The sequence below is a fragment of the Microcaecilia unicolor genome, chromosome 1 (genome assembly GCF_901765095.1).
Source record: "Microcaecilia unicolor chromosome 1, aMicUni1.1, whole genome shotgun sequence".
Lineage (NCBI taxonomy): Eukaryota > Metazoa > Chordata > Amphibia > Gymnophiona > Siphonopidae > Microcaecilia > Microcaecilia unicolor.
Window position 1 is genome coordinate 450,180,767 of NC_044031.1, and position 144,179 is coordinate 450,324,945.

At 43.5% G+C, this 144,179-nt stretch overlaps 1 protein-coding gene across 1 annotated transcript; it reads right to left on the bottom strand.

The window, feature by feature from the left end:
- Positions 1–15,616: 15,616 nt before the first annotated feature.
- Positions 15,617–110,100, bottom strand: DIPK1C (divergent protein kinase domain 1C). The gene is made up of 4 exons (XM_030187043.1): positions 109,924–110,100; positions 46,419–47,099; positions 19,058–19,222; positions 15,617–15,829 (listed from the first exon to the last, which is right to left on the bottom strand). Exons 1-4 carry the CDS (start codon positions 110,098–110,100, stop codon positions 15,617–15,619), a joined length of 1,236 nt encoding a protein of 411 aa, XP_030042903.1.
- Positions 110,101–144,179: the final 34,079 nt, after the last annotated feature.

Consider the following 144,179-nt stretch of genomic DNA (forward strand, 5'->3'; position numbering starts at 1 on the left):
GACTGTTATAGTAGTCATAGAAGAAATAGCAGAGGAGAAATTGAATTGGTTAAAGGAGAAAAAGGAAATTAGATGAGGGGAGATTATAATAAATAACTAAACTCCTGAATTCCTTTGGTTCAATATTCATTAAGAAGGGATTGAAGACATATTGCAAGTTCTTGGTAAAGGTATATAAACTGCCATTGCTACTCCATCCCTGTCCTTCCAGACTCTAGACTTGCATGGCCAATATTTCAGTCAAGGAGAGCATTGAATCATACCTCTGTGGTAGCAACAATATGCAGGTCTGCTTCCACCATTAGTGGCTGGAAATGGAATTTTAGGGGTCCTTTTACCAAGCTGCGGTATAAAGGGCCCTGTGCTAGTGGCTGGGGGCATTCTTCCCGCATACCAGGGCCCTTTTTACCACAGAGGTAAAAAGACATTCCCCCCCAAAAAATGACCCTGTGTGGCCAAGCGGTGGGGAGCACTTACCGCCACCCATTGAGGTGACAGTAAGGGCTTGCACAGTAATCCAGCGGTAACTGGGCAGCGCCGATAAAATATCTACAGCTCCTCCACAAACATATTAATGGGAACAAAGACTAATAAAAGAAACAGAAGAACAAAAGCATTCTGCAGAAAACAGAAACAGCAAAAAAGTGAAGACGGCCAGAGAAGGAGAATGATGTTTCTGCAGCCACTCTATGGTTATAAATGTTATTGTTGACCTGACACGGTTGTGTCTTGGCAAGTGCCTTCATCAGAGGTCCTTGTTTTACAATCTATGTAATCATAATGGACTAAAGTCTATAAATACTGCCAACAAATTGGCACAGGAAAAAAACGCTATTCTATAAACAGTGCTCAAAGTTAGGTGCTGTTTACAGAACAGCGCTTAGTGCCAGGAATTGCAACTACACTTAGGCACATCCATTTACACCAATCAGAACACCATACCAGTGATTTCATAGTAAGAATCCTGAAAGGTAACTTTAAAACAATACAGGAACGTGAGACCTTTGAAGTCAGAATGATTAAATATTTTGACACCCACCAGACAGGACTTAACAAAGATCTGGGTTTTCTAGTCCAATATAAACTATAGAAATGTACTGCTTTGTTTGTCACCCTCCTGTCTCCATGCATATCTCCCTGTCTCTCACCTACCCACCCCCCATCCTGTTAGACTGTCACTGAAATGCTTTGATGTCTCACTTATATATACTGTCATCTACCAACATTTGCTTATTTCCGATCTGACGAAGAAGGGCAACCTTCGAAATCTAATCAAGAAATGTATTAAGTTATGTCCAATAAAAAAGGTGTCAACTTATTTTTTCCAAGTTTTATTTTGTTTTATTTCTATTGATTACATTTACACCAATGAAACCTTGGTGTAAATCCGACGCAGATCTCCTAATTCTATAACAACATGCCTAAATTGCAGGAACATCCCTGATTCGCCCCGACCCTCCCATGGCTATGCAGCCTTTTTTGATCTGCAATTAAAATTGCACGTAGATCCAGGTATATACATTTACCTTAATGCCAATTAGCACTGATTGATAAGATCCAATTATTGGTGCAAATTGGCTCATTATTCAATTAAATTATGTGCGCAAATTGGGCACATGCCCAAATTTGCACACACAATTAAAAGCGCCATTTATATAATTTGGGGAATGTGTTCACAAACCTTAGCCTCTCCTATAATCAGTAGATCCAACAGAATACTGCTATACCATTCAAAATGGCATTGGGACAGAAAATCTTCATAATCTCACTCTTTCGTGGTTGCTAAATTATAGTAAATATGAAATTACCATCAGTGTCAGTAATATTGAAAGATCAGATGATATTATCCGGATTGTATTACTGACATCGACGGTACTTTCATATTTATTATAATTTTATACTATTCATTTTACCTTAGTTTTTAATTTAAATGTTATTTGATTATTATTTTTCTGTCCATATGCATTTTTATTTTAAATATTATTTTAAACATTGTTTTATAGGCTTTATAAGTTTGTCTGTACCTAGATACGTAGATACAGGATGAGTTAAAAAAAAAAAAAAAGTAACCATCTAGAGTTTTTTGCTATTTTCTCAGCAACCTCTTGGAATTTCAGGGGTCCTTTCACAAAGCCGTGGTAAAAAGTGGCCTGCAGTAGTGTGGATGTGTCTTTTGGGTGCATTTTTTACTGAGCTTGGGAAAAAGGCCATTTTTTTAATGGGCCGGGAAATAGGCATGTGCAAAAATTTAAAACTAGAATGCGCCTATTTACGGCCTGAGCCCTTACCGCTAGCCATTGACTTAGCAGTAAGGGCTCATGCGCTACCCACACGGTAACCATGCAGCATGTGCCAACGTGACCGTGCTGACTCCTCCCCCCCCCCCCCCCCCCCCCCCGTGGTAGAAAATAGAAAAATATTTTCTACCATGGGATTTGGCGCATGCCAAACTCAGAATTACCGTTGGGTGCACGTGCTACCCTGACAGTAGTGCTGATTTGGCGCATGCTACCTGCGCATTAGCCCTTCCACGGATTTGTAAAAGGGCCCCTCAGTGCAAAATTTTACATCTGTATTTGGTGTTACTATCTACGTTTATGTGCATATGGAATAAGATTATCTTTAAACATGGCAAAAAGGTACAATCTTTATAGCATGACCACCCAACAATTTTTGCATGTTCAAAACTTTTTGCACTGTAAAACTACCATTATTTGAATAAAAAAACCCCCACCAGGGTACCAACTTACTATTAATGATGTCATAGTGACATAGCAATATCAGAGGCCTATCACAAGCTTCATCAAAAGCCGCAAACAATTGCTGAAATCAAGGAAGCACTGCAGATGATCTGACACAGCCTTCCACAGGACTCGACTGACCTCATGCACATCTGCCTCCTTTCTTCATTCCTTTTCATCATACTGAGCCTCTTTCAACTAAAGCTGGGGGTGGACACCTTGAGCATTCACAGTGACTGCAAAATTCTGACACATTATCATTTGAATGATGCTATTTTACTGTGTTTTTGCGCAAACATTTTTAATGTGCAAAAATTGCTAGGTAGTAATGCTAAAATGTCAGTAACATCAATATAGCAACAGATAATTAACTGTTGTTTAACAGTAATATGTAAGTATGATGACTAAATAATTACATAAAATTTCATGTTGAAATTCAAAGTGGTTGCTGGAAAAATGGCAAAATACTCTAGGGGGTTACTTTTTTTTTTTGCCTCACCCTGTATATATATACAGTGCAATCCGCTTAAGTGTAAGAGTCTGGGACCAAAGAAATGTATGCAGTTAACCAGAGCGTGCACTTAACCATTGTGACCCAAAGAAGCTTGACATCTGATAAACATATGTACAGTACTGTTTATTATTATATGTACAGTATACAGTCTCAGTTAACTGACATTAGGCTGGCTTGAAGTAATCAGTTACAGTCCTCTGTACACTCTTGGGTCTGTGAGTTCCATAGACTACGTCTGCCAGACGGTAAAAACTGTCATAGCACTGACATCCAGTGGCCTCCAGATAGGCCCACACGGTGTTGAGACTCTCCAGCGCTCTAGCAAAAGTGACAGGAGGTTGTTGAATTTCATCAGCATGTGCCTCGCTGCTCATTTCTTCATCTGTTCCATCATCAGCCGTTATTGCCTGCATATAGGAGCATATCTCAACATCAGTGCTGTCTTCAGCTGTTTGTAGATTGTAATCAACAGCTACGTAGCGATGGAACTCCTCTTCAGTAAAACAGACTGGGATGTCAATAACCTTTTCATCTGACGCATTTGCAACAGCTGCACCTGTTTCGTCCCTCTCCACATCCTTAACAAATCTTGCCCGCTTGTAGCAGTTCACAATGGTTGCCTGTGTAACATGATTCCAGGCTTCTTTCTGCGTATGTAGGGAATCCAACAGTGATAGATTATGAGCCAGTTCAACAGCACGTTTATCCTTCCCAGTCTGGTCATCCATAACGCTCATCAGATGACGTAGCACAAGAGCCCGATAATCTTGTTTGAAATTGGCTATTATGCCCTGATCCATAGGTTGGATCAAAGAGGTAGTGTTTGGTGGCAGGAAGACCACCTTGACGTTAGACAGCCTGACATCATCCCTGTGTGCAGCACAATTATCACAAAGCAGCAAAATCTGACGCTTTTGTGCCCGCATTCTAGTGTCTAACTTCTTTAGCCACTGCTTCCAAATTTCCCCAGTCATCCACGAATTTGCATTAGCCTCGTATGATACAGGAAGTCGCTTAACTTTCTTGAGGCAACAGGGCTGTTTGCTCTTTCCAATGACGAGGGGTTTCAACTTCTCACTCCCATCCATATTGCAGCAAAGGAAGATTGTCAGTCGGTCCTTCGATGTTTTACCTCCAGTAGTTTCGGCTTGTTTGAATGCAAGTGTTCCATCAGGAATCGCTCACCAGTAGAGACCATTTTCGTCAGCACTGAAAATGTCACGAGGTGCAAACTCATTCAAGATGGTAGGAAGAACTGAATTAACCCAAATTTCAGCACCAAAGTCATCAGTGTCTTGTTTCTCACCATGCTGTTTCTTGAATTTTATGCTGTTCCTTTCCTTCCATCTTTCTAACCATCCAACAGTGGCTTTGAATTCAGTCAGTCCAAGACTTTCTGCTACCTGGTTAGCTTTCTCCATAAGCAGTGGACCACTGACAGGAAACTGTCTGCTCCTGACATGAGAAAGCCACTGAAGAGCACCTTCTAAATCCTCACCTTTTCCCGCCCGTTTACATTTCCGGTGTGGATTTGTATTGTTTTGCCAGTCTTCCAGAAGCTGGTCTTTCTGCTTCAAGACATGTGAAATTTGAGTGGGATTGACACCATATTCTTTAGCAATAGATGCTTGACTTTCTTTGTTTTCTAATTTTTTAAGAACTTCTATTCGTTCAGCCAGTGTTAAAGTCTTACAGTTGCGCGACAACAACTCCAGTGTACACTCTAACAACATTCTTTCACTTCTGCCTGTGGCAGTTAACCAACGAGATTTCAAATTTATCGTCCCTTTGTCACGCGCCAATCGACTTCCATATTCCGTGCATGCGCTTATGTGGAGTCTTTTCTGCAGAGGCGCGGTCTTAAACCATGCATATAAGCGAATCTTGCACTTGTCAGTGGTGCGCTAAACCGAAGTTTGTCCCCATAGAAATTGATGGCGCCAAAAACGGGACCGAAGTACGGCATGCAGTTAAACAGAGCATGCGCTTATCTGACGTGCAATTAAATGGAGTGCACTATATATATATATATACACACACACTGTTTTTAATAGACCCCTGTTTCAGGCTATCCACTGAAACACGGCTTGTGTCTGGTCCTTCAATAAAGTTTGGTTGTCAACTCACTTTTGGAGGCCCATTGTGCTCTTTTTGCTTGGCCTGTGCTTTGGATTCCCTCTCTCCTGTTTATATGTATTTTTAGTAGTTGGCAGCTCATGTTCTTGAGATGCCCAATTATGATCGTAAGTCCTTTCTAAAATGCGGCTCCACATCAACCAGATTGTTTCTATTTATTTAGATTTAGCTCACACCTTTTTTCAGTAGAAGCTCAAGGTAAGTTACATTCAGGTACATTAGGTGGAGAACTTGTAATCTAATGTTTGTTCCTAAAGCAATGGAGGGTTAAGTGACTTGCCCAAGATCACAAGGAGTAGCAGTGGGATTTGAACTGGGTTCCCCTGGATACCAAGCAGCCCAGTGGTACTTCCCACCCCTAGTGCGTTCCATTTCTGGTGCTATAAAATACTACTACTACTACTTATCACTTCTATAGTGCTACAAGGCATACGCAGCGCTATACACCATACACGAAAAGACAGTCCCTGCTCAAAGAGCTCACAATCTAAATAAGACAGGTAAACAGAGAGAACATATTTTCTATTTTTGTAGTGCCAGTGTTTACCTGGTGGTAATTAGGCAGTGCTGGCTGGTTACCATTGGGTTAGCGCAGGAGCCCTTTCTGCCACCTCAATGGGTGGCAGTAAATGCTCCACCCTGAAATGGCCGTGCGGCAAGTAGTTCACTTACTGCATGGCCATTTCTTAGGGAAAAAAAGACACCCTTTTACCCACTGCAATAAAAGGGGGCCTCAGCAAGCGTCAAAAACAAACGCTGATGCCAGCACAGGCCCCCCTTTTACTGCAGCTTAGTAAAAGGGGCCTCCAGTGCGCTAACCTCTAGGCTACTCTTCCGTTCTGCTTTTATCCATATATTTATTAGGGCCTTCTCAAGTAGGGACTCTTCTTCATTGATCCCCTGATTTTATGCTAAGCTTTCTTCAATTCCATTACACTTTTTGTCTTCAATATCTCTTCTGGAAGACTATTTCAGGCATCCACCACCCATCTTATGGATGAAATATTTTTTGATGTTGCTCCTGATTCTACCCCTTTAACCTTTCCTTTTGCTAGCGTACTCTTTCCTCTGAAAGGAGTTTTCTTTCTATGTTTAGTTTGTGCTATTGAGGTATTTGAATGTGTTATTGTATCCTCCATCTCTCCTTTCTCCTTGAATATCATATTAAGATTTTCATATGGCTCTAGGTGTTGATCATGCACCATTTTCATGGTGTTTCTATGGAAGGCTTCCAGCTGGTGTGTATTCCTTTGGCGGTTTGGCCTTCAGAACTGGACACAAAAAAAACTGCACCATTTGGATTTTATTCCACAGGTTTTTATTTTTAAATGTATACATCTGACAAAAAAATAAATTAAAAAAAATTTGCAGCATGTAGAATTTTAATACCCACATTGGTCCTGGAGAAAATTTGAGCCTTTGTTTGTTTGTGATACTTTTTCAAAGGACAAACAAAAGAGAATGTATTATTCCAGCTTTTGAGACCTCGCAAGCTCTTTCTTCAGGGGTCTGAATACCAAAAGATACTTACGAAGAGAGTAATTTTATAATAGGTCATGTAGGTTGGAATTAGGCATCTATTTTTGGACTGGTTTATAAAGGCACATAGGTGTCTGTGTGTCTTTGTGCAAGTTTTGTTAGGCTGTTTTATAATCGTGACTAAATGCACCCACTTACATTTATAATTTCTCAGGGACAGGTGTAATTCTATGCACATAAGTGTGTATTTTAAACTATGGGCCTGATAATGGAAATGATAAATCGCACTGAACAGGTCAGGAATAGATATTCAATGCACTTAACTGGGCAGTGCTATGAATATCCCCCTTGCCTACCACGATAGTGTCCAGGCAGTGCTGGATCATTCTAGGGGCAGAGCTGGGAGTTAAGTAGGCACCAGCAATGCTGGTCATATCCACATAGCTTCTGGGTACTGTTGTTGATTCAATTATTCACCCAAACTATGCCTCTCATTGAGCTTACATGCAGGTTGTGTAAAAGTATATGCAATCTTCTCACTGCATGTACTTTGATGCACATATTTCATGCTCTCATTTTATAAAAGACCTTTTGCCCATGTAAAACACAATTATAGAATTACCTTCACAATTATTAAATTTGAGAAACCCAGCCTTACCCACTTCCCTACCACCACCATCAGAGCCTGTCAAAGTGCCTTGATCAGACAACGGTTGACGGAATCCATGAGGGAAACAGGGGCGTAGCCAGACACCCAACTTTGAGTGGGCCTGGACTCAAGATGGGTGGGCAGAAGAACCCCTCTCCGTCCCATAGGTGATTTGGTCTCTCCTTGTCTCACCTACGTGCCATCTGCTATTTACAAGGTATGCAGGAGGGACAGTTGTTGGGAGTTTTCAGCTGGTGGGACTTGGGAATCCCTGCCAGCCACACGATAGGTGTGCTGCTTCTGGGTGGGCCTGAGGGAAAGGTCAACATTGGATCTAGTGCTCACAAATGGAGGAAGTGTTTCCAATGTTCATATGGGTGCTCACCTGGGTAGTAGTGATCATCACACAATATGGTTTGATGTAAGAGCAAAAGCGGAGTGCGGACACACAAAACTCAGAGTACTGGATTTCAAATGTACCGATTTTGGTAAAATGGGGAAATACTTGAAGAAGGAGCTGAAGGCAGGCATAGGGAATTGGAGAAGTGGAAGCACAGTGGTCTAAACTGAAAACTGCTATAAATATGGCAACTGATCTTTACGCAACGAAACTAAACAAAAACAAGAGAAACAGGAAACCTATATGGTTCTCCAAACAAGTGGCTGAAAAAATAAGGGCAAAAGAGGTTTCGTTCAAGAAATACAGAAGAACGCAACAAGAGTATCATGGAAAAGATTACTGGATTAAACTCAAAGAAGCGAAGAGTGAAATATGGCTAGTGAAAGTGCGGTGAGAATTAAAAATGGCTAAAGATGTAAAGAGAGGTGATGAAACCTTTTTTTTTTTTAGATATATTGGGATTATCAGGCTGCTATGCTTAGTCGAGTCTATTCAATGCTTATTAGCAAGCTAGTGTGATTTTACTCTGGGTCCTAAATATACTACTTTAGTATAGTAAAGGCGAAAAAGACCTCAGAAACTCAGCCTGTGGAGTTTGTAGTGTACCACAGTAGCTGAGCGAACCTCCTCCTAGGTCTAAAAAAAACCTCCTATTGACTTAACTTTTTTTGTGTATTTTTCTTAAGGATTTTTTATAGCAAATTTCTCATACTGTTGTCATTCAACATGAAAAGGCACTTATCTGAAGCCGTCACTGCTTATACGGTGAGTTCAACAGAGCGCTTCCATTTCACTCTTTGCCTCTTCGAGAGCTACACCTGTAATCATTTCTTTCAGCAAGTCCTAAACCCAAAAGAGAATCAGTGAGTAAAATCTGAGGTTTCATGGACTAATCTTCTTACCGCTTATGGTTGTTGATTTACCTTTGTGAATGTGCCTACGTTCTCCTGCTTCCCTAATGACAACTATCTACAAAATGGCGCCAGCCTGCTTTTAAAAAAGACACCCTCAGTCATGAACCAATCGAGTATCTTCTCAATCAAGTGAGTCTTAAAAGGCTGGGAAGTCTTAAAGGGCTAGGGCTGTACTTGTGTAAAATGCCTTGACTTGTCCGCATTTTATAGAAACACCTTCCACTCAATTCTGTTGTTCAATCCTTGTAGGATGAGCGATTGCAACTTGAATATCCATCTTTGTTCCAATTGGAGCAACTTACGATTTCTATCTGCTCCTCTGATGGTGAGTGCTATCTGATCAATCACTGTGCATCGATAATCTGCGAATCTGTGTTGTTGTTCCATATGGTGAGTTGCTATTGGAGCTTCCATTTTCTGATGGGACAAGTTGTGTTTGTGTTCGCTTAATCTTTGTTTGAGTGTCCTGGTAGTTTTACCTACATATATTTTCCGGCAGGGATACATCAGAATGTATACCACGAACGTGCTTCTACAGTCCGTGTTGTGGTTAATTGCATATGTTTTGTTGTCAATTGGATTTGAGAAACTGTTAGAACATGTCATTTGTGGAGAAAAGATACAGGATCCACAGCTGGTATGTCCTACTAAAGATGTTGGAACCAAGGAATCTGTATTAATCTGTAACACTTCCTTGATGTTGGGTTTGCGAGAATATGCTATACGTATGTCCTGTTCCTTGAAAACCGGATGATTTTGCATTATTCTCCAATGTTGTTTGATAATTTTGGTGGCTACGAGTGCCGCCTGGGTGTATTGCAACATGAATGTTTATGTGGTTTTGGAAACCGTATTGCGTTGACGTGGAGCTAATAGTGCTTCCCATGAATTGTGTTTTGCTCTAGTGTAGGCTTGCTTTAGAATTTTGGCAGGGTATCCTCAATCAGTTAGTTTGCCCATAAGATTTTTAGACTTTTTTTTAAACTTCCGTTTCCATGCAAATTCTTTGATATTGAAGATATTGAGAAAAGGGTAAACTGCGCTTAGTAGCCAATGGGTGATTGCTCTGAAAATGCAAAATTGAATTCCGGTCTGTCTTCCTAATAAAGGCTTCCATCATAAATTTAGTTGATTAATGCTTTACTATTGCATCTAGAAATGCTATTTGTTGTTGTGACAATTGTATGGTGAATTTTAATTTTGCATCTCGATGGTTCAGCCATTGATGAAATGAATGGAGACTTTCCTCATCTCCTTTCCACAATACGAAAATATCATCAATGTATCTCCGCCATGTGTGTATATGAGCTGACCAGTGGTTGTTTTCGATCCAGAGTTGTTCGAACTGGGTCATATACAGACAGGCCACTGAGGGAGCAAATGTAGCCCCCATGGCTACTCCTTGATTTTGTTGGAAGAATCTGTCATTAAAGACAAAATAGTTTTTTGTTAGAGCAATCTGTGCTAATGCTATTAAGGATGCAGTTGGAACTTGATGAGGGCAAGGTCTGTTGTTCAGGCTTTCCTCTAATACTCTTAAGCAGTCCTGCTGAGGTAAAGAAGTGTAGAGTGCAACCACATCTAGAGTAACCATATAAAAATGGAAGGCACTGGGTGGTATGTCCCCTATTATATTAAGAAAGTGTGCTGTGTCTTTTATGTATGCTTTCTCATTTTGTACTAGAGGTTGCAAGAACCAGTCCACATATTGAGATAATGGCTCTAGAAGCGAATTCTGGGAGGCAACTATGGGACAACCTGGAGGAAATTTTTCATCTTTGTGTATTTTTGGTACGGTGTAAAACAGTGGTACTGTTAGATTCTCTTTATTGAGAAAGAGGAATTCTTTCTGTGTTAAGAAACCCTCTTCTACTCCTGAACCTGTGATATCTTTAATACAGGCTGCTAATTCGGATGTAGGGTCTTGTGGCAATAAACTATAGACCTTGGTGTCATTAAGTTGTGCTTCTATTTCTGTTTCATAGTATGCGTGATTCATTACAACCACTGCCCCTCCCTTGTCTGCCCTCCTGATGACTACGGATGTATCCTGTCGTAGTTTGTTTAAAGCTAATATTTCCTCCTTTAAGAGATTATGTTTTCCTCTATGATCAGAGCATTGCCGTGTGACATCCTGCAGTACAATTTCTTTGAAAGCCATTAATAAAGCGTCTACTTGACCCGGAGGTGTCCAAATGGATTTATTAATTTTTTTTGTAGCGTTTGTATCCCACATTTTCTCACCTATTTGCAGGCTCAATGTGGCTTATGCTCCGTAATGGTGATCACCAATTCCAGAAAAGAGAAATACATAGTTATTGTGTTTTATGGATCTATCTGGGGGGATTGATTTATCTACAAAATACAACTTCAAAGATAGATGTCATATGAAACGTTCCAAGTCTATGCTGAATTGAAATAAATTAAATTTGCTACTTGGCACAAATGATAGACCTTTTGTCAATATTTGTCGTTCTGTTTCTGTCAATTGCCTCGTGGAGAGATTATAAATTATCTCTTCCATTGTTCCTGGGATCTTGTTTGGGGGGCGAATGTTTTGCATGCCACGTTGATTTCTTCCTCGAGGTCTTCTGCAATTGCCTCGTCCTCTTACTAAAAAATCCTGGCGAGAAGTTATTTCTTCATTCGAACTGGAGGAGGAGGAGGCCGACCCCTCTAGACTGGCTTCTTGATTTGTGCTGGGGTAATTTTTGTCTTCTTGTGTGTGACTGTACATCCAACGATATACTCTGTTGTTTTATAATCTTGTTCGTTCCTAGAGAACTTTTTGGATTTTTGTTTTTGCAATTGCCCTCTGAATTTTTCGATATTTTCCTTTAACTCCTTATGTTGTTTCTCAAAAAGGTCTCTTCCTAGTGTGGTGACAATCACTAAAAACTAAGCACTTAACACTAAATTTAAAGGAAAGCAAATTGGTAGTACAGCAAGTAAAATATATACATACATTTTTTTAATGGTTTCCTGTAGGAGTTTAGTTAAAATTTAATGCCAAGAAGTGTAGAGTGATGCACTTGGGGTGCAGAAATACAAAAGAGATGTACTGGATAGAAGGGGAGATATTGGTAAGCTCGGCTCAGGAGAGGGACCTTGGGGTGATGGTGTCTGAAGATCTCAAGGTGACGAAACAGTTCGACAAAGCAGTGTCCACAGCTAGAAGGATACTAGGCTGCATAGAGAGGGGTATAACCAGCAAAAGAAAGCAGGTGTTGATGGCCCTGTACAAGTCATTGGTGAGGCCCCACTTGGAGTATTGTGTTCAATACTGGAGGCCTTATCTCGCTAAGGATGTAAAAAGACTTCAAGTGGTTTATGTAGCAAGATGTATGTAGAGAGACTTAGAGGGGCATAATCAAACGTCGCCGGCGATCTATTTTGGTGGCGGCGCAACAGCTGGCCGGAACCGTATTATCGAAAAAAATAGCCGCCCATCTTTTTTGGGGATAATACGGTTTAGCCCGGCCAAATGCCAGAGATCGCCGGGTTTGAGATCACCGGTTTTGTTTTTCAGCGATAATGGAAAAAATGCCAGCCATCTCAAACCGGGCCAAATCCAAGGCATTTGGTTGTGGAAGGAGCCAGCATTTGTAGTGCACTGGTCCCCCTGACATGCCAGGACACCAACCGGGCACCCTAGGGGGCACTTCTAAAAATTGAAAAACAAAATACAAATAGCTCCCAGGTTAATAGCTCCCTTCCCTTGGGTGCTGAGCCCCCCAAATCCCCCCCAAACCCACTCCCCACAATTCTACACCATTACCATAGCCCTTACTGCTGATGGGAGGCATCTACATGTGGGTACAGTGGGTTTTGGAGGGGGGTTGGAGGGCTCAACACTTATCACAACAAGTGTAACAGGTGGGGGGGGGGGGGGTGGACCTGGGTCTGCCTGCCTGGAGTACACTGCATCCATTAAAAACTGCTCCAGGGACCTGCATACTGCTGTCTGGGAGCTGGGTATGACATTTCAGGCTGGCATAGAGGCTGGCAAAAAAGTGTTTTATTTTTATTTTTTTCGTGTGGGAGGAGGTTGGTGACCACTGGGGGACAATGGGGAGGTCATCTTCCATTCCCTCCGGTGGTCATCTGGTCAATTGGGGCACCTTTTGGAGGCTTGGTCATGAAAATTATAGGACCAAGTAAACCCGGCAAAATACTGCTTAATGCCGCTTTTTTTTTTTCCATTATCCGCGAAAGCTGGCCATCTGGTAGCCACGCCCATGCCCGCTCATGTCCCGCCTTCGCTACACTGCTGACACGCCCCCTTGAACTTTCGCCAGCGAGGCAACTGTAAAGCGGCGATGCTGTCAAAAAAACCGCTTTCAATTATACCGATTTTGCCACTTTTGAGAGATCGCAGGCCATCTCCCGATTTATGTCGGGAAATGGCCGGCGATCACTTTCGAAAATAAGCGTGATATTGACCTAAACATGTATACCCTGGAGGAAAGGAGAAACAGGGTGATATGATACAGACGTTCAAATATTTGAAAGGTATTAATCCGCAAGCAAACCTTTTTCCAGAGACGGGAAGGTGGTAGAACCAGAGGGCATGAATTGAGGTTGAAAGGGGGTCGACTCAGGAATAATGTCAGGAAGCATTTTTTTATGGGGAGGGTGGTAGATATCTGGAGTGTCCTCCCTTGGGGGGTGGTAGAGATGAAAACAGTATCAGAATTAAAAAATGTGTGGAAGAAACACAAAGGAATCCTGTTTAGAAGGCTCGGATCCACAGAAGCTTAGCGAAGATTATGTAGGAAAGCTGGTGCTGGGCAGATTTCTATGGCCTGCGCCCTGATCGAGGCTGAATAGATTCGGATTGGGCAGTGGAGTGAAACTATTCAGGGGCTGTGACAACAACGTCAGAAATTTTAGAACAAGGCCAGTGCCGGGCAGACTTCTACAGTCTCTGCCCTAAAAATGGCAAGGATAAATCAAGATCAGGTATACATATGATGTACCACTTCATACTATATGTATTGAGTTTATCTTATTGGGCAGACTGGATGGACCATACAGGTCTTTATCTGTCATCATGTACTATGTTACTGTCAGGCTTATTTTTGAAAGAGAAGGACGCCCATCTTTCAACACAAATCGCAAGATAACTGTCCTTCTCACAGGGTCGCCCAAATCGGTATAATGGAAAGCCGATTTTGGGCGTCCCCAACTGCTTTCCGTCGGGGGGATGACCAAAGTTCCCGGGGCGTGTTGGAGGCGTAGCGAAGGCGGGAATTGGGCGTGCCTAACACATGGGCGTCCTCGACCCATAATGGAAGAAAAAGGGCGTCCCTGACGAACAATTGGACGACTTTACCTGGTCCTTTTTTCTTACGACCAAGCACTGACCAGGTGACCAACGGAGAGAATTGGGGATGACCTCCCGTTACTCACCCAGTGGTCACTAACCCCCTCCCACCCTCAAAAAAACATTTAAAAAATATTTTTTCCAGCCTCTATGCCAGCCTCAAATATCATACCCAGCTCCATGACAGCAGTATGCAGGTCCCTGGAACAGTTTTAGTGGGTACTGCTGTGCACTTCAAGCAGGTGGACCCAGGCCCATCCCCCCCTACCTGTTACACTTGCGGTGGTAAATGTGAGCCCTTCAAAACCCACCAGAAACCCACTGTACCCACATCTAGGTTCTCCCTTCACCCATAAGGGCTATGGTAGGAGTGTACAGTTGTGGGGAGTGGGTTTTGGGGGGCTCAACACACAAAGTAAGGGAGCTATGTACCTGGGAGCTTTTTCTGAAGTCCACTGCAGTACCCCTTAGGGTGCCCGGTTGGTGTCCTGGCATGTCAGGGGGACCAGTGCACTACGAATGCTGGCTCCTCCCATGACCAAAGGGCTTGCATTTGGTCGTTTCTGAGATGGGCATCCTTAGTTTCCATTATCGCTGAAAATCAGAAACGACCAAGTCTAAGGACGACCATCTCTAGGGATGACCTAAATGTTAAGATTTGGGCGTCCCCGACCGTATTATCGAAACGAAAGATGGACACCCATCTTGTTTTGATAATATGGGTTTCCCCACCCCTTGGGCGTCCCTTTCGATTATGCCTCTCTATGTTACCAGCACCACAAAGGCAACCAAAGTGTATTTGTCAGAAATATGATGAATTTTTTAGAATCAGTTTCAAGCCAGTAGATACAGCAGTTTTGTTATGCTTACTGGCCCTTTTGATCCACTAGAAATTCACATTTATAGCAGATTTATTTTGTCATGTAGTCATTGAAAATATATTCCTTCATACAGTTTAATTTACTAAACCAGTAGTTCCCAAACCTGGTCCTGAAGGCACCCCAGCCAGTCAGGTTTTCGGGATACCCACAATAAATATTCATGAGACAGATCTGCATGCACTGCCTCCACTGCATGCACATCTATTTCATGAATATTCATTGTGGATAAACAAAGGATTTATTCCTTTGATGTGTTTATGCCATTAGATGTCATTATTTCATCCATACAAACCATGCATAGGAAATCTACAGTAGCTTGGCCTTAGTGCTCTGCTACTAGAGTGCAGACAATCAGGCTTTTTTCACAGGCTTTGATCTAGAAGAGGATTTCAGGTGCCTGTCAGGGAAGTAAGGGGTTGGTGAAATCAGGGAAAAATACAGGGCAGTAGCATTCAGTGAAACACTCTGGAGGAATCTCATTTGGACAGTACATGAAGCCTACTAATTCAGTGACAGATTGAACAAATGTAAGAACAGACAAGATCAGGACCTCCTTATACACTGATTGGAACAGAGTTAGTCATCCTCTTGCTGAAGTGCTCTTCTACTGACTTGTAGTAGGTTATGTAACTCCGAGAGAAATGCTAACGGCCCCCCTCTGCTGCTGATATATGTCCGCTTTGATTCTGCACAGCTGTGGACAGTCTTCCGTAACTGAGGAGGGAAAGAAATTGAAGAACCCAAAATGCCTGGCGAAAACCATCGACGGAATATTTTATCACATATTACCTGCAAACAAAACCAGCAGTTGTTAATTTGTAACTTATGAGATTTCATATCATCCACTTCATAAGGTGATCATTGTAAAAGACTTGCTTTACATATGTTAAACAGAAACATTTAGAAAGAGGTAGGTGTTTGCTAATCGCCAATTTAGTACTGGGATTTGGGCCAGTAACTGAAGGAGGGAAAGGGACTTGATAATACTGCCTTTCTGCGGTTACAATCAAAGCGGTTTACATATTATATAAAGGCACTTATTTTGTACCTTGGGCAGTAGAGGGTTAAGGGGTCCTATTACTAAGCTGCAGTAAAAGGGGGCCTGTACTAGTGTCAATACGTGTTTTGGGTGCGTGCTGAGGCCCCCTTTTACCGCAGTGGGTTAAAGGCTGACCATTTTGGGGGAAAAGAAATGGCCATGCGGTAAGTGACCCACTTACCACACAGCCATTTCAGCGGGGTGCCCGTACCACCACCCATTGAGATGGCAGTTAAGTTCCAGCATTACAAAAATCTAAAAAATTACTGTAGTGCTGGGAACTACTGCCGCGCTGTTCCAGATTGATGCGTAATAAGCCTGTTGCTGTGTGCCAACCCTTTAGTAAAAGGGACCCTTGGTGAGTTGTCCAGAATTACAAAGACCTACAGTGGGAGTCAAACCCAGTTCCCCAGGTTCTCAGGCTGTTGCCCTAACCACTAGACTACTCCTCAACTGCAATTGTGCTTACCTCTTTAATGCATAAGCTCCCCTAGAAAATCCTCTAAAATGAGTTATATTGCTTGACTTTGTAATGAGCTGATTCTGGACACTCCGTTTTGGAAAATGTGACAGTTACACATGTACATGCTGACCATTTAACATGTGTACATTGCAAACACAACACTACACAGGCAAAACCTTGAGTGATGCTGCTCTTTTTCTGAACTTGTTTCTTATTAAGATGGCTGTTCCTGCTGGACATGCCAGCATTTCCCACACATCCTTATATTTTTGGGATCTTGCTAGGTACTTGTAATCTGGATTGGCCACTGTTGGAAACAGGATGCTGGGCTTGATGGACCTTCACTCTATCCCAGTATGATAACACTTATGTATGTACTTATACATCAGGGGCGTAGCCAGACTTTGGCGGGAGGGGGGTCCAGAGCCTGAGGTGAGTGGGCACACTTTAGCCCCCCCCCTAAGTGCCGCTGACCCCCCCCGCCATTGCAGACACAAACCCCGCCATTGCTGACCCCTCCCCCCGCTGCCGCGACAACCAACTTTGACCCCCCCCTGCCGATGACCCTCTCAACCCCCCTCCTGCTGCCAACCCTCCCCCGCCATCGCCGTCGCCTACCTTTGCTGGCAGGGACCCAAACCCCCGCCAGCCAAGGTCCTCTTCTTCCTTCGTTCTGTTTCTGAGTCTGACGTCTTGCACATTGTATGTGCAGGACGTCAGACTCACAGAAACAGAACGAAAGAAGAAGAGGACCTCGGCTGGCGGAGACCTGGGCCCCCCCCCCCCTCCATAGCTACGCCACTGTTATACATATACTTTAAAAGGCTCTGCATTCAGCAAAGTCTTCTGTAAAATACATGGGAAAATATGAACACCTCAGTTTGGATGACCCATTTCCCAACTAAACACTTGGGGGGGGGGGTTCTTTTACTAAGTGGCGGTAAGCCCAACACAGGCTTATCGCTTGTTAAATACTGCAGCCCAGCGGTAGTTCCCATCACCAACGCATTTCCAATGCTAGCCCCAGTGTTTACCCAGCGGTATTTGGGCAGTGCCATGTGCTGCCAGGTTACCTCTGGTTTAGCATGGGAGCCCTTACTGGCACCTCAGTGGGTGGCGGTAAGTGCTTTCCCCCAAAATGGCCACGCAGCAAGTGCGGATAATCTCCCGGCTCTCTCCAGAACTGCCTCAGCACTAATCAAAGAGTGCTGCGAAGGTCTGTGCAAATAGTCAGCACACTCTCTGGTCGAGTGCTGATGAATATCTGTGGTGGACTCAGACAGTGGCAGTAGTGTACCAATGGCAGGGTGGTGAGGGCGGTCTGTCCCGGGTAAAGGCAGAAAGGGGGAGCGTGGAGCAGGCATGCGGCTGTCAGCTCTGCCGGTCCCCTGCCCCCTCTGATGTTACTTCCTGTTCCAGGGCAGGGGACCAGCAGAGCTGACAGCCGTTCGCCTGCTCCATGCACTTCTTTGGTAGGAAGAAAGTTGGTGGGGTGATGTGTTTTGGGGGTGGGGATGGTGTGCCTGGGGGGTGATCCACCGGGGCAGGAGCACAGTGGTGACCCACCCTGAGTGGCAAACAAGCTAGGAACACCACTGGACATTGGGAGTCAACTGAGTAGGAGCCAATATCAACCACTTTATTTTTTAGTGCCTCTGGCCCTCTTCTGACACTTTGAGCAACAAGCATACTGTAGATCAGGTAGATCATGATCCTCGAGGGCTGCAGTCCAGTGGCGTAGCTACGTGGGGCCAGGGGGGCCTGGGCCCCCGTAGATTTGGCCCTGGTGCCCCTGCCAATGACCCTCTCGACCCCTCTCCTGCCGTCAACCTTCCCCCGCTGTCGCCATGGGCTACCTTTGCTGGCGGGGGACCCCAATCCCCGCCAACCGAGGCAGTCCTCTTCTTCCCGCGAAGGCTTCGTTCTGTTCACAGAAACAGAACAAAGCCTGGCTGATCTGCAGATTCTGTTTCTGTGAATCTGATGTCCTGCATGTACAACGTGCAGGACGTCAGAAACAGAACGATGCCTTCGCGGGAAGAAGAAGGCCTCCTCGGCTGGCGGGGATTGGTGTCCCCCGCCAGCAAAGGTAGCCCATGGTGACGGCGGGAGAGGGTTGCCAGCGGGAGGGGGGGTCGAGAGGGTCATCGGCAGGGGTTGTCAAAGTTGGCGGCAGCAGCGGCGGGGCGGTCGGCAGCGCTGGGGTGGGGGCTAAAATGTGCCCTCTCACCTCGGGCTCTGGACCGAAGTCTGGGTATGCCACTGCTGCAGTCCAGTTGGGTTTTCAGGATTTCCCCAATGACTATGCATAAGATCTATTTCCATGTACTGCCTCCACTGTATGAAAATAGATCTCGTGTATATTCATTGTGTAAATCCTGAAAACCTGACCTGATGAGGACATCCCTGCTATAGATAGTTTGAGTATGCATGCTGACACTTGCTAGAGTAAACAGCAACAAGAGATCTAACATTGTAACTGCAGAAGACTGGACTGGAAATGAGTGTCACTCACTTGCAGGTTATTATTGCTTCTCTCTGCTCCACATTTGTTGATCCTTAGGTCACACTTTGAGAAGCAATCAAAAAAATTGCAGTCTTCGTCCTGTGTACAGTTCTGCTCCAGGATGTCTCGCATTTTGGGTTCAAAAAATACCATGTCCATGTCAATCACCACCACCTGCAATCAAAGAAGAAAAAAATGACGGGATCCAAATAGCATCCCAGCTCTTCTCGCACCTGTTTTCTAAGCATTTAATCTATCGTCATTTAAAACAGCTTGCATAACCCATTCTTTTTATCAATCAGTACAAGGTGGATAACAACCTACAAATACAAATGACAAATAATCATCAATACAGCAACTTTAAAAGTTACAGACCATACAGAACATATGATTATTGTGCTCATACTAAGTAATCCCACAAGTTAAAGTAAGCCTCTAGGCCCAAGTGGATGTCAATAATATCAGCACTGTAATGAATTAATATAAATTAATTATAGGTAGAGTGCATGGGTAAAGTGACATGCGTTAAGTGACAATTATTTGCCCTTAATGCATGATTTTACTTAACTGCAACAAATGTTAACTAATGATAAGATGCAAATTACGCAAAGCAGCTCATTACGATGCAAAATGGAATAACACAGCTTATGTGTAACCTCACAAGGTGCATTATTCATGGGATGATAATGCCAATGCAACCTCAAGAGATGTGGTTATCTTACCTCCCCAAAAGGAAGCTGTTAGCATGCAGCCTGGTGCTACCCGGGAGCAACATTAAGTGGCCAATGTTTTAACCCCCTTTCTCAAGTTCCCTGCATTCCTCCAATCCTCCCTGGTGGGTACAGGAGGGTTGAATCATTTGCCAAATGCTTCAGATTTGTCAGGTCCTGCCAACAAGATGGCAGCCTCAGCCTCCTCCTAACCCTAATCTCACAGTACTACCACTAGCAGGTTAGGTTGTCAAATAAAGAATATGGAATTGCAATACGATTGTTTTAAACACCTGCTCTTGCTCTCTATTTACAGTTTTATTACCAGTAGGTGATGCCTTGTGACCACACCAAAGGGGTATGTGTCTGATTCTTACCATGACCATCTGATTATTTTATTATGATTTTTATTATTATTATTTACTAGTAAAAAAGGCCCGTTTCCAAAACAAATGAAACGGGCGCTAGCATGTGGTTTTTTTTTTTTTCTTTTTTCTTTTTCTGTTTGATATTAAGGGATATATTTTTTTTTTTAAAAAGGAAAAGAGTTTTTTTTTTAAAGTTGTAAAGTCTGTATGAGTGTTTGTGGTTTTGAGGGGGGGTTGTGGGGGGTCTATGGGTGTATGCTATTTTTTTTGGGGGGAGGGGTGTTTGTGGGGTAGGGTAGCGTTGTTCTATATGAGTGTTTGTGGTTTTGAGGGGGGTTGTGGGTGTCTGTGGGTGTGTGTGCCATTTTGTGGGGGGGTGTTTGTAGGGGGGTGTTTGTGGGGTAGGGTTGTTCTGTATGAGTGTTTGTGTTTTGGGGGGGGGATTATGGGATTCTGTGGGTGTTTGTAAGAGAGAGATGTAGGTTTTTACTGTTTCAGTTTTTGTATTAAGGGGGTTGGGGGAGGGAGTGTGTGTGTATGAGTGTGAAAGCAAGATGTTGTCTGTCCATGGCAGTGTGTGGCTTTTTGGGTGGTGGGCAGTTTGGTTGTATGTATGTGTGTTAGTGAGTGATGCTGATTGTCCATATTAGATGTGGGGGTTTTTTGTGGCTGGTAGGGGGTGATTCTCTGCGTGTGAGTGTGATACAGTAATCTTAATTCAGCAGGGCACTCTGATGTGGTATTTGTAGGCACTTGTATTTTTGTTGAAACCAGAGGGATCCGTTGCAGGCAGGCAGTAGGAGTAGATATGGGTTTTTTTTCGAGTGTGGAATGTGGGTGGTGTTCTGTAGGGGGGGACGGGGCTGAGGGCGCATGTGTTTGGAGGTCTCCTTGTAGGCACTGATTTCAGCTGGGCACTCAGGTGGGCTGTGATCCGTTTTTTTAGGGGGGGTTGGGCTCCAGAGGTTTCCGTTTGGGTGGGGTTTTTTTTGGGGGGGGGGGTTGGTTTGGTTTTAGTGTGGAATGTGGGTGGCGTTCTGTAGGGGGGGCGTGGCTGAGGGCGCATGTGTTTGGAAGTCTCTGTTGTAGGCACTGAACGCCGGCTTGGAGACTCACCGCATGAACAGCTTGCAGAGTAAGGTCCGCGATGTAGTGGTTGTTTAGTGGCGTTCTTCGTCCGCGCTTTCCTCGCGGTTGGTCCCCGTGCTGGTAGCTACCCCTCCTCAGGAAGGGGCGGGACTCGTGTGTGTTTTCTTTTTTTTTTCCTGAACGCCGCTGCATTTTCTTCGCTGTCCCACTCCTGCTCCTCTGCAGCACCGGTCCCATTCAAAGGCTTGGTGGTTTCTAAGTCCATGTGAGTGTTTGGGAGGTGGTACCATACTTTGTGTGCATCACCTGAGGCACAGCCAATCAGCAGCGCGTGGGCGGGGCAAACACTGATGTTCAAAAAGTGGTCTCTGCCGCCTCACTTTAGAACGTTGGGAAAGTGAGGCTTCATTAGAATGTTGGAGGTGTGTTTTATATAGAGAGATTCCTTATGTTACAGTTCTTATGATAGTTGTTTTATCTTGGGGTACGGATCCTTTATGTGTCAGTTTTTTATTTGATGACATAGAGGGGAATAATCGAACGGTGCCGGCAAAATTGATGGCCGGCCATCTTCGAGGCCGGCGCCGTAAGCAGGCGGAGCCAAGCGTATTTTTGAAATACGCTTGGCGCCGGCCAAATCGCTCGCCGGGTTTAGAATAGGATCGTCGGCGGATTGCCAGGTTTAGATGAGATGGCCGGGTCCGATTTTCAGCCGTAATGGAAACCGGACCCGGCCATCTCAAACCCGGCGAAATGCAAGGCATTTGTAGTGCACTGGCCCCCTGACATGCCATGACACCAACCGAGCACCCTAGGGGGCACTTAAAAATCTTTTAAAAAAAACAAAATTAGCTTCCAGGTGCATATCACCCTTCCCTTATGTGCTGAGCCCCCCCAAATCCACCCCCCAAAACCCACTGCCCACAAGTCTACACCATTACCATAGCCCTAAGGGGAGAAGGGGGCACCTACATGTGGGTACAGTGGGTTTTGGGGTTTTTTGGAGGGCTCAACATTAACCACCACAAGTGTAACATGTGGGGGGGGGGGGGGATAGGCCTGGGTCCACCTGCCTGAAGTGCAGTGCACCCACTAAAAACTGCTCCAGGGACCTGCATACTGTTGTCAGGGATCTGGGGATGACATTTGAGGCTGGCAAACAGGCTGGAAAAAAATGTTTTAATTTTTTTTGTGTGTGTGTGGGAGGGGTTTGGTGACCACTTGGGGAGTAAGGGGAGGTGATCCCCGCTTCCCTCTGTGGGTCATCTGGTCAGTTGGGGCTCTTTTTTGGGACTTGGTCCTAAAAATACATTGACCAAGTCCGCCCGGCGAAATACTCGTTCGAGCCAGCGGTTTTTTTTTTTCATTATAAGGTGAAGCCAGCCATCTCGTAACCCCGCCCCCTTCCCACCTTCGCTACCCTACCAACACGCCCCCTTGAAGGTTGGCCGGTGCCGCAATGAAAAAGCAATTGGGGCCGGCCAAAATCGGCTTTCGATAATACCGATTTGGCCAGGATTGAGAGATCGCCAGCGATCTCCCGATTTGTGTCAGAAGATCGCCAGCGATCCCTTTCGAAAATAAGCCTGATAATTAACTCTTTTATGATAAGAATGTTCTGTGGATTTAATCTTTTATTTATTTATATGCTTAATGTAGTGTTTACAGTTTTAAAGATCCTGATCCTGTGGTTTGTACTCTAGTGTAACAAAGAGAGGGAACAAAGCACAAACAAAGTCCAAGCAAAAAAACAGCACAAAGGGCCTTTAAAAACAAAAGGGACACAGTGCTTATGTTAAAAACCTTTAATAATCCAAATTTGATTGAAGGGAGACCCGATACGGGCGGTGTTTCGGCGCCACCGCACCTGCGTCAGGGGTCACACAAATGACAAGGAGGCTTATACAGTCAAATTCAGTGCATCTGTTGACTTGCAAAGTTGTCTCTAAATATATTCCTCCATATGTAATACAGTGTTAAGCTCACACACACTTCGAGAGATAAGTGCTCAACTTTATCTTTGTAAAGCTGCTTTATAGCACTTCATGAGAATCAGTGAAGGTTTTTATGAACTAAATAAATTTTGAAGTTAGCATTGATATTGTCAATATATTAAAAAAAAACTTTTTTGAAAAAACAGCAAAATTGCTAAAATCTTTTTGGAAATAAATTTGGAAATAAATTAAAAGTTAAAATAATTCTTTCCAAGCAAGGTTTTTATGACCAGTGATAAACACCATGCCCCCAGTTAAAGCCGCCGAAAACTGAAAGTAAGCGGCCGGGTGTTTTGAGGTCTTTTCCTTGCTTTTTAGAAATATTTTGTTAAAATCAAACATCATATTTCCATATAAATTTTATTGGATTCACTTAACGTTAGGCACACCAATGTGGGTTCACACTAGAAATTATATGATGGAGTTATAGATGCCATTATAGAATAGGCTCTCCCTACATAGCATTGGGGCACCTAAAATGAGGCTCCCACTTATAGAATTGCCCCCTTACTATTTGTACATAATTTGAAGCTCTACAGTCCTAGTGATCAATATTTGGTAGAATAACTCCATTTTTCAGATGGCATCAGAATGACTTTTGGCCTGAATGAATGTGCTAAGGCAACTTTCCCAAGACAGAAATTAAGTACAACTGGAAACGTTTCTCTAATGATTATGCCATCAAGGGACTTGAACAAGAAGGTGTATATAGATATCTAGAAGATGAAGAAGGAACAACAATCCAGCATAAAGAACTGAGATAAATTGGATTTACTACTACTACTACTACTACTAGTAATAGTAGTAATTACCTGATGAATGGAGTTCACAGGGAGAGGTGTAGGGAGAGATCATTCTGCAGTTCCTCAGTATCTCTCCACTCTGAATGCACTTGTAAGTTAGTAAGAAGAGTTTAAACTGCATACAGAAGCACATAGGGGTTATGTGAGTGTAGCAACACTGGTGAAACATAAGTCATACGGCAGAATTTTGAACAGATTGAAGGGGAGAGAAATTGTTTAGTGGAAGAGCTGTGAGAAGCAAGTTGCAGTAATCTAAGTGTGAGGTGATGAGAGTGTGGATAAGGGTTTTGGTAGTGGGTTCAGAAAGGAATGGATGAATTTTGGAGATGTTATAGAGAAAGAAGTGACAAGTTTTAGCAGTCCATTGGATATGTGTGGAGAAAGAGGAGTCAAAGATGACCCCAAGGTTTCGAGCTGAGACAGGGAGGATGAGAGTGTTATCCACAGAAATAGAAAATGGGGGGAAAAGAGAGGTGGATTTGGGGGACAAGATAAGAATTTTGGCCATGTGTTCAGTTTCAGATTGCGGTGAGACATCCAGGCAGTAATGTCAGACAAGCAGGCTGAGACTTGAGCCTGGATTCCAGCTAAACTTTCTGATGTGGAGAAGTAGCTCTGGGAGTCATCAATATAAAGATGATAGTGAAAACCACGGAAGGAGATCAGAGCACCAAGATAATATGTACATATAGAGAAAAGAAGTGGTCCCATGACAGCGCCCTGAGGTACAGTGACTGATAGTGACACAGAAAGTGGAGGAGGAACCACCATATCATACTCTAAAAGTGTGATGGGAGAGAGAAGAAGAAAGCCAAGCCAGAACAGAGCCCTGAAATCTAAATGAGGAGAACGTATCAAGGAGTAGGTGGGGATCAACAGTGTCAAAAGCAGCAAATAAATCAATGGTAAGGATTGAGTAGAGGCCTTGGGTCTGGCCAGGAACAGGTCGCTGGAGGCTTTAGCAAGGACTGTTTCTGCCAAATGAAGAAGGGGAAAGCCAGATGAAGTGAATCAAGAATAGCTTGAGATGAAATTTAAGACAACAGTGGTGAACAGCCCATTCATGCAGCCTGAATAAGAAAGGGAGGAGGGAGATGGGGCAATAGTTGGAAGGGCAGGTAGGGTCCAGTGAAGGCTATTTAAGGAGTGATATAAGCACAGTATGTTTAAAGGCACCAGAAAACCCTTCCATGCTCATGAGATTGTCTATAAGAACCAATGTATACACTGAGACTATACATCCCTAGATCCAAAGGAGGAGTGGGCCTCATAGAAATAAATTAAAACTATAGACCTAGCATCATAAGCCTCCAGGTCTATTTAACAGCATCAAAAGACCCAAACACACAAAAAGAGTTGAAGTTTGAAAGTAAGTATCCAGAATCCACTTCCATCGTTAAACTTGGACAGGCATTTTGACGAGCAGAAGGAATGAGTGAGAATCTATTGTATGCACAAGAATGGAACCAACAGAACATAAAAAAAGGAGAAAAGCTCTTTAAAAATTAGATCAGCAAACAAGGAAAAACAAGTGGCAAATGCAGAAATATAGTGGGAAATACAAAGTGTTACTCCAGGAATCGTACATGGACCAAACCCAGATACATGTCCAGTGTTAGACATGCAGGGGCCCAGGCCAGAAGCTAGGAATAGCGCCCCAAAGCCTGCTTTTAGGCTATGCTTGCTTCAGTTTGAGGCAGGCTTGGGGCCCCCAGTGTGTTTCCTGTACAAGTCCTGACATTCTGGAGGTGGGCAGTTCGCCTTTGTAATGTCATTAAAGAGCATACCTGGAACAACTTAACAGCCAGCCAGCCAGCGCTCCCTGTGGCGTGCGGCCTTGGGCCATGGCTGAAGGGGCAAGCCCTGCCCCCTGGAGCACTGAGGAGTGATGAGGACCTACAGACTAACTTCTTGATTTATCTTTATGCCTACCAGAGGGAATAACTGGAAGGCTCAGTCTAAAGGAGTGGCAGTTGTATGTAACCCTATTCGGGGACCTATGGATAAGCATGTTGCCACTACATCTGCTATTGCTGCTACACAGCCTACCTTATGCTTCTCCTCTGAAGGAGCTTCTATAAACTTGCCTGAGAGAACACCTCCACCTATGTCTAGTACCTCCTTGTATCCTCTGACAGTAGTGTCTTTTTCTGGGTTGGAAGCATGACCTGTGGTAGTGGACCAAGCATTGACTCTTGTTTTTGCTGCCCCTATGCCTAACCAGATTCCTTTGTTATTATGGAGGTCTTAAACCCTCCTAGACAAGGACATGATGTTTCTTTTCAAGATATATGGTCTGTGGTAATACGGACTGAGTCTATGGTTAGGTCTCAAATCCAGTAATTATGTGTGTTTATGTCACGCCCCTCACCTGTGGCACTCCTCGCCCGACCTCTGCCGCCTCGCCCGTTCCGGGCCCCGGATTCTGGGGAGGAGAGCGCTTCCACACCTCCTGTGTCCGCCGCTGCTGCTGGGTCTTTTCCTGCTTCCACGGCACGCCCCAGGCCCCAGGAACACTCGCTCCACCCTTGCCACGGGATTGGCTCTCAGCTGTCCGGCTCCACCTTCTCCAGCTAGCCCCTAAAATCGGAGTCCTTCTCTTGCCAGCTGATCTCGCTCATTCCTAATAGTGGGGGCTACTTTAGGAGCATCTGACCCCTACTCCAGCGCTTCGGCTTCTACCTTGGTGGATTTGCCTGCGTGTCTGGAAGACTGATCTATCACTCGTTTGCGGCCTGACCTGACCTCTGCTTTGGACCCGACTACTTCTTGCTTGCTGCCTGACCTGACCTCTGCTTTGGACCCGACTACCTCTTGCTTGCTGCCTGACCTGACCTCTGCTTTGGACCTGACTACCTCTTGCTTGCTGCCTGACCTGACTTCTGCTTTGGAACCAATTACCTCTTGTTTGCTGCCTGACCTGACCTCCGCAGTGGACCCTGATTATCCTTCTCTGGTCGCCTGCTCTGACTGCTGCTGGTATCCCTCCTCGCCTGACCCAACCCTGCTAGAACTAGATTCCTCGCTGCCGGCTGTCTACCGCCGTCTGACCCCGGTCCATATCCAGAAGTCTTGGTGGCTACCTGCACCTGGGGGCTACCTGCACCTGGGGGCTCAACCCTCGGGGAACGGTGGTCACTCCCAGGTGAAGCCTTGGGGTTGTTCGGCTGCCTGACTGAGCGCGGGCTCAACACACCGGGTCGCTGTGCTCCTGTCTGGGCACAAGGGCTCACAACCGGAACAGTTTACCCATAAGACAGTACAAATGTTAGAGGAAGTAACATAGTAACATAGTAGATGACGGCAGAAAAAGGCCTGCATGGTCCATCCAGTCTGCCCAAGACAAACTCATATGTGTATACCTTACCTTGAATTTGTACCTGTCCTTTTCAGTGCACAGACCTTATAAGTCTGCCCAGCAGTATTTCCCGCCTCCCAACCACCAGTCCCGCCTCCCATCATCGGCTCTGGTACAGACCATATAAGTCTGCCCTCCCCTATCCTAGCCTCCCAACCACCAACCCCTCTTCCCCCCACCTGCTCCGCCACCCAATTTCAGCTAAGCTTCTGAGGATCCATTCCTTCTGCACAGGATTCCTTTATGCATATCCCACGCATGTTTGAACTCCGTTAACGTTTTCATCTCCACCACATCCCGCGGGAGGGCATTCCAAGCCCCTATTGATAAGCTTCAAGGAATGGAGCCTCAAATTGCAACACTTTAGGCAACAGGTATTGGATCTTTCAAACCGGTATGGATAGAAAGACAGGAAAATTCTTATCGATCAAGAAATCTGAGGTTTTTGAATTTTCCTCAAACTAGGGGCCCTGTTTACTAAGGCACGTTAGCATTTTTAATGCGCCTACAATTAGCATGCGCACTAACTGTGTAGGCGCCTATAAGGATATTGTAGGTGCGTACACTGTTAACGTGCGTACATGGTTAACGTGTATGAAAAACACTAATGCGCCTATAATACAGCTTAGTAAACAGGGCCCTAGGTTTCTTACCTCTGATTACTTGTTGACTAAATATTTTAATGAGGTATTGAAATTTCAGCAACCAGAAGAAATAATTATTGCTCAAAGTTACCAGGTTTCTCAAATATTTGAATGGAGAATCCCATCGAGGGTGGCCTAGATACATTGAGAGGAGCTAGTCTCGATCGCTCAAATTTCCTTGAAAGTTCTAATGATATAATAAATACCAGAGCAATACTCTTTGTTATGTTTTCTATGGAGTAAAATAAAATTATAGTTTTGAAAGTGTTTTTTTTTTCCTTTTGTGGTTAGAAGATTCAGGTCTTCCCAGATGTGGCTAGGGCCACACAGCTTAGACGGCTACTTTTTTTTTTTTCTAATGTTCCCATGCAAATGTCTGATAGGTTGGCAAGGGACAAATTTTGTCTTTTTCGATTCAGCTCAATTAGAGGATCAGACTCCTAATATTAGAGTAGAGTAAGCTCTATTGAGCAGGGACTGTCTCTCTATGTCAGGTGTTCAGCACTGCGTGCGTCTGGTAGTGCTATACCAATGTTAATAATAATAATAGTAATTTAGCTAATTTTGTTTATGTAGATAACATGGCTTTCTTGACCTGGACTAAAATGCACTGATTTCTTGCTTGTTGTGTTTCCTTTTTGTGTAGAATTCAACATTCTTTAATGTGGTGTAATTTCTTTGTATATTATTTGTACATACAAGTGGAAAATTATTAAATAAAAAAAAAGTGTAGGAGGGGTACTTGAGAAAGGAAGATCAGATCATGGGAGTACTTTTGTAAAGCATAGGTCTGGCTCTTGGAAGGATAGTGGCCCAGCTGCAGCAATGTAAAATTAAATTTACTGTGGGATTCACTAACCTATGCAAAATTAACTTTACTGAGGGACCTCTGGTTAGTGAATCCTGTGGTAAAGTTTGCTGCAGTAAAAGTGCATTTTACAGCAGCTCGGTAACTCTGGGCCTAAGATTATTACAAAGCATTCGGTGTGCTCTACAGATCTATATTTCTGATAAATGAAGGCAGACCTCTAGAGTCTGGATAAACTGGTGCCACATTCCTGACAGCTAGATTTTATGAAAGACTCCAGACGGTGAGAAAAGAAGCTGCGCTAAGATGATTGAACTATATTTAAGTACACTGGGGGGCTCATTTTCAAAACACTTAGACTTGCAAAGTTCCATAGGTTACTTATGTAATTTTGTAAGTCTAAGTGCTTTGAAAATACCCCTCTAAGTCTCAAAGGAAGAAAATGACTGATCGAGAGAAGAAGAGAGAGGTTGTGGATGCGGGGATTCATCTTCATTTCTCAGGTATTGTCTTGACAACTAGTTTACAAGCCCTATCCAATAGATCATAACTCACCCCTAAGGTAAAGTCAGTGAAATATTTGAAAAGGTATTACCATGCAACTCATTATAAACTATCAGGAAAAACATACAACTAAAAAGTAGTTTGTTGACAAGATACAGCAGCTGAGCGGTGAAGCTGATGAAAGAATAAGCCGCCTGGGGCTGTGAGTTTCTCATTCAGTGTAAGCATGACAGCAGCTGTAGGAAGCCCTGTCCTTGCAGTTTCTGTTTAGTACTTAAGTATAGCCATACTGGGAAAGACCAAAGGTCCATCAAGCCCAGCATCCTGTTTCCAACAGTGGCCAATCCAGATCACAAATACCTGGCAAGATCCCAAAAAAGTACAAAACATTTTATATTGCTTATCCCAGAAATAGTGGATTTTCCCCAAATCCATTTAATAACGGTCTATGGACTTTTCATTTAGGAAGCCGTCCAAACCTTTTTTTAAACTCCGCTAAGCTAACCGCCTTTACCACATTCTCTGGCAACGAATTCCAGAGTTTAATTACACGTTGAGTGAAGAAACATTTTCTCTGATTTGTTTTAAATTTACTACATTGTAGCTTCATCGCTTGCCCCCTAGTCCTATGATTTTTGGAAAGCATAAACAGACGCTTCACATCTACCCGTTCAGCTCAACTCATTATTTTATAGACCTCTATCATATCTCCCCTCAGCCGCCTTTTCTCCAAGCTGAAGAGCCCTAGCTGCTTTAGCCTTTCCTCATAGGGAAGTCGTCCCATCCCCTTTATCATTTTCGTCGCCCTTCTCTGCAACTTTTCTAATTCCACTATATCTTTTTTGAGATGCGGCGACCAGAATTGAACACAATATTCGAGGTGCGGTTGCACCATGGAGCAATACAAAGGCATTATAACATCCTCATTTCTGTTTTCAATTCCTTTCCTAATAATACCTAACATTCTATTTGCTTTCTTAGCCGCAGCAGCAGCACACTGAGCAGAAGGTTTCAACATATCATCAACGACAACAGCTAGATCCCTTTCTTGGTCCGTGACTCCTAACGTGGAACCTTGCATGACGTAGCTATAATTCGGGTTCCTCTTTCCCTCATGCATCACTTTGCACTTGCTCACATTAAACGTCATCTGCCATTTAGACTCCCAATCTCCCAGTCTCGTAAGGTCCTCTTGTAATTTTTCACAATCCTCCCGCAATTTGTGTCATCTGCAAATTTAATTACCTCAGTAGTTACTCCCATCTCTAGGTCATTTATAAATATGTTAAAAAGCAGCGGTCCCAGCACAGAGCCCTGGGGTACCCCACTAACTACCCTTCTCCATTGAGAATACTGACCATTTAACCCTACTCTCTGTTTTCTATCTTTTAACCAGTTTTTAATCCACAGTAGAACACTTCCTCCTATCCCATGACTCTCCAATTTCCTCTGGAATCTTTCATGAGGTACTTTGTGAAAGACTGTTTATGAAGTGTTTCATTTATTTTTCTGCCAGTACTGTATTTGCATATTCTTGCAGGTCACTAATTCTTGTTTTCTGATTTCCATTGATGTTTTTGCTGCTGCTGCTGTAAACGTCGGAGCAATTTCAGATACACACCAATGGGAAAAAATAAGGAAACAGCAATATTATAAATTCAGCAGGACAGAACATTACACGTGCATGTAGGTACAAATAATTTAGGTTTGACTGTGCAATTTAGTCTTCAGTTTAGGTAGAAAATTAATTTTTTTTAAGGAAAATCATGGGCACAAGCAAATTCTCAAAAAGGGTAAAGAGATGAACTTCCAGAACAGTAAAATAGTGCATTTGACAGGCAGAACTGAATTTTCTTTTTCATCCTCAACTTTATTGTTTCAGGTTCCCCCCAAAAAATCAATTAATAGGCTGTCTCAGTCCTAATCATTTAAAGTTTTGGTGTACCTCTCTCTAACAGGAACCAGAACTAAGCATCTCCAAAAATATGTGCAATAGAATTGGGGCTTCTAATTTTCAGTCATGATAGCTAAAACACACACACACACACCACCACCAGTAGGGAAATTGAGGTTTCCTGTTATAACAATATCCTTCCTTTTCTGTGCTCCAATGACATTATCCTGCTTTTCTTGCTACAGGAAACCTGAGCAACAGGGAGGAAGGAGAGATCAACTTCAGTCATGTAGCCCCAGGGCTGAGGGAGAGAAGGTGGAGGTAACAGCCCGGGCAGAACTAGAAGCAGATGGTGTTTCTGCAGGTCTGAAATAGAAAAGAGCTACTACCAGGTTTGAATGGAGATTGTAAGCCTTCCCGGCACAGGAAAATACCTACATTAAATTTATATTACTTGTAAGTCACTCTGGAGCCCTGTGAATGGTGGTATAGAAAGCACTGTAATGAACATAAACAAACAATAATGCAATTTATAATCCCTTTTAAATCTGTATACGTCACTTTCTTAATCGATTAAATCTTCAATAATTTCATCAATTTTTTCAATTTCTTAAATTTTTCTCCTTTGAATTTCTCAATTTTTTTTCCACTTTATTTTAACTTTACTAAAAAATGGGAGGAAAAGCTTCAACGGACTCCTTATTGGCTACAAAGCCATATACTTATGGGAGTTCATGCAGTCATCATTAGATAAAAAACCTCCCGAAAAGATTTTATTCAAATACATATAAGCAAAATTTAAATCGACTTTCACTTAGCTTTTAAAGCTGTATCAACTCTTCCATTAAATCTTTTCCACAGCTTATTATAATTTATCATAAGGGATTATTATAAATTGCATTTCAGTGTAGTTATCCCTGAGAGTCCCTATTTACATATTTACAACAAACAATAATCATTGATAAGCTTTTCATTGTCCAAAAACAGACAAATCCACTGACCTTCAGGGTATAACTGCCAGGAAAACTCCAGCTCTACCCAGTCTTCCACATGGCCCTGTTAATCTCTTGCAAGAAAAATTCATGCCCATGTCTGCAGATACACCCCCACAGCTAGCAATGGCAAAGGGCAGAATATAAAACCTATATTAAGGGGGCAACAGAAGTTCACTGTCCAGCAAATTTTTGACTGAAGACACATTCAAAAGCAACAACATCACTGAAGTATATTATCCAGAAGACCACAGTTGCGAGCCAATCCACAATATACATGCAAAATGCCTACTCAGATGTTTCTACCAGGAGCATCCAGGTAACCCGGGCCAGTAGGAGAGGGGGTTATACTGCCTGGGTTAATGGGGTTCAAGCCAATGACCCTGGGGATCAGAACCTGGGAAACTATAGAGGAGTGACAGGAGATATGGAGCCATGGAAAAACCTGGGATATTTAACCTCTGGTTGCCAGGGGATTAGACACACCCTCAGAAGACACTCCACTTGTTAATTACAAGGAGTGCCCTGATTGGTGGCAGTGTTTAAGGACAAGAGCAGAGAGACATTTTTGATGGTACAACACACTCCTGTGACACTTCTTTTGAAGCCTCAGCTGGTCTGCACTTCTTATTGTTTCATGCTTCGCTCTTCAGTCATGCTCCCTGGTTCTTGATCCATGTCAGCTCTGCATTCTTCTTTCCTCCCTTGGTTCCTGAGCAATGTCTGGCTCTGCAGATCTGCTTTCTGGCTCCATGCCTAGATGCTTCTCATGCCCATGTTGGTTCTCCTGGTCCTTCAGCTGCTCATAGACAGCATAGAAACCTAGAAGAGTGAAGGCAGATAAAGACCATATGGTCTATCTAGTCTGCACATCCATACCAATCTACTATCCCTTCCTCTCCCTTAGAGATCTTATGTACTTGACCCAAGCTTTCTTGAATTCAGATACAGTCTTAGTCTCCATCACCTCCATTGTGAGGCTGTTCCACTTATTCACCACCCTTTCCATGAAGTATTTCCTTGGATTACTCCTGAGTCTGTCCCTTTCACCTTCATTCTATGCCCCATCATTCCAGAGCTTCCTTTGAATTATGCATTTATGCCATGGTGGTATTTAAACATCTCTATCGTATCTTCCCTCTCCTACCTTTCTTCCAAAATATGCATATTGAAATCTTTAAGTCTGTCCCCATACATTTTATGACAAAGACCACTGACAATTTAGTAGCCACCCCTGGACCAGCTCTATCCTGTTTATATATTTTTGAAGGTGCGGTCTCCAGAATTGTACACAGTACTCTAAATGAGGTCTCTCCAGAGACTTATACAGAGGCATTTTCACCTCCTTTTTCCTGCTGGCCATACCTCTCCCTATGCACCCAAGCATCCTTCTGGCTTTTGCTGTCAGCTTTTCTACCTGTGTGACCACCTTAAGATCATCACATATGTGATAATCTTAAGGTGGTCCTTCTCCTGTTTTGTACACAGAAGAACTTTGCCCCCTATACTGTACCATTTCCTTTGGTTTTTGCAGTACAAATGCATGACCCTGCATTGATTAGTATTAAATGTTAGCTGCCAAATTCTGGATCATTCTTCTAGTTTTGCTAGGTCCCTCCTCATGCAATCTGCATCATCAGGGATGTCTACCCTATTACAGATCATGGTATCATTCACAAAAAGGCAAACCTTACCAGACAGCTCTTCCGCAATATCACTTACAAAAATGTTAAAAAGAACTGAACCGAGAACCGATCCTTGCAGAATACCACTGGTAACAACCTTTTCCTCAGATTTAGCTCCATTTACCATTACCTTTTAAGTATTTAAGTGTTGCCATACTGGGACAGAACTGAAGGTTAATCAAGCCCAGCATCCTGTTTCTAACAGTGGCCAATCCAGGTCACAAGTACCTGGCAAGATCCCAAAACAGTACAATACATCCTATGCTGCCCATTCTAGAAACAAACAGCGGATCTTCCCCAAGTCCAGCCTAATAATGGACTATGGACTTTTCCTTTAGAAAGCTATCCAAACACTTTTTAAACCCTGCTAAGCTAACTGCTTTTACTACATTCACAGGAAAAGAATTCCAGAGTTTAATTACAATTACACTTTGAGTGAAGAAATATTTTCTCTGATTCGTTTTAAATTTACTACTTTGTAGCTTCATTGCATGCCCCCTAGTCCTAGTATTTTTAGAAAGCATAAACAATCGATTGCCGACTTCCAACCAGTTCCTAGCCCAGTCAGTCACTTTAGGGTCCATACTGAGGGTACTCAGTTTATCTGCTATATTACTGTGTAAGCATTCTGATAGAATACTAGGGTAACTCGCATCAACAGGCCTAAACCTAGACACAGGCATTTACAACAGATCTATGGCCTGCATAAATGTTAACACCTAAATGCAACATTTGCATACATGAATTGCAGCATTCTGAGAGTTAATCACATAAATGTCAGCCTGCCTGTGCCCTGTCCACGTCCCTCACCTGTTAAAACCCCTCTGATATTTATGCACTAATGAAACCCCAGAATCCATTGAACTAACAGCTCAGTGGCGTCCAAGACTTTGAAAATGTGTCAAGGTTGAAGGAGGACACTTTGAACACAAATTATGAAAACTAACGAAATCCCTATAATACTAACATATTTTCAAAGGTCATACTAAGTGCCTCTTTTACCAAACCACGCTAGCGATTCCAGCACAGCAATGCTGACAAAGCCCATTCACTTTGAATGGGCTTTGTCGGCATTGCCACAACAGGAATTGCTAGTTACATGACAGACTTGATCTGTAATGGTATCAGTTTATTATTGAAATGTGTAGCATGATGTTGTGTTGGATCAGATACATATATATACACCAATATATTTGTGCAGCTTTTAAATATATATATTTGACACTGCAGCAGAGAGAATAGTTTCATTTCAAGCCCCTCTCTCCCCATCCCTTTTTCTGGGAACTTCTGATAGCAGGGATAGTTAATTACAAACACTTAACAAAGACAAAAGAGAGATATATAACTCTCTCTGCCCTCCCACCTAAAAAGACTGAACAAAAGGTGGGTACCTGGACGCTCATCAGGACATCTCTGAAAACCAAAGACCCAAGAGACAGAAAGTCTGGAGAACCCATTGAAGACAAAGACTTCAGAGGGGAGACCATAAACAGGACATTTGCTTGTCAAAGGTATACCTGCCCCTCCCATCAGCTTTCAGACATGTGCAGAAGGACTTATAATGTGGTCATGTGAACAGACTATATTAACCATAATGCCTTGCAAAATATCCAGGACATGCACACACCATGCTTTTCTGCTAACATTATAAAAGGCCTGGAAACAGCCCAGCTCGCTCTCTTGGAACCTGCCTCCTCTTGGGACCTGCTGCTCTCTTTGGGGTCCACTGATGTTTTGCTCCTGAAACATGTGCTCATCAATCAGCTGGACCACAGCATGCTTGTAACAAGGACTTGTAAGTTAACCTACCTGCTACTTTGTTCTATTTTATGCACAGATTATCTGTAAAAATCTCTTAAAACCTACCTCTCGTGTGCAATTGTATATTAAATCAATCTTTTTGAAGCTAAAAATATGGTCTCTTTGTGTTCTGAGTATATATATACTTCATTTATTTAATTTATTGCAATTATCACCTTTGGTGATTGGTGGAGAAACTAATATCCTAAACTTATAAATACAGCGCCTGCTCTTAAATTATAAACAATAGCGAGTGCTCTCGAGCTCTTTTCCCCAAAATAAATCATTTCTTGTAACAGATCGACTTACCAATTAGAAATACATCCGAATCAACACGATCTTATCTAAATCTGCACTACCCAAGCTGCAAAGGACTTAAATACAAAACAACTTACGCATCTAGTTTTTCCTACATAAGCACACAACTGTGGAACGCATTACCAAAAGCCTTGAAAATGACGTATGACCACCTAAACTTCCGGAAATCACTAAAAACCAACCTGTTTAAAAAGGCATACCCTACTGATCCAACTTAAATGCCTAATCTCTACAACACAACCAAACTAAAACATGTAATGGACATAACACAACTCTTCCGTTCTCCGATTCCCTAATGTGGCTGTGCCACATGAATTTGATCTTACCACAAGATCACCCTGTATTTGTTCACACCGGAGCCTGCAAAGCCCTCTCCAGTATGTAAGCCACATTGAGCCTACAAATAGATGGGAAAATGTGGGCTACAAATGTAACAAATAAATACATAAAATAAATAAAAGAGGCCCTAAACATTTAAACAATTGCAAAGTATCGAATAATGAATTAGACGAGTAATATCTGGGGATAATCAGGTTAATACCATGTTTTTTTTCTGTTTTTTGTTTAATTGATCTCCTTGTCTTGTTTCACTCTCCCTATTTAGTGGTCTAAGGAAGAGAATAGAATTACCTGGCTGAAATAATTCCTATATATTACTTTCTCTGTATTTCCAACAAGTTGTTTTATCGCTTGTAAAAATTGTAAAAATAAATAAAAAAAAACAATTGCAAAGTATTTCAAAATTATGTAAGGGGTCCCATTTTTTCCAGACACTGTGTATATTACATACATATGTATGTACCAATTTCAGAAAGCCACTATTTACACTTGAATATCCACATCACAGAGATTTAAAGGAAGCATAGTTTGGATGTGGCTTGCTTGGATGGGACCAAAATCTACACATGCTGTATTCCCCATTTTATAAAGGGAATACATTTGTCTGGGGAAAAATTCCCAAATCAGGTCTTACAAGTGCCCAAAGTCAAATATAGGTTTTAATGAAGTGCTCATTTTGAACAGAGCTTGGCACAAGAGATTAAGGGAGTCATTCTCCTCAGTCCCATGTAGTTCATGTCCTCCTACAAAATTATATCATGTTAAAATCATGGCCTCACTACACAATTGGCGGCACTTACATTGGTTGGTTTGTAAAATGTTGGACTGAATTTGTTCATGTCAAGAGCATAGAATCAAAACTGATTATAATAGTTTTGACCAAGCTGTTTATGTCTGGACATTGCTGATTAAGCTATTTGATATTGGGACTATTAACATAAGAGCATCAGAACATAAGAATAGCCATATTGGATCAGACATATGGTTCATCTAGCCCAGTGTCACAGTGGCCAATCCAAGTCACAAGTACCTGGCAGAAACCTAATTAGTACCAACCTTCCATGCTACCAATCCCAGGGCAAGCAGTGGCTTCCCCCATGTCCATCTCAAGAACTATGGACTTTTCCTCCAGGAACTTGTCCAAACCTTTTTTAAGTCCAGATATGCTAATCGCCGTTACCACATCCTCCAGCAATGAGTTCCAGATCTTAACTATTCTTTGAGTGAAAAAATATTTCCTCCTATTTGTTTTAAACATATTTCCATGTAATTTCATTGAGTTTCCCCTGCTCTTTGTACTTTTTGAAAGAGTGAAAAATCAATTCACTTGTACCTGTTCTAACACCACTCAGGATTTTATAGACCTCAATCATATCCTCCCTCAGCCATCTCTTTTCTAAGCTGAAGAGCCCTAACCTTTTTAGCCTTTCCTCATATGGGATGAGTTCCATCCCCTTTGTCATTTTGGTTGCTCTTCTGTGAATCTTTTCTAATTCCGCTATATCTTTTTTGAGATACGGTGATCAGAATTGAGTGCAAGACAAAAGCAAAGAATTCATTCAATCTCTCCGCTATGGTCACCTTTTCCCTGAGTGCTTCTTTTGCTCCTTCATGATCTAACTGTCCCACAGATTTCCTCACAGGCTTTCTGCTTCTGGTGTACCTCAAAAAAGGTGTTACTATGAGTTTTGTCTCTACAGCAAGTTTTTCTTCATATTCTCTTTTAGCCTTCTTTGTCAGTGCTTTGCATGTAGCTTGATAGTGCTTATGTTGCTTCTTATTTTCTTTATTTGGATCCTTTCATTTAATATTTTTGTGTAAGGACACTTTTGAGCATTTGTATGTGGAGCAGTAGCCTAGTGGTTAGTGCAGTGGACCTTGATCCTGGGGAACTGAGTTCAATTCCCACTGCAGCTCCTTGTGACTCTGGGCAAGTCACTTAACCCTCCATTGCCCCTGGTACAAAATAAGTACCTGAATATATGTAAACTGCCTTGAATGTAGTTGCAAAAACCTCAGAAAGGTGGTATATCAAGTCCCATTTCCCTTTCCCCAATGGAACAAGCTTGGTGATTATATCTGATAAAGCTAAAATCGGGGCTGCTTTGATGGCTTAATCTTATGAGAATCCCTTCCCATATATTATCATATTCTTCCTGCATTATATTTTAGTTAGGGTTTGTCAAATGGGGCAGCTACACAGGAAAGTGGCAGCACTCACACATGGAAGTTCTGAAATTGATTTTCACATGTAGGTGCATCAGTAGATCTTCTTCTAAAATACCAGCGGAATTGAGCATGTCCTGAACTAGATGTCTCATTTCTTTTTTCTTTTTTTTTTTTACTTTATTTATTGATTTTAAAGCAACAAAATATTCATAAAAACATATAACAGCATACAATATGGAACAATGAAGAAAAAAAAACCAAACAAATTTGTGATCTCTATGTTCTATGTAAACTAGAGTGCTATATCTATTTAGGACTAGATTCAGTAAATTGCCCCAAAATTTGCCTGCTAAAAAAAAATGTGTGCTGCTATTCTATAAATGGTGCTCCGAGTTGGGCACCGTTTATAGAATAGCGAGTAGCACCAGGATCCATGACCAACTTTTGAACTCAAGGATTTACATGAACTGAAACCTGGTGTAAATCCTTGTGCGGATTCCCTGAATTCTATAATACTGTGCGCATCTATAGTGAACACCCCTGACCTGCCAATGCCCCTCCCATGGCAACACCTAAAATGTACACATGTATCTTATAGAATAGCGCCTAGCAAGATGCACAAGTAAATCCAAATTGTTGCCAACCAATGCCAATAATTTATTGTTGCACCCAATTATTGACACTAATTGGCTCATTATGCAATTTAATTGTGTGCATGCAAATTGGGGATGTGCCCAAGTTTGCACGCATAATTTTTAGCGCCATGTATAGAATTTGGGGGTCATTGTCTAGAGTGAAATAGTTGATGACAACAATTCATATTTGTTTTTATAATCTATGAAAGTGCCTGGAAAATATGACTAATATCTGGCAAATATTCACAAACATTATTTCTATACAAACTTCCTGTCAGCTTAAAAGTTAAGTTTCACACCATATTAAGGGGTCCTTTTATCAACAGGCGGTAGGCTACCACCAGGGTAGCACACAGCAAATTAGCCCTACCGCAGGGCTCATCCAGGAGCCCGGCGGTAGTTCTGGTTTCGCTGCGCCCTGTTTTTATTTTCTAGTGCCAGTGGCGGTGCGCTGCCCAGGGCTGTGCGCTGCCCAGTTACCGCCAGAGCCCTCACTGCCTCCTAAATAGGAGGTGGTAAGGGGTCTGGTAGTAAATGGCCATGTGCCAATTGTTTACGTAGCGCATGGCCATTTGCTGCCCTGACTCTGAAAATGCCCTTTTACCCGCTGTGGTAAAAGGTGGCCTCAGCTCGTGGTAATCCCACATGCTGACGCCACCGTGGGCCACCTTTTAATGCTGTTTGATAAAAGGACCCCAAAGGTAAATGCACGACTCCAAATGAGTCTATTATTGATATTTAGTTTATAGTCTATTAAAACTTGCCGTACTGCTCAAACTGACGTTGCAGAGCAAAGCGGTGTACAGGCTAAAATTTAGAAAAATTTAAAAAAGAGGAAGGAAAAAGAAATGGAACTCCATTATTAATAGGATAGGAAAAGTAAACATAAGATTAAAGTTTAATATACAAGAATTTGGACAAAGGAAAGAAGGAGGAAGAACCCCCCCCCCCCCCCCAAAAAAAAAAAAAAAAAAACCCTGAATTGCAGCTTGCACAAAAACTGATCAGCCTAAATAGAACACACTTTTCTAAAAACGCTCAAGTCTGCTGGAAAGCATTATTATTTCAATTTGGCCTGAGGTGTTGCAGACATTTCACAGATCAGTAGAAGATATATCTTCATGTTCTTGATTAGATTTCAGTTCCTTGGGTTTTACAGTGGAGGAAATTATATTTTACAGAGTAATCATCTTTTTCTTTCTTTCTTTGTTTCTTATTTTCCTTAAGAGAGCACTTAAATGAGAAACAGTAGCTTAGCCAAATGCCCAACTAAAAGGAAAAATTGTTTTAAGGATTTTTGTAGATGGAGGGATCCAAGTGACATAACATACGTTCAGGACAGAAAGGAAGCAAGACCACTGTAAGTTTTGGTACACACTACAGTTTTAGGCATTTATAAGGGGTTTTTCATTAGTTACATTAGTGTCGGAGAGCTTAAATCTTTGGAGAGTAGTATGTGCTAGTAAAGGTGATGTACTGGTTTTTACCACTAATAATTATTTAAACCAGTAAGAAGGGACTGATGTAATAAACAATGCTTTGCCTAATTTAGGGTCCTGTTTACTAAGGTGTATTAGTGTTTTTAGTGCATCGACACTTAGCGAGTGCGCTAACCATGTAGGTGCCTATAGGGAAATTGTAGACATGTACATGATTAACGCATGTACATGGTTAACGCGTGTTAAAAACGTTAATGCGCCTACAATGCTGCTTAGTAAACAGAGCCCTTAATCTATTACAGATTTTGGGGCCCTTTTACTAAGCCGCATAGGCGCCTACACGTGCCCAACAGGTGCCATATTAGGAGTTACCGCGTGGCTCTTGCGGTAATTTCATTTTTGGCACATGTCCGAAAAAAAATCATTTTTACTTTCTGATGCGCGTCCGCTACGCACGTCAAGTGGCATTTGATGCACATAGGTCATTACCGCCCGGTTACCGTGTGAGACCTTACCGCTAACTCAATGGCTTGGCGGTAAGGTCTCAGACCCAAAATGGATGCGCCCCAATTTTTATTTTGCTGCACGTCCATTTTTGGTAAAAATTTTTAAAAGGCCTTTTTTTACAGCCGCTCTGCAAAATGGATCTGCGCATACCCAAAACCCGTGCCTATATTACCGCAGGCCATTTTTCTGCGCACCTTAGTACAAGGACCACCTTGTGCCCTAAAATTACTAAAAATGTGCTTTTATATTTGGACAAATGCTAAAATATAAAAAATTAGGGGTCCTGTTTCAGGGGCATAGCCAGACTTCGGCGGGAGGGGGGTTCAGAGCCCGAGGTGAGGGGGCATATTTTAGCCCCCCCCCCAGTGCTGCTGACACCCCCACCATTGCCGCCACCCCCCCCCCGCCGCCACCGCCACCACCTTTGACCCCCCCCTACTGACGACCCTCTCGACTCCCCCTCCCGCCACAACCCTTCCCCGCCGCTGCCTACCTTTGCTGGCGGGGGATCCCAACCCCCGCCAGCCGAGGTCCTCTTCTTCCTTCGTTCTGTTTCTGAGTCTGACGTCCTGCACGTTCTGCATGCAGGACGTCAGACTCAGAAACAAAACAAAGGAAGAAGAGGACCTCGGCTGGTGGGGGTTGGGGTCCCCCGCCAGCAAACTTAGGCGACAGCGGGTTGGCAGCGGGAGGGAGGGTCGAGAGGGTCATTGGCAGGGGGGTCCAGGGCCAAATCTACAGGGGGCCCAGGTCCCCTTGGCCCCACATAGATACACCACTGCCCTGTTTACAAAGGTGCGCTAGCATTTTTAGAATGCAGTAACCATGTTGATGCCCATAGGAATATTGTGGGTCTACATCAGGGGCATAGCCATGGGTGGGCCTGGTCGGGCCCAGGCCCAGCCACTTTCCCTCCAGGCCCTCCCATCCAACATCCTGCTGCTGTCGCTGCCTTTTCTCCCGCGGCTCCACCGGGTCCGGGAAGCAGCGTTCAGCAGCGTTGCCTGCCTGCCTTTTAAAATAATTAGTCTCCCCAGGCTCTGCTGCATTTACTTCTTCACCCGTCGCAAAGCGCTGCCGTTCGCACAGGCAGCTCCGCTCCCCTTTGCCGCTTCCATCTGGCCCTACATATCCACTACAGGAAGTGGATCAGAGAGGGCGGGATGGACGCGGCAAAGGGGAGCGGAGCTGCCTGTGCGAACGGCAGCGCTTTGCGACGGGCAAAGAAGTAAATGCAGCGGAGCCTGGGGAGACGAATTATTTTAAAAGGCAGGCAGGCAGGCAACGCTGCTGAACGCTGCTTCCTGCCATGCTGGTGACTGGCGCAAGGATGAGACTTCTCAAGCCTTGGGGGCCTCCAGAAGATTCTTCAGCTGGCAGGGCCTGGAGATCCCCGCCAGCCCAGGTATTTATCTTTACGGGAGTGGGGTAGACAGAGAGGAAATATGTGGGTCATGCCCACCCAAGTCCACCCCAGGCCCACCCAAAAAATGAGGTCTGGCTACGCTACTGATCTACATGATTAGCATGCGCCATGTAAGATGCCCATAATATTTCTATGGGTGTCTACACAGTTAGCACGCGCTAAAAACGCCAGTGAGCCTTTGTAACAGGGCCCTAGGGCATTTTCAGTTCATATACTTTAAACAAACTAAATGTATGTTTGTGCATGTTTGTTTTCAGCTTCATTGCTCTGCAGTCTATGGGGGTCAAACACAGTGGAGCTGCTTTGGGAGGGCAAAAAGTAGAAGAACAAGTCATTTTACCAATAACATTGAATCTTTTTAAAACCAGCCAACCAATTTTATCCTTGCTTCAGTTTAACCAAACCCTCTAGCAGATGATATCAGCAGCTTAGCAGAAACATTTTGGAAAGTTGATCACCCATCCCAGAGACTGCAACAGCGCAATGACCCGGTCGGTAGCCAGGCGACTATCCTACTCAGATTAACCAGTCATCAAGATAGGGATGCACTCGAATCCCTTCCTTCCGCAGGAACGCAGCCACTACAACCATAACCTTGGAGAAGGTGGAGGGACCAGTAGTGAGACCAAAGGGCAAGGCTCAAAACTGAAAATGGCAACCCAGAACCGCAAAACAAAGGTACTGATGATGCAAAGGCCAAATTGGAATATGCAAAAAAGCCTCCTTGAGGTCCAGAGCCATTCACTGCCTGCAGGAGATAGAGATATACCAACTGACTGAGGGGCTGGCCATCCGGTGTCACTGTCTTCAGTATATTATTCTCTATCTTTATCTGCTGGTAGGTGGATACAATCCACCAGTTTCTGGATTCATCTGCTGCAGAGGCTAAGGAAATAAAAATTTATCTCATACATATTGATTGTGCTAATCCTGAAAACCTGATTGGCTAAGTGTGCCTCCAAGAGACAGTTGAAAAGCACTGCCAGACATACACAATGCAGCACAGATATGTATAACAAAGTCCCTGCTCCATACAGCTTACAATGTAGTCTGATAAAATCTAAGTGCTTGGGTGGGGTAGGCATTCAGATGGGAGTAGAATCAAAGGGGAGAAGGTTGCTGCTCCTGAGACATAAAGGACCAGTAGCAGCAGTAGCGGAGAGGAACAGAAAGAATACATTGGATTCCCTGTAGTTCATAATTTGCACTAAAGAGAGATTTATTTAAAAACAATATACCAACAGCTGCAGCTCCCATAAAAATCTGAAGAGGACTTATCTTATCCCATCTCCAATGGCATCCAAAGGAAGCAGAGGCACTGCTGGGATGGAGGTGCAGATAAAGCCATTGCCAACAGAGCAGTGTAGGAGACACACCTTCTTCTTAGCTGTTAAATATATGCTGTGGGTTTTGGCAGATGCAGAATCTCATGACTCGTCTTATGAGGTATAGCTGAAGAGGGGCTGGGAAATCTAGTTCTCGACATGCTAACATGGTGACAAGTTAGGAAATGATAATGACAGGGCCAAAAACATCCAAAAGACAGACTGGATATTAGAAACTGATAGGGATGCCCCTTGCCTTTCATTTTCTGGTATACCCTCAGCCCCAGGTCTAAAAGCAGCAGACCCCATAAACATAGGAGGCGTAGAGGCATTTTAAAGTGCTTAAGAATCCATGTTTTACAGAATACATGTACAGTCAGAAAGCCATGTGTATGGGAAAGCTAATGGGGCTTCTTTCAAACAGTGATATCCGACACCATTTGCAGAAACATGCTTTGTGACTGTGCCAAAGGTAGGACAACTAATGCTAGGCTGGGGACTACATTCTATAGCAATAGCAGGAAAGCTACAGAAAGGGTGAAATCCATTTCTCAAGCTAAACCCTCAGCCTCTTCCTTATTGCACAATAGGGCACACTATTGACAACATTACCCCTCAAACGAAAAATAAATGTGAAGAGCAGTTTTATAAATTGGCACCAAAATTTAGCTGCTGCAGTGCCATGTGCTTAGCTCCAATTATGTAACAGCATTTTGGTGCCAAGATCCCATTATAGAATACTAATGTAAGTTGGCATTGGCGCAGCTAAAGTTAGGCACCAACAATTACATCAAATCAATGACAGTTGTGAATGTTGCCGCCTAAGGGCCCTGAAGTGCATGTAGCCTATAGTCAGGGCTGCAAAAAAAGGGGGGCAGGGGGGGGCAAGATTCCCCTGGGCCCAGTCTCCAAAGGGGGGCCTGGCGCCGGGATCTGTGTCTGTCATGCTCCTGATGGGGCCCGTGTGATTGCGTCCTGACAGGAGCATAAGAGAGAAAACTCCGGCACTGTGCCCCCCCTTAGAGGCTGGGCCTGGGGGAATCTTAACCCCCATGCCCCTCCCCCTTCTTGCGCAACATGAGAGGGAAAGCAGCTGCAGGGCAGGCTATGAGGCAGAGAACAGTGGTGGAGGAAGGCTTCTGCTGGTGTGGCTTGGGGACCCCCGCCAGCCAAGGTGTGTGGAGTTGTAGCAGGGAGCAGGGAGGCGGGGCAAAATGTGCCCCCCCCCCCCCCCCATTTTTGTAGTCTGGCTACACAGTGGCCCGGGTCAGGCTCAGTCTCTCAGCAGCCCTGCCTATATTATTCTAAAGGTACATGCCTGTCTCAGACCCCCACAATTCACCTATATGCCGCTCACATTTACTCCCCCCTTGCAATTTCAGCTCACATGTTATAGAATAGCAGCTAGCACTTAGGAGTCTGAGTGCTATTATGTTACTGTTCTCACGCCAGCACCATTTTAATATGCATTTTTAGCAGAAACTGGCAGCAGATATAACAGGTACTGACGTGAGCAAAGCAGTCACAAATTGTTATACTTATATGTTTAATATGTCACTTTGAAATTTCATTTAATAGTAATATAGTCCATAATGGAATTTATATTTGCAGGACCACACCCTGATGCAGTCAGTGAAGCTTGGCCCATGTCAGTGGCTGGTCTGAAGTTTTTAGATAAATGTTACAATACATAGTTATGAGAATATGAGTTCTTTGATGTAAAAAATATTTAAGCAATATAGACCATATATGTATTTGAACCGATGATGATATTCGGCAGACAATGTGGTCTTATGGCTTTAAATTCAAGATTTGAAGTAAGCATTGGGATTGATAAAGTTCCAGTTCTTCTCGATCCTACTTAATCTTACATTACCCAGATTGTAATGGCCTCAAATACAAATCTACCTACGCGTCCAGTTTCTCCTTCTTGGGAACACAGCTATGGAATGCACTGCCTAAATCCTTAAGATCAACTCAGAATCATCTAGACTTCAGGAAATTATTGAAGATCACCCTGTTCAAGAAGGCCTACCTTCCAGACGTTACTTAGTTTACTTAATATCTGTTACAGCAAATATATGGACCTTAATAATTTTCTTTTATATTTTATTATCTTGTTCTTTTAGACGATACGTTTATGATCACAATTTTTACTACGACATTGTTTGTTATGACATTGTTTATCGATATTGTAGCATACCCTTGTTATTGTGTAAGCCACATTGAGCCTGCAACTAGTGGGAAAATGTGGGGTATAAATGTGTTAAATAAATAAATATAACTGTATAACATGCACACAATAGGCGCCAATTTATAGAATCACTGCCTTAGGCTCTTACATTTGACTGAAAATAGTGCATACATTTAAGAATCTAATAAGAGCCCAGCACTGGGCCCTTGTTTATCGAGCAGTTCTGTGTATAACTACTGCTATTAATTCATGAAACTCTGCCTAAAATTATAAACCAAATCTCATGCAAAGAAAAGCCTATAATACAATCAATGACAGGAATCCTAGTCTATACAGAAACATGTGACAAGTAGAGCCAAGACAACTTACTGTAAGGTCTTTTCTAATGGCAAAATTCTCTGGTTTGATATCACAGAGGTGAAGCCGGTGAGAGAAATCATTTTCAAAGTGATTCACCATGTCTAAGAAACTCAGTGCAATGTCATAGATTGCTTTCTTTTTGTTTTTGCCTCCAGCAAACCGAAGGCCATCCACATTCTCCAAAGAAAAAATCGTCTGGTGCCAAGCATGCCCAGCAGTAAGATACTCCACCGCATAAAAATGTCCACAGGTCCCAACGACGTGGAGGACATGTTTGCTAACATCTTGTAGCAGGCTGAAATACACATATTCCTCTTGCTGGAGTAACGACCACATGCTGGACATTTGGGCCTTCCAGTAAGGACTTCTTCCCCCCTCGGTCCAAAGAGGGAGAGATGTGCTGTTGGATAAATCCAGGCCTAGAACATTTTTGACTTCCACAGCCACCAAAAGCAGCAGCTCTGCCTCTGGAAGGTCCTGGTTATCTGTTTCCCCCAACAGACTGAGTCTCTGATAGCTGGAGAAAAAGTCATGTTTGGATTTGAGAATTGTGGGGTGGCCATGCCAGTCAGCCTGGATGACCTTCTTGCCCCTATCACAGTAAAGGCAGCGCTTGTACACCAACTTCTGTGCCACACAAAGATCTTCACAAAGATCTCCTGTCAGGGTTCCTTCTAGGTAGTCCTGGCACTAAGGGTAAAAAAAAAAAAAAAAGAGGAACAACAGAAAAAAAAAAGAAGTCACAAACAAAGAAAACAATTACCACTTGCAGCCCAGAGAGCTGAAAAGTGATGTATGCACAGTAAAATAGCAAGCGTAAAAAAAAAAAAAATCAATTCTGTTAGCATGGAACTGACGCTCCCGTTCCTGAAGGAATATTTAAGAATAAATAGTATAAAATACATGCTCTTAGGGAGTTCTTAGTCTGTTTTCATCATGTTTATTTTATATATGTTTTAGGCCATAAAACATTTCACTAATTTGGTTAATTAAATATATCCATTTTAAAATTGCAGGACCCGATACTTAAAGGGTTGAACCACCCTCCCCTCCAGCCCATATTACAAATCAAAACAAACAATATAATCTCCCTCCTATCCGACCTATATTACAAATCCATAAATAAAATACACCCACCCTCCCCCCTAACCCATATTACAAATCAAAAATTAAAATATACCCTCCCTCTCCCCACCTATAGTGCAAATCAATAAATAAAATATATTCCCCTCCTCTCCAACTCATATTGCAAATAAAGAAATAAAATGTCACCCTCCCCTCCCACTGATATTAAAAATCAATAAATAAAATATACTTTCCCTCCTAACCCACATTACAAATCAATGAATGAAATATTCTCTCTCACCCATCCCACAAACCCTCCTTCCCCCTCCCACCTATATTACAACTTAATATATAAAATCTACTCTGCCTCCCTTCAACCCATAATCCAACAATAACTCTCCTAAAATCTACAACTTCTCTTCACTCACTAAAAAAAATATTTTGCTATAAAACCATGTTTTAACTTTTTCTTAAATGTTAAATAATACCTTTCAAATCACAATTCCACTGGTAATGCGCTCCGTAATTAAGGACAAAGTGCCACAACAGGCCATGGGCAAATAAACTGTAACCTCACATTGCCTGGGACCAAAAGCAGAGACTGCCTGAAATAACTCACACAGGTACAAAAGGCCATCCAGAAACAGAGCCCAAAACACTGAGGGCCCTGTTTACTAAGGCGTGCTAACGTTTTTAGCGCATGCTAAATATTAGCACATGCTAATGTCAGAGACACTCTTAGGAATACATGGGTGTCTCTAGCATTAGCGCATGCTAATTTTTAGTCTGCACTAAAAATGCTAGCGCGCCTTAGTAAACAGGGCCCTAAGGGGTTCTTTTATTAAGGCACACTAACAATTATCATGCAGTAAGTGCCATGAAGCCCATAGGAATACAATGGGCTGCGCAGCATTTAGCAAGTGCTAATCGTTAGCATGTGCTAAATCCATTAGTGTACCTTAATTTAAGGACCCCTAAGGAAAGCATCTTAAATTGGACCCTATAGGTAATCGATGGAGTGTAGCCAAGACCAGAGAGATATGATCTGTGGACTTCTTTTTCATTAACAAACATGCAGATGTGTTATGAACCAGCTGCTATCTCCTTAGCTGGTATTTTGGAAGCCCATAATAAGGACTTCTGCAGTAGTCCAGACTTGATGTAATAAAAGCATGGATTCTGTTGCAAAGACCATACCCTCACAATTAAAGGCCTTGCAAATGGTTGGTCAAGGACAGATAGAACAACTACATTTTTCACAACCTGTTTCCCATTCATTAGATGGCAACGTTGTGAGGACATTCTGATTCCTACTTATCCATATACACTGTGACAAAGCTAGCACTCGGGGCCCCACAGAGAAGTAGCTAATCCCTGAACTACGGTTCCCAGAAGCCCTTGCAAGCAGGAGAGAGGAGGGTAGCCCCAAAATGGTGGAACGGATTTCCAACCCCAGCAGGGGGAGCAGTGGCTCAGTGCTAGGGGAGCCAGTTACTCTCTTCCCCACTAGAGGGAGAAGGGGAGGTCAAGCTCAGTCCCTTAGCTGCATCCCCGGTATATAATTCCCTCCAGCTGTGAGAGGGGGAGAGCTTTCTGGGTGGCTTTCAGCCGCCCGGAGGGAGAGGAAATTGATTGAGAGAGAAGCTGCCATGGAATAGGTGGAGGACGGAAAGGGCCTGCCACTGGAGATTCCCTGGGGGGAAGCTACCATGGAGTGTGAGAATGTAGATGTAACCCTGACCAGCACATGAAGCCAGTGTGAGAGGCTACAGGGGTGTGCTGCTGTGAGGTAGGAGGAACGCTGCCAGCCCTGTTTGGTACAGGGTCCTCCTGGGTGCTGTGAAGAGGACAGGGGCATTAAGTAGTGGTTTCCTTTGAAGAGACTGTTTGTGAAAGGGTTGAATTATTGGGATGTATAGAACAGCAGACTGAACTTTGACTGAGCCCTTCTGAGGGAGAGGGGAGGTAGTGTAAAGGAAGTAGGCCTGAACTGTTAAGGAACTGAATGTTGGCTGGAGTTCTGAACCCGGCCTTAACCCTGTTTGTGAGCTGCATTTCAATTTTGAGAGTGGAACTGAATTGAGAATAAAGCACTTTGGTCTTAAGTCCATATGGCAGTCTGGTTCTTTGCTGGAAACCTGTGAGCCTAACAGGGCTGCCGGCCCCAACCCAGAGTGGAGGACGTGGACCCCTTTACAACACCTGTAGTAGGATTTTCAAAGATTAAGGGCACCTTTGACCAAGCTGAGGTAAAAAGGGCCCTGTGGTAGCATCAGTGCTTGGATTTGTCACATGCTGAGGCCTCCTTTTACCACAGTGGGTAAAAGGTTAAAAAAAAAAAAAAGGAAATAACCATGCAGTAAGTGAACCACTTACTGCCGCCATTTCCTAGAGGAGTCCTTACCACCACTACCTATTTAGGAGGCGGTAAGGGCTCCTGTGTTAACCAGGCAATGCATGGGGCTGTCTGATTACTGCTGGCTTAAGCCCCTGGTGCTAAAAAAACAATTGAAAATATTTTTTTTAGCACCGGAAATGGCACGCAGTGGGGGCAGGATTAGGTACAGACTGGCTGGCAAACTGCTTGAATATACAAAACCGGAGGCAACAAAGAAAAAAAACATTATCACGCACGTACACATAACTGGAACACCTCCCCCCCTTCACCTTCTCACGAACCAAGCAACCCAGGACGTGCAAAACCATCCCCCGCCTCAAAAAACCTGTCACCCACCTCGAGGATGCACACACCGTGCTGCTTCCCGCTGCGCATTCATCCTGCATTCCTCCTGCATCGTTCCTATGCTGCTGCCCTATAACGAACCGAAAGAGTGGCGTACTCTCCCTTCCGCAAACCACACCACCCAAAACAAGACGTCGCTGCTTGCCACAAGGACCAAAAATACCGTTAAAACCGACGGCCCCAGACAGTGCTGCTCTCCCGCCAACCAACAAAAAACATCCCCAGCATAAGGCAACCCCTAACCCACCTCAAGGATTCCCCGACCTCAATCACCCCGGGAAAAGACAGTGCTGCTTCATACAGTGCTTTTCTCTTCAAAGGAAAAACTACAGGAGAAAAAAAAAAAACTACATGCTAGCGCCTGTTTCATTTGTTTCGGAAACGGGCCTTTTTTACTAGTTAGTCTATATTACTAGGTTTCAATTTGTTATTTCCAAATTTACTTCATTGGTTGTCATTATGTTTGGTCATTTTACTATTGTTCTGCTGTTAACAAAATTGTAAGCTTTATGTTAAACTGTACTTGCTGTGCACCGCCTTGGGTGAATCTCTTCATGAAGGCAGATATCACTTACAAAGTGTACTTTAACTTTGAAAACCTGCACAGTTTCCAGACTAAATGTAGGCAGGTACCATTCCTCAATTTTTCTGAGCTAAAATAAGTGCAATATTTTTTGAAAATTCAAAAGTATGCAGGCAGAGTTCAGACACCTACCTTCACAAATATCTAAAGCAGGTAAAAGTATCCATTGAGTGGGCAGTTCTCTGAGGGTGCATATTTAGATACTAGGAATGCACATACATGTCCAGAATACCAGCATATACACACAGAACTGCCAGTATTTCTAGCTAAGCGCTATTCTATAACATAAAGCCTAAATGCGATGGTGTGTACTTTGAAGATGGGTGTATATATGGGTGGAGCGTGAGTAGTATGCAGTTATGTTCATAAATTATAGTATACTGGGATTTATGCCTTTTTAAAGCAATTTAGGTGCAAGCATTTATACCACCTCCATGACTAGTGTAAAAGCCTACACCTAAAATATAGGTGTATTCGCCCTGCTACATTAGCATTCCATAGAGGAAAGTAAGCCTCTACTTTCCTTTTTAGAATAGGTTCCAATCGATGTCTAAAAATAGGTGCCGCTTTATAGAATTACCCCCTATCTGCATATAGAGGCTCTGATGTAACAAGTAAGAGGGCTATTCTGACTTTCTTTCAAGTACTTAAGTATTCATTAAATTTTTCTTTAACTCTTGTTCGGCAGGTGGGTTTAAGTCTCTGCCTAGGTTACAGGGTTCTTAACAGTCAACCAGACATTATACTGGATTACCAAAAGTGAACATCTAAACTGGACAGGGTTGAGCAGTCTCCTCTGTGGATGGCAACCTCTGAACAGCAGGCTAGATATAGCTGCAAGAACCCTGCTATTAATTCTCCTTATTGAAGGATTCGTACTCAGAGAAATTACATCAAGCTGGCACTGGGATTAGTGGTTCCAACAAATGCCTGCTTATTATTTATATATTTATTTATTAGATTCCTTATATACTGCCTTTCTGAGGTATAATCAAAGCGGTTTATATTTTGCTTTCAGGCACTTCTATGATAAAAAGAAAATATTTACAAAAGCTTCAATCACAGGTAGGTCGCAGTGACATTTTGCATTAAGAAGTGTAGTTATCAATGTAAGCTACCATTAAAAAGTATTATTTTACCACTAACTGAGTGGCAAAAAGGTACTTAAGCTGACCAGATGACCACTAGAGAAATAAAGGCATGACCCCCCCCTTAATCCCCTAGTGGTCACTGACCCCCTCCCACCTACCCCTAAGAGGTGAAAGTGACAGTACATGCCAGGCTCTATGACATCTGTAGATACAATTTCCATTGCTCTTACAGCAACAGGCAGGTCCCTGGAGTAGCCTAGTGGTTAGTGCAGCGGACTGTAGAGAAGAGGACCCAGGCCCATATCCCACTATAACTGGCACACTTGTGGTGAAAAGTGCAAGCACCCCAAAAAACATGAAATACTTACTGAACCCACATATAGGTGACACCTGTAGGCATAAGGGCTATTGTAGTGTACAGTTGGCTACACTACATTTTCTGCTATTCTTGGAGGGCTCACCTTATAATATAAGGGGGTTATGATGTGATGTGTACATAGAACCTTTTATGTGAAGTTCACTGCAGTGCCCCCTAGGCTCCTCCTCTGCTCTGCTGGGTTGTCTGTGTGGCCAGTCTAGTAAGAATGCTGGCCCCCAAACATCTCAATGGCTTGTTTTTGTGTGTTTTTTCCTTGGATGTTTTTTGTTTGAAACTGGCCCTTAAAAAAAGAGCACAAAAACCTCTAAAACAGGGTGATTTTTGAACCAAAAAGATGGGTGTTTTTCTAGTTCAAAAATGACCATGTTTGGCATTGGATTTTTGTATGTTTTTTGCAAAACATCCAAAATCAGATTTAAACTTCATATTAAAAATGCCCTTCTTAAAGTGGAAAAAAAGATTACTGGGCTCACCACACAGTTCTGGCACCAGTTAACACTACAGGTCACATAATCAAACCAGGGCCACAGGGTTTGATCCCGGTAGGCCGTAGGGTTTTAAGCCACACTTTTACTTATTTTTTAATTTACCAGTCTCTGAGTAAATTAACTTCACTCACACTCCAAGAAATTCTCCACTTCAGGTTTTATGAAACAAATGCAAACCTTTACTGGAACGCTGCAACCGGCAGATATCCAGACTTCATACTTTTCTTGTAACAAATCAGTTCCCTTTATATCAAAACAGTTCACTTTGGTAAAAAAGAGGTTTTTTGTGCCAGTCCAAGAATTTTGATAAAAAAGTTCCAACTATTAAATTGATTGGGGTCTGTTTACGAAGCAGTGCTAGCTGGAACAATAGTCTATAAATGCTAGGGAATTTACAATACTAGGATATTTACATAGTTACACTTCCAACCAGTCCTCCAATATCCATCCTTTCTGGCAGAACAAGCCAAGGCTGTGATGTCCTGCACGTTCTGCGACAAGCTGTCCTACTGGGTTGTTACCCAGCCACCAGACTCACTCAGGATCAGACCTTTCCCACCAGAGAGGAACTTCCATGAACTACTGCCTCTGGCACTGAACAGGCTCTTCCTGCTCTGCTCCTGGCCTGGGTTAACCCAACAGAAGCACTCCTCACAGTTAACGCTTTTGTTGACAAAAATCTCCTCTTTTTCAGCTTTAGGTTATTGGGCCTGACCAGGATACCCCCTCTCCTCACCGGTCCTGGTAGGGGTGAAGGCAACCAAAGATCATGTGCTCACTAATCACTTTTATAACCTTCCAAATCCCTCCCAACTATGACACCCATTGTCAGTTATTCTCTGTTAATCCCACCTCTGGGCTGGGCTCTTCACCCTCCCCCTCCATGATGTTCTCCTGCCTCCCCCCCCCCCCCCCCCCCCCCCCCCCCCCCCCCCAGTGTTTTACGCCTGTTCTAATAATCCCTGGGGAAATTCTCAAATCCAATTTACCAGGAGATTACAGATGTTAAAGCATTTGGCGGTAATCTGCCTGTCAGTGCACAGTAATCACGTGTTATTCTTTTAAAATGTTTTCAGGAGGGGACATATCATGGGTGGGGAATGGGCATGGAAGCATTATGCAGCTAACACATTCATATTAGCACATGTTAACTGGATAATGCTTTCTTAATGTGGGAGCACTTAGTACCTCCCAAATAGGAGGAGCTAAGTGCTTCTTCATTATTCTTTTTGCAAGTCTTGCATGCTAACGGGCACATTAGTGCAGGACCTGTAAAATATATATATATATTTAAAAGGGCTTCAATACTGCTTTATTAAAAATGGCCTTAATGCACAGGGAAAGTCCTGCATTGGCACTCAGTAAATCCAGATTTTAGCACTGCTCAGTGAAAGTGCCCCAAAGTGTCTTATCTCCTTCTGTCAGATATTCCTCCTGGTAAGAATATGTGAATACTCTCAATATAAATCTCCTCCAAGCAGTTTATCTTTAATAGCTGGCAGGTATCAGAGAGAACTGGCATTTATAGTCTTTGAGATTAGCAGTGCTAGGAGTCTCAGGGGGCCAATGTAAAAAACCTCATTGTAGAGCTGCAGCTCTACCACATTAGCACAGCAAAACTACTGCGGCATGCTGTAAGCAATGAGCATGCAAATTACTGCTGCATTAAAACTGTGGCAGTAACCTGCTGCTCATTGCAAAATGTCACCCTTTCTATCAGTGTCTGAGTGATGACTGGCTCAGGCACTGTCAGGAAGGGTGAGATTTAAAAGCAAAACTGTAGTAGCAGCTGGCACCTGCATTGGTCCCTTTCCCTCCCCCTCTCCCCTCCTCACCTACCTACACTTCATAGCATTTTCCCTGGTAGTCTAGTGGCCCATCTTCTTCCCTCCCCTCCCCAACCTGATAACTGAGTCTCACACCACCACCGCCACCTACGCTTCAAAACATTTTTCCTGGTAGTATAGTGGCCCCCTCCCTCCCCCCCCAAAGCAACTCCCTTTCCATGACAGAAAAAAAAAATGAAATCCACAGTGTCTACTGGCATCCTCTCACCCCCCCCCCACCCCCCAGACCTCTCTCCTAGGCTTACCCAAACCCATCCACCATACCTTAAAACTGGAGATGGGAGCAATGTGCGCTCACTCCTGCCTCCGGCACTGTCATCTTGAAAAATAGTGGCATCTTGCTCTGTGTGGTGCATCCTGTGTTTTCTTGGCAAAGCTTGAAAGTATACACTTTAGTCCTTGAAGGAAAATCACTTCCTTCTGACCTCAAAGGAAAATCCTCTCTCCTACCCCCACCTGTCAGAGAATCTGCCCCTGGAAGCTAGAGTCCATGTTCTAAGTTAAATCAGACAGTAGACCAGGGAAAATAAATATTTTTGTGTACCCTTGGGAAAGCACCACACGTTATGGTGTACCTGAACAAGAGGTCACACAAAATAGTGTTCACTATTTTGTAACCGTATGTGTAGTTACACAATAGCAAGTAACGAAATGAAAAACAGTAAAATAACCCAGCTATGTGGGTGCTGCTTTCTACTTAATTATATAAATGCAGCCTGTCTAGAAGGCCCAGCTGATAGATTCTGTTTTTACAATATGATCTAAATAGTTACAGGCTTTGCAGTTCCCTTGTGTACCCGGAAAACAAACCTGAGTTTCCATCTAGGACTATTATCTGTTAGAGAGCTTGCAGCCTGTCAAAGAGAACCAGCTGCAGAAGAAAATGAATGATACTTTACATAAAAATACAAACATATACAGTGAATGAAGAGAGAGTAATCTAAATAAATAACCCCAGTGAGAGTACTAGTGTTGAATTAAACTCTGTGCCAAAATCACATAATATATAATAAAAACAAATGAGATTGAGAAGGGATGTGAAGTTTGGCTACTAGCCCTGTGCTACCTCCTAACACTTACGCAGGGTCTGCAGTGAATATTAATCAATTTGTCTTCCAGTACAAAAATGCACATGGAAAAAAAACCCCAAAGGGGCTCATTTTCAAAACAGAAAAACGTCCAAAAAGTGGCACAAAGCAGCAGATAGACATTTTGTTTGCCAAAACATCCAAATCACTATATTCGAAACCCATTTTTAAGATAGTTTTCTATGCAGTTCATATGCAGTGCGTCCAAATCAAAAGGGGGTGTTGGGGGTGGGATTTGGGTGTTCTCAAAACTTGGATGTTTTTCTGCTATAATGGAACAAAACAAAAACATCTGGGGCTAAAAATTAGACAGTTTGGTCTAGACCTGTTTCAATACTGATACCGAAAACGTCATCAATAGTTTGGACCCAAACCCTGGTAAATACCCAACTGACCGAACTTGGTCAAACTTCACGCCCCTCACTGTCAAAACAGTCACCCAGGCGCTCAAAAGGTTCTCCAGAACCCACTGCAAACTGGATACCTGCCCCAGCTACCTTCTAAAATCCGCCCCTGACCGCTTCATAACAGACCTTACATCCCACCTAAACTGCATGTTCCAACAAGGTCTTTTCCATGAGGAATATGGCAACATCCTACTCACCCCAATCCCAAAAGATACCAAGAATAAAACAACCGAACTTGCCAACTACTGCCCAGTTGCATCTATTCCACTAGCAGTCAACCTGATGGACAGCATGGTAACCAAACAGATTACTGACTACATGGACAAGTTCTCATTACTACATGAATCACAATCAGGATTTCGCCCCCTCCATAGTACCAAAACTGTATTAGTCACTCTCCTGGCCAAATTCAAGCAGGAAATAGCCATAGGCAAAAGCATACTTCTCCTCCAATTCGATATGTCGAGCACATTCGACATGGTAAACCACAACATACTACTAAGACTCCTAGACTACTTCAGGATTGGTGGAAATATACTTAGCTGGATCAAGGGTTTTCTAACCACCAGAACATACCAAGTGAAATCAAACTTAAACATATCACCACCTTGGAAAGCAGACTGTGGAGTACCTCAAGGATCACCACTATCACCAACATTTTTCAACATAATGATGATCCCACTGGCCAAGTCATTATCAAAGCAAGGCCTCAACCCATTCATCTACACAGACAATGTCACAATATACATTCCCTTCAGACATGATCTAACAAAAATCACCAATGAAATCAAACTCGGTTTGAACACCATGGACTCATGGACCAACTCTTTTCAACTGAAACTGAACACTGAAAAAACACACTGCCTCATCCTCTCATCTCAACACAACACTTACAGCCTTAATCACCCCAGACCACACCCTCCCTATCTCAGACAATCTGAAAATACTCGGTGTTACAATCGACCGCAACCTCACATTCGAGAGCAAAGTGAACTCCACAACAAAGAAAATGTTCCACACAATTTGGAAACTTAAACGCGTAAAGCCTTTCTTCCCGAGGGAAATATTTTACAACCTTGTACATCAATGGTACTAAGCCATGCAGTCTACTGCAACAGAATCTATACAGGATGCAAAGAACAACTAACAAAGAAACTCCAGACCGCTCAAAACACAGCAGCCAGGCTGATATTTGGTAAATCGCGATTTGATAGCGCCAAACTTCTCTGAGAAAAACTGCACTGGCTTCCAATCAAAGAACGTATCACCTTCAAAATCTGCACCCTTGTACATAAAATTATCTACGGCCAAGTCCCAGGATACATGACAAACTTCATTGACCTACCAATCAGAAACATAAGCAGATCATCTCGAACATATCTAAACCTCCACTATCCAAACTGCAAAGGACTCAAATACAAAACAACTTACGCATCCAGCTTCTCCTACATAAGCACACAACTATGGAACGTATTGCCAAAAGCTGTGAAAATGACCTACAACCACCTAAACTTCAGGAAATCACTAAAAACCTATCTATTCAAAAAGGTATACCCCACCAACCCAACATAAATACCTACACTCTGCAACACAGGAAAACCAAAGCTCGTAATGGACACTATCGGCCTTATTTTCGAAAGTGATGGGCGCCCATATTTCGACCCAAATCGGGAGATGGGCACCCATCTCGCAAATGCGCCCAAATCGGTTGTTGTGTTCTCGAGGGCCTTGGCATCCTGTCAGGTCCTCGAGGCAGGACTGGAGTTCGTGAGCCCTTGGGCCACTGCTGAGGAGTGGCAGCAGCAGGCAAGACCACCTTGGAACTGGATACCCCGAAGAGCAGTACTGGAACTCTGGACTGGAGTAGTACAAGGCAGGCAACTAGAACAGACGAAACAGGAACAGCTTCACCTGCACTTAGCCACCGTTCCTCCGGAGTTGAGCTTCGAAGTGCAGGTGGCCGGCAGGACTTGCAGGATAAGGCAGGAACTGAAAATCCAGAGGACCCACCCTGGGTCTGGGATACATGAGGGAGACCAGACTAGGAACTAAACACAAACAGTGTGCTGCTGCACAGCCACTAGCAAGACCCAGAAGACAGACCAAGGAACACAAGGCGTACAGAAGCCTAGCAGGAGCAAGGACTAGGGCAGCATACACACTAGGCAGAACGGGGATCCGGGAATACCCACAGGGTAAACCCTCTAGCTAGGTGGAGACAGGATACAGGAATAACCACCCAGGAAATACACACTAGCTAGACAGATACAGGATTCAGGATATACACTCAGGATATACAAGCAGGGTAGGCACACAGGCTAGGCAAGGCAGGACTTAGGGTAAAGAGAGCAAACCAGGAAGAACAGGCCAGGGGTCTTGGGCTGGCAGCAGAGCAAACAGAGTAACCAGGAATAACAGGCCAAGGGTCTTTGGGGCAGACAGGAGAACAGACAGAGTAAACCAGGACAAAGGCTTCACCCCAACCCAGGGTAAGCCAGGGACAGAGGATTCACCCCAACACAGGGTAAGCCAGGAACAGAGGCTTCACCCCACACAGGGTAAGCCTGGAGCAGAGGCTTCACCCCAAACACAGGGTAAGCCAGGAACAGAGGCTTCATCCCAAACACAGGGTAAGCCAGGAACAGAGGCTTCACCCCAAACACAGGGTAAGCCAGGAAGGACCCGCAGTCCACAGACAAAGGCTTCACCCCAACTCAGGGTAAGCCAGGAAGGACCGTAGTCCACAGACAGACAGTGGCAGGGAAGACCCCCACGGAAGGACAACAGAGACACAGACACAGAAAGAAGCTGGGCTGGAACCCAGAGAGAGGCTAAGCAGTAGTGCAGCAGACACTTACTAACCTGACCTGGCCTAAGAGCATAACACTTATGCAAAGGGCCCTGACTGCAAGCACAGCACTTCCTTATGAAGGCTCTCACTGATGAGTCACCAGCAGTAGGGCAGAAGCAGGAAGTACACAGACCCCAAAGAGAGGCTTGACACACATAGGAAGTGAGCCCACAGGAAAGACAAGCAGGAGCCATCTTGGAAGCTGGCACAGAGCCGGTGGCAGCCATCTTAGATGCTGGCTCCCTAGAGAGGCATAGCCCACACAGGAGAGGTCTAGTGAAGCAATCAGGTTCATGCTGGAAGCAGACAGCACACCAGGACAGAGACAAGACTAACACAAACACAGACAGAAGCCAGCAGAGCTGCTGACCCCCAGAAAGAAGGTAAGGCTGAGGGTGGTCACGGCCACAGACATGACATCGGTATAATCGAAAGCCGATTTTGGGTGTCTTCAACTGCACTCCTTCGCGGGAACGAACAAAGTTGACGGGGGCATGTTGGAGGTGTGGTGAAGGCGAGACTGGGGCGAGTTTGTCGGCCGAGGAGAGATGGGTGCCTTCGGCCGATAATCGGAAAAAAAAGAGTGACAGAAGCAAGAATTTGGGTCGCTTTTGCTGGACCCTTTTTTTTCACGACCCAAGTCCCAAAAAAGTGCCCCAACTGGCCAGATGACCACCAGAGGGAATCGGGGATGACCTCCCCTGACTCCCCCAGTGGTCACTAACCCCCTCCCGCCACAAAAAAAGAACTTTAAAAACTTTTTTGACAGCCTGTATGAGAGCCTCAAATGACATACCAGCTCCCTGACAGCAGTATGCAGGTCCCTTGGAGCAGTTGTTAGTGGGTGCAGTGGACGTCAGGCAGGCGGACCCAGGCCTATCCCCCCCTACCTGTTCCACTTGTGCTGGTTAATGTTGAGCCCTCCAAACCCCCCCCAAAACCCACTGTACCCACATGTAGGTGCCCCCCTGCACCCCTTAGGGCTATGGTAATGGTGTAGACTTGTGGGCAGTGGGTTTTGGGGGGGGGGGATTTGGGGGACTCAGCACACAAGGGAATGGTGCTATGCACCTGGGAGCTATTTTAATTTTTTTTTTTAATTTGTAAAAGTGTCCTCTAGGGTGCCCAGTTGGTGTCCTGGCATGTGAGGGGGACCAGTGCACTACGAATCCTGGCCCCTCCCATGACCCAATGCCTTGGATTTGTTCGTTTTTGAGCTGGGCGCTTTCGGTTTCCATTATCGCTGAAAACCAATAGCGCCCAGCTCAAAAACGCCCAAATCCTAGGCATTTGCCCCGCACAACCCGTATTATCAAAAAAAGATGGGCGCCCATCTTTTTTCGAAAATACAGTTTGTCCTGCCCCTTCGCATGGCCGCCCACGGAGATGGGCACCCACTTTCGATTATGCCCCTCCACATAACCTTTCCTCTCCTTAACCCCCACTATACTTGAAACACAGGTACCTTTATTCGACCACAATATCACCTTTGTATTTGTTTCTCTACCGGACTTGGCAAATACCTTTACGGTACTATGTAAGCCACATTGAGCCTGCAAATAGGTGGGAAAATGTAGGATACAAATGTAACAAATAATAATAATAATATGACTAAGTCACAAAAAGGTGCCCTAAATGACCAGATGACCACTGGAGGGGTTAAGGTATGACTCCATTACTCCCCCAGTGATCACTGACTTCATGCCACTCTCCCCCCCTCCCAAGATGTGAAAAGAAAAGCATTGAGCCTGCCATGAGTGGGAAAGCGCGGGGTACAAATGTAACAAAACAAAAAAAAAATACCAGCCTGTATAACAACTTCAGATGTTATAGCCAGTCCTATTACAGCAGCAAGCAGGTCTGGAGTAGCCTAGGGGTTGGTGAAGTGCACTGTAGAGAAGGGGACCCAGGCCCATATCCCACTTTGTTACACTTGGAAAATATGAGCCTTCCAAAACCCACCAAAAACCTACTGTATTCACATATAGGTGACACTTGCAGACATAAGGGCTATTGTAATGGTGTACAGTTGGGTACACTAGGTTTTTGGTGGGTTTTGGAAAGCATCTACATGGTCAGCACATGCTAAAAACACTAACATGCCTCTAGCACAGCTCAGTAAACAGGACCCTAAGTTTGCAAGCAAAGGGGCTTTTTCATTATTGCCCACCCTGTACATGGGTAGCAGTTTGCATACATGTCAATAATGTGTATACTGTTATCTGAGTATATTAGATGTTCCTAGGACAGGGTTAAGTTGGGAGATATATTTATACCCATAGTTTTCCATGAAGAAATGGCCACATAAAATGAGAATATACATATTTTTGTGAGTGCTTGTTCATGATGCAATAATCTTCCACCTGTACATTTTCTTTTGTTAATATGGCAGACTTTGGAGGTGAACACTACCGTTGCAGCTTGTACAGATTCAGGCAGTTTGCATATCTGCTCCTTCAGGAGCAATCTTCATGCTGCCTTCATTGTTGCAGATGTGTGCTTCAGTTTTTAGAGTGAAAGTAAGTATATGTATGTGTTTTAACTTGGAAACTAGCTTAATGGAAAAGTACCTGAAGATCCTGTGGATTATTTTCCCAACTAAAACAATGTACTTAGTTTTGGAAAAGCAAACCGTCTACTGTAGCAGAAGAACGCTGAAATCCCACAGGGTGCACTGCACAACAGATCAGGACAAACAAAGAGAACTTCAAGATTTGAAAATCAAAATTTATTGATGACTGAAATCCAAAATTACATATGCTGTTGAAAGATGTGCACTAACCTCATTCCAGGAAATGACTTTGCTAAGTGTAGGTAAAAGTAGGCAGGCTATGGAGCAATTTACATACTTTTATTTGCACTCAAGGTGGGAAATTTTGTGATAATTTTTGTCAGCAAAAATCCTGTTTTATCCATAGAAATGGATCTTTAAAAATGCCCACAGGAGGAAGTTATTCTACTGTTAGTAATTAAGAGGGGCATTTTCAATATGATATCTACATCTAATTTTGGACGTTTTGGAAAAAACATCCAAAAATCTAGTGCCAAACATGGCCATTTTTGAACCAGAAAAATGTCCAAGAAAAGGCCATTGGGATATCTGGGGGGGGGGGGGGGGGCGGGGGGGCAGTCTTAATAGACTGACCACAAAGACATTCCAGTAGAGCAGTGAAGCAGTCTGGGGGCACAGCAGTGGACTTCACATAAAAGGTCTCAAGTACACAGCACATCATAACCCCCTTATATTGTATGGTGAGCCCAAGAATATCAAAAAGTATACTCTATCCAACTGTACACCACAACAATAGCCCTTATGCCTGCAGGTGTCACCTATAAGTGGGTTTTGTAAGTATTTTGTATTTTTGGGAGTGTCACACTTTCCACCACATGTACTAGTTAGAGTGGGATATGGGCCTGGATCCCCTTCTCTACAGTCCACTGCACTGACCACTAGGCTACTCCAGGGACATGCTTGCTGCTCTAAGAGGACTGGTCATTATATCTGCAACTGTCATAGTACATACCAGGCTCTGTCACTTTCACGGGGTGGGAGGGGGGGTAAGTGACCACTGGGGGATTAAAGAAGGGTCATGCCTTTATCCTTCCAGTGGTCATTTGGTCAGTTTGGGTAACTTTTTGACACTTAGTTGTTACTGAAAGAATTCTAGTCAAAAATATCAAATTTTTTTGCCCTGGACATTTTTATAATGTTCCATTATTGCAGAAAAAGTGTCCAAATCGTAAGCCTACCCTAGTTCTGCCCAAAACACACCCCCTTGAGATTTTGACAAGCTGTATTGAAAAACATCTTAAAAATTAATTTCAAAACTAGTGATTTGGATATTTTCACAAAAATAGTCCATCTACCACTTAGTGCCATTTTTTGGACTTTTTCTGTTTCGAAAGTGAACCCCTAAGTGTTTCCCACTATTTGATAACAAGAGTCTTAAAGTAACAAGTTGGTTCAGAACTCATTTACTGGAGTGATCTGAAGAGATGACTGTTTAGTATTTGTTTCTGGGCTGCTGTTAAATGCCAGTCCTGGGACTCGATCCCAATGAATACACATTTTTTAAAAATGTGCTGAGCTTAGGCAGTTGCCTAGGTGAACCTAAAAAAAACCCTGGTTAGAAAAGTTTTAGTAAACTTACAAACAGAAAGAGGAATTATGCCCTGGAAAATGAGTATATTTGAATATGTTGTGTATGGACATATTTAACCTCCCTCTCCTAGCCTCATTATACCTCCCCAGAATGCTTAACTACCTAGTAAAAGTAGGTTGCTGTATAGGGAGTTGGCTAGGGTACAGTTCCATCATGATTGCCCTAGTCACCTCTCCGTTTAGAGAGCAGATCAAATCTTTTTTGAAAATCTACTCCTCATATTCTGACATTTCTTTTTTCTTTAAGATTAGATGCTACAGCATTTTTTTGTTTGTATAAGCACCTTCCCCCTTTTCTAGAAATGTTTAGCCACTGTTATTCTAGTACAGTCTGTACCACTACCTGAGAATTAATCCTACTGCCCAATATTGATTGTGTTAATAAAATCCGACACCCCTGAGGCAGCAGCTTTGCAAAATGCACTTTAAGCTTTTTCTTGCCTTCTTGAAATCCTTCATTAAAACCTCTAGCTTAATATTTCAGTGAACCATAAAATATTCATTTTCTTTCCCTTTTCTTTCCCTGCTGCATGTAGTTGTTTAGACACAGCAACTATCTTCTGCTAAGTTTTGGATATATCCATACTGTGTCTGGAGTTTACTTGCTTTGAAAACTATTGCATTGGATATCACATCTATGACTGTGTATGGAAAGGCTTAAAAACATGAGAAGGGCTTTTTTGGGTTTAGAAATAACACCCATTGTACAGTCAGATTTGAAAAAACACCCGGCTTACCTAGCCTCCATTTTACTGTGTTCATAAGCATTTTTGAATCCTACAAATCCCATGCTTGAGCAAAACAGCAGACTGTATGTGGTGGTACATGAGAAATAATCCTTTCATGCTACCTTCCTTCGTAGCACTATATATATTGCACGGGAGCAGTGGAAGGGAAGAGGAAGGAGCAGACAAAAGAGGTGATACCAACAGAACCTGATTAGGGCACAATGACTGAGACATTGTATTTTCTTTTCTTTCCTCTTCCCAATAATATTCAGCAACTCCATTCTTATCTTCATGTCATGAGTATTTCTTATAGATTGGCTCAATTCATCACCCTCACCTCCTAGGCTGAGAAAAAATACAGCCAAATGTTACTTGCCACATTATTGTCGTATTTTATTTTCACATATATAACCCACAGAATATACACAATTTTGCATTCTGGCAACCGGTATGCATGGTAATCAAGGGTGTGGGTTGTTCTCATCTTTATATTAAAAAAATGGATACATGTTATATAAAAACATGAGATGTTTTTACTAACAGTGTATCTGAGATATTTTGTAGAGTCTCCATGGATACTTATGGTAATAGGCACATAAAAAGCTTATAAGAAGCTATTCCATAATGAAAAAAAAACACCTAAATGGTTTGCATAAAATACTTTTTATTACAAGATATACGTTTATGGCATAAATCTTTCACAGTGTCTCAAACATTATCTTGTCCATCACTCGAAGGAAAACCTTCAAAGTCTGTATCACCATCTGAGTAGTTGAAATGTTCAGCAGCAAATGGTTCCACTTTGTCATTATTGAATTCATATTTCCGCCAGAACCGATATACTCACATCACCCCTCTCCTCAAGTCACTTCACTGGCTTCCGATCAGATACCGCATTCAATTCAAGATTCTCCTCCTTACCTACAAATGCACCCGGTCTACTGCTCCTCACTACCTCTCTACCCTCATCTCCCCCTATGTTCCCGCCCGTAACCTCCGCTCCCAGGACAAATCCCTCCTTTCAGTTCCCTTTTCCACCACTGCCAACTCCAGGCTCTGTTCATTCTGCCTTGCCTCACCCTATGCCTGGAACAATCTTCCTCAACCCCTCCCTACCCATCTTCAAATCTCTGCTTAAAGCTCACCTCTTCAATGCTGCTTTCGGCACCTAACCTTCCGTGAAATATAGCATGCCCTATTAGTCGGACTCTACACTTGTCTTTGACTGGACACTTGTCTCTAGATTGTACACCTGTCTTTTAGATTGTAAGCTCTTTGAGCAGGGACTGTCCTTCTATGTTTGAATTGTACAGCACTGCGTAACCCTGGTAGCGCTTTAGAAATGTTAAATAGTAGTAGTAATTTCTCCTCAACAGTAGAATCATCATCATACAACGTCTCTCCTTCAAGTAAGCTTTTTGAAATCCATTAAGAATCAAATGCAGTTTTACTGCCTGCTACTGTATGCAGTATCGGTCCAGCTACAGACTTCTGCATAAGTAACACATTTTTGTTTCCCTGAAGGAGTAAATGGTCATGCATCCATTTATCCCACTCTTTCCTTACAAGACATTAAAACTCATAGTTTAACAGCTATGCCTAAAGGCTGTAGTTTGCATATAAGTCCACCAGGGATTACTTCTATATGGGCTCCAACGACATTCAACAATTTAACTAAATCCAGTTTGTGGGTTGTCATAGAGTTGAATATTAACAATGATTTCTTTTTGAAAAACCCACCTAATCGAGCACGAAAACATGCGTTTATCTACCCCTTTTTGTTGCACTTGACAACAACGGACTTTGGGAATTGTTCACGTGACATAGTTATACGCTTGAATGTAACTACCAGGTTCAACTTCTTGCCATCAGCAGTATATGCTAAGACTACAGTGAAACTGGTTTGTTCATGACCAGCTGTTGTTACAGCCACCGTCTTTGTGTCATGCTCAGCAATTGTTCTTGTACTTGGAATATCAAAACTCATCAGTACCTCATCCATGTTAATTATCCTGCTTATTTTCGAAGGAGATGGCCGGCCATCTTCCGACACAAATCGGGAGATGGCTGGCCATCTTCTGAACCCGGCCAAATCGGTATAATCGAATGCCGATTTTGACCAGCTCCAACTGCTTTCCGTCGCAGAGCCAGCCAAAGTTAAAGGGGGCGTTTCGGCAGGGTACGGAAGGCGGGATGGGGCGTGGTTATGAGATGGCCGGCTTCGGCCGATAATGGAAAAAAGAAGGCCGGCTCTGACGAGCACTTGGCCGGCTTCACTTGGTCCATTTATTTTTAGGACCAAGCCTCAAAAAAGTGCCCCAATTGACCAGATGGCCAATGGAGGGAATCAGGGATCACCTCCCCTTATTCCCCCAGTGGTCACCAACCCCCTCCCACCCAAAAAAAAATTAAAACACATTTTTTTGCCAGCCTCTATGCCAGCCTCAAATGTCATACCCAGCTCCTTGACAGCAGTATGCAGGTCCCTGGAGCAGTTTTAGTGGGAAGCTTGCATTTGCTTTATTGACGCCTCTTTAAAACAGCTTACTCTGTGCTTGCACTTCAGAGGTATTTCTTTGCATTATGGGGTGATATTTGAAAGCATTTTAGCTCCAATTATAGTAAACCTTGTTTTTCCCACTGTATGCTTGTGTACACTTGTTTGTTTGTGGTTTTGGGCTTTTTTTTTTAGGGGGTGACTTTTTTGCCAGTTCTTGAAAGATAACTGGTGTGTGGGTTTTGTTTCAGACTGGGTGTTAGCTGGTAGCTTAGCATATACTCTGCATTTTCTACATGTGACCAACTCTCCATTCTCTACCCTCCAGGAGCTCCTTGCTGTGTGTGATGTGCTCCCTCACTGCCCCCCATTCTCTCTCTCCTTTGTTGAAGCAGGCAGCCTCTGGTCCCTTGGAGCCAACAGATTCTTGCACCACAAGTTCAAGGTAAGCTCATACATCTCAGCCACCTCTTCCCTTTCTGCTATTTAGGTGCTAAAAAAACACTTCTTGCATCTTGCAGGACACCTGGTCAAGAGGATTGCAAGAGACAGCAGTGGACTGTAATACACTGGACTCTTGAGAGCCATGATTGTTTTTACCCCATTCATTGTACAGATGTCTTGTTCTTTATTGGACACACTCAGTTGTGGCTGCCTGTTGGATGGGGGAGGGGAAGAGGCCCTGAGAATGGATGTGTGCATCCTTCACGGTCAAGGGTTCCCCATTCTCTCTCTGTTCTCTGCATTCAAATCTTACCTCTATTTTCACCAGGTTCACGGGTATCCACAGCAGGTAGTTTTTCTCCCACTTTGTACCTCATGTGTCTCCCCGCTAGGTTCCATCCTTCTTTATGTGGTGAACCCCAGTCCCCTGTTATGAAGTGCCCACCCATTCTCAGGGTTGTTGGGGGTGGGTAAGGGGGGAAGCATATATGCCCTGAATATTATTCAACACAGTCCTACAATCCTCCATAGTTCTGGAACAACATTTCTATATTCCATCCTGCAAACTATTTTCAAGTTTGCAGGATGGAAGTTGAGCCTTTAAGTCATGGTGAGGGAGAGGGGTTCTGGTTACAGTTCCTATTCTAAATTACCTGCAGGTGGCTACAGCCTGATGCCTATATAATTCCCCTAGCCTGTGCCCTTCTGTACCTGATGTATTATAGTGCAATTGTGATGAAGTAAACATCCATATAATGCTTTTACCCTTGGTTTCCCTTTTCTTCCAGGCACTATATACCATTGCTGATACATTCAATATGAAAAGATGACCCATCTGTTTGTAGCTCCTTCCTGGCCCTCACCAATGAGGTTTGGTTGTGGGTAAGGGTGTCTGGCGATCAGAGAGCAAACATCGTCTATGAGTTACCTATGGTTATCTGCAAGTTTCTACTTGTCAGATCACTAGTGCTAGACAACATACCTATTATTTACACAACTCTGTGCTGTGGGGCTGTATGGTAAGGGGGGAGAGGCTGGATGGGCATTTGTGTTCCTCAACAGAAATGCCCCCCCAGCCCCCCCCCCCCCCCCTTACCATACAGCCATGCAATTTGGAAGGAACAGGTGGCCTTCTGTATGGCCAGAGTTATCACACATATATACCAAAGTTTCTCTGTCACAGGTCACCTGTCATGCAACCCAGGTTGCTGCCTCCTCTCAAATCAACCCCAGCATTTGATAATATGTAGTGCACAAAGCAGAAACACACACCCTGTTATATATAAAAATATAAAATGTGTATTTAAGAAACAAACAAATTTAACTATCTACAATATTTTTGGGGCAGGGAGGCGTTATTCTGCCTCCTGAATGGCCCTCCGCAGCAGGCTAACGAGCAGCACCAGGAGCAGCCTCTGCACCATGAAGTGCTGCTCGTTAGCACCTCCTGGGTGTTCACCAGTTGCTGAAGGAGGTGTAGTGCTGGGGGTGGGGATGGGGTGGGGTGAGGATGGGGCTGCAGCTGAGGATGGGAGTGGGGATGGGGTGGAGAGGGTGGGCGGTATTGGGCCCTCATCCCCCTCAAGGGGAGGTATATCAGCCCATGGATCCTCCTCCTTCTCCTGCTCGGCCTTGGCCTCCTCCTCGGCCTCCTCCTCCTGGGCCTCCTCCTGCCACCGCTGCCGCCCTGTGTATGTAACAGGATTGTCTTTGAGATCAGCACATCCAACATGGCTTGCATAGTGCAGGAGTTGGCTGGCCTGAGGTGGAGGATGGGGAAAGGTGTGGTGAGCCCTGGGCTAAACCCATGGGGTGTGAGATGCATGAGGTCACATGACAGGGAACCCTGGATGCTGGTCTGACACAGAGTACACAGGCAGACCACACTCATTGCTCAGCAGCATGTTTGCATTATGATTGGCTGACCATTTTGGGTTTCTGTTTTTTTGGGTTTTGGGGGAGGGAAGCACATAACCTTAATATGAGGCAATGACATCCACTAAGAGTAGGACCTCAGGCAGGAATACCATGAAACAGTATCCACCCCAGAAAGGGGGGCACAGAAGTGAGGCATGTCATCTCATTCATCTCAGAGGAGGTTAGTTGGAAGTTGCAGCCACATTCATGGGAGGGTAGATGCAACCTCAGGCCTTGATCTGGGACAGATGTGTTATGACTTACTAGTTGCCTATTAGCCACATGGAAACTGATATTGTTCAGGACATTTGCATTATTAAATACATTTACAAATGAGTACAGGTGCCCTGTTTATAATACGTTGAGCCCTGAGGTGCCGTCTCGCTGCCCTGATCATGTCAGGGCTCTGCCGACGTATGCGGCGGAATCTCCGCTTTAGGGATTCCAGGTCCCTTCTGACGCCAAATCGTCTGCAAGATACAAGTTTGTACACCAGGAGTCAGAGGATGGCCCTTCTTGCCTTCAGCACACAAATTCATTTTGAAATCAAATAGGAGAGACACACAACACTGATTGGGGGGGGGGGGATATTACATTGGTACAGGTGATGTCATTGAGGTGGACATGAGGACAGAGAGTACCGTTTGTGTGCAGTATTGTAGGGATGTGGGAATGGTTTTCCTTTCTAGTACATAGATTCTATTAATGAATGTGCATGTGCACATATCACTGGTTCCCCTTGAATGCAGACTCCAGTTTGTGCTTACACTGCTGAGGGAGCTCTTATATGTGTAGCTACAGAAGGGGTCCCGGATAGCCCGGGGGGGGGGGGGAACAAACACTTACCTCTCCAACCTGTCCCTTATCTCACCCCAGGCTTCGATGGAGTGTGTCCTGGGGGGGCAGGTGGTGGTGGCGCCTGAATAGGATATGCCTGTGCTTGGGGCACAGCTGCACCAAATAGACAGTTTCAGCTTCGCAGAAATTTGGCTCCCGTCTGAGAGCCATGTTTAACCGTTGGAAAGCGTGCATCGCCTTATATGGACGCCCATGCTGATGGGCGTCCTTACATGCACAGCTCCATATATGGATCATCCCATATATGGACAGGTCAGTACGTGCACGTCTTTGCATCTATAATGGCTCCACACATGGACGGCCGTGACGCATTGATGTTCATGTACTGCTGTCACGCGTGCGGGGCCTATGTGTGGAGTTTTCCTTATATGGGAGTTTTCCTTATATGGATCATTATCAAGTGTGCGAACTTCATATATACACAATAAAATATGTATGTTCCTTATATTTCCCATAGCTGCATGTTCCGCAAGTACAGTGCATGTAGTTGTGGACATCCAGGTACGGGGAAAATATAAGGAACATTGAGAAGTATAAAGTACAGTAACACGTATTTTTCATATACGTTTGCTGCCCCTGATTTGGCCGGTTTCAACCACGATAATGGAATGTCTAATGGCGGCCTTTTTCCTATACTTTGGCCATCCCTGATTTGGCCGGCTCCGACCATATTATCGAAACGAAAGATGGCCGGCCATCTTGTTTCGATAATACGGGTGGGACGCCGCTTTGCCCCATTCGATTATACCCCTCCAAATGTAACAATCAGACTTCCATCTAGAACAATGAAATTCAACCATGTAACTCCATTACTTAAAGAAGTGCATTGACTGCCTTTATCTCACAGGATAGTATACAAAATTATTGAATTAGTTCAGAAAATAGATCATACTGGTCACTCATTCTTTCTGTCTGTTGATACTGTATATACCTTCTCGAGCTCTGTGATATTCTCTTCAAAATCAATTGATTATTGCCTTCCTTGCGGCAAATTAAATTAGACATTTTTCAAAGCACAATCTTCTTTTAGAGTTATCATTTGTTAAGTTTTAAGACCTGTCTTCAACTTATCTGTTTAGTGATGCTTTTGGTTAATTTGCTGTACTCATTTGTTCTTTGGTCTGGACACCCTATCTTCAAAGGTTGTCTCTTTGGGGTATTCAGGTAATGCATAGGTGGATCATGAATCTGCAGCACAACTACTGTCTTCATCTTCTGTCCCATTGGAAATGTATTCTTTTCTTTTAATTATGCTTAGTTATTATAGTTTATTTTGTTATATTGTACGCCGCTTGGACAGTCTTCAGTGGGCGGGATATGAAATAATTGAATAAACTTGGAAACTACTGTGTTTCTCTCTTGGGATTGCAGCCCAAATGCATGACTCTGCAGTTTTTTTTAGCATTAAATCATAGCTGTCAAATTTTAGATTATTCTTCAAGCTTTGCTATATTACTCCTCATATTATCCACACATTTTGGGTTGTCTATACTGTTGCAGTTTTGCTATCAAATATAAAAGACAAACAGGATCTACATCAACTCAAACCACAGTCATTAAATATGGGTTTTACTATATGCAACAACATGAATCGGGAGGAAAAAGCCTCAGAACAACTCTAATTTTTGCTTATAATGTCTTCTATCATAGGCATAAAAAAATCCTCCAAACAATACACTGGTGTGCAAATCACTGATTTCTTTAAAGTATTAAACTGAGAACGAGCTTTTCTCATCAAATAAAGGTATTATCCACAAAGCAGCAAACCTTACCATTCATCCCTTTCACAATATCACTTACAAAAATGTTAAAAAGAGCTGGACCAAGGAGCAATCTCTGTGGCACACCACTGGCTATGCCCTTATTCCCCATGTGAACTCCATTTACCACTATACTTTGAGAGGCTTTTTCAATATGACATCTACGTCCAACTTTAGATGTTTTGTTCAAAGCGTCCAGAATTCGAATGGAGAATATAGTGATTTTTGAAACAGAAAAAATGTCTTATCTTTTATTTTCGAAAATGGCCACTTGCTAGATGTTGTTGTGCTCTGTGCATTTATCTTTTTGGTCCATTAAAAAAAAATGTCCAAAGTGAAAAACACAAAAAATGAAGCCATTAGGATGTAGGAGGAGTGGGGCACCCTAGGGGGCACTGCAGTGGACATCACATAAAAGCTCCCAGGTACACATCTCACTGTTACTACCTGTTTATATGGGACATGCAGGTCATGAACCATAAAATAACTTTACAACAGTAACTGAGAATTACGAGCAAAGCTAGGTCTCTGTGAACAGGCTATGAACAGGTTAAGAGTCACTGAGAAGCTAAATAATAAGAATTACACAGAATGTGAATCTCATGTCAGCTTGCCCTTCTGTTGGAGAGATGGGCAGATATGGTTCATAACAGAGATATGTGTGACAGGAGAATACTGTACATGAATGTAGTAATGTAAGGGAGAAATTGCTGCTGACCATGAAAGCAGATAATGAAGAGACAACTTTGGTTGCTGGGAAGATGGTTTTTGTAAAGTAGGATAACCTTACTGACCTTATGAAGAACTTTGCTTCTGTAAGATAGAATTTACTAGAATATGCTGGAATATGTTAGAATATGCTGATTTTGTACTTCCAATACTAGCCTATGAGAGAAAAGGGTATAAAAGGAGAATCATGGACAGAGACAATCAGAGAGCTAATGTCAGAGGTCATGTTTGTGTCCCGGTTGCTGTCTCATATGAAAATTAATGAATTATATTACATATTCTAATTGTACTCCTGATTGGTAAGTGTAATAAACAATTACTGATTATTCTCATATTACTATAGCCTTCTGTGTCTTTCTGTCTCTCCACCTTGTGGCATTAGGACCATAATACCTGGAGTGCTGGACATTCCAGGTTACAGGTAACTAATACCTTTATACCTGGGAGAGGGCAGAAAGATAAACACCCCTTATATTGTATGGGGAGCCCTCCAAAACCCTACTATACACCACTACAATAGCCCTTATAGCTGCAGGTGTCACATATATGTGGTTACAGTAGGTTTTTGGTAGGTTTTTGAGGGCTGACACTTTCCACCACAAGTATAACTGAGTGGATTATGGGCCTGGGTTCCCTTCTTCACAGTGCACTGCAAAGAACACTAGGCTTCTTCAAGGACCTGCTGTTCTAATAGGACTGGTCATAACATCTGAAGGTGTCATAGACATAGGTATGTACTGTTTCTTTCAAATCTTTGGGTGGGATGGGGTGGGAGGTGGTTAATGACCAATGAGAGAGTTTAGGGGGTCATTCCTCTATTCCTCCAGTGGTCAGTTAGGGCACTTTTTTGTGACTTAGTAATTATTAAAACAGGTCTCGCTCAACATGTCTTAGTTTTATTCCTGGATGTTTTTGTTTTGTTCTATTATGGCAGAAAAACATCCATGTGTTAGGAACACCCTAATCTTGCTCCCAACATGCCCCAACATACCCTCTTGTGATTTGGATGCACTGTAGATGAAATGCTTAGATAAACATCTTCAAAATAGGTTTTGAAAATAGCAATTTGAACGTTTTGGCAAGCAAAATGCCCAAATGCTGCTTTATGACACTTTTTAAACATTTTCTCTTTCAAAAATGAGCCCCTTTGTCACCTCCCTCTTGGAAACATTAAAAAAATGAAAGGAATCAATTCAGAAAGCATGCTCTAAAAGCCAAGCTTCACACCATTTTCAAAAGGCAAGCAGATTCTGTAGCATTTTTTTTTAATCAAGTGGTAGGGCATTCCATGAAATCAACCCTACATATGAAAAAGCACTTTTGTTAGTTATAACTAATGTGATACCGCTGGGGAGCTGTAGTATCTTAAATTCTATTCTTTCACAAATTGAGAGTCATTGTAAAGACTCCAGCACTGGATGTATACAGTCCAGCAGGCCTCTGCATTCTGAATCAACTGCAGCCTCTATAGTTGCTATTTTAAGCATCCCAACATCTGGAATAGTATGGAGGAAGAACACAGAGCATACATACAGTATGACCAGCACAAACTGATTGGAATACTTTGAATACAGTTTCCCACACTTCAGTCTGCACCTGGCTTCATTCAGGTATTCTCTAAAGCACTTATATGCCCTAAATCCATCAGAAACATGAAAGTAAGTCTAGTAGGAGGAAAAGCATAATGTAAAACAGTGCCAGTATATCTTGTATTACACATAGTGGGGGCAATTTTATAATTGAATGCATTCATACAATGTATGCACACACTTCCATTTTGAAAATTACCCCAGGGAGTGTATGTACTTGCCTTTCCACTTTCTCTGTGGCATACTCATGTTTTCTGGATTACTTTATTCATATCAGTGTGCATTTTCAAAAGTATATGCCATTACCTTTTCAACCCTGCTCCAAGGAACGCCTCCATTTAGTTTGGGTAAAGTTATGTATGTAACTTTATGAGCATATCAGATACAATTTATATGCTGAAATAGATTTTTTTAAATTGCACTGATCAGATTTACAACAATGAAGAACCCTCCCCCCCCCCCAAAAAAAAATGTGTAGAATTAACTTTTTAAAATGACAACAAGGCCCAACTAGTCTATCAATATGTACTTTCACAAAACCATAAACACTAACTCATCTTTGACTTTGTTTTTTTTTGTTTGTTTTGGGGTTTTTTGTACAACTGAGGATCCTTTGCAATTCCACATTTTCTTGAATTCTGTTACTATTTTTCCTCCACCAGCTTCTCTAGAAGGTTTTCCCATACTCACCATGCTTTCTGAGTCTACCTCCCTTGAAGTTTTGCATTATGATACCTCTTGTCCTAGAACTTCCTTTCAAGTAAGCATTTGAATGGCTCGGTCACACATTCACTTTCTCTTTTTCTCAGTGGTGAATTACAGCCAGCAGACCTAGTCATAATACTCCAGAAATCTCACCACTGACCTACAAAGAGGCATTATTATTCAAAGATCCAACTCCTGATTCATGTACCTCATTATTTCACCCCCTTACTGCCTACTGCTGTCATGGACTTCTGTACTCCCAAAAGCTAGGGATACACATTTGCTATTGGTTCATGAGCACATCTTTAAAAATTTTAGTATGAACATAAGAATAGCCATACTGGGTCAGACCAATGGTCCATCTAGCCAAGTCTCCTGTTCCCAACTGTGGCCAAGCCACGTCACAAGTACCTGGCAGAAACCCAAATAGTAGAAATATGCCATGCTACCAATCCCAGGGCAAGCAGTTGCTTTTATATCTCAATAGCAGACTATGGACTTTTCCTCCAGGAATTGTCCAAACCTTTTTCTAAACCCAGATATGCTAACAGCTGTTGATACCAAATGCTCTGGCAATGACTTCCAGAGCTTAACTATTCATTGCGTGAAAAAATATTTTCCATGTAATTCATTGTGTCCCCTGGTCTTTGTAATTTTTGAAAGAGTAAAAAATCGATTCACTTCTACTCATTCTACACCGCTCAGGATTTTGTAGACCTCAATCATATCTCCCCCTCAGCTGTTTCTTTTCCAAGCTTAAGATCCCTAACCTCTTTAGCCTTTCCTCATATGAGAGGAGTTCCATTCCCTTTATCATTTTGGTCACTCTTCTTTGAACCTTTTCTAATTCCGCTGTATCTTTTTGAGATAAGTCGACCAGAATTGAACACAATACTCAAGGTGAGGTTGCACCATGGAGTCATACAGAGGCATTTTAGTATTCTTGGTCTTATTTATTTTTTATTTATTTATTTATTTATTGCATTTGTATCCCACATTTCCCCACCTATTTGCAGGCTCAATGTGGCTTACAGAGTGTGGTTATGACATAGTCTATAGGATGAGAGAAAATATCCGCCAAAGGGCAGAGAACTCTAGATGCCCCACGGACAACAACAAGAAATGAAATAAAAGTGGGAGGACGACCAAGGATTCCAAAGACTGAAAGGATATATAATAATAAAGATGTTTATTGAGGTGTAAAGACTCGACACAATGTCGTGTTTCGGCCGTTAGGCCTGCATCAGGAGTCTTAATGCCAAATGCCTTTGAGAACTATTTGATGAAGGCAAATCCTCAACAAAAGGAGGTCTTTAGAAAGACCGTTGTGAAGGTGAGCGTGCTTCGTTGTCTCCTCTGAGACAACAAAGCACGCTCACCTTCACAACGGTCTTTCTAAAGACCTCCTTTTGTTGAGGATTTGCCTTCATCAAATAGTTCTCAAAGGCATTTGGCATTAAGACTCCTGATGCAGGCCTAACGGCCGAAACACGACGTTGTGTCGAGTCTTTACACCTCAATAAACATCTTTATTATTATACATCCTTTCAGTCTTTGGAATCCTTGGTCGTCCTCCCACTTTCATTTCATTTCTCATAGTCTATAGGATATCAGATACAGTTTGTAATGTGCAAAGATTAAATCAGATACAATTGATAATGTGCCAAGTTAAGTAAGGGAAGAGAGAGGGGAAGTGATAGGCTGGGTGATATAGACAGAATCCCTTTCCTAATAATTCCTGGCATCCTGTTTGCTTTTTTGGCTGCCGCCACACACTGGACAGACAGCTTCAACATATTGCTTACAATGACATCTAGATCTTTTTCTTGGGTGCTGACTCTCAAGGTGGATCCTAGCATCAGGTAACTATGATTCAGATTATTCTTCCCAATGTGCTTCACTTTGCATTTGTCCACATTACATTTCATCTGTCATTTAGATGCCCAGACTTCTAATTTCCTAAAGTCTGCCTGCAATTTTTCACAGTCCGTATGTGTTTTCACAACTTTGAATAGATTTGGGTCATCTGCAAATTTAATCACCTCACTTGTCATTCCGACTTTCATATCATTTATAAATGTGTTAAATAGCATCGGTCCCAGTACAGATCCCTGTGGCAGTCCACTATTCACCCTTCTCCACAGAGAAATATGGCCATTTAACCCTACCCTCTGTTTTCTGTCCAATAACCAATTCTTAATCCAAACCAGAACATTGCCTCCTACCCCATGACTCTAATTTTCTCAGAAGTCTCTTATGAGGGACTTTGTCAAAAGCTTTCTGAAAATCTAGATATACTATGAAGCAGGGGCGTAGCCAGAAAACAGATTTTGGGTGGGCCTAGACAAGAACTGGGTGGACACCAAGTATTCTCCCCTCCACACCAAAAAAAATCTCAGCTGGTGAGAAAACGCTTCTTTCCACCTTGGCAGTCTGCAGCAGGCATGCGCTGAAAACTGAGCATGTGCAGGTGCCAGTAGCATGGAGAGTAGCGTTTTTGTTACCATCGGGAGGAAGCCTTCAGCTGGCGGAGATTGGCATCCCCACCAGCTACCATTAAATGTGTGCTACTGTTGGGTAGGCCTGAGCCCTTGGCTACGCCACTGCCATGTACAACATAAGATGGCAGAGATAGCATATGATTACATGTAGTTACCAGAGAGCTACATACATATGTGTAACATGAGGTGGCAGAGACAGTGTGTGATTACCATGTAATTATCAGAGAGCTACACAAGTGTAACAAGACTTGGCAGAAATAGCGTGTGCTTACCATGTAGCTATTTGAAAGGTACAAAGCTGCAGCTGCAGATTCCAGCAGGTAATATAGCGTTTGGGTTATATTTCCCACTCCTCTCCAGTGGCGTGCAAGGGCAGAAGTCACAGAAACCATGATAAAGGCACATTTGCAGTCTTTGGCTTCTGGAAGTGGCTTATATTTATAACTGTCCAGCAACCAATTCAGCTGTTCGAGGAACTCCATTTCAGTACTGAGGAGAGGCATTTCAGGCTCAGAAATTGTGGCGTATTTCCTGCTACCTCCTTAATGACACTTTAAAAACACAAAACTAAAGTGCAAACAGCATACCCTTTATATTCCCAACCTAAGCTCAGACAATATCTCTCTCCTTCTCCTTACACACACACATACATATTTGTCTCCCTCCCTGCAGGGCCAAGCTGAGGCTCGCACAACCCTGCAAGCGTGCATGTGGCCATGTGCACCTATTTTTTTAGCCTGCCCTCCCTCAGACCACATCACGAACAAGCGGAGGAGCCAAGCGGAGCAAGAGTGAGGCTGAGAGCACGCTGCCGTGCACAGCCACGTCCGGGTCCGCTACTGCGTAGGAGGAGGGATGTGTAGATAACTACGACGGCGACGCACTCTCTCTAAGCCCGAAGGTAGGTGGGATGAATCTGATCGATCATCGATGATGATGTCTGAGCCTGAGCGCAGGTGCCCATGCCCACGCCCGTGATGCGACGTACGCTAGGCTGTGTGCGCGCTTGGGTGGTGGACGGGCCTGAAATCTGAGCCTGTGGAGAGGAGAGATCAACTGCCAGATCGCCGCAGGTGCCGTCTCTCCCATCACGTTAGTCTGCTGCGCTGCTGCTACAGTTGTGTGGCGCTTGGGTGGGCGGGCCTGGGCCCACCCGTAGCTACGCCCCTGCTATGGAGCTCATTTTTGAAAGAGAAAAATGTCTAAAAATTGGCTGTCCAAATTAATATTTTCAAAACCAATTTTTAGACATTTTTCAATGAAGTCCATCAGAAGTGCATTCAAAACACAAGGAGGCATGTCGGGGGGGGGGGGGGGGTGTTAAGGGCGGGGTTTGGGCATTCCTAAGACTTTTTACAGCCATAATGGAACAAAACAAAACCATCCAGGAGTAGAATAAAGATGGTTTGCGCTAGACCTGTTTTTATAAAGAAATAAGGCACACAGAGCCGGTCTTAGCAACTGCGGGGCCCTATGCAGACCAGTTTGCTGGGGCCCACCAGTCCCCCCATCCCCGCCCCCACCCAGCCCCGTCCCTTGTTGATAAGATATGTTTTAAACATTTTCTTTTATTTCAAATAAAGACAAATCAAGCAAAACTTGTATACAAAAACTAATTCAAACATGAAAAATGCTATACTAGGAAACCTTTGGGTTTAAAAAGCAAAACCATGTGCACATAAGGACTAGATAAATTAATTAAAATGAATCCCCTTAATATGTTAATACTTGGTAGCAATAATGAAACAGTGATTGAATATTCAGATAGCAAGCAGCCTGAGCCAACAGATTTATTTTCCACTGAACATAATTAACTTTGTATTAACTTGGCTGCTAATAGTGTGCTGAAAAAGCAGGCTTGCCTCTAGCCTTTAAGCCTTCCCCTTCTTTCTCAGTGTGCACTGTGCCGCCTTCGCGGAAACAGGAAATTGCATGAGAGCATGCTGAGAGAGAAGGGGAAGGCTTAAAGGCTAGAGGAAAGCCTGCTTTTTCACTGCTGCTGCTGCCGCCGCTGCGACTTTTTAAACGCAGGGCGGCTGGAAGGAAAGCAGCTGAGCAACGATATGGCAGGGAGCGACAGGAAGTGCCACGGGGCCCCTGGAGGTGCGAGGTCCTGTGTGCCTCCTGCCTAAGACCGGCCCCGAAGGCACAAAAGGGTGCCCTAAATGACCAGATGACCACTGGAGGGAATCAGGGGTGACCCCCCAATAACCCTCAGTGGTCACTGACCTCTCCCAACCCCCAAAATGTGAATAAAAATATGTCTTCCCAGCCTCTATGACAGCTTCAGATATTAGAGCCAGATCTATTAGAGCAGCATGCAGGTCCCTGGAGTAGTGTAGTGGTCAGTGCAGTGCACCATGGCTTGGGGGACTCAGATCCCTATCTCCCTCTACCTGTCACATTTGTGGGGGAAACCGTGACCCCTCCAAAACTCAACAGAAACCTACTGTACCCATATATAAGTGTCCCTTTCGGCCATAAGGGCTACTGTAGTGGTGTATAGTTGGGGGTAGTGGGTTTTGGATGGGTTTTGAGGGGCTCAGCAGACAAAATAAGGAAGCAACGATGAGATGTACAGTGGGGGAAATAAGTATTTGATCCCTTGCTGATTTTGTAAGTTTGCCCACTGACAAAGACATGAGCAGCCCATAATTGAAGGGTAGGTTATTGGTAACAGTGAGAGATAGCACATCACAAATTAAATCCGGAAAATCACATTGTGGAAAGTATATGAATTTATTTGCATTCTGCAGAGGGAAATAAGTATTTGATCCCCCACAAACCAGTAAGAGATCTGGCCCCTACAGACCAGGTAGATGCTCCAAATCAACTCGTTACCTGCATGACAGACAGCTGTCGGCAATGGTCACCTGTATGAAAGACACCTGTCCACAGACTCAGTGAATCAGTCAGACTCTAACCTCTACAAAATGGCCAAGAGCAAGGAGCTGTCTAAGGATGTCAGAGACAAGATCATACACCTGCACAAGGCTGGAATGGGCTACAAAACCATCAGTAAGACGCTGGGCGAGAAGGAGACAACTGTTGGTGCCATAGTAAGAAAATGGAAGAAGTACAAAATGACTGTCAATCGACAAAGATCTGGGGCTCCACGCAAAATCTCACCTCGTGGGGTATCCTTGATCATGAGGAAGGTTAGAAATCAGCCTACAACTACAAGGGGGGAACTTGTCAATGATCTCAAGGCAGCTGGGACCACTGTCACCACGAAAACCATTGGTAACACATTACGACATAACGGATTGCAATCCTGCAGTGCCCGCAAGGTCCCCCTGCTCCGGAAGGCACATGTGACGGCCCGTCTGAAGTTTGCCAGTGAACACCTGGATGATGCCGAGAGTGATTGGGAGAAGGTGCTGTGGTCAGATGAGACAAAAATTGAGCTCTTTGGCATGAACTCAACTCGCCGTGTTTGGAGGAAGAGAAATGCTGCCTATGACCCAAAGAACACCGTCCCCACTGTCAAGCATGGAGGTGGAAATGTTATGTTTTGGGGGTGTTTCTCTGCTAAGGGCACAGGACTACTTCACCGCATCAATGGGAGAATGGATGGGGCCATGTACCGTACAATTCTGAGTGACAACCTCCTTCCCTCCGCCAGGGCCTTAAAAATGGGTCGTGGCTGGGTCTTCCAGCACGACAATGACCCAAAACATACAGCCAAGGCAACAAAGGAGTGGCTCAGGAAGAAGCACATTAGGGTCATGGAGTGGCCTAGCCAGTCACCAGACCTTAATCCCATTGAAAACTTATGGAGGGAGCTGAAGCTGCGAGTTGCCAAGCGACAGCCCAGAACTCTTAATGATTTAGAGATGATCTGCAAAGAGGAGTGGACCAAAATTCCTCCTGACATGTGTGCAAACCTCATCATCAACTACAGAAGACGTCTGACCGCTGTGCTTGCCAACAAGGGTTTTGCCACCAAGTATTAGGTCTTGTTTGCCAGAGGGATTAAATACTTATTTCCCTCTGCAGAATGCAAATAAATTCATATACTTTCCACAATGTGATTTTCCGGATTTAATTTGTGATGTGCTATCTCTCACTGTTACCAATAACCTACCCTTCAATTATGGGCTGCTCATGTCTTTGTCAGTGGGCAAACTTACAAAATCAGCAAGGGATCAAATACTTATTTCCCCCACTGTATATCTGGGATCATGTTTTTGAAGTCCACTGCAGTGCTCCCTAGGGTATCCCGTTAATCTCCTGGGATGTCTGGGGGATCAGTTTACTAAAAATGCTGGCTCCTCCTACATCCCAATGACTTGATTTTGTGCATTTTGCACTTGGACCTTTTTTTTTTTTTTTTAAATGGACCCAAAAAATAAATGTCCAAATCACAAAACGTTGCTCAAAACAGTATTTAAAAAAAAAAAAGATAGATATTCTTCTTTTTTGAAAATGACCTTCTTTTCTATTCAAATTTTGGATGTTTTTTGCAAAAACATCCAAAATTGGACTTAGACATCATATCAAAAATGCCCCTCCACATCAACTACCTCACCTTTATCAACATGGTTATTCACACCTTCAAAGAAATGAAGCAAACTGGTGAGGCAAGACTTCCCTTGCTGAACCCATGCAGACTCTGTCCCATTAAACCATGTTTATCTATATGTCCAGAAATTTTATTATTTTTTATAATAGTTTCCACTACTTTGCCCGGCACTGCCGTCAGGCTTACCTGTCTGTAATTTCCCGGATCACCCCGGAACTCTTTTTAAAAATCAGCATTACAATGGCCATCCTCCAGATACTATGGACAGTTTTAAAAACAGGTTACAGATCACTAACAGCAGATTGGCAATTTCATGTTAGAGTTTATTATGTACCCTAGGGTGAATGCCATCTGGTGATTTACTACTCTTTAATTTGTCGATTTGGCTCAGTATGCCTTCCAGGTTCACTGAGACTTTTTTCAGTTCCTCCTCATCGTCACCCTTGAAAAACACTTCCTTTTTAGGCAGATCTCTTACATCTTCTTCCGTACAGACCAAAGAATTCATTCAGTCTCTCCGCTATGGCTTTGTCCTCCCTGAGTGCCCATTTTGCTCCTTCATGATCTAATGGTCCCATAGATTCCCTCACAGGCTTTCTGCTTTTGATGTACCTGAAAAAGTTGTTACTGTGAGTTGTTGCCTCAGAGGCAAGTTTTTCTTCATATTTTCTTTTAGCCTTCTTTATCAAAGCTTTGCATCTAACTTGCCAGTGCTTATGTTGCTTAATATTTTCTTCATTTGGATCCTTTTTTCCATTCTTTGAAGGATGTTCTTTTGGAATAGCCTCTTTCACTTCTCCTTTTAACCATGCTGGCTGTCGTATTTTTTTTTCCACCTTTGTAAATATGTGGAATGCATCTGGTCAGGGCTTCCAAGATGATATTTTTAAACAACGCCCATGCCTGATATAGAGTCCTAACCTTTGCAGCTGATCCTTTTAGCTTCTTTTTAACCATTTTCTTCATTTTATCATAGTTGCCCTTTCGAAAATTAAATGCTGCTACAGTAGATTTCCTTAGTGACTGTACTCATGATATTAGCTCAAATTTGATCATGTTTAGATCACTGTTTCCCAGCAGACCCAACACCGTTACCTGTTATACTATGCCCTGCATTTCACTAAGGACTAGATCTAAAATAGCATCCTTCTTGTCGGCTCCTGGACCAGTTGCTCCAAGAAGCAGTCACTTATTACGTCTAGGAATTTTACCTCCCTAGCGCTCTCTAATGTAACATTTATCCAGTCAATATTGGGGTAATTGAAATCACCCATTATTATACCGTTGCCCAATTTGCCAGTTTTCCTAATTTCTGTAAACATTTCTTCATCAGTTCGTTTTGTCCTGGCATAGCGATGTAGCTGCACTAACCGATTAGCACTGGGCATGGCTACTCTCTGCCCCCAAATATGCCCCCAGCGCTGAATACAAAACTACCACAGGATGTCTGAGTGTGCCCCGCAGTAGAGAATTTTAATCTGCGGTAAGCATGCATTAGTGCATACCATAGCTTAGTAAACGGACCCCAAGAATCCCAGGTTACAGAAAAGAAAATGTGTTTTTTTTCTTGTATGTATGTTGTCTAGGTGGGATTTTAAAACAAATCACATTGGTCACTGCCTTTTTATCTGATTTCCTGCTTGTCTTCTCCTACCTCTTTTTCCAGAGTCTGTTTTCCATTTTACTTTTCTGCTCCCTTCTGCCTTCATCACTTCATCCCCTATCTTTCTGTCTGACATCAATCTTTTCCTTTCATCTCATTTTGCTCTGTTGTTTCTTCTTTGTCTCTAAATAGTGTGGTTACCATGTTAGCCCACTGGAATGCACAGAAAGAAAGATCAACATAAAAAACGTAAGGTGATCCTTTTTTTTTCATTATTGGAATAACTTTAATATGTTTTTGGACTAGCTGTTGGGAGCTGGTATCCCCTTCCTGAGGTCTGAATAGAATGAGCAGAATATAATACTGCCAGAACATATGAGTGAATCATAAAATGCATTCCAGTGTTAGTGTGAAGAGAAAAGGGAAAAGGGGCCTTGATGTGTCAGAGTGATCAGAATGCATCACTCTTTCCTTGCATAAAGGGCTGGGAAATCTTCTAAGGAATTTTTTTTTCCAAAGGTAAACATGTGTTTACTCTTAGAAAGATCTCTGAAGATTGTCTCCTACGCACTGCACAACATACTGTATGCATTTTTTTCCCCAGACTGGAGAAAATTGTTTTAGAGACAGAAGAAAAGGGCAAGGATGAGAAAGCTGAGGATGGTGATGGGTTTGATCCCAGAGCGCTCACAATGCACGCCAATACCTCGCTTAAGAGTTAACTGGTAGGTGTGAAAGATTTCTGCCTGTCTGTGTTGTAATGGGAAAGTGAAAATTAGTGGGAAATATAAAAACGGTAGCATATTGAACATCCCGGACTAAATGAAATAGCAGCAAAAGGTGTTTAACGCGTTAAATGCACAGACCTAATTAATGCATATTAGTGATCATTAATGTATGATAATAGATTGAACTTTCTACAGGTTGCACCCCACACATAGCTGTCTAAAAGTCCTTCTTTGCAAAACTGTAAAGTAACAATTGACATGATATGGAGGAAAGCAAATGGGGGGAAAAAGAGAGCAAAAAGGAAAATAAATGTAAGAGAGAAAAAGGGTTTATTTGTATAGATTTTCATTGCAAGTGTGCAAGTGACATATCACTCACATCACATGTCCACATGAGAAAGCCATAGGGATTTTATGACTCACATATATCAAGAAAAATCATCTGATTTTTTTTATAGCGATAAAGCATTATCCACCAATCACACTGAAAAAGAAACTTCTGCAACCCAGAAAAAATTCCTCTATGTGGGCTCCTTTTACTAAACTGCGGCAAAGGTGGGTCTGCACTGACATAAGCATATGTTTTTGACGCGCGCTGAGGCCCCCTCTTACCACAGTGGGTAAAAGGCTGTTTTTTTTTAAATAAATGGTAGGTTAAATACACTTTTTATTCACCTGATCATCTAAAGTCATTTCATGATTTGAAACAACTGAAGTAATATCAATAAAAATATGGGAGTATTACGCCACTATGATTCTTTTGACTAATTGTAGTAATAATCTTCTCTAACTCATATTGCCCCCTCCAAATTTTATTGTGGTCTAAGGAAGCAAAACTTACTATGTTTAGTGAATGATGAGATTATGTCATTGAAGTTTATATAACTTTATGTTTATTTTAAAATGATTACTTTTGTTTTGTTGGAAAAACTATGGCTGTATTTCAATAACAAGTGTATTCTTGTTAAATTTAAAAATTAATAAACACATTTAAAATAAAATAAATGGTTATGAGGCAAGTGAAGCGCTTGCTGTTTGGCTACTTTGTGGGGGGGGGGGGGGAGGACTGCCCAATTACTGTCGGGTTAAATGGCACGTGCTGGGGGTGGGAACTACTGCCAGGCTGCTGTGGTAGCCTGGTGCTACTTCCAGTTTAGCGAGCGGTAAGCTCGCATTGGGCTTACTGTCGCTTAGTAAAAGACCCCCATATATTAGCTGAAGCCCAATTCTTTACTATTTTTATATAATGCCTTAGTAATGAAAAAGTATTCCCCAAAGAATCTTGAACAGGACACAAAACAAAAATGTCATCAGCGTACAATAATGAAAAAAATGTTTAAATACTGTAAATAACCTCCCAAATGGCTCATTTAAACATTAAAAAGTTGAAGTGACAAAGGGGACCCTTGAAAGACACCATAGTCCAGCTTCCAACCCATTTGATGCCAAACCAGGAAACATCTTTTCTAAATGGTGCGTGTCATCAAAGGCTGTAGGGAATCATGAGACAATCTTTAAATACTACACCACACCCAGACCTTTAGTTAGTCAGTAACAAGAAAATAGTTACAGCTGTCAATACGTCTGAAGTTATAATCCAGTCCTCAAGCTCTGGGTGTGATCATGCTTGCACTCTGGGTTTAAGATTTCTATTTTATATTATTTTATGAAGAGTATATTTCTCTAGATACTCTTTATAACACTCTCCACCTAACAATCCAAGTCATAATGGATTATACAACGTCTCTGCTTTGTCTCTCCCCTGCTGCTTCCACTTTCTATCTATTTTGTGATATAGGCTTTGGCCTTTTAATTGTTCACTGCCTTGTTGTTCTTCAAAAGGCAGTATAGAAAATATGCTAACAAACTGAACTATGCCAATAATTATGAATGAAACCTGAGACTTCTGCTGGGCTGGGCCCTCCATTGCCCCAGGTACAATATATAACTTAGACCGTGAGCCCATTAGAGACAGTGCATGGTACACCATAGACTCATTATAACACAGCTCGATATAACATGGGATCAATTACAATGCGGTCAGAGCTTGGATCCCAGAATTTTCATGTGTTTGGCACAGGGCAGTACTGGCTAACATGGAAATTTCTAAAAAATAAAAAAGGGGAAAAAAGGCATGGTCAATACAAGAAAATCTACAAGACTTAGACTTTTTAAAATCAGAAAAAATGCAAGCTGAGATGTGCAGACACATGGGCATCGGCAAGTCCACTCTACAGGGGTAGATCAATGATGAACCAAACTTACAGCAAGCCATACGTGATTCTGACGCAGACGAGTGTCTCCAACGAAAACAGCTAAAGCAAGCAATTGCCCCCTGGATAAAGACGTGTTCACTTTGGTTTACTGAAGAATGAGCAGAAGGAACACCTATCTCCAGATAAATAATCAGGAGTCAAGCAGAAATCTGAAAAAGGAACAAGACCAACAGCTTGGGCTACAAGCAGAGGAAAAGGAATTTAAAGCAAGTAAGGGTTGGTTAACCTGATTTAAAAAGAAGCATGGCATCCAAAAAGTTGCAATTTCTGGTGAAGTTTGATCAGCTGATAGTCAGGCGGCTGATGATTATCCACCAAAGTTAAAAGCTATCATTGATGAAGGAGGTTATGTTCCAGAGCAAATTTACAATTACAACGAGACAGGGCTTTGCTATCGCATGCTTCCTGAGCAGACTTTAGCCAGAAAATCCAAGGAACAAAAGGCACAGGGTTTCAACTGATGAAAGGCAGAGTAACTTTGTTGTTTTGTGTCAATAAGACTGGTCCCACAAAGTAAAACTGCTATGCATAGGGAAATCGAGGTCTCCCTGGTGTTAACACCACAAAAACTTACAAATGCTAGCATTTTCTTATCATCACAGTAAAAATGCATGGATGATTGCTGACATTCTTGAGGAGTGGTTTCACAAAATTTTTGTGCCATCTGTACATACACATTTAAGGAAGAAAGTTGGAACCTAAAGCATTTTTGCTACTGGACAACTGCCCATCCCATCCTTCGGAAGAATACCTTATCAGCCGTGATGGGAAAATTAAGGTCAGTTACACCCCTAAAAACACAACCTCCAAGATTCAACCTTTAGATCAAGGTGTCATTTCAACATTCAAGATGCATTATTGCAAAAATTTAATAAAACTGATCATTGATGAGGAAATAACCATAACTGAATGTTTGAAAAAAACTAACACTCACCAGTGTTTTTGATCTAGCAGGAAGGGCATGGGATTTAAACACCATCTACAATTGAAAAGTGCTGGGAGAGAGGATTACATGAAGCATTTGCACCAGAAACAGAACTGGAAGGTGAGTCGGACTCTGAAGACAAGACGGAAGCTCTGTGTCAAGAACTGTTCGCGCTGTGTGGTATTGAGGACATATCAACGACGAGTGCCCTACATATGATCGTCTAAATGACCAGACAATTGCAGCAAATACTTTAGTCGTCATGTACATACTGAAAAATCAATCTCAGGACAGCAGTGATGAAGATGACTCTCCACCTCCACCACCAAAAATTACATTGGCTTTAGCAGCAATGGATACTGTTCTTCAATGGCTGCAATCTGAAAATGTGGACATGATTCATATTCTTCATTTGAAATAGACTATTGAAATTGCAGAATGGAAGAAATGAGAAGCATCAAACCAGTCAACTCTGGACTCATTTACTAAAGCTGGATGTTAATTTTAGCCTGTGTTTTCTGTGTTGTGACCACATTCACTTTTAATGTGTGGGCATGATGTTTAATAAAGTCCATTTGATTTTTCAATGAAACATGCAGCCTTTTATTGAACTGATGTGCGGGTGCCAGTGCGGGTAACAGAAACCCGATATAATGCGGATTCACTTACAACACAGTGTAAAAATTTGGACTCCATCATCTGCGTTATGTCAGGTGTATGGTGTACCTGTTACAGAAATTATAAACCGCATAGTCGCCTCAGGGAGCAATTGCGGTATAACAAGTGCTATAAATAAATAAATAAATAATACTCTAAGTTATGGTTTTCTACAGCAGTATTTCCCAAGTTGGTCCTGGAGTACTCCCTTTCCAGTCAGGTTTTCAGGATATCCACAATAAATATGCATGAAAGAGAGTAGCATACAATGGAGGCAGTATATGCAAATCAATCTTCAGCTTGGAAAAGAGAAGGCTGAGGGGAGATATGATTGAGATCTACAAAATCTTGAGTGGTGTAGAACAAGTAGAAGGGAATTGATTTTTTACTCTTTCAAAAAGTATAAAGACTAGGGGACACTCAATGAAGTTACATAGAAATACTTTTAAAACAAATAGGAGGAAATATTTTTTCACTCAACAATCTCTTGAACTCTTTGCCGGAAGATGTAGTAACAGCAGTTAGCATATCTGGGTTTAAAAAGGTTTGGACAAGTTGCTGGAGGAAAAAGCCATAGTCTGCTATTGAGACAGACTTGGGGAAGCCACTACTTTCCCTGGGATTGGTAGCATGGAATGTTGCTACTATTTGAGTTTTTATCAGGTACTTGTGACCTTGCTTGGCCACTGTTGGAAACAAGATACTGGGCTAGGTGGATCATTGGTCTGTCCCAGTATGGCTATTCATATCTCTTCTCTCTCAATCTCATCCATATTAATTGTGGATATCCTGAAATCCTGACTGGCAAGGGAGTACTCCAGGACCAACTTGGGGACTACTGTTCTACAGCTAAGATTTAAAGACATATATGAGCAGAAGGTATCATAGGGTACATTTTTGAAAACATACTCAGGGTTTCATATGTACTCTAAACAGCTGTACACAAGTTGACTGCATGTGATTGATTTGATTATCAGCTGCCTAATGTTACAAGTATGACAAGGCAGTGGCCATAGCTAGAAGGTTGCTAGGCTGTATAGAGAGAGGTGTGACCAGCAGAAGAAAGGAAGTGTTGATGCCCCTGTATAAGTCGTTGGTGAGGCCCCACCTGGAGTATTGTGTTCAGGTTTGGAGGCCGTATCTTGCTAAGGATGTAAAAAGAATTGAAGCGGTGAAAAGAAAAGCTATGAGAATGGTATGGGATTTGCGTTACAAGACGTATGAGGAGAGACTTGCTGACTGAACATGTATACCCTCTAGGAAAGGAGAAACAGGGGTGATATGATACAGACGTTCAAATATTTGAAAGGTATTAATCCGCAAACAAATCTTTTCCGTAGATAGGAAGGTGGTAGAACTAGAGGGCATGAAATGAGATTGAAGGGGGCCAGACTCAAGAAAAATGTCAGGAAGTGACCACTCTCTGAGTGGTGGATAATTGGAATGCCCTCCCGCGGGAGGTGGTGGAGATGAAAACAGTAACAGAATTCAAAAGTGCGTGGGATAAACATAAAGGAATCCTGTTCAGAAGGAATGGATCCTCAGAAGCTTAGCGGAGATTGGGTGGCAGAGCTGGGGGTGGGGCTGGTGGTTGGGAGGCGGGGCTAGTGCTGGGCAGACTTCTACGGTCTATGCCGTGAAAATGGCAGATACTAATTAAGGTCAGGTATACACATAAAGTAGAACATATGAGTTTATCTTGTTGGGCAGACTGGATGGACCATGAAGGTCTTTCTCTGCCATCATCTACTATGTTACTATCTTGCTTATTTTCGAACGAGAAGGCCGGTCATCTTCTGACACAAATCAGGAGATGGCCAGCCATCTCCTGAAGCCGGCGAAATCAGTATAATCGAAAGCTAATTTTCGCCGGCTTCAACTGCTTTCCGTCGCAGGGCGGGCGAAAGTTCAAGGGGGCGTTTCGGCAGGATATGGAAGGCAGGACGGGGGCATGGTTACGAGATGGCTGGCTTCGGCTGATAATGAAGGCCGGCTCTGACGAGCACTTCACCGACTTCACTTGGTCCATTTATTTTTAGGACCAAGCCTCAAAAAAGTGGCCCAACTGAGCAGATGACCACCGAAGGGAATCGGGGATCACCTCCCCTTACTCCCCCAGTGGTCACCAACCCCTCCCACCCCAAAAAAAATTATAAATCATTTTTTTGCCAGCCTCTATGCCAGCCTCAAATGTCATACCCAGCTCCATGACAGCAGTATGCAGGTCCCTGGAGCAGTTTTTAGTGGGTGCAGTGCACTTCAGGCAGGCGAACCCAGGCCCATGCCCCCCCCCCTACCTGTTACAGTTGTGGTGGTAATTGTGAGCCCTTCAAAACCCACCACAAACCCACTGTACCCACATGTAGATGCCCCATTCACCCCTTAGGGCTATGGTAGTGGTGTACAGTTGTGGGGAGTGAGTTTTGGGGGGCTCAGCACACAAGGTAAGGGAGCTGTGCACCTGGGAGTAATTTCTGAAGTCCAATGCAGTGCCCCTAGGGTGCCCGGTTGGTATCTTGGCATGTCAGGGGGACCAGTGCACTACGAATGCTGACTCCCCCCTCGACCAAAGGGCTCAGATTTGGTCGTTTCTGAGATGGGCGTTCTCAGTTTCCATTATCGCTGAAAATTGGGGACAACCTTCTCTAAGGTTCACCTAAATTTCGCGATTTGGGTGTCTCCGACCGTATTATCGAAACGAAAGATGGACGCCCATTTTCTTTCAATAATACGGGTTTCCCGGCCCCTTCGCCGGGACATCCTGCAAGGATGTCCTCAGGAAAACTTGGGTGCCCCTTTCGATTATGCCCCTCCACGTGCACTTTCAACAAACTGTAATACTGAAACTGAAGTTCCCGGTCAGCTTTTGTTTTTAAAGAGAAAAGTGTTACGTTTCTGTTTGAAAATAAGTTTGCTGTTCCACAGATACAACATACCTGCAACATTGCAGGCTAGATCTGATCCACACTATGTGATCATGCAGTGATGATTCAGAATTTATATCCACTTTTCATGATTTAGTATTACCATGAAGGCAGAGTGCTCAGTAGGATGAGAGTGAGGTGGGTATGCAGCTGTGAAGGTTTTTGCCTTTGCGTCAGAAAGCACAGTGTAAGTTAACAGTGTTTGGCAGACTCGGGACATTTCCGACCAGCAGTCTTATAGGACCCATTTCATAACGAACATTTACCTACTGTCTAACCGAAAATACATAGGCATAGTTTGGGATGACCATTGGGTAGGCAGAATCAACCTCCCCCCCACCCCCCAACCAATATAATAAATGCTACTACAGAATTGGTCTCCCTTTCCCAAGCTGACAGGATGACGTTTTTAAGCTTTACCTCCTCTCCTCCCCTCCCCCCCCCCCCCCCCCCACAAATCCCAATGTAAGCAGGTAAAATAAAAGGAAGTAAACTTAAGGAGATGAAAAGGAGACTAAAACGGGCCTTACCTCGGAAGGATGCGGACAGTCCAGAGAATGGGTTACTAAAATGGCGCAGCGTCTACATGCTTCCCTCAACCGCCTGCAAGACACTGTTAAGCACTGACCTGTAAGCCTTGTTGGCAGCACATAGGAAGTTGCGTCGGGAGGGGGGCAGGATAAGGCAGAGGCACATCATCCGGGTCGGCAGTATGGCAATCAGTGCCGCTGCCCCAGACTCTGAAGAGAATATAAGGTAAAAGCAGGGGGTGAGGGGTAGGGCAGCGTTAAAAAAGCTGGCCAGAGTTTAAAAAAATACTTCCAGCGTTAACATTTTAACTCGTTAATCATGTTATCGCGTTAATTGCCAACCCCTAAAATTAACTAACTGTACAATCCACAAATGCACAGGGCCATAAGAAAATCCCTACAATGGACCCAAGTGGTATCCCAGCATGGCAATCCAAATCCTTTAAGTTATTGCCACATCTATTTTGATAGGCTTAAATGGCCATTTTACATAGGTCATGGAGAATGGAACTGAGAGAGTGAGATCATAACAAATGCACAACCTCTTATAAAATACATATACATACATGCAGGCAGGCATGTTTATTTGCTGTATGTCCAGAGGAAGCTGCAAAATTTTAAAACCCTATGGAAAAAAATATCCCATGATTTTCAACAAGTGATGATGCAGCCAAGATCATCTAGATGTTTATCTATAGCAACCCAGATAGTAGAAGTATCAGTGTCATCAACTTCTGCACATGTGCCTCAAGTTAGATCACAGGTATAAACTAGGAGTTGCCAATCACACATGACTTAGGATATTTTGAAATTTAGACCTGGCTTCCCATTGTAAAATGGGAAGTACCCTTGTAATTTAGAAGTACTTTCAAACCAAACCCCTGTCACGCCCCCTTTAAATTTCTACATCCCAGGGATATACATAGGCTGATAGCATCTTTCTAAAATTGATATTTGAACATGTATTCTTAAAGTGACAGTACTGGATTGACTATTTTAATAGGAAACACAAAGGAGCAAGGAAAGCTTCTTAAATAAAGGCATTCCACTCAATTTGATTGTTCAGTCCTGAAGGGGATAGAGATTTCAGCCTGTATATCCAGCATTGGTCAATCTGATGGAGTTTACGATCTCTATCCCTTCCTCTCATGGATTGTACTACATGGTCAATTACAATACATTTAAAGTCCTCAAATACATGCGGAATAGGCTTACTTTGAGCAACCAGTGGAGCCTCTAATCTCTGATGGCATAGATCGAATTTATGGACACTAAGACGTTGTTTTAAAGAACGGGTTGTCTTCCCCACATATAGTTTCTCGCAGGGACATATAAGAATATATACTACATAGGTTGTTTCACAGTCTGTGTTATGCTTCAATTTATATCCTTTTTTAACACCTGGATTAATAAAGATGTCTGTTCTTATCATGTTTACACCAAAAATGCATTTGCCACAATCCTTGTGTTCCTTTATAGTTACTAAATTTCTGTTGATTTGTACAATCACAGAGGATTTTGCAATCTCACCCCATGTTCCGAGCCCAAGAACTTAGAATAGCCTATTCACGGGGAGCTAGTCTAAGAGATTCTTTGCAAATAAAACAAATCAACAGAAATTTAGTAACTATAAAGGAACACAAGGATTGTGGCAAATGCAAGGGGCAGGGAAACCCGTATTATCGAAACAAGATGGGCGTCCATCTTTCGTTTCGATAATATGGTCGGGGACGCCCAAATCAGCAAATTTAGGTCGACCTTAGAGATGGTCGTCCTCAGGACTTAGTTGTTTCTGATTTTCAGCGATAATGGAAAGCGAGGATGCCCATCTCAGAAACAACCAAATCCAAGCCATTTGGTTGTGGAAGGAGCCAGCATTTGTAGTGCACTGGTCCCCCTGGCATGCCAGGACACCAACTGGGCACCCTAGGGGGCACTGCAGTGGACTTCACAAATTGTTCCCAGGTACATAGTTCCCTTACCTTCAGCCAGATGCACTAACTGAACGGAAAAAGCCCTTCCCTTACTGATCCCTTAGTGATTCGGAAAGGAACGGGCATGCATGAAGGAAATCGCATGCAAATGAGCTGCTCACTATTAGCTCATTTGCACACGATTTCCTTCCTAAGGAGAGGAAGCCAGTGCAGAGCAGCCAAGCATTATGCGTGGCTGCTCTGCGCATGCCATAGATGGCTTCATACATGCAGACAAGATGCGTGTATAATAGCCGTCTACAACCTTAAATAAATTGCAGTCTACACCCTTAGAAAAACACAAGTCCAGGTGAAAACGTCCAAGTGCTTGTCAGGGACGTCTTTTTTTTTGTTTTAAGAGTATGGGTGAAGGACATCCTTTGCTGTGCCTCCGTCCCTGCGACGGTAGTTGATGACATCCAAAATGTGGATGTTTCTGTGAGAAGAATGTCCATGCCTTTGTAATGCCTCTGACATCCCCTTTATTTATTTGGATTTGTAGCAGCAGTGGGATTTGAACCGACCACCTCTGGATTGCAAAACCAGTGTGCTAACCACTAGGCCACTCCCCCACACCCTTGAAATTTGGCTGTCCCTGTGGGGGGAGCAGTTCAGGACGTCCAAAATGTTTGAAAGAAGGATGTCCATGCCTTCGCTATGCCTCCGCTGACCTGCATATGGCTGCGATGGACCTGAGTATGACATTTCAGGCTGGCAAAAAAAAGTTTTTAAAGTTGTTTTTTTTAGGGTGGGAGGGGGTTAGTGACCACTGGGGGAGTCAGGGGAGGTCATCCCTGATTCCCTCCGGTGGTCATCTGGTCAGTTCGGGCACCTTTTGAGATTTGGTCGTAAGAAAAAATGGACCAAGTAAAGTTGCCCAAGTGCTCCTCAGGGATGCCTTTCTTTTTTCCATTATCGCTCGAGGACAACCATCTGTTAGGCACGCCCCAGTCCTGCCTTCGCTATGCCTCTGACACGCCCCTGGGAACTTTGGTCGTCCCCGCGACGGGAAGCAGTTGGGGATGCCCAAAATTGGCTTTCGATTATGCCGATTTGAGCAAAGCTGAGAAAAGGACGCCCATCTCCCGATTTGTGTCGAAAGATGGGCGCCCTTCTCTTTTGAAAATAAGCCTGAAAGTTATTCAAAGTTGTTAAATTACAAGAGGATTGTGAAAAATTGCAAGAGGACCTTTCAAGTTTGGGAGACTAGGCATCCAAATGGCAGATTAATATTTAATTTAAGCAAATGCAAAGTGATGCATGTGGGAAAGAGGAACCCATACTATAGCTACGTGATATATAGCAAGGTTCCACATTAGGAGTCACCACCCAGAAAAAGGATCTAGGTGTCATTGTTGATGATACGTTGAAACCCTCTGCTCAGTGTACAGCAGCAGCTAAGATAGCAAATAGAATGTTATGAATCATTAGGAAAGGAGTGGAAAATTAAAATGAGTATGTTATTATGCCTTTGTATCGCTCCATGGTGCAACCACACCTCAAACACTGTATGCAATTCTGGTCACCGTATCTCAAAAAAAAATAGTGGAATTAGAAAAGGTACAGAGAAGGGTGAGGAAAATGATAACGTGGATGGGATGACTTCTCTATGGGGAAAGGCTAAAGAAGCTAGGTCTCTTCAGTTGGAGAAGAGACAGCTGAGGGGAGATACGGTAGAGGTCTATAAAATACTGAGTGGAGTGGAACAGGTAGACGTGAATCACTTGTTTGGTCTTTCCAAAAATACTAGGACTTGGAGGCACACAGTGAAGCTATTAAGTAGTAAATTTAAAACAAACCAGAGAAAATATTTCTTTACTCACCATGTAATTAAACTCTGGAATTCGTTGTCAGAGAATGTGGTAAAAGCAGTTAGCTTAGCAGGGTTTAAAAAATGTTTGGATATTTTCCCATAAGAAAAGTCCACAAGCCATTATTAAAGATGGACTTGGGAAAAGCCACTGCTTATTTCTAGGATAAGTAGCATAAAATCTGTTTTACTGTTTTAGGATCTTGCCAGGTACTTGTGACCTGGCTTGGCCACTTCTGGAAACAGAATACTGGGCTTGATGGACCTTCAGTCTGTCCTAGAATGGCAATGCTTATGTTCTTTTTTTTTAAATAAATTTATACTTTCTTACACGATTAACATGTATTAGAAACACATTGCGTAACATTGAATATTAATGATAAGGTAACTTTAAGGAAATCAAATCTTAAATCAAGTTAAACAATTCTTTAGACCACAATTGAAATATAGAAACAGGATTCTAATGTTCTTAATGCCACAGCCCCACATGGGAAGATATTTGTCAACTGTCTTTCAATTCATTTGGATCCAAAGTGGCTCTGACTAAAAATTTGTGAAAACCATTGTATTCCAAAGTACCATAGTCCGTGTCTGAATGGGAATGACAAGCCATTGTGTCTGTCAGTGATTAAAACAAAATCAATACTCTTTACTTTTGAAATGAATTGGCAACATCTCTATGTATAATTAATCTTCAGCAAGTAAGAATTATATAGAAGCAATGACTCTCACTTTTTGCTATTATGATAGATTATTTGATGGCCAGTAGCTTTTAATATAGCACACACTGAGATCTTTTTCTCAATCCTCATTGTGCATTGATCCTTTTTAACAAGGCTCAGTATTCAAAGGGTTGATCTAGCTAAATTTTGGAGTTAGCCAGAGAAGTCTCAAGTACTTAAAATATCTCCTTGCTTCATAAAACTTTTATCAGGTGAATTGTTCCAAAGAAATGGTAAAGCACAGCTGAACAGCGCTGATACTCAGCATCATGCGGCTATTGTTTTGTGTGTAAATCTAGCCAGACTAAAAGGCTGCCCTAAAAGTTTCCAAATAACTTTATATGGACATATTCCCTGATGGACTTATCAGGATAAATCTCATTAAACATCACAATATTGTTATCCAAATTAGTTTATCTGGATATATTCCCAAAAGACAAATCATAATCACCTAGATCTGTGCACCAGAATTTGGAAAGAATCCTGAGATCTGCGTGCAAACTAATTAGCTAACGAGAGTTTAACAATCAATTATTGATTAATTGGCATTAATTTGGACTTACACATGCATCTGCCTATACGTTATTCTATAACGCTGCCTGCCCAAAGTGTCTCCCGTGCAGAGGGCTACCAAGAGGGGGGACAGGGGGGCAAAATTCCCCGGGCCTGGCCTCCAAGGGGGGACCGGGCCTGGCAAGCTTCTTCCTGCCTACTTCCGGGACGGGTCTGTCTTCTCTTGGTCTCTCTCCTGTTCCTGATGCGTGCCACCCAGGGCCTGGATGATTGTATTAACGCGATATCGTGTTAATGTAATCATCCGAGTCCTGGGCGGCATGCACAGCAGGAGCAGGAAAGGACAGCAGCAGTCAGTAAGAGGGTGGGTGGTGCAAGTTGGTGTGGCGGCAGCCCAAGTGTGGGGGGCGGCACAGCAGCGGCCTGAGTGGGGGGGGGGGGGTGCGGTGGTCCGATCCTGCCCCGGGCCCGGCCTCTCAGCAGCCCTGCGTGTGCAACCCAAAAAGGGGCATGGCCATTGGAGATGTATGGGCGAGTCAGGGGCGTTCCAAAAATTTAAGCTGTGTTATAGAATTTCTGGATTGCATGCCCAACTTGCGTGCCCGGATTTATGCCATGTTTCAGCAGGTGTAAGTCCTCACACCCAAAGTTGGGTACAGAAATCGACACTAAGCACTTCTAGAAAAGGCACTTGGTGCAGAGTGCCCTTTCAGAATATGAGTTTAGAGCTTTCCGGAACCCAATTTTTGGCATCCTTTACTGAAATCATCCCGATGTGTCTAGCTGACCATCATAAAATTATCCTGATCGCTTCATCCAGATACACTCCCCACTCCACAGTCTTGGAGATTATGGGGGCTCCTTGTGAACAGCCTCATCACAAAAAATGTGAGGCATGGTAAACAGCACATGTTAATGAAGTCATGGATTGATAAGTTTTTAAAAATTATTATTAAGCTTCTCCATTCAATTAGTCCAATAAAAAGATTTCAGCTTATATAATTTTGTTGTTTTTATTTCATCAATTGACACAAAATCTTTGAACATACTAAATCTGAGAGACGTTACTTGTTCTCATTTGAGTATCTATATGCACCACATGAATTTTTAAAACCAGGAGAAATACATAGGCTGCAGACCGTGCAAAATGATCAGACATCTGCACTAAGCAAGTCAATCCATATCTGAACATAGTGTACATAAGTACATAAGTATTGCCATACTGGAAAAGACCAAAGGTCCATCAAGCCCAGCATCCTGTTTCCAACAGTGGCCAATCCAGGTCACAAATACCTGGCAAGATCCCCAAAAAGTACAAAACATTTTATATTGCTTATCCCAGAAATAGTGGATTTTCCCCAAGTCCATTTAATAATGGTCTGTGGACTTTTTCTTTAGGAAGCCATCCAAACCTTTTTTAAACTAGGCTAAGCTAACCGCCTTTACCACATTCTCTGGCAATGAATTCCAGAGTCCAACTACATGTTGAGTGAAGAAAACTTTTCTCCAATTCATTTTAAATTTACTACATTGTAGCTTCATCGCATGCCCCCTAGTCCTAGTATTTTTGGAAAGCGTAAACAGATGCTTCACATCTACCCATTCCACTCCACTCATTATTTTACAGACCTCTATCATATCTCCCCTCAGCCGCCTTTTCCCCAAGCTGAAGAGCCCTAGCCGCTTTAGCCTTTCCTCATAGGGAAGTCGACCCATCCCCTTTATCATTTTCGTCGCCCTTCTCTACACCTTTTCTAATTCCACTATATCTTTTTTGAGATACGGAGACCAGAATTGAACACAATATTCGAGGTGCAGTCGCACCATGGTGCGATACAAAGGCATTATAACAACCTCATTTTTGTTTTCCATTCCTTTCCTAATAATACCTAACATTAGTGGAAAAGTGGCACACACACAATCAACTGTCAGAGATCTCCATGTTTCCAGAGTGAAAGGATAAAAGGCAAACAGCTTTCTAAAATAATTAGCATGGTTTTAACTATCCCCAGAAACAGAGCTCAAACAAAATCTCTCCTTCTAGAGTCCAAACAGAAAAGGAAGAAATGAAAGATGGGAAATCTAATTAAAGTAAGAAAGATAAATGACAAAAAAGAATAAAGGCAAAGAACCATGGGGCCTGTTGATTAAGGTTCACTAAGCAGTTAGCATAGGATTTAATGTACAACTGTTAGCACAGGCAATTGGTATCAGCTACTATGAGCCAAAATAGCCAGCATGGTAAAAAGCATTGTCGTAGTTTGTTTCATTTGGGGGAGGGGGGGCAAAGGACGGGGGGGGGGGGCGGCATATTATCCAGAACTCCCTCTTTCTCCCCAGTAGTATTTCCCCCACCCTCTTTCCCTTACCATGACAGTGTAGACCTTAGAAATGCATAAGTTCTATATGTAGATCCTTCAAGAGGTAGTGTGTCATGACTTAGGCTCTACACCCTTTCTGATGTTTTGGTGCCACCTCAGTAAGGTCAACACACAATCTCTCCACTGCAAAACACTATACACAAACTTGTGCAAAAACCCACTCATAACCTTACCAAACCATAACAGCACTAATTCCAAGGACAGGATGAGCTATAACCTTATGCGTGGACAGGCAGCACTATAATTACACCGGGCTCTAAAACACCAGTACACAACCTAGTGAAACAAAAAAATAAAAACAAAAAGGGCTGCAAATACTACACACTAGCAGAATACTGCATCTTGATCACACATGAAAAACACATGACACAACAGATATGAAGGCAAAATACTGAACTGGAAAGTTACCTCAAGAAGTCAGACTCAGCATGCAGCAATACTAGAAAAATTGAAATTTAAATGCAAAATATCACAGATGCACATTTCCAAAAGCTGACATATTCCAATTAATAAATTCTGAATAAAATAATTTTTTCTACCTTTGTTGTCTGATCATTTAGTTTTTCTATTCGCTTTGGTCCCAGTGTCTTCTGTTTTATGCAGTGTCTTCTTTCCATTTGATATTTTTTCACTCACCGTGTCCACCATCCTCCTGTGTCCTTATGCGTCCTGTCTACCATCTATAGCCCTATCCCTAACCTTCCTCCAGTTTCAGCGTGTGCTCTCAAAGTATTCCGATCCAGCCCTTAAATTCAGCAGTTTCCCTCCATCCATATCCATCATTTCTCTTCACTCCCCTCCCCTCCATCCATGTGCATCTACTTCCTCTGTCTTCCCTTCCCTCCATCCATGTCCAGCATTTCTCCTCTCTCCCTTCCCATCCATGTGTGCATCTCCTTCCTTTGTCTTTCCTTCCCTCCATCCTTGTCCAACATTTCTCCTCTGTTCCCTGCCCTCCACTCCATCCATGTCCAGCATTTCTCCTCTATTCCCTCCCCTCCATCCATGTGCATCTCCTTCCTGACTTCCCTCTCCTCCATCCATCCATGTCCAGCAACTCTCCAATCTCCCCTGCCCTCTCCTCCATCCACCCATATCCAGCAAATTTCCCCTCACCCCTCCATCCATCCATGTCCAGCAACTCTCCATTCTCCCCTGCCCTCCCCTCCATCCATCCATGTCTAGCAATTCTCCATTCTCCCCTGCCCTCTCCTCCATCCACCCATATCCAGCAAATTTCCTCTCTCCCTTTCCCTCCATCCATCCATGCCCAGCAACTCTCCATTCTCCCCTGCCCTCTCCTCCATCCACCCATATCCAGCAAATTTCCTCTTTCTCCTGCCCCCTCCATCCATCCATGTCCAGCAATTCTTCTCTCTCCCCTGCCCTCCCCTCCATCCATCCATGTCCAGTGATTTCTCTCCCCCTGCCCTCCCCTCCCATCCATGTCCAGCAATTCTCCCTGCCCTCCCTCAGCTCCCTGACAGCCCTCCTCTCCATTCTTTCCTCCCCCCCCCCCCCCACACATTTAACCTTTTTATTCTCAGTCGCAGCGACGGCAGTGAAGAAGACAGCACAGCGGGCTCGCCTCCAGTTTCTCCCTTCCCTCACTCAGTGTTCCGCCTTCTGCGATGATGTAGTTCCTGTTTCCGCGAGGGCGGGACACTGTGTGAGGGAAGGGAGAAGCTGGAGGCGAGCCCGCTGTGCTGTCTTCTTCACTGCCGTCACTGCGACTGAAAGTAAAAGGGTTAAATGCGTGGGGGGGGGGAGGAACGGAGAGGAGGGTTGTCGGTCGGGGAGCTGAAGGCAGAAAGGAGGGACTGTCCGAGAGCCTCCTGCAGCGTTGCGCCGGGCCTGCGTTTAGAGGGGAAATGCCCCACTCGCCCCCCCCCCCCAAACTACACCCATGGTAAAAAGTCTGTGCTGTTTCACACTTTGTGGGGCAGAAACTGGGTGGGTTATGAGTGGAGAATGAACTTAGATTTTTCAGTCAGTTACTGTGGGGTACTTTACCATACACTGACTGTCAAGCCTGCCATTAGAATAGGTTCACTTAACTTCTCATAATCAAAAAAAAAAATCCCGATAGCTCCCCTCAGCATCCTCAATCCTAAGATCAATACCCTCTCAAGTTGCAACTCGACCTATTTCCCCCTCCCCCCCCCCCCCCCCCCCCGAGCAAAATCCTATTTTGATTAGAGGGGTTTGGGTGCAGATGGGGGATCAGGTGTTTTATTTTTTAGTGCAGCAAGCTGCAGTACATGCATCAGCGGATAGCACAGATACATTTACTGTATGGTAAATGTCTGCTGTGGGCGATTGCTGGAGGCAGATGCTGGGCACGTTCCACCAATTACCACACAGGCTTTGCTTTAAGCCTGCACTTAACACAGGGTAATTGCAAATATCACAATTTAGTAAAAGGGCCCCTACATAGAGGAAAATGGTAAGATCATCCAAAAAGTTGAGGCCACAAAGCTCAAATAATATGATTGTAAATTTGCAAGAAGGTGAAATTCTGAAAATCAGTTTCATTTCTTTTGTTCTTTAAAACATTTTTATTGGTCATTTCCAGATTTCCATATTTGTTGTTTGCAAGCTGGTCTTGTATATAATGCTAAGAGCAGCATTTTAGAACACACATTCAAATTGGAATGGAGATGTCCAGATCAAGGTATTTCAAGTTCTGTTAGTATTTTAGAACAGGATCTGCTGATGTAGAGCCTGTTCTAAAACATATGACAAAATGGTTGTTTAAGCACCAGTTACATGCAACATGAACTTCCATTTTAGAAAAATACCCCAGATTCTATATAGGTTGCCAAAACAGATGCACAAATTTGGGGCAGATACGCATGCAAATCAATTATTTAATGAGGCATCCTATATAATATTTCTCACCTCCAACGTTCTAATGTGCCTGGTACTGTGGCTCCCTCGGAGGTGGTCTGCTAGGCAATTTAGAATGCACTGACGTCAGTGATGTCACTAACAGCTGATTCCAAGGCAAGGGGAGAAGTAGGGAAACACGTGGAGCATGTTTCTCTACTCCTCCCCCTGCCTACCAATCAGCTCTCAGTGCCCCTCCCCTCGACGCAACACCCAAGCCCCTCCGCCCCGGCGCAGCACCCAAGCCCCTACCCCCCCCCCTCGACGCATCATCCAAGACCCTCCCCCCTGGTGCATCACCAAAGCTCCTACCCCCCCCCCCCTCTCGGGCACATCAACTCCCTCACCACCCGCAGCCGCCAATACTAACGCTGTCCAGCCGCTGCTGCTTCTCCTGTGGAGCAGCAGCGGCCGGTACAAAAAGAAAAAAGCCAAAAAAAGATTTTTAACCTGAAACGTGGCTCCGCAGACAGCCATCTGGCATTGGCTGTCGTCACTGCAGCCGCTCCTCCTCTCCCCTGTACGTCACTGCCCCTGCAGGAAGACCCCGGAGGAGCGCAGCGACGTCAGAGGTCAGAGGTCAACAGGAGACGCAGCAGTGGCCGGACAGCATTAGTATTGGCGGCTGCAGTTGGTGAGGGGGTTGATGTGCCCGAGGGGGGGGTGATGCGCTGGGGGGGTAGGGGTTTGGGTGATGCACCGAGGGGGGAGGGGAGGGTCGCTGGATATGGGTGGCTGGAGGGGGGCAGGGGGAGGGGAGGGTCGCTGGACATGGGTGGCTGCAGGGGGAGAGGAGGGTCGCTGGACACGGATGGCTGCAGGGGGGGCAGGGAAGAGGGAGGTGGGGAGGGGGTCCTGAGACCAGATGGGTGGCTGCAGGGGAGGGCAGGGGAGACAGAAGGGATGCTGCAGGGGGGGCAGGGGGAGAGGAGGGTCACTGGACATGGGTGGCTGCAGGGGGGGCAGGGGAGAGATGTGGGTCGCTGGACATGGGTGGCTACAGGGGGGGCAAGGGGAAAGGAGAGGAGGGTCGTTGGACATGGGTGGCTGCAGGGGGGCAGGGGAGAGGAGGGTCGCTGGACATGGGTGGCTGCAGGGGAGCAGGGGAGAGAGGAGGGCCGCTGCACATGCGTGGCTGCAGGGGCAGAGAAGGGTTGGTGGGGAGGGGGTCCTGAGACCAGATGGGTGGCTGCAGGGGGGGAGACAGGAAGGACGCTGCAGGGGGGGGATTACCTTGCTAACACCCATTTCATTGCCTACTGAAACGGGCCTTTTATACTAGTAAACAATAATTGTCACCGATATGGAATTGTGCATGCATCTGCCCTAGGCGCTATTTTATAACACCCGCACCCAGTGGCGTTCCTAGCCAGGATGGCACCCGGGGCGGATCGCCGATGCGGCCCCCCTGGGTGCAGCGCCCCCCCCCCCCCCGGCGAAATGACACCTCCCCCCCCCGGCAAAATGACACCCCCCGGGGTGCACGCCGCTGGGGGGGGTGCCGCGGCGCGCGCCTGTTGGCTCTGAAAAGTTCGCTAACTTCGTTCGTTCGCTGCAGCTCCCTCTGCCCTGGAACAGGAAATAACCTGTTCCGGGGCAGAGGGAGCTGCAGCGAACGAGCGAAGATAGCGAACTCGGAGCCAGGCGTGCGCCACGGCACCCCCCAGCGTCATGCACCCGAGGTGGACCGCCCCCACCCCCCCCCCCCCCCTTGGTAAGTCACTGCCCGCACCTAACTTTTCTAGCTTGCTATTCAAAAGGGGTGTGGCTAAGGTAGGAGTATGGGCACATCAGGAGGTGTTCCTAGAAGTTAGGTGTGATGTTTTGGAATAATATGGTTTACGTGCTGAACTCCCGAAAATTAGGTGCCAGCATTTATACCAGATTTTAGCAGGCGTAAAGGCTGGTGCCTGAAGTTATTTATTTTATTTATTCATTTATTTTATTTGTTACATTTGTATCCCACATTTTCCCGCCTATTTGCAAGCTCAATGTGGCTTACATAGCACCATACGGGTGATTTTGTAGTAAAGTACAGTTCATGTGTTAGACACATTAGGGAATCATAAGGGCGAAGAGTTATGTCCAGTACGAAATTTGGTTTTGTTGTGTTGCAGGGTTAAGGCATTTAAGTTGGATCGTTAGGGAATGCCTTTTTGAACAAGTTAGTTTTTAGTAATTTCCGGAATTTTAGGTGGTTGTTTGTTGTTTTCACGGTGCTTGGTAATGCGTTCCATAGTTGTGTGCTTATATAGGAAAAGCTGGATGAGTAGGTTGATTTGTATTTGAGTCCTTTGCAGCTTGGGTGGTGGAGATTTAGGTATGTTCGTGTTGATCTTGATGTGTTTCTGGTTGGTAGGTCTATGAGGTCTGTCATGTATCCCGGGGTATCTCCGTAGATGATTTTATGAACCATGGTGCAGATTTTGAATGCAATGCGTTCTTTGATTGACAGGGGAATCGGCTCCAAGCGCTATTCTATAAAGGACGCTCATCCCGGACCACCTTTTATAGAACAGTGCTTAGTGACAATTTTTTCCAGCACAATCACAGACGTTTATTTTTCCTGACATTGTCACAGACCCTGGAATCCCTTGCCAGCTTGACTTTCCTGGAAGATATCAAGCACTAAGGGACCCTTTTACTATGCAACGGTAAAAAGTGTCCTGCGGCAATGTAGGCATGTGTACTAGGCGTGCTCTGGGCTAGTTTTTACCATGTCTGCAAAAAAGGGGGGGTTTGAATGTGATGGGAAAAGGCATGTGGTAAAACTAAAACCAGCACACATCTAAAACCAGCCTGAGCCCTTAACACCACCTATTGATCTAGCGGTACAGGCTCACACATACTCCACACGGTGTTATGGGCGCATGCCATATCTGAAATTACCACCAGGGGGCCTGGCGGTAGTCTCATTTGGGCGTGTGCTGCATGCATGTAGAGCCTACCGCGGCTTAGTAAAAGGACCCCTAAGGCATTAAGGAGGTGACCTCCCCTAATCCCTGTAGTGGAGCACTGCACTTTTCTGAAACCACACATCCTAGGTAGCAGATGTAAATCCTGACATCAGTCTGTTAAGATACAGCCATGCTTTCCTCCATCTAAAATGAGGAATCAACTTTCATTTTTAGGTCCTCCTTAGTACCACCCAAAGCACACCCAGACCATGGCCCCTTGCCATCTGCCCAATCTTCACTTTTAGATGCGTATATCCTGGATTTTTACAATCAGAACTTAAATGTTTATGCAAGATAAACATTGTAAAAATCCAGGATATACGCATCTAAAAGTGAAGATTGGGCAGATGGCTAAAAACATGAATGGCAATTTTTTTAACAAGCACCTAAATGTAACAGAGTAATTTTCACAGTTTCTATCTATCTATGTGTGTGTGTGTGTATTTATTTATGTTGGTTCATACATCAATATGATAAATTATGTAAGATTTTTACTCAGTGGAAATGGCCCCTGTGTTTCCACTGGATGATTTCAGCCTTTTCCAATAATTACACATGTGATATCTATGTCCATAGCTATGTAGATGGTTTGGTTTGAACTTGCTATCTGATGTGCTTTTTGTACTTTTTTTTTTGTTTTTTTGGATACCACAGTATGTGAATTTAGCTTTGCCAATAACTCAGTTTCTACTTAAGCAAAATCATAATGGTTTTCCTCTTTTTTGTCTGAACTGTATTTTATCCCCAGGGAAGTATTAATACTTGAACTTGCTTAAAGTGGGTTTTTATGAGTCAGAACTTCATGTGCAAGTCTCATGGACACTGTAAAGTAGGATTCAAGCAGAAGCAGCTGAAGAATGACGTCAATGAAGGAAGAGAGGCTTTCTTATCCCCACAATGAAAAACATACACATTTTAACATCAACACAGCCTGAAAAGACAAAATGTGAAATAGCAACAAAACCCAAGACTTAAGAATAAGAGCAAAGACACAGCAGTGGTCATCAGTACAGAGGGGAGGTGATTGTTACTACTGAACTAGTGCATTTACATATAGATAGATAGATAGATAGATAGATAGATAGATAGATAGATAGATAGATAGATAGATAGATAGATAGATAGATAGATAGATAGATAGATAGATAGATAGATAGATAGATAGATGTATAACTATCTGAATGGATTCTTGTACTGACACTATGAAAACAAAAGAGTACCCATCTCTTATTCTATTGATGAGAAACATGAGTTTACACTATTCAGATGGTACAGTACAATTCTGTTTTTAACTATAGTGCAAGCGTTCTCCCCTTCTTTACCCTCACCCAAAGATCATTGCTGAGGGGGCTGATGATTTCTGTTTTTTTCATACATTGTTTCAAGATCACATGTTCAGAAATGTAATGAAGCTCTAGGGTAACATTATCTCTTTCCCCCCCAGCATGCCTGGAATTCCCATTCACAATGAAAACATGACAGAGAGCATCGAACTCACAGAGAAAGCTAAAGGGAGGGGGGAACAGAGGATTCCAGTAAAGAAGTGCACTGCAAATTAGAAACATTGATTATTTTTTTCAAAAACCAAGGGGGGTCTTTTACTAAGGCGCGCTAGCGTTTTTAACACACGCTAATATTTAGGGTGCGCTAAATGTTATAAATGTTCACATATTCCTATGGAAGTCTCCATCGTTTAGCAAGCCCTAAATATTAGCATGCACTAAAAACGCTAGCACACCTTAGTAAAAGAGGCCCCGACTAACTTAAGGTAGATATCTTTATTCATAAACACTATTTTTTTCTTATTTGCATATTGCCCTGTGGTCCTACCTATTCATCATGGGCATAAACAGGGCAATTCTGTAACAGAATTAGGCACCCAGAAGGTGCCTGGTAGGTGCCTTTTCTATAAAGGAAAGTAGCCAGCTTCTATCCTTCATAGAGAGCTAGCTTTATCGGGCATATATGTGCGACCGCTTAAACAAGTGAAATGGCTCTTCAACCAGGATCCAGTCTGCCCAACAAGAAAACCTGAAAACAGCAAACTGAAACCTAATAGGACTCATTTTTCTATGTACTTTCTTATGTTAAACTACATTTTCGGAAGAAATAACTAACTTGTTAGTCTCACTCAAACACACAAGGAGTGACATAAGCTGCACATACTGCAGCAGGACATGTTTATCCACTCCTGTCCTAGATGAGATATTACCATCTCTCTGACCTCATCTGCACCTTTTGTTAAATTAGTCACCTTATTTCCTAACTCCTCTTACTCTCTTACCTATCTACTACTACTACTATTTAGCATTTCTATAGCGCTACAAAGCATATGCAGCGCTGCACAAACATAGAAGAAAGACAGTCCCTGCCCAAAGAGCTTACAATCTAATAGACAAAAATAAAGCAAGCAAATCAATTAATGTGTAGAGAAAAGAGGAGAGGAGGGTAGGTGGGGCGAGTGGTTACAAGTCAAATCTATCTATATGTCCCATCTTTGCTTATACCCTATGCTATTATAATGTTCTATTATGTATTGTGCTGACTTTCTTAGTATACTATCCACCTCATAATCGAAAGTTAAAGACGCCCATATTTCGACCCAAATCGGGAGATGGGCGTTTTTCTCGCATGGGTGCCCAAATCTGTATAATCAAAAGCCAATTTTGGGCGTCTTCAACTGCACTCCATCGTGGGAACGAATAAAGTTAATGGGGGCGTGTCGGAGGCGTGGTGAAGGTGGAACTGGGGCGTGGTTATCGGCCAAACAGAGATGGGCGCGCTCGGCCGATAATGGAAAGAAGAAAGGCGTTTTTAGCGAGAATTTAGGTCACTTTTTTTGGACCCTTTTTTATCACGAACAGGTCCCAAAAAAGTGCCCTAAATGACCAGATGACCACCGGAGGAAATAGGGTATGATCTCCCCTGACTCCTCCAGTGGTCACTAACCCCCTCCCACCAAAAAAAAAGAACTTAAAAAACTTTTTTCCAGCCTGTATGCCAGCCTCAAATGTCATCCCCAGCTCCATCACAGCAGTATGCAGGTCCCTGGAGAAGTTTTTATTGGGTGCAGTGGACTTCAGGCAGGTGGACCCATGCCCATCCCCCCCTACCTGTTACACTTGTGGTGGTAAATGGGAGCCCTCTAAACCCCCCCCCAAAAAAAAACCCACTGTACCCACATCTAGGTGCCCCCCTTCACCATTAAGTGCTATGGTAATGGTGTTGAGATGTGGGGAGTGGGTTTTGGGGGGCTCAGCACCCAAGGGAAGGGAGCTATGCACCTGGGAGGTAATTTTATGTTTTTTTCTATTTTTTAAAAGTGCCCCCTAGGGTGCCCGGTTGGTGTCCTGGCATGTGAGGGGGACCAGTGCACTACGAATCCTGGCCCCTCCCATGACCAAATGCCTTGGATTTGTTCGTTTTCGATTATCGCTTAAAAACGAAAACGCCCAGCTCAAAAAACGCCCACATCCAATGCATTTGCCTGGCACAAAACGTATTTTTGAAACTAAAGATAGACGTCCATCTTTTTCGAAAATACGGTTCGGCCCACCCCTTCACGTACCCGTTCTCGGAGATAGACACCCATGGAGATAAGCGTTCGCATTCGATTATGCCCCTCCACGCCATACTTTGTATTGTTATTTGAATATTTTTCCTGCTATAATTGTCTATTGCTCATGTTTGATTTATTCTTATTGTGCACCATCTTGAGTGAATTCCTCAAAAAGGCAGTAAATAAATCCTAATAACTAATAAATAAATAAATAATACATAAATGCAAGAGATACGCATGTAACATAGAGCATTCTATACATTACACGTGTAAATGTGAGCCCTACCACATTGCCTATGCCTTCCTTGCAAATATGGGCTAGCCAAGATACATGAGTATTTTCAGACTAGCGCTTACGCAAAATATTGGCAGATACACGCATATATACTAGTATTGTAAACATTTGCTCGTGTAAATTGTTATCACCTATGTTTATATAACTGACCATGAAAAGGGGCCACAAGATACTCCAGCTACTATCTACTGCTTCCTGAAACTTTCAGGCTGAAAGAGTATATTTAAAGTGGCAAAGTCACAAAAGAAGTCATTTATCCAGAGACAGATTAACGTCTCCTACACTCTTAGGTACAGGATCTTCCATGCCTGCTCTCTGGGCATTAGCACATGGCAGAGGGGTAAGAGAGCTAGAGTATACAGCACTAAATGAAGGGATAGATCTATTAGCATCTCAGAGACCTGGTGGAAGGAAGATAACCAAAGGGACACTGTGATAGCAGGATGCAAATTATATTACAGTAATAGGAGGATCAAACTGGAGAGAAGAGAGCACTATGGGGCTCATTTTCAAAACAGAAAAACATCCAAAAAGTTGCACAAAGCAGCAGATGGACATTTTTTTTGCCAAAAGTCCAAAATTCCTATTTTCGAAACCCAGTGGGACGGGGACACACACAAGAGGTTTAGACAGGTGCAACATCAAAGCATACCCCCCCCCCCCCCCAAAAAAAAGCCCTTACTATGGATTCTCATGCAACATTAAAATAAACTTACCTACTCCCAACTAACATACAATTTAGTGTCATGTACATGATGGACATCCATGGGAGGCTGTTTACTTTGCCTAATGGGAACTCCAGCCCTGATCGAGACACCATTTATTTACTTAGCTATTTATATTCCGCATTATCTAGACATTCTAAGCGGAGAGCAATATAACATTCACAATAAAAATCAAAAAATAAAAACAATATTTGATTTCCCATCCATATTCTATTTAAACTTCATGACAGGCTTAAACATCAAGTGTCCATTAATCATATTATACAGGAGTGGATGAGAAAAGAACTGTTCATTGGGGTGATAAGGGGTATTATGCCAGTTATAGAAGTTCTCAAAATGGATCACTGAAACAGACATTTACAGTAGCTGGCAGATATTACTCTGTATAAATAATTAAAATATTCTGATTGAGTCGCCTAGCACTGCTGTGAAGCAGAACTTAGTGAGTGAAGCAGCTCCATCCTCACTTGCAATGTATCTCGATTAAACCATCACCACACCTCCAGAGCAGACACACTCATTGGCTGCCAGGAAGGGGGGGTCCCTTATCCTGTGAGCCACAATGCACAAAGTATCTGGGGCAGAGGGTGTTTCCACTTGCACCCTACACTTAAACAGGAAAAGCTATTTAAAAGGCAGAGCCATATCTTGACAAACATCACAATGATAATCAAAGTTCTTGGAATCCTTTCACGGTTTTCTTGTGCCTTTTGCTCTGTGTGAAGTGAGCTAAGCATTCTGTATTTGCAGGCAAAATTCACTGCTCCTTCCCTACCTACTCTCCCTCCCCTACCCCCCAATCCAAACTATTAACATGCTTAAGTTTAGGAAAGATGGGGAGATCTAAAATATCAGATTTCTTTCAAATACTTCAGTAAAGTCTTTCCAGCTTCAACAAAAGCTATTAGAAAACCTGTACTTGGATGAATACATATTTGCATATATATTGCTACTGCAGAAACAGGAAAAGGGATGAATTCTAGAGAAGAAATGAAAGTCATAACAGTACAATTCCATTTCAGCTGTCAGCTTATTGCTTGGATATTTTATTGATTCAGTGGCATTTCAGGAACAGTGTTATGTGACATACCAGCCTGGCTAGAATCCTCTTACTTTTCTCATCAGTGCAATGCTCTGAGAAGACGTTCCTGTGAACCAGCAGAAATGTGCTGACAAAAATCCAGCAGGCAACCCATAGCAGTAGAAACCAGAAGGTGGTTCTCCTACAGATCCTGAACCTCAGCCTCTTGAAAAGAGAGGCTGTCATGGTAAATCCTGTCCGAGCTTCACAATCCAAGACCTTGGGCTGGGGCAAACCGTGGAGTTAATGTCCAATCAGCATCATTTCCCTCCTGCAATTAGACTTTCCAGAAACAAACAGGGCTCGTTTCTCAGCTTTTCATCTTAGCTGCCCAAATGCAATAACTTGTTTTAGGGGTTCCCTCTTTGTGCAGCATCTTGACGGTGTGCAGTGCTTTCCCATGTGACTCACTTCCACACAGTGCTCAGCATGCAACTCTCTCTCTCTCTCTCATGCTTTTGCAATAAGACTAAGATCTCTTTCTGAATTTAAACCACGTCCAATAGTTCCGCCTTCTTTTGTCTGCTGTCTCCAATGTCAACCAGCCCTCCTGCTTACTAAGCAGCTTCTCTTTTTCTAACCTTCCTTTTTTTCCTTGAAAGTTCACACGCTGAATAAAGGGGGTTTTGAATCCCCAGTTAGAACTGGTTTGACAAATCTTTTAATGTAGGGGACTGCCTGAAACATTTCAAAGATCCAGCATTTAAATTCAGACCTCAGTCAATGAAGTCCTTTCCGGAAAGTTTTGCAAAATGCTGAATGCCATCTAGGAATTCAGGAGGTTTTTATTGGGAAAAATAAGATATAAAAAAAAATACAACCATAACATATAATATTTAAAATAACAAAAATAATACCATGCCTAGCAAAATTATAATTGGGAACTCTTCAGACCCATGGAACACTTCAAACAGCCAGGTGTCTTCAGGAGTTTCTGCCTAGAGGGAAGGATTAGGATGACCATTTTAGTTGGAGATTTGATTATTAGGCGTGTAGATAGGTGGGTGACTGTTAGGCATGAGGATCAGTTGCCTGCCTGGTGTGAAGGAGGCGGGACTTCATATGAACCCACTATTTCTGGGATAAGCAGTACTTTTTGGGGATCTTGCCAGGTATTTGCGACCTGGATTGGCCACTGTTGGAAACAGGATGCTGGGCTTGATGGACCTTTGGTCTTTCCCAGTATGGCAATACTTATGTACTTATGTATGAGCCTGACTTACCTACTGCCTTGAATAAACTGATTACCTGTCTAGCATCAGTTCAAGAATGAGCTAACCACAACAAACCTTGCCTGAACCCAAGTAAAACTGAGCTTCTCTGGGTCCCTAACACAAGTGGATACATACCTGAAATCAAAATCCCTTTTGGGAAGTATGAACTCCCGCTCAAATTACAAGTCAGGAACCTTGGAATTCAGTTAGATTCAACACTTACTCTGATTCCCCAAATCCAAACAACCTTCAAGAGCTGCTTCTATTTGCGACAGCTACGCTGCCTCTCTCCTTACATCGAGAAGGTAAATCTTATTCCACTTGTGCATGCCATGGTAACATCAAGACTGGATTACTGCAATGCACTATACAATGGTCTGACTATAAAGGGCCTGCACCAACTCCATAGGTGCCCGGTATAAGAGGCTTGGGGAGGCTAAGCCTCCCCAGCCACAAGTTACAAACAGCAGCAGGATGGCTCTTGGATCCGCAGTTTCTCATTCTCCAACCATCGCTGTCTTTGTTCTTTTCCGTTCTTGCTGCTTGCGCCCCGCCGCGGTTTCTCCTCTTTCCCTCCCCCGCGCCAACGCGCCACTGTCACACTCACTTCAGCTTTCAGGGATGTGCTGCATGATCGAGTCCTGCTGAGTGCTCCCGAGTCCCGCCTTAATTGCTAACGGTCAGGGTTGCCAGGTGGAAATTTTTTTTCCCACCCAATCCAGCCTAAAAACAGCCCAAAACCTGCCCAAACTCAAACCCCGCCCCTGACACCCCCACCCCCGCGTCATCACCCCGCCCCCGCCATCATCAACCCCGCCCCCGCCGTCATCGGCCCCGCCTCCCCCATCACCGGCCCCGCCTCCCCCATCATCGGCCCCGCCCAGAACGTCACTAACCCCGCCCAAAACGTCACTAACCCCGCCCCCATGGCCGAAAAAACCGCCCGAAAACCGCGGAAAAGAAAAAAAAGAAGCCCAAAAAACCACGACCCGCCGCGGGCAAAAATTTCCCATGGCGGGTCGCGGAAAACCGCCCAATTGGGCGGTAAAACCGCCCACCTGACAACGCTGCTAGTGGTGCTGTAGTGAATAGCGATCATCGTCATCTGCTTCGCCTCAGCCAGTCAGAGCCAGCCTTCCCTACCAGGGCTCCCGACCCGTCATCATGATGCAACTTCCTGCAAAGGCGGGAACACACGAGCGGGGCCATTACTGAGTAGGGAAGGCTTAAGGCTGGCTAAGAATGGCTGTCTGAGGTGTTCCCACTTCCTTCGCAAACCAGAAAAGGAAATTGTGGCACGATTTGGTAGGTGCTGACTCTGAAGGAGCTCATTGTTGTGAATACTAATCCACCCAGTGTGGCTGTTGAGCTTGAATACTAGTGTTCCCAGACCTAAGTTGTGGCATGCTGCACATTGGATTTCAGGAGAGGTGCTGACTTTGAGGCAGGTTTTATATTATAAGTCAAAATAAAAAAATAAATATTTTGTTTCATGCAGATCACTTTTGTTTAATCATAACTAAATAGGCTCTAAGCCCCTAATGCTTTTGGTTTTCTTACATTTTGTTTGTGATGACTTATACTGTGCCAAAATTGAAATTTGAAAATTATCTCTATCTGGTCGTTAATAAAAGGAGCTCATTGTGAATACAATCCACCCTAAAAGGATGTTTTGTGGCCGTACATGAGAATTGTGATATGATCCCTTGTTTCATATTGTTGACGGTCTGTGATGTTGTCCGTTTGGGTGGTATATTGGTGTATTAGGGTCTGCACAGTGTAATATTTATGGTATATTAAGGTTCTGAGTGTGTTTTTGCACAAAGTTGTGCATAGTGTTTTCCAGTTGAGTGATTGTGGTTAGTATGTGCTTTGAGCAACCACTTTATTCTTTGACATATGTTACATATCTAATATCTAAATTTAATAAAAGGTATTAATTGTGACTTTTATTTTTACCTTTTTTTTCTGTGTGTTAGACAATTATGAATGTAAGCTCCACCCCTGACCCCACCCCCTTTAGCCTCCCCAAACATTTGGGCCACCGCCCGCCTATGGAAATGCCTGTACTTAACTTAATGATCAGTAAACCATTCTCTTTTGTTTTCTTGGGGCTTTCTGCGGTCTCTAATTCCTGCTGTCCTGCTCCGTTGAAATCACAGCTGTGGCCACGTCCTAAACTGCAGCTTCTATGCTCTTTTCTTCCTCCTTCAACAAGAACGTCTCGTTTCGCTGTTCACTCAGCTGCTTCAGGAAGGAAACATTTTTTCTGACATCCTCCTGAAGCAGCTGAGTGAACAGCGAAACGAGACGTTCTTGTTGAAGGAGGAAGAAAAGAGCATAGAAGCTGCAGTTTAGGACGTGGCCACAGCTGTGATTTCAACGGAGCAGGACAGCAGGAATTAGAGACCACAGAAAGCCCCAAGAAAACAAAAGAGAATGGTTTACTGATCATTAAGTACAGGCATTTCTTTACATGAAAAGGATGTCATAAGAATGGTGTATTGGTAATCTGAATGAATGGGATGAGGTGATGTAACCACAGGGAAGTTTTGTTGGGCTTGGCAGAGGGAGAGCTGTGATATACTGAGGAATGAAGTACGGACCAGTAACGCCAAGATTAAGTACTGCAAGAGGCTATGAATAAGTGAAAGACAGAATCGATTGCAGTAAATACCTTGCTCTTTGCATTGTGAAACATACAATTTCAGGGATAAGGAGTCATTGGTTTTTCTCTCACAGGGAGTTTTTTTTCCAACTGACGAGAGAATAACTGAGCCTGAAAATATATATATAGTAAATACTGGACCAGTGATAAAATTACCTCCATGGTGCAGCTTGAGCACACATATGAAAATATACTGCAAACTGTGATCTGAATAGAACTGCCAAGCTGGGAAGTTCTGAGGTCCATTTAATAAAATTAATAAAATTTGTATACAATTGGATTCACATGCAAGGGGCAGGATATTTTTAACACCACTTGGTAAATACAATAAGAATCTGAATAAAAAAACAGTGGCCCTTAATTTAAACACACTTTGGTGAAACACAAGTAGTATACCATGCCATACTTTGTATTGTTCTTGAATATTTTTACTGCTGTAATTGCCTATTGCTCATGTTTGATCTATTCTTACTGTACACAGCCTTAAGTGAATTCCTTCAAAAAGGCAGTAGAGGAGTGTGGTAGCCGTGTTAGTCCACTCTTAAGGTTATCAATAGAAATTTAACAAAATAAAACATGGAAAAGAAAATAAGATGATACCTTTTTTATTGGACATAACTTAATACATTTCTTGATTAGCTTTTGAAGGTTGCCCTTCTTCGTCAGATCGGATATAAGCAAATGTGCTAGCTGACAGTGTATATAAGTGAAAACATTCAAGCATTACTATAACAGTCTGACAGGGTGGGAGGATGGGGGTGGGTAGGAGGTATGCATGGGGACATCAAAGCATATCATTGATATTCTAACAGGATGGGTGTGAATAGGTGAGGGGAGGGGTGATCAACAGAGAATTACAGCTTTATGGTTTATAATGGGCTAGGAACCCAGATCCTTGTTAAGTCCTTTCTGTTGGGTGTTAAAATATTCAATCATTCTGACTTCAAAGGTCTTACGTTCTTGTATGGTTTTAAAGTTACCTTTCAGGATTCTCACTGTGAAGTCACTGGTACAGTGTCCTGGTCCTGTAAAATGCTGACCAACAGGGGTGGGAGCCCTACTGGCACCAGTATTGTTCATGTGATGTCTATGTAAATTGAATCTTGTTTTAAGCATCTGGCCTGTTTCTCCAATATAGCATCCTTCGTTACATTTTTTACACTGAATGATATATACCACATTAGAAGATGAGCAAGTGAAAGATTCCTTTATGTTGAATATCTTTCCTTTGTGGATGACTGTGGGGTCCTGTGAAATGTTTTGGCATAGTTTGCAACTGGATAAATTACAGGGAACTGTGCCCTTCTGTTCCTTTTCAGTCTGTGATGGAAGTTTACTTCTGATTAGCTTGTGTTTTAAGTTGGGTGGCTGTCAGAAGGCCAGTACTGGTGGGGATGGGAATATCTCTTTCAGTAATTCATCCTCCTGGAGTAGAGGTTGTAGATCTCTTATGATTTTCCTCAGTTTTTCCAGCTCTGGATTGTATGTCACTACAAGGGGGATTCTGTCTGTGGCTTTTTTCTCCTTGTACTGTAGTAGATTCTCCCTGGGTGTTTTGAGGGAGGAGGCAATATTCTTGGAGATTATTTTGGGGTTGTAGCCTTTCTGTTTGAAGGATGCAGTCAGGCTTTTAAGGTGTCTGTCTCTGTCCCCTGGGTCAGAGCAGATACGGTGGTATCTTGTGGCTTGGCTGTAAATGATGGATCTTTTTGTATGTGAAGGATGGAAGCTGGAGTTGTGGAGGTAGCTGCATCTGTCTGTGGGTTTCTTGTATATAGATGTTTGTATACAGCCATCACTGATTGAGACCGTGGTGTCCAAAAAATTGACTTTTTCTGGGGAGTAGTCAATTTTGAATCTGATTGTAGGATGGTATGTATTGAAGGAAGAATAAAATTGTTTCAGAGTTTCTTCACCCTCCGTCCAAATCATAAAAATGTCATCGATGTACCGGTAGTATTTTAGAGGTTTGGTCTGGTGTGTATTCAGAAATGTCTCTTCCAGCTCAGCCATAAAAAGGTTGGCATATTGGGGTGCTGTCCTGGTGCCCATCGCAGTGCCCATTATTTGTAGATACTGTAGATATCATTGTTAAAGCAGAAGTAGTTGTGAGTTAAAATAAATTTGATTAATTTTGTAATAGTTTCTGGTGAGTATTGATGGTTCAGTGTGGATGTTCTTAGGAGTCTCCAGCTTCCATCCTTCACATACAAAAAGAGTGCAAATCATATTACAGTAATAGGGGGATCAAACTGGAGAGAGCACTATGGGGCTCATTTTGAAAACAGAAAAACATCCAAAAAGCTGCACAAAGCAGCAGATGGACAATTATTTTTGTTGTTTTTTGCCAAAAGTCCAAAACGCTATTTTTGAAACCCATTTTAGGACATTTTTCTTAATTTTCTATGCAGCTTATCTACAGTGCGTCCATATCACAAGGGGCCATGTAGGGACAGGATTTGTGAAAGAAACAGTAAATACCAGCCTCTATGACAGCTTCACACGTTATAGCCAGTCCTCTCAGAGCAACAAGCAGGTTCCTGGAGTAGCCTAGTTGTTGGTGCAGTGCACTGAAGGAGACCCAGGTCCATATCCCACTCTTACTGCTACACTGGTGGTGGAGAGTGTGAGTGCCCCCAAACCCACCAAAAACTTACTGTACCCACATATAAGTGACACCTGCAGCCATAAGGGCTAATGTAGTGATATATAGTAGGTTTTTGGTGGGCTCCCTATACAATATAAGGAGGTAATAATGAAATGTGTACCTGGGACCTTTTATGTGAAATCCACTGCAGTGCCCCCCCCCCCCCCCCCCCCCAGGCTGCCGGCCTCATTGCTCTGCTGGAATGTCTGTGCTTTTTATTTATTTGTATTTTGGTCACACCTTTTCAGTAGTAGCTCAAGGTGAGTTACATTCATGTACACTGGGTATTTCCCTGTCCATGAAGGGTTCACAATCTAACTGTGTATCTGAGGCAATAGAGAGTTAAGTGACTTGTCCAAGATCACAAGGAGCAGCAGTGGGATGTGAACTGGGCACCTCTGGATGTCAAGAACGGTGCTCTAACCACTAGGACACTCCTCCACTCTAGTGAGACTAATGCCCCCCCCCCCCCCCCACACACACACACACACAAAACATCCCAATGGCTTGTTTTTGTGTATTTTTCCCTTAGGCGTTTTTTTTTTGTTTTTGATAATGGTCATAAAAGAAAAATGCACTGAGCAGAAAACATCTAGGAAATGGCTATTTTCAAACAAAAAGACAGACTTTTTTTTTGGTTTGAAAATGTTCACCACTTGATTTTTAGAAGTGTACAGCAAAACGACCAAAATGGGATTTAAACGTCCTATCGAAAATGCCCCTCCACAAGTTACAGAGAGACTTGGATCAATCAGAATCAAAACTCAGCAGGAAATAGATTGCAATGTGGAAGCCTTATAAACAGAAATTCCCAGGTCAATATTCAAAGTGATTTAAACAGCCAGAAATTGCTCCTGACTGGTTAGATCAGTTGTTCAGGACTAACCGGTCATTTTCAGCAGAACTTAACTGGTTAGTACTGCTTAAAATATCCAGTTAGTGCCTATGTCAAAACCAGCCATTTTGGGGTTCCTGGGGAGGAGTCAACACTTGTCTGGTTAAATGCAGATATTCAGCACTTAACCGGCCAAGGTAGCTTGAATTACCTTCAAACTATGTGTATTTGTTTATCAAATTTTATACAGGTTTATCTCCTCGCTATATGCAAAACCTGTTAGAATTACTTTTACGAAATGCTTCTCATATGTCCCGAGTAGTAAGACACTCCATCATAAATCAATTCACAATGCAGGCTTTACTTATCTAGGTCCAAAGAAATGGAATTCTCTTCCAAAACAAATGAGATATGTTCCTGATTACCTACAATTTTGTAAACTGTTGAAAGCATTTTTATTCAGTAAATCCCTTACCAACATCTGTAACTGATAACTCTGATAAACTCGCTCTCTTATTCTTGTTACTTCATAGTTAATGCATTGTATTATATCTATGGCTATAGTAACTTTATTAATTGTAATGTGCTATTATTAATGTTTAATGTTAGCCACATTGAACCCGAACTTATTTGGGGAAAATGTGAGATTCAAATGTAACAAATAAATAAGTAACTGCATAAAAGTCAGTCCTATCTTTATGCAATGCCCCATAGCAGGTTAAGTACTACTACTACTACTACTACTACTATTTAGCATTTCTATAGCGCTACAAGGCATACACAGCGCTGTACAAACATAGAAGAAAGACAGTCCCTGCTCAAAGAGCTTACAATCTAATAGACAAAAAATAAATAAAGTAAGCAAATCAAATCAATTAATGTGAACGGGAAGGAAGAGAGGAGGGTAGGTGGAGGCGAGTGGTTACAAGTGGTTACGAGTCAAAAGCAATGTTAAAGAGGTGGGCTTTCAGTCTAGATTTAAAGGTGGCCATGGATGGGGCAAGACGTAGGGGCTCAGGAAGTTTATTCCAGGCGTAGGGTGCAGCGAGACAGAAGGCGCGAAGTCTGGAGTTGGCAGTAGTGGAGAAGGGAACAGATAAGAAGGATTTATCCATGGAGCAGAGTGCACGGGAAGGGGTGTAGGGAAGGACAAGTGTGGAGAGATACTGGGGAGCAGCAGAGTGAATACATTTATAGGTTAGTAGAAGAAGTTTGAACAGGATGCGAAAACGGATAGGGAGCCAGTGAAGGGTCTTGAGGAGAGGGGTAGTATGAGTAAAGCGACCCTGGCGGAAGATGAGACGGGCAGCAGAGTGCTAAATATGGAATTTAGCCGGCTCCGCAAACCCAAAAATTCAATGCCGAAGCCCGCACATGGCCCAGAACTGAGTTTCCAGGCATAATGCCGGTGGCGGTGAGCAAAACACTGAGTGCCACCAACTGAATATCGACCCCTCCATGTGTGAAGGGAAAGAGAACACTGGCAGAGCCATACTACATTCCAGCTGTCCAGAGTGGATAAACAGATGATGAAATGTTGAGAGAAATTAATAACTTTGGTAACCCTATAATAATATATGATTTCAATTACTTAAAATTGATTGGATAAATGTCAGGTCATGAAATACTAGGGAAGTATTCCTAGATGAAATAAATGACTGTTTCAAGAACCAGGAAGATGGGCAGCAATTCTAGATCTAATCCTTAGTGGAATACAGGACTTGGTGCAAGAGGTAAAGGTGTCAGAGGTACTTTGCCTAATGATCATAACATGATCAAATCAGATCAAATCTAGTTTGACCAGCAGATGGTGCATGTTTATGTTTAAAGCTGTTACAGAGAAGAACTGACTGTTCCTTCTTTAGTTAACACAGATAGGAAGTGCCTGCCTGCAGTGATGTGGCCAGCTATTTTTAAAACTTGTTGTTCTGGGCTCTGATTAGCCCACAAGCTCAAAATTCATCTAGGATGTACTGGTTTTTGGTGGCCATTTTGAAGAGCGATGCAGTAGCGCCGCGGGAGAATCAGTGCCGGCAGCGGGCAGGAAAGACTGAGGATCTTTCCTGCCTGCCCTGAAGAGTCCACTGAACAGCCTGGGTGGCTGGAGGAGGGGAGGGGAGAGAGGAGAATCGCTGGGCATGGGTGGCTGGAGGGGGAGCAGGGGAGAGAGGAGAATCGCTGGGCATGGGTGGCTGGAGGGGGGGGCAGGGGAGAGAAGAGAATCGCTGGACATGGGTGGCTGGAGGGGGGGAGGGGAGAGAGGAGAATCGCTGGGCATGGGTGGCTGGAGGGGGAGCAGGGGAGAGAAGCGACATGCTGGGCATGGAGGGCAGGGGAGGGAGGTGACATGCTGGGCATGGAGGGGAGGGGAGAGAGAATCGCTGGACATGGAGGGGAGGGCAGGGGGGGAGAGGAGATATGCTGGACATGGGCAGGGGAGAGAGGAGAATCACTGGGCATGGGTGGCTGGAGGAGAGGGGAGAGGAGGGTTGCTGGACATGGATGGAGGGGAGGGAAGAGTGAGGAAGGAGATGAGATGAGGGAAAAGGAAGAGAGGAGAAAAACTGCACATGGATGAAGAAAATAGGCAGAAGCTGGATCCACTGGACAGTCAAGTCTGTGGAGGACCCAGCTTTCACTTACGGATGTAGGGCAAGAAATGAAGAAGAAAGGCGGAAAGTAAAGAAATAAATGGAAAGGAAGCCCTGGAAATGGAGTTAACAGGACAGATAGCAGCAGAATCGGATACTGGGCCAGCATGATCAGAAAAACAAAGTCACCAGACAACAAAGGTAGAAAAAATCATTTTATTTTCATTATAGTGTTTGGAATATGTCCACTTTGAGAACCAGGTGCTCAACATTAAAAGTTTATATTTATTTACTTATATATGGCATTTTATCCCACATTAAACATGAATTAGATTGGAACCTGGGATCATTTAATTTTTTTTTCCCGGAGTAATCCATTGCCCCCCCCCCCCAGGGCTCTCTCCCCGGCTATAGTCAGATCTGCAATTTGGGGGGGGGGGCGCAGAGGTGGACAGGGGGGCACAGAGGTGGACCGAGGAGAGAGCCTATTGTTAAACATTTACCAGCACACCACTGCCTCCACCCACCCCCCCTAAGTCCACCACCGGGCCGGACCCCCCCCCTGAATTCAAATCATAGCGCCTCACCTCGACCTCACTCCATGTGAAAGAAGCGCAGCAGCGGCAGTCTGCAGATCGCCTCCCTTCGGGCTTTCCCTCCCTGTGTCCCGCCCTCGTCCTCAACTGCTCCGTCGCAGGGATGGCCAAATAGTTCAAGGGGGTGCCGGGCATAGCAAAGGCGCATGGATGTCCTTCTCAAAGAAACGTCCATTTTGGGTGTCCTCAACTGCTCCGTCGCAGGGATGGCCAAATATTTCAAGGGGGTGGCAGGCATAGCAAAGGCGCATGGATGTCCTTCTCAAATAAACGTCCATTTTGGGCGTCCTTAACTGCTCCATCACAGGGACGGCCAAATTTCAGCGGGGTGTTGGAGGCATAGCAAAGGTGGGACTTGAGCGCCTAACACTTAGACGTCCTCTATCCATAATCTAAAAAAAAAAAAGGATGTCCCTGATGAGCACTTGCACGTTTTCACCCGGATCTCTCTCTGTCTCAACTCAAGTTCAACACGTGCAGGAGATTTGCTCAAGTTGTATGTAGTGAGTCTTCCAGGCACTGCCAGACCTCAGTATCCACAGAAGAGAACTGCACAGAGGTGAGCTCAGCTGACTAATTTTATTTTTTTATATGTGTATTGGCAGTTTATTTCTCTCATGGTGGGAACTGGCTGTTTGTGAGCTGTTTTACTGCAGCTAAAGCATTAGCATATTGTTACCACCCCTCTCGGCTGGACTGTAGTGATGTGCTCCCAGATACCTGATTGTTGTAGTCGTGGCGAATATCCAGGGAACACACACTCACAGCCGAGGGAGTGGAACAAATAAACTAACCTCGTCCTTTACTCTCAAAGAATAAAGGAGGAAAAGAAGCTAAATTTAGGATTTGTTCCTGAAATGGTAGAGCCGCACCTTCAGATTTGCAAATGATCTTTTTCTTTATTGAATACAAATGCAAGCAAATTTTCATTCAAATAAACTCAAATTCACAATTAGTGTGTGGCTTAATAGAACTGCAATAACATATTCAACATTCAAATGTAGAACTACATGTACACCCTTAACTTTTTCTGTTTCTTTCAACAAAATCACCTAAAAAGGCAGAAAAGAACCTTTTCATATAAATATTTAAATTGTCTTTATATCAAAATCAGATAGTTGCTTTAATACTCTTTCCTTGCTATTGATGTCAGAATTTGAGTCTTTATGGGTATTATGGATGTTTGTGCAAGGATCTCACTTGAACCCAGAACACTTAGGCAAGTCAGGAAAACATGGATTTTTTTTATATTTGATGTTGTTCTGTTCTTTAGTTTTCCCTTAAAATGTTGTAAACCAAAAAAAACAATGTCCTTCAACACCCTTTGCAAATGTCACTTAGCTGTGTTTGAATTGATTTAGGTGAGGTCTTTCTTGCATTGGAGCTCAGCTGGAAATCCGGCTGAGGATAATTCACTGATCTCTTCTCCCTAAACCTCACTTATAAAGAAAATAACTGGGTGCAAAACCTCAAAACTCCCTGCTTGTCGAGGAACTGACTCCACTCTGGTGACAATTAATCAGTTCTCAATACTGTGGCCACACTCCCTAATTGAAATAAAATAAGTTAAAGGTTTTCTCACTACAAAACCTATTTCTCACTGTTAATTCCCTATTCTATAATGATCCAGCAGCAGTGTTGCCAGGTGGGCGGTTTTACCGCCCAATTGGACGGTTTTCCGCGACCCGCCGCAGGAAATTTTTGCCCGCGGCGGGTTGCGGTTTTTTGGGCTGCTTTTTGGCTTCAGGGCGGTTTTTTGGGCGGCTTTTTCGGCCGCGGTGGGCGGGGTTAGTGACGTTTTTGGGCGGGGTTAGTGACGTTTTTGGGCGGGTTAGTGACGTGGGAGGCGGGGCCGATGACGGGGGAGGCGGGGCCGATGACGGGGGAGGTGGGGCCGATGACGGGGGAGGCGGGGCCGATGACGGCGGGGGCGGGGTTGATGATGGCGGGGGCGGGGTGATGACGCAGGGGCGGGGGTGTCAGGGGCGGGGTTTGAGTTTGGGCGGGTTTTGGGCTGGATTTTGGGCTCCTTTGGGCGGGGAAAAAAATTTTCAATCTGGCAACCTTGTCCAGCAGGCTTCAGCACTGCATTCAGATCCATCACACAGTAACACATTCCATATTCAAATAGTAATACAACATTCCATCTAACAGACTTCACATAAAAACATAACATTTCCCTGCACAGCTATCAGATCAATCTGGAGAATACAGCAATCATACAAAAGCAGGGCTTAATCTGCCACCTGACAAACCTTGCACTGAACTCAGAACACTCACAAACAACCCACCTTCCACCCAGACATTTCCCACTAGCAACTTTCTCCAAATAACAGATTCACCTCTCAGTCCTTCCCCTGTGTCACAGTTAAAATCCTTACACACTTTTTCCTGACACCCTTATAGGCTTTCTCATTTAGTACAATTTCCAGCATAAAGCACAGCCTCCCTCCCTCACTCTTACCAGGGTAGGCAGCCATGTGTCCTCTTAGTACCTCAGCATACAGACTCTCATTCCACAAAATTGTAACTCACTTTTTATCTCTTGGAACCCAGTTCTATCTCTGAAACACCCTTCACACTCACCTCAGCTCACTTTCAATATCAAAATACCTTTTTTCAATGTCACATTTCACTTTAAACTCATAAAATATACGTTTATTTCTTACATTTCACACACTCAGCACATGTTTCTCTCCCAGTCATTCCCTGCTCTAGTCTTCAGTTCACTCAGTCTCCCTGGCAACTCACTCCCCCTAGAGGAACATCTGACATCACTCAACCAATCAGCTTGTCAGAGAAAGACAGGTTTTTTTTTCTCTGATCTGTTTAGAATCTTGGCTGACCCTTCCCCCCATAGAAGTAAATGCAAAACTTCCTATACAGAGAATTTCAAAGTCAATTTTAACCTGACTTGTACCCAAAACACCAAGGAACATTTTATAGTACAATCCCTACTTAATCATGGTTTATTCCTTGAAAAATAAAACCATATTTAAGAAACATCTGACACTTCACCTAACTCCATTAATAATTTCCAAACCAACTTTAAACATTTTCCAGCCAGCAGCATCTACCTAAACCCTGGAACAGCCCCCCCAGAGCCCCAGAAAAAAACCCATTTAATATATGTTACCATATATTACAATACCCACTTGTTTCTTTTATTGAGGGCATTGTGCTGTTTGAGTGACCAATAATTCTCTCTATTTTAGTGTGGAAAAAAAATCAGTTTGTTTTATGTATTTATTGCCCTTTTTCTAAGATTCAGTATATTAATGAGTGAATAAATATTTTCTCTGATTCATTTTAAATGTATTACTCTGCATTGTGTGCCCCCTGTCCACTCCACTCAGTACTTTATACTTCCTTTTTTATGGGGATGGGCGGGGATGGAGGAGATCACTCACGGGGACGGGCGGGGACAGAGGAGATTACTCACGGGGACGGGTGGGGACGGGTTAGATTCTGGCGGGGATGGGTCGCATTTCTGTCCCCGTGCAACTCTCTAGTTGAAACTGAACCAGTTGATTGTGTGTACCAAGGACTGTGCTTGAGTGATAGATAGGAAAGGAAAAGAACTGTTTAACCTGAGTTTGTAAATAAGGGGAACTTTGATGATACTAAAAGGTAACAGGACCTGAGGAGTGGGGAACAGATACAAGCGGCCTCCGCCCCATAAGGCTGAAGTGGGTTTGCCCTTCAGCCTGAGAGTGGCTATTGCCCTGGCATTAAGGGCGAACTTTGTAAGAGTGCTCAGAGACCCGAGCAGCTGGATGAGCTGCAGTACGAGTGAGGGGGACGGAAGCTAGAAAGGGGCGGATAGAGGAACCCCAGTGGAAAATCTAGCGTCTTAGCTGCAGCCCTAGGCTGCCGCCTAGGTCTGAGCTGAATGTGCTCATTTGGGTAGAAACTGGACACCGGGGCCAGAAGGGGGAGAAAGCATAAGTGACTGACCTGGTTTCTCCTTGTAAGAGGATAGTTCAGCTGAGAGATCCAGGGAATGGCGGTATCCTGTGGATTACAAACCTGGCAGTACCCCGTGGATATGTCACTGTTACCCACGAACAATGCTTATTGCTAACATGTCGCTAAAATTACAATAGTAAACAGGTATATTACTGCCCTAATAGCTTGCCTTCATTCTGTTTAGAAAGTTTCAGTAAATTGCCTCAGATATACAAGACCTTTCTCTGCACCTCATTTGACCTCTTCCAGCACCCCTGGTTAAGAACCCCTGCTCTAATGGTGCTGGAAGAGGTCAAATGGGGTGCAGAGAAAGGTCTTGAATATCTGAGGCAATTTACTGAAACTTTCTAAACAGAATGACGCAAGTGGCCGAGAAAATAAAGGCTAAAGAGTTGGCATTCCAGAAATACAGAAAAACTGAAGAAGAGGAACACGGGGAGGAAGACCGGATGAAACTGAAAGAAGCCAAAACAGAGATATGTCTGGCGAAAGCGCAAGCGGAAAAACAAATGGCTAGAAAGGTAAGGAGGGGTGACAAAAATTTCTTCAGGTATATTAGTGATAGGAGAATGACTAAAAAGGGAATTGTGAGACTAAAAGATACTGTGAACCACTATGTAGATAGTGATGTAGAAAAAGCAAATTTGCTAAATAGATACTTTTTAGAAAATCCTGGAGAAGGACCGCGATGGACTGGAAAAAGTACAAATGAGAATGGAGTAGATACAGCACCGCTCACGGAAGAGAGTGTGTATGAACAACTTGAAAAGCTAAAGGTGGACAAAGCCATGGGACCGGACGAGATCCACCCCAGGATATTGAGGGAGCTCAGAGAGGTTCTGGCGGGTCCTCTTAAAGATTTGTTTAACAAATCCTTGGAGACGGGAGAGGTTCCGAGGGATTGGAGAACGGCGGATGTGGTCCCTCTTCACAAAAATGGTGATAGGGAAGAATCTGGAACCTACAGGCCGGTTAGCCTCACTTCGGTTATTGGAAAAGTAATGGAAACTGAATTTATCCTGACCTCTCTAGGCCAACACAAATGAGGCGCAAGGCCTTTTTGGAACTGCGCCCCAGAGTCGAGGCCTTGAGAGCAAACTTTGTATTACGTTTTCCTTGTATATGTCAAGTAATACTTGAGGGTAAACAATTTCAATTTGTGGACCCTAAACAGCTTAAAGATTTCTTGGAAGCTAGAGTTAAAGTGACAGTTGTATGTCCTCCCACATAGTAGGCTGGAGTTTGAGCACAGAGGTGGCAATTGTGTATTTATTTGTAACTTTGTTTAAAAATTTATTTCCTTTTCTTGGAATCATTTTTTCTTTAATTGTGGACGGAAAATATTGTTTGTATTGTTTCCTTACCCTCTTTGCGTTAATAAGTTTTTCTTTTGAATTGATGATGGATTGCTAAGTCACATTGGTTTGTGAGTTATTGAAAATATTAATAAAGATTAAATAAATAAATAAAAAAACAACAACAAAAAAAGGAAAAGTAATGGAAGTGATGCTGAAGGAAAAGATAGTGAATTTCCTGGAAGCCAATAAGTTGCAAGATCCGAGACAACATGGTTTTACCAAAGGGAAATTGTGCCAAACGAATCTCATTGAATTCTTTGATTGGGTGACAGGAGAATTGAATCAGGGACGAGCTATAGACGTAATCTACTTAGATTTCAGCAAAGCTTTTGACACGGTTCCCCACAGGAGGCTTTTAAATAAACTGGATGGGCTGAAGATAGGACCTGAAGTGGTGAACTGAATTAGGAACTGGTTGACGGACAGACGCCAGAAGGTGGTGGTTAATGGAATTCGTTCGGAGGAAGGAAAGGTGAGTAGTGGAGTGCCTCAAGGATCGGTGCTGGGGCCGATTCTGTTCAATATATTTGTGAGTGACATTGCCGAAGGGTTAGAAGGTAAAGTTTGCCTATTTGCGGATGATACTAAGATCTGTAACACAGTGGACACCCCGGAGGGAGTGGAAAACATGAAAAAGGATCTGAGGAAGCTGGAAGAATGGTCTAAGGTTTGGCAATTAAAATTCAATGCGAAGAAATGCAAAGTGATGCACTTAGGGAATAGAAATCCATGGGAGACGTATGTGTTAGGCGGGGAGAGTCTGATAGGTAAGGACGGGGAGAGGGATCTTGGGGTGATAGTATCTGAGGATTTGAAGGTGACGAAACAGTGTGACAAGGTGGTGGCTGTAGCTAGAAGGTTGTTAGGCTGTATAGAGAGAGGTGTGACCAGCAGAAGAAAGGGGGTGTTGATGCCCCTGTATAAGTCATTGGGGAGGCCCCACCTAGAGTATTGTGTTCAGTTTTGGAGGCCATATCTTGCTAAGGATGTAAAAAGAATTGAAGCTGTGAAAAGAAAAGCTACGAGAATGGTATGGGATTTGTGTTATGAGGAGAGACTTGCTGACCTGAACATGTATACTCTGGAGGAAAGGAGAAACAGGGGTGATATGATACAGATGTTCAAATATTTGAAAGGTATTAATCCGTAACCGAACCTTTTCCGCAGACTCAAGAAAAATGTCAGGAAGTATTTTTTCACGGAGAGAATAGTGGATGCTTGGAATGCCCTCCTGCGGGAGGTGGTGGAGATGAAAACGGTAACGGAAATCAAACATGCGTGGGATAAACATAAAGGAATCCTGTTCAGAAGGAATGGATCCTCAGGAGCTTAGCCGAGATTGGGTGGCAAGAGCCGGTAGTGGGAGGCGGGGCAGGTGGTTGGGGGGCGGGGATAGTGCTGGGCAGACTTATACGGTCTGTGCCAGAGCCGGTGGTAGGAGGCGGGGCAGGTGGTTGGGGGGGCGGGGATAGTGCTGGGCAGACTTATACGGTTTGTGCCCTGAAAAAGACAGGTACAAATCAAAGTAAGGTACACACAAAAAGTGGCATATATGAGTTATCTTGTTGGGCAGACTGGATGGACCGTGCAGGTCTTTTTCTGCCGTCATCTACTATGTTACCACGTTACTATGTTAATGGTTAGGACTCCTGTCCTGAATGCCAGGCTTGACCTTAGTTGAAGCCCTTGTTGGACTTCTGTCAATTGGCCTTTCATAGGCAGGTACCACCAAGAAAGTAACAGGAAGCAACCCAAAGATCTTCACACCGTGGTTTATGGCTGTCTTAGAAAATAGAACTCTCCTCTGATTTCTGTCCTTATTCTCTATTCTCCCTTCTCTCCCATCCTCCCTTTTTTTCCCTCTGCCAAAATTTCTCTTAGGACTGCTTGTGCTCTTCTTCCTCTCTGCTCTGCAAGAGTGCTATCTATTGCTCTTTCTCAGCGTTTTTCTTGTCCCCTTTATCCCTTTCCCATTTATTTGAATTTAGCTTACGACTTCTCAGTAGCAGATCAAGGTGAGTAACATTCAGGTACAGTAGGTATTACAGCTTAAGTTTGTAACTAAAGCAATGGAAGATTAAGTGACTTGCCCAAGATTACAAGTAGCCACAGTGTGATTTGAACTTTGGCTTCCATAGTTCTTAGCTGGCTACTGTAATCATTAGGCACTCTTCCATTCCTTTTTAATCTTTTGCTTCCTCTTCTTTCCTTCCCTTTTCTGCACTTTTTTCCTAGTTCTTCCTTTCTTTGCTCTGACTTCCTTTTTGCTCTCTTGCCTTTTTACCTTTAATATGTATTTTGACAAAGGAATAGTATTAAAGTGCCATCTACTGGTGTTGGTTGATAACATGCTGGGTTTTAAAACAATTTCAACCACAGAATGTTAAAATAGCCCTGCAGAACTGAGCAGTTGTTACATTTTTTATTCAGATCACATTGAGGGGGGTCTTTTACTAAGCGACAGTAAGCCCAATGCGGGCTTATTGCTTGCTAAACTGGAAGTACAGTCGGTCTACCGCAGCAGCCCAGCAGTAGTTCCCACCTCCAGTGCACGCCATTTCTGGCATGACAAAAATATTTTTATAGCTCTGGTGTTTACCCAACGGTGACTCCTAATGTGGAATCTTGCATTACATAGCTATCATTTGGGTTTCTATTTCCCACATGCATCACTTTGCACTTGGTCACATTAAACGTCATCTGCTATTTAGATGCCCAGTCTCCCAGTCTTGTAAGGTCCTCTTGTAATTTTTCACAATCCTCTTGCGATTTAACAACTTTGAATAACTTTGTGTCATCAGCAAATTTAATTACCTCACTAGTTACTCCCATCTCTAGATTACTTATAAATATGTTAAAAAGCAGCGGTTCCAGCATAGACTCCTGGGGAACCCCACTATCCTTCCCTTCTCCATTGACAATACTGACCATGTAACCCTACTCTGTTTTCTATCTTTTGACCAGTTTTTAATCCATAATAGGACACAACCTCCTATCCCATGACTCTCCAATTTCCTCTGGAGTCTTTCATGAGGTACTTTGTCAAACGCCTTTTGAAAATCCAGATACATAATATTGACTAGCTCACTTTTATCCACATGTTTGTTCACCTCTTCCAAGAAATGTAATAGATAGGTGAGGAAAGATTTCCCTTCACTAAATCCATGTTGGTTTTGTCTCATTAATTCATGCTTTTGAATATGCATTGCAGAGTGAAAAGCAGGACACAACCTATCACATAGTCAGCTGGTATAGAAAGGCAGCATACGCTCTTGAGCAGTGTACCAATAGCTACCTTTCAGTATGAAAATGATACTAAAGAGAGTTCAAAATAATATTTCTTAGTCATGAGAAAATCTATAATAGGAATATAAAAAAAAGATACTGAAATCCTGAGCATGTAGGAAAAGAAGGAGAAAAGAGAAGAAGAAAAAACAGAAAAAAATACACAGAAGGAGAAATAGCGCCAGAACTCAAAAGCTTACGTGGGGAAATAGCCAAACTTTAAAAGGGTACTACAACAACACAAACTATGGCATTTTTCTCAAATGAGTATAGGAATTATCATATTATAACAGGGTAATATAAGAACCAATGCTGCTAAAAAATGAATAATCAGTGATGTCATAATTGAATATGTTCCAGAAAAAAAATTAACTTTCTTCAAAGTTTTCTTTCTGGTATAAGATTTGTATTGGCCATTACCACATAGCACCTCAGCAGGAAAATATACTATGCCTGATATACCAAATCAATATCAGCTATTTTAGACAGCAAACTCTTATCATTCACAAGCAAATCTTAAACTGTTACAAATTTTGCAGCTTAAATAAAGTTAGCACGTTGGGTCGAGCAACCCTTCACAGATGCAAAAGCATCACTTTAATCCTCTAGGGGCATCAATTGATGAAGACATCACGTTCAGGCCTTGGAGCTTTTTTTAGACCTGAAGGTGAAAAACTGCACACTGCAACAATTAATATGAATAGCAGCACAGTCCAGAACAAAAAGCAACCAGATTGCATGACTATCAACTCTTCTCTAATCTAAGTCATGCAGGAGCATTGCCTCAATGCTGTAGAAGTGCCAATTGATCGTCACATTCAGGCCTCTGAGCTTACTGGACCCAAAAAAGCAGCACAGTCCAAAAAAAAAAAAGCTCCCAGATTACAAGGTCTGTGATTCTTTTCTAATTGTGAGGAGTGGATCATGCTGGAAGTTACCACAAACAAGCAGGTGAGCCCCTGAACTGAAAGCTAGCAATCCACTGATAAAACAAACCATTGGGAAAATGAAGGTGCCTGCTGCAAACTTCTAACCTTTCTGGTGCTTGTCAGTTAATTACTTAATGGTGCCCCAGCAGTGGGAGTATCACTGGAGAGCTGGCCATAGCAGGAGCACCATTTGGGATTGCAACTCTAGTGGTGGGCAAGAAAATGCTATTATTGGACATGGACCATATCTCAGCTGCCTACTCAAATGTTTACCATGAAGGTCAGGGTGTTGCACTAGTTCAATGGCCAGGATAGGATGGTGGCTGCAAACTGTATCAATGGATGGACAGTTTTATATATGCCCTCTTTCTCATTCATTTCCTCTAAAAAGAGGCAGGATGTTGGTCTGGATGAACATACGACCTACTCGAGTTTGGGCTAATGCGTTCTAAAGCAGGGAAAGCCAGGGCCACCGAGAGGGGGGGCAGGGGGGACAAAATTCCCTGGGCCCGGGCCTCCAAAGGGGGCCCGGCGCCGCAGTCCCACCCGCTCTCCGACCGTCTGCCACTGGGCCGGGCCCCCTGCATTGAAATCACAGCACCTGTCACCTCCGTGTGAAAGCGCTGCAGGCAGCAGGGCAGTAGATCACCTCCCTTCAGGCCTCCTTCCCTCCCTGTGTCCCGCCCTCGTCTGACGTAACTTCCGCGAGGGCGTGACACAAGGAGGGAAGGAGGGCCGAAGGGAAGTGATCTGCTGCCCTGCTGACTGCAGCGCTTTCACACGAAAGTGAGAGGCACTGTGATTTCAAAGCAGGGGGCCCGGCCTGGTGGTGGATGGAGGGAGGAGTGGTGGTGGTGACCTCGGGGGGGGGGGGTGGAGGTGCGGGGCCCTGGGCCCGGCCCAGTCTCTCGGCGGCCCTGGGGAAAGCACTTTGTCAAAGCACCCGCCACAAGCTGCCCTGCACTGGAATCATTCCCCAAAGACACACAGCTAGATACAGACCTTATTCTGAATGTCAAGAGGGCTTCCTGACTATTATCATTTAAAAAAGGTACAGCAAGAGTACAAAAATACAACTCACTCTGGCCTTCCCATCTGCATCTCCCGCCATTTTCGGAGCCTGTTACACGGATGCAAATAAATATGCGAGCTGTTCAGATTTTAAATACTTAAGACCTTTGCGGGCTTTTCCCTGCTCAAGATGGAGTAGAGTGAAGGAAAATACTACCACTCCCTTGACTGCTGTATTTTGGTTTGTCACTGCTACTGCTGGTTCAGGAAAGCAGCAGCAGCAGTGGGGAGAGGCAGAGTGGTACAGTAGGTCCTGGTGTGCCGGCTGCACGGTGGGGCTGAATGGCTGCATGGTCTCTTACCAAAAGGTACACAGCTTAGAGGGAACAGTGTGCGTAGCCCCCTCCCCAGGTTTATCTTACAGCTCTGGTGGTCCAGTGGTGAGCTAGGGCAGGAGTGACCCTCCTATGCGCCTGGCCATGTGTGTGTGTGAGGGGGGGGGGGGGGGATAAAAGAAACCAGGGCTATGTGCATATGAGAAAGTCAATTGTTTATTCAATTACCAAATACAGCTACAATTATAGTTTCTCATGAGAGATCAGTACAGTTACATAAAAAGATGTTCACTGTGACTGCGTCTCTGAAATACTGTTCTGACACGGCGGCTTATATCATTTATTTCAGACAATGATTTGCATGACTTTTTCTGCAAATTATCCTTCTCATAGATTATCTGGTTCTCACCATCTGATTTACTAAACCTGTTAAACCACATTCTTCCTTTTGTTTACACTAGTTTCTTTCCCTAGCCTGTTTGCCCGTAAGGGTATCATAATCTATATATATAAAAGGCAACCCCAACGTTCTATGAAGCCTCCAGCCGGAAGTGTGAAGCGCCAGAGATATCCGGTTTCCCCATGAGCGAAGGAAAACAGCAGAGCACGAAATCCCTCTCTCTGTAACAGTGAAGGACTCAGAGGGGGGAGGGGAGAGAGACGCCCTCACTCTCTCGGTAATACAAACACAGCACAGCAGGAAACGTAACACTGAAGGACTGGACTCGGAGGGGGGAGGGGGGAGGGAGAGAGGGCAGAGGGCAGGGACACTCCCACATGCACACTCTGAAGAAAACCTTGCTAGCCCCCGTTTCATTTGCATCAGAAACGGGGCTTTTTTACTAGTAGATCATAAATTCCAAAGTCACACAGCCTTATCAATCTCTGGCCTTTTGACCCATTCCATAGTGCATGACTGTGCTCATAGTTCTACATCTCCCCCCTTGAAGACCTTGAAAGCAAGGGCTTCACTTATTTAGAACTTCAGCTATAATCCCATTTGCTCCAGAAGGGAACTACGTCCTTTCTCAGGTGTATATTAAGATTAGGGAGATTGTAGATGTGAGTTACAATGTCAAAACCTTTTTTTTTTACAGGTATTGGGCTATGGGTAACAGGATAAGGTGGTTATAGTGAAATATATATATATATATATATATATATATATATATATATATATATATATATATATATATATATATATATATATTGCCCCTCGTTAACCTTCCCTAGGCCTTATGTTACTTACAATGCCTTCCCATCTAAATAATCCTAGAGAAGGACAATAATACGGAAAAAGAGATCACAAAAAATTTAAGCATTGTCTTCAACATTTTAAATCTCTGCGTTAATATGTAGTCTTTCATATAGAACATATTCATGTGCTTTAGATTCTTTCTTACTTAAAGCAGTTTCAATTAATTGTTGCACTAAACTCCTAATACAGGGTATTACACAACAGCCAAATAGTATAAATATAGCAATACCAATTATCAAGGTAGTCAAACCAGATAATATGAAAGTTTTCCATTTCCCAAACATATTGTCCATCCACCCTATCCAGGTGGTATCTACACCAGAATTCTCAGCAAGTTCATCTAATTGAGCAGCAATATCTTTAACTGCATCTCAAGTATAATTAATGAAGCATTGTTGATTATAATAAATGTAATTAATCCAATCAACATTCTTGTTAATAGTGAACCACCAAAACAAAGAGGATTCAAAACCTGCAGCAATTTGGTTGCGGGCCTTGAATTCATACCTATAGAGTCAATATAAATTCTATCATCAAAGGAACCAGGGATTTCTCGCTTCTTTCTAGAAAGAACTGGATTATCGACTGATTGGGTTGCTAAGTGGAATCACTAATTAGACTAGACCACATTTGCCCTGCCAGTTGGTAGGCAGCATTGAGTTCTACAATACCACCATATGTCCACCCGAGGACGAGAAAAGTCAGAGAAGTCAAGGTGAATAGTAGAGGTTAAGTTAGAGTTACATAGTGAAAGATTACCAACTGAGTAAGGATTCAGGATTTTTTTCTCAGGTTAGACAGATCCCAAAAATTGTCCCAGGGACTGGTGGTCTGAATACCGGGGGTGTTTTTGCTCCCTTGGGTAAATCAGGGAACAGTAGACTGAGGGAAAGGCAGTGTGGTTCGATAGTTTTACTGGAACCCTGAAGCAGTTTTAACATGCACATGGTTCCATTTTAATCATTTACAAAATTTAAGGCAAAAGGGACTGCCTGAGGCTCAGGGCGAGAAGCAGAACAAACATAACAATCAGATATGTTTAAACTCCGGATAGTATACCGAATCCAATCTAGCCACACATTAGCTTCACCAAAACCAGTCTGAAGAACAAAAGTTTCCCCTAAGGCTGGTTACATTGAGGAGCTTAATGGGAATCCTTGCTTCTGAAATTTGAGGTAGTAAGGGATTAAGTGAACCAGTATTGGATATTTGAGGGGAAGTGACCATCACACGAAAGCGACCAACAGGATCCGTGTTGGTGGCATCTATTCCAATACCGAAGGTATGATTAATCCCTTCATATGCCTCTTTAAAGGTAATAAGTACGGGGTTACATTTCCCCTCTTCACAATTTGTACAGTCTACTGATTGTCAGACAAGGGTTATATTATGATGTAAGAAATTATTCCAAGCCAATTAGTATTTGGTTTTTTTGGGATAGTTCGGTCCAGTATACCACCATACATTAGCCCAGTTAAAACAAGGGGATGCATGATGACTCATTTCAATATAAGTACACAAATAAACATGATATTGACAATACCATCGTTGCCAGTCTAAAGATCCACAATTGGCTATGTTACAAACATCCAATTGTAATGTGACTATCTGATCAGTTAAATTTAACTTTATTGTGGTCTTGACCAGATATCTTCCCACGCCTTAGGAATCTAAGTTATTATTGCCAAAAAAGTCCTGGAGATTGAAGACATGTGTGCTGATAGAAGTAAAAGTAAGAATAATGGAAAGCCAATAGATGGTATACATATTAATAGTTATGCTTAACAAAAATAATACAGTTCCTTTCTAATAACAGTAATATTATGGCTAATAGGAAGGTGAAGGTTAATAATAAATCCTATAACAGTGAATCCCTAATCATAAACAGAAAGAAAAATTAACAACAGATAATACAATGTGAAAAATTAACAAAAGATAATACAATGTTTTTCTAGCAGTATTAATACCAGCGCGAACACAGCTATGCCCACAAACAGTAGTCCCCAGATAATAAAGGGTCTGTGGCTCCAGGCACTGTTGTTTCAGGGTTGTGGGCTGCATGAGGCAAGGATGTCTGTGTAGGAGTCTGGTTGTCAGCTGAGTTAGAACTGTGGAACACTCAGGGCCTCAATTCGGAAAGGTCCAACATAAACAGGATCCTTACAAGTTTTATGGGTATAATGTTTCCTATAGACTAGCAGGCTTATTTTCGAAAGTGATCGCCGGGCATCTTCCGACATAAATCGGGAGATGGCTGGCGATCTCTCAAAAGCAGCGAAATCCATATAATCAAAAGCTGCTTTTTTGACAGCATCGCCTCTTTCCCGTTGCCAAGCCGACGAAAGTTCAAGAGGGCGTGACGGCAGTGTAGTGAAGGTGGGACATGGGCGGGCATGGGCTTGGCTACCAGATGGCCAGCTTTCCCGGATAGTGGAAAAAAAAGCGGCATTAATCAGTATTTTGCCAGGTTTACTTGGTCCTTTTATTTTCATGACCAAGCCTCAAAAAGGTGCCCAACTCACCAGATGACCACCGGAGGAAATGGGGAATGACCTCCCCATACTCCCCCAGTGGTCACCAACCCCCTCCCACACTAAAAAAAATAAAAATAAAAACCTTTTTTCCAGCCTGTATGCCAGCCTCAAATGTCATACCCAGCTGCCTGACAGCAGTATGCAGGTCCCTGGAGCAGTTTTTAATGGGTGCAGTGCACTTCAGGCAGGCAGACCCAGGCCCATCCCCCCCTACCTGTTACACTTGTGGTGGTAAGTGTTGAGCCCTCCAACCCCCCCCCCCCAAACCCCACTGTACCCACATGTAGGTGCCCCCTTCACCCATAAGGACTATGGTAGTGGTGTAGATTTGTGGGGAGTGGGTTTTGGGGGGGATTTGGGGGGCTCAGCACCCAAGGTAAGGGAGCTATGCACCTGGGAGGTATTTGTATATATATTTTTTAATTTTTAGAACTGCCCCCTAGGGTGCCCGGTTGCTGTCCTGGCATGTCAGGGGGACCAGTGCACTACAAATGCTGGCTCCTCCCATGACCAAATGCCTTGGATTTTGCCGGGTTTGAGATCGTCGGCATTTTTTTCCATTATCGCTGAAAAACAAAACCGGCCATCTCAAACCCGGCAAACTCTGGCATTTGGCCGAGCCAGTGGCGTAGCTAGGGTAGTTGACATCCGGGGCCGGTCATTTTTTAACAGCCCCCCCCCCCCCCCCCCCCAAATCCAGTACTAGGCATACCGAGAATACAAAACACTCAGGATCTGTAGAGCAATTCTACCATACCATAAGCAGTAATTTGTACGAGTCACACAAGGAAAAGGAAAGCATCTTAAACACTACAGTGAGCACTAGAACATCAATTCACCTATTGTAAAACGAAAACAGACAGATTAGTACAGATCGTCAATCCTGCACAGTCAATGCCAACCGAAAGCCATGTCTTTTTCACAAATACAGATACACCCTAATCCACTATAGACTAAGTAATCATAAACTTTCTATTTAGACAAAAATTAAACTGAACCCCCGATGCCAGACTCTGCATACAATGCAACACCACAGAAACAGAAAATGTCCTCTAGTACTGTGCAAAATATAAAAACAGCAGATGTAAATTTGAAAAAACTAACAAATACCAATCACCACTTTACAAATTAAGAAATAGAAATAAAACAAATAATATCATTTTATTGGACTAATACATTTAGCTTTCAGAGGCCAAAACCTCCTTCCTCAGGTCAATTCAGTATAGTACTGTTATAGTGTCCTATCCTGACCTGAGGAAGGGGGTTTTGTTCTCCGAAAGTAAAATGTATTAAAATTAGTCCAATAAAAAGATTACCTTATTTACATGTTCTATTATAAACATTTATTAACACAGCTACAATACTACTTTATCCTAAAGCAAAAAAATAAAAATATATATTTACAGTTCGTTGTCTCTGGTTTCTGCTTTCCTCATCTTTTCACTGTCTTCCTTCTATCCAGCATCTGTCTTCGCTCTCTCTCTGCCATCCAGTGTCTGCCCTCTCTCTGCCCCTTCCATCCACTGTCTGCCCTCTCTCCCTTCCATCCACTTCTGCCCCTTCCATGCACCATCTGCCCCAGTCTGCCATCTCTCTCTCCCCCTTCCATCAGCATCTGCCCTCTATCTCTGCCCCTTCCATCCACCATTTGCCCCAGTCTGCCCTCTTTCTCTTTCCCCTTCCACCCACCATCTGCCCTTTCTCTCTGCCCCTTCAATCCGTCTGCCCTCCCTCTACCATCCATCCAGGGTCTGCCCTCCCTCACGCTCCCCCCTTCTATCCCCTCTCTCTCTGCCCCCTCTTTTCAGCCCCCAGTTCCAGCCCCCTTATTCCACCTGCCCCTAGTTCCAGCCTCAGCCCACATCTCCCACCTGCCCCCCTTTTCAGCCCCACTATCCCACCAGTCCCCAGCCCTTTTCTCCCATCAGTCCCGAGCTTCAGCCCCCAGCCACTTCTCCCTGTCCTCTTTTCAGCCCCTAGTTTCAACCCCAGCCCTTTTCTCTCACCAGTCCCGAGCTTCAGCCCCAGCCAGTTCTCCCTGTCCCCTTTAAAGCCCCTAATCCCCACAGTTTCAGCCCCCTTCATCCACCACATGCCTTGCATCCCCCCTTTTCAGCCCCAGACCCATTCTCCCACCTGCCCCAGGCATGGACCCATTTTCCCTCCTGCCCCCTTGTCAGACCCCAGTTCCAGCTTCAGACCCCTTCTCCCATTTGAGCACTCCCCTCCCCCCTCTGAGCACCCCCACCCTCCCCAATCCCCTTCGCCCCTTTCTGAGCACCCATCTGAGCTCCCCCACCCTCCCTAATCCCCTTTAAGCACCCTTCTGTGCTCCCCCACCCCGCCCCAATCCCCTTCTCCCCTCCTTGATGCTCTCCCACCCTCCCTAATCCCCTTTAAGCACCCCTCTGAGCTCCCCCACTCTTCCCCAATCCCCTTCACCCCTCTCTGAGCTCCCCCCCTCCCTAATCTCCTTTAAGCACCCCTCTGAGCTCCCCCACCCTTCCCCAATCCCCTTCTCCCCTCTCTGAGCTCCCCCACCCTCCCTAATCCCCTTTAAGCACCCCTCTGAGCTCCCCCACCCTTCCCCAATCCCCTTCTCCCCTCTCTGAGTTCCCCCACCCTCCCTAATCTCCTTTAAGCACCCCTCTGAGCTCCCCCACCCCTCCCCAATCCCCTTCTCCCCTCTGAGTCCCCCCCCCCTGACCTGACAGCTGAGATCCGTTCTCCTGCTGCTCCTACCCTGTCCTGCCTTAAAAAATTATTTTGAAGCCCCGGAGAGTGGCAGGTAGCGCGCCTCGCGTCTGCCCTGCTAGTAAAGAAGATCTCGTCGACGTCGTCGTCCTTCCCTCACTGAGTCCCGCCCGCCCTCGCAGTAAGTTGCCTCATAGGGGGGTGGGACTCAATGTGGGAAGGGCTACGACGTCAGCGAGATCTTCTTTACTAGCAGGGCAGATGCGAGGCGCGCTGCCTGCCACTCTCCGGTGCTTCGAAAAAAAACATTTAAAGGCGGAGCAGCGGGAGCAGAGCACCCCCCCACCCGATGACACCCGGGGCGGACCGCCCCGCCCTTGCTACGCCACTGGGCCGAGCTAAACCGTATTATCGAAAAAAAGATGGCCAGCCATCTTTTTCGATAATACGGTTCCAGCCAGCTGTTGCGCCGCCGCCAAAATAGATCGCCAGCGATCTATTTTGCCGGCGACGTTCGATTATGCCCCTCTAGGTCTCCTATTTTCAATGCTTTGGGGTTTCCCCCCCTTCTGTCTGGCAGTTCCTGTTAAATGCAAGACAGAAATGTAATTAGAAAGTTACAGTGCAGTGTAGGGATTATGCCGTGGGGAGGCTCACACAGGCAGGCATCATGTTGCATCTAGAAGACTTCCATTTAGAGGGCCGCATGATGTCCAGCAAGGTAAATAGTCCATATAATAGTTATCCAATTCATGAGGAACATGTCATTAACTTAATGGTGTTCTCAGATTTCATTCTTTGCACAGTTCAAGGTATATGTAGGATATAATAAAAATCAATGGCCATACTGGTCTGATCAAAAAAAGATGTCAGAAGTCATATACATGTCCATGTACAAACATTTCTACTTAGATTCAGTTTACACGTGTATATTTTCGGCTCTCATTACAAGTAGACTTCCTCATTTGTTTAAATATTTCTGTAATTTTATACATAAAATTTCCAAAATTGAATGGGAGAATACTTATAAGTTCTGCACAAGTGTATTCCATAAAATTCAAGACCTAATTTTTAAATCTTTATCACTGGGCTATTACAAACAAGCTTCTTAAAAGCATTAGATAGGCACATGTCATTTAGGGAAAAACAAATTAGGATTAGGGAAAATACAGTTCTATATGTGTAGTAAGAAAACTAATTCATAGCTTGCATAACAAAGAAGATTAGGGCATCAAGTAGTTAGGAGCACAATTTCTCCATTTATACTAAACAAAGGTCATTATATGTTATTTTGAAGCATCCCTCTTGTTTCTGAAATATGGTGAAAGAGAAAGCAATTTAAACAAATTAGGGGCAAACTAGGCAATCGCTGAAAAAGACACTGTCTTTGTTCTGAGGCAGTATAAAACATTTTCTTTCAAGGTACACAAAATATCTTAACTTCTTAATCTAAACATTCATTTAAATTCACTTTTCCTGTGGGGTAATTTCTCTGGAATCTCAATTATCTGGGGTACAATAACATTTATCATAAGAGTGATGAACTAAACAGATTAAGTACTTCAGCAGACTAACATTTCCTTGCACAAATCACGGTTAGCAAGACAAAAAGTTCAGCAGGACTGTGTTAAATCCTGTGTTGATGAATCTAATACAGGCAGGAACCTTCACAGTTAATGTAAAATTTTGAATGCAATGCAACAAAAATCAAATTTAAAAATCCTAATGAAGCAGACAAAAGCTGTATCCTTGATTCACATAGATCAGACAAGAAAGAAAGACCCTAAATTCTGTACTGAATGTAAAAACATTACACTTTAGCTGTAACTAATGCATTAAAAATGTTGATAAGAGACAGAATATAAGTAGTTAACATATCTACTATGGAATGCAGAAAATAAATCTTTTGTTATAGTGCATACACAACTAATTTGTATTCAGAAGAGAAATTTTTTATAAGTACTGATTGTATTACCCACAAAATTGGGGGGGGGGGGGGAGACAAAAGTGACAGACTAACAAATGAAAAACAAAGAATTAAGAGGTTGTAAATTAGATCATACTATTGAAATGCATATCCTTTAAATAAACATGGTGTGATTCACAAATATGCATAATAAATTAACAAAACAGTGTCCTGGGGCTAGAAGTACTTCTTATGTCCACAAATTAATACAATGGCATAGCCACTCCAGAAGTAGAAAAATGTACAACAGTACTGTTTAAATGATTCATGGAGTTTCTTTATTTCTGCAGGTAATAAAGACAAGTTTCAGCAGCAGTCTCTTAAGATTGCTGTGGGAACTCGCATCAGTGTCACGAGAGTGCCACGAGAACTAGCAGCAGCCATTTTCAATATGGAGACGCATGGGCAGGCGAGTAGGACAGTCGCTCCTGCACAGTGGTGTGCTGGGAAGTTTATAACAACAGGCTGTCTCTCTGCAGGCATAGTCAGCCCTGCAAGTTGGGGGACCCCGAGGTGGACTAGAGGGGCAACGCATTCCTCTCTCTCCTCCCTCCTCCCATGTGGGCACTCTAGACATACCTTTGCTGGCAGGGATACTAAGCCCCACCAGCCAAATAAATTGACTACTGCCACTCCCCGCTGCTTCTTTATAGCTCTGAGCAGCAAGCCAGGAATTCTCACACATACTTGCTCAAGAAACCCTGACATGCTGCTCAGAGCCAAAAACAAGCAGTGAGGAGCAGCAGCAGCCCATTCATTCAGCTGGTGGGGCTTGGTATTCCTGCCAGCAAAGGTAAAGGTGTTCAGAGATGCCAAGGGTGGCCTATCTCAAAGCTGGAGATTTACGACTGCTATTCTGGAGATTGAAGGCCAATGAGTGAGGTTTTTCTTGTGGGCATCTGTACACATATTGCAAAATAAACAAATTCTACAGAGTAAATCCAGAACTTAATTATTTTATCATTTCCATCTTCCAAAATTCCAGACAGCAGATGTACAGATCAGCAAGACCCAAAGCAATCCAAAACAAGTCTCAAACACAGTTTATACCTAATTATTCAACCACCCTTAGGATTCACCTTCGGGTTTAAAAAGCAAAACCATGTGCATGCAAGGGCTAGATAAATGAATTAAAACAAAGCTTAAAGCAAATATGTAATTATTGGTAGCAATAATGAAACAGTGAGCCAACAGATTTATTTTCCATTGAACATTACCTTTGCATGAACTTGGTGGCTAGTACTGTGCTGAACTGGACAATGTTGGCACATTTAGACTGACTCTGGACAGAACTTCTGCATGAAGGAAGCCCTTCCCTCATTATTCAATACCTCTGTGAAATAGTAGTAATAAAAAAAGGCAAGTGTATTTTTATAACATACCCCTGCAATCCACAAAACAAAAGGAGCAAGTTCCCACATGCCATCTTTTTCTTTTGATGTAGGCACAGGCACAGGCACAGGAAAAAAAAAGATGTTAAATGCTCCCAGGTTTCAAGCTAATTAATTTTTTAAAATTGTACTTATAAATAGCAAGTCTGATTGTTAAGCACCTGATTCTCATATCATGTTGTCTGTTTTGGTGGCCCTTTATTAGATGAAAACATCTCTACATAAATACAGGGAGTCCCTATAACCAGCCCCTAAAATGACACAATCATTTAAAATTTAGAATTACTACTCTAACTAATGAAACCAATACTTCCTCTGTGTGCATCCGTATGCTGCACAAACTGGTATATTTAAAAATATAAGCGAAGAACAATGTGGATAGAGCAACTCATAGGTCTCCTGTTCCCTCCTCCCATGGACCGCCCCCAGCCCCATGCTTCCCGCTTCAAACCCACAGCCCGCTTCAAATCCGCAACCTATACCCCACAGCCTGGCCCACCCCACCTTCAAACCCACAGCTCCTTTCCACAGTGGTTCTGAGCACTAAAGATAAAAGGAGCTGCCAGAACAGAGCCGCATACTGCAACAGTCACAGCCAGGCTCTGCCAGAGAACCTCCCACACGGCAGCAGGAAGTGTGTCACAGGGGAAAGTTCTGAGCTGGCAAAGCCTGGCTGTGAATGTTGCAGCACGCGGCTCTGTTCTGGCAGCTCCTTTTGTCTTTAGTGAAACACTATGGAAAGGAGCTGTGGGTTTGAAGGTGGGGCGGGCCGGGCTGTGGGGTACAGGTTGCGGATTTGAAGCGGGCTGTGGGTTTGAAGCGGGAAGCGTGGGGGGGGGGGGGGAGATGAGAAGATCCCTAAACCACAGGGAATGCCAACATCAGGAGGGTATCCGAACCCAAATTTTTGGAGCCGGCTCCCAAAATTCTTAAAAATCTAACAAACGGTTCTGGTGAGCCAGCTCCAGCACACCACTGCTCACCACTGGACCACCAGAACTGTAAGGTAAGCCTGGGGAAGTGCCTACAATGGGCCAAAGAGGGAGGGAGGGTTTTCTCTTCAAATGATAAGTATGCTTAGGCTCAGACTCTGTCAAACTCAAATCCAGAAGTTCTTGAAAAGTAGAACATCTACTGCTGTGCTGTAAGTCATTGTTTGATGTGTGTTCATTAACTACAATTAAATATTTCTTTAGCAAAGGTAGCAAACATTTTAATTTTTTTCTGTCCTCTTTTTTTGTCTCCGCAAATATGGTAACCCTAAACTGGCTGCAGTGGTAAACGGGCTACCCAACCCAGGGGGAGGACCACCCCAGAGTTAATACAGTGCCAGGAAGTGGGGGAAATGGAAGGAACTGGAGCCTGGTTCTCACCAATGAAACGCTATCATGAGACAGAGACTGACCTGCCTGCAGAGAGAGAGAGTGGGGGTGACTGCCTGAACAAATGGAGTTTGCTCTAGAAAGGGGAGCAGTTGCCAGTGGAGGAGAATATGGGAATTTCTCCTGTACAACCCATCAGTGGCGTTCCCATGGGGGGGCGGTGGGTGCGGTCTGCCCCGGGTGCACGCTGCTGGGGGGGTGCCACGAGCCTGTCCGCTACGTTCGTTCTGTGCTCCCTCTGCCCCGGAACAGGTTACTTCCTGTTCCGGGACAGAGGGAGCATGGAAATGAACGAAGCGGACAGGCGCGCGGCACCCCCCCCCCAGCTGCGTGCACCCGGGGGAGGGGGGGTACCTTCGCCGAGGGGGTGTCCTTTCGCCAGGGGGAGGGTCGCGCTGCACCTGGGGGGGGCGGGGCGCATCGGCGATCCGCCCCAGGTGTCAGCCCCCCTAGGAACGCCACTGCAACCCATATCTTCAGTTTTAGCCATGTGGAGGGTGCAGACAGCTCCTGGCAGTCCTAGCCTGTAACTATGATCAAGTTTGTGAAAATACCACCGGGTCTGCCCATTCTTACACTTCCCTTTGAAGAAAGCAGGAAAAATCCACAAATCTGGATTGACTCCGTGGTCTGTGATTTTCAGCTCTCCAGTTCTGGCACTCACAAAGCAACCCAAATTCTAAAATATGAAGACCTTTGTTCAGCAAAAAGAATCAATCTCAATAACCAGAGTTGAGGATACAAAGGAAAATCATCAAGCCCAGTCTCTGAGGTTTTGCCTCTTCAAGAATCAGGTGTAGATAATCAGCACTCACCCTGGAGTCTCAAAACACAGCATAAAGCCGTGCAATATGGGGCTCAGGATTCAAAAGGAAAAACAAACCAAAATGGTTCATACAGAAAGTTCATTATCTAGCACATCACTTCTGCTTTCTCTAAGCTTTGCCAGCAAAAGGATTTGTGCACAATTGCACAGGAAGAGGTTTAACTTTTCTTCCTGCACCAGACTTTCAGTTTGAGTCCGACAGTTCATAAGTTTCTCATAGGTTTGAACCAGCATTCCCAGGACACGCCTAGAGCTGACTCCTTCTCCTGCTATCCGCCGGAGACATCAATCCCAATCCAAGTCCCCCACACCTGTCCTCCCCATGCAATTGATTCCGGGATGTCTCCAATCTCATTTCTATTCCCCTCCTCCCCCCTCTTCCCTCCCCTTCTCGTGTGCCCTGTGGAATGCCCGCTCTGTCTGCAACAAACTTTCCTCACCCATAATCTCTTCATCTCCCGTTCCCTTCAACTGCTCGCCCTAACTGAAACCTGGCTCACCCCCGACGACTCGGCCTCAGTCGCTGCCCTATGCCATGGAGGTTATCTTTTCTCCCACACTCCCTGCCCAGTCGGCTGCGGAGGAGGTGTCGGGTTACTATTTTTGCCCGCTTGTAGTTTTCAACCCCTCCTACTACCGCAATCTCACTGCTTCTCATCCTTTGAAGTTCACTCCATCCATCTATTCTACCCGCTGCCACTCAGAGTTGCAGTCATTTACCGCCCCCCTGATAAGTCCCTCCCCTCCTTCCTTACCGACTTCGATGCATGGCTCTC

Bases quoted from the DNA above. Each gene is read 5' to 3' on its own strand.
- DIPK1C (XM_030187043.1), bottom strand. From the start codon at position 110,100: ATGACAGCCTCTCTTTTCAAGAGGCTGAGGTTCAGGATCTGTAGGAGA. The intron at 47,100-109,923 runs GTATGTCACATA...TTTTACCCTTAG, and splicing joins AGAGGATTCTAGCCAGGCTG to TGCCAGGACTACCTAGAAGG. The intron at 15,830-19,057 runs GTGAGTGACACT...TTTTGTTTGCAG, and splicing joins GAAGCAATAATAACCTGCAA to GTAATATGTGATAAAATATT.